General features: G+C 40.4%; 1 protein-coding gene across 2 annotated transcripts; it reads left to right on the top strand.

The window, feature by feature from the left end:
* The first annotated feature begins 18084 nt into the window (after positions 1–18084).
* epha7 (eph receptor A7) lies at positions 18085–105872 on the top strand. Of its 2 annotated transcripts, none has more exons than XM_005946343.3 (17): positions 18085–18310; positions 19776–19840; positions 20406–21075; positions 40886–41041; positions 47907–48242; positions 83174–83298; positions 84310–84478; positions 87738–87882; positions 90110–90165; positions 93710–93835; positions 94296–94481; positions 94761–94822; positions 95048–95257; positions 96131–96280; positions 100470–100663; positions 101300–101455; positions 101964–105872. In XM_005946343.3, exons 1-17 carry the CDS (start codon positions 18217–18219, stop codon positions 102076–102078), a joined length of 3015 nt encoding a protein of 1004 aa, XP_005946405.1. In that variant the 5' UTR covers positions 18085–18216; the 3' UTR covers positions 102079–105872. The 2 variants fall into 2 exon arrangements, with proteins under 2 accessions (XP_005946405.1, XP_005946406.1); XM_005946344.3 differs by having other exon boundaries at positions 18086–18310; positions 87738–87846; positions 101964–105871.
* Positions 105873–124347: the final 18475 nt, after the last annotated feature.

Raw genomic sequence — 124347 nt, 5'->3', positions numbered from 1 at the left:
TCCAACGATTGTACCCAAACCTTTTTCTTCACCCTGTAAGCTGCTGACTTTCTGGAAACTGTACCACTGAATTTAACGGATGATGGACCCTTAAGATGCCTAATGCTCTTATTGGCTGTTCCAGGCAGCTTAATAAGGTGTTTACCTGCAGTCATGTGAAAATGAATACTTTTGGAAAACTGCTGTGAGCCCTTCACTCTGATATACATTTTTATGTGTAATTCTTAACACAGAGGCTGAGAGTGCAACTTTAGGACAGTTAAGTTAATGAGCTTTTGTTGCCACAATGGCTACTGTACGTGTGCATCATTTTAAAGGCCAAAACATTCAATTTCACCAAAAAGTTTTATTTTGTATTTTAATTTCCTACCACACAACACAAACAGCTGTTTCTATATATTATAGGTATAGAGATAGTTTTATGTTCTGGAAATGTGATTTCTCATTATTTGCTTTTGTGCTATAGGATGACTTCCTATATTACCCGTTAAATAGTGCCTATTAATATAATTTTATTGAATTTGAACACGAGGGTTAAATTGTGAATTGTTGTGATATTTCAAACAACCAAAACTTTGGATCCTGGTTCTTAATTTGTATTTGTTTGTCTGATTTGTCTGAATCCTCCCTTAGTTATGCTGGAATAGGCGCAGGGTCCTGGGGGAGTCCCATGATGCATTGAGTACTGTATTTGTTCTTCAGTCACCTTTCTCACTCACAATATGTTAATAGACCTCTCTGTATTGAATCATACTTGTTATTAATCTCTGGCTGTCTTCCACAGCATGTCTTTAATCCTGTCTTCCTTCTCTCACCCAAACCGGTCGCAGCAGGGAGTTTTTCCTTCCCACTGTTGCCAAAGTGCTTGCTCATGGGGAGTCAGGATTATTGGGTTTTTCCTCTGTATGTATAGGGTCTACCTTACAATATAAAGTGCCTTGAGGCAACTGTTGTTGTTATTTAGCCTTTTGTTGACTTTTGAGAACTTGAGTTGATACTTTAAAACAATCAGTTCATTCATTTCATTTATTACATTATGTTCTACAAAGCTATAAAATGGTCACAGCTCCTTCCAGCCTGGCCAAGGAATAGCCAGCCTTGGCAGATGCACAGCACACATAGCTTATGGTTTTTTTGTATTCCTGTTTATTAAAGAAATGACAGTAAAGAACCAGAGATCCATTACTGTCTCTATCTTCTTACTTAAAAGCCGAGGCACAACACATTGGCAGGCGTAACGCACACAAACTAGTTGCACTTGCACAAAATCTTAAAACATATCCAAGTGTTGCCCAAAACCTACATTTTAGTTGTTGGAGACATTTTGCAATACTATGGATGAAGCCGATACATAAAATGATGAGTTTCCAATGTTATTCACAGCAGTTTGGAAATGGTCTAAAAGGTATCTATTCAATATAATTCACCACATAGATGAGAATAGGCATTATGTTCAGTTTGTGAGTCAGTCACAGCCCTGCTGTTTGCTGGAGAGGTTTCTTCTCACATAAGGTGGGTTTTTTCTGTCTGTGCCATGAATAGACGGGGTTACAAGGGACTCAGCATTTAAATGAAATTCTCACATTTCCATGCTGGATCAAACAAAGTGCTGCAATGTTCAAAAAGTGAATTTGGCATTTTAGATTAACAGTGTCAGTCTAACATTTTCCTTGTTCCCTGAGTGTCTGACGGAGTCTTCCTCCTTAGTATCGCATAACAGCCTTTAATAAACCCATTACAGGTTCCTCGTGAAATGCTTATTGGGATAGTGGAGGGATTTGTGCATGTAACATGGAAGGTTGTGTGGTTCACACTATTTCACACTGGATATGTTTGGTGACGGCAAGCTGTAATGGACTGAAAGGTGCAAATCCATATGGATTTACTTTATGGTAGTAATAAAACTTCTTGGCCTCTTATTTCTGGGGGAGTGTGTGTGGCCCAGCTCCAGACCCCGGCAGATGAACAGACATTTCTGTCTAAGTAAGATTTCACATAATCACAAATGTGCAGTTTCAATCCTCACCTTCTACAAAACACATTAAAAATGTGGCTGCAGGTTTTTCAGGTACACTTTAATATTTATCCGAAAGTTTCTCTTTTACTGTCATGAAGTTCATTTGTGTAACAAGTCTTTCTGTTAGTTTATCTTTTTGTCAATATTTTATTGACTATATAAAAACATCCATTCACACATCCCCACTCATAAAGTGCTTATCACTTACCTCTTTTCAATCCCCCAAAATAATCAGAATCAGAATCAGAATCGGGTTTATTGCCAGATGTTGAGGTTTACAACATTAGGAAATTGCTGCAGTGCTTCAGTGCAAACAATAAGAATTAAAGTGCTATGTAGAAAGAAAGATATGTGCATGAGATATACATGAGATATATACATGAGAATAAGAATTATGAGTGCTACGTAGAAACATATATACATGAGTGCAGGTGATGATCAGTGCCAAACATGAAATGATGCAGTGACACAGCGTAGGGTCATGTGTTAGTGGCGGGGACAGTCATGTGGTTATTGTTCATGTGTCCAACAGCAGAGGGGAAGAAACTGTTCTTATGGCGAGAGGTTCTGGTGCGAATGGACCGGAGCCTCCTGCCTGAGGGGAGCAGGTCAAACAGACTGTGCCCAGGGTGAGAAGGTCATAATAATACATTATTATGCACATATTTTTAATGTTTCTCTTGGCTTTTTCTTGTTTATAGCTCAAAAAGACCATTCATGTTTCTGTTTCTCACCCACACTGTGTTCATTTCTTTGCTCCACTGCAAATGAAATAAACAAGCAAAGCTGCTAATTCCTATGACCCCTCTGCATTGCAATATGTGACTAGGGACTTCTTGCCTCAGTATAAAAGTAATTTACCATTACAAAATTCACTTCTGAAACATTATGTCAAGACCTGCAGCTCTGTCTGAAAACTGCAGCCTCTTAAGCTTTTATTGTGTCAGCCAAGGGCAAGCCATGTCCTATTTCATCACCTTTAATGTTTTACCCTTTCCTAACATTAATCAGCTTGAGCTCAGACCAACTCCTTATTGTGTCTTTAAGACTGTGTGAACACATCTGCTCCTCCTTTATCAGCATCACAGAAAAACAAACAAGTCTTGCTTCTGTGCTTCTGATGACCATACAGAAACCAAAGCCACCCAAGTTAACAAGTGGCATGTTTCTACATGCTATTTCCATTCAGATGTTAACATGGCCAACAGTGCTGAAACTGAATCCTCTACATTTTAATCAAAATTATGCACTGATCAATTTTTATATTTGTTTTCAGGGGTGAGTGTTCCTAAAGGTCACTGTGGTCAGTTCAAGTCATCATTTCATAATAAACTCTAGAGTAAATTTCCTTATCTGTCAGGGTTTCTAAAAAATAAAGTTCTCTAATTCATGCAACAAATGTTACATTTGTAGGCTCAGTAAGCTAATTGTAGGCTTGTAGACTCGGTGCTGATTTGCTGAAACAGTGCCTAGCAGGACTCTCAGGAGTCCCAGAGGCTGAAAAATCCAGAAAAAGGGGGGGCACGTTACCTATGTTGGTAATAATTTTAATAAACATGGACACAAGAGAAAAAGGAAGACTCCTTATAATGAGTTGAAACATTAACTTGTTATTTATTTATGCATATGTAGTTTTTGTCATTCATGTTGTGTCACTTTGTATGTCCCTTATGATTTCCAGTAGTCACACTCCTCTACGCCCCTGCACTGTTCTAATATTTTTTGTGGCCCCCATATGGCCACCCCTATGAAAAAAAGTGCTGGAGGCACCTCTGTCAATCTATTGTGGATACTACTTTTGAACCAAGCCTACCCAGACCATCACCACCACCAAACCAGTCAATCCAAACAATGTTACAAGAAGCCTAATGTTTTCCATGGCTTCTCCAGACCCTCCAGACGTCTGCTCACCTGCTCACAGCACAGGGCACCAGTGGTAGACCTGCCAATTCTGGTATTCTATGGCAAATACCAGTCAGGCTTCATGGTGCCAAGCAGTGAGCACAGAACACTCTAGACAATATTAGTTTCTCAGGTCATATCTTCTTTGCACAAAAGAGCAGATACAGCTCCTGCTGATGGATTAAGGGTCGTCTACCGCCCAGTCGAGCTCTCCTACAATAACTGCTTGTCTGCTGAAATCTCCTCCTTGCTCTTCAGATTGTGCCAGGAGACATAGCAAACCTATGGCTATGGCATTTACTGATGTGCCTTCCTGGAGGAGTTGGAACCTCTGTAGGGTCCAGGTATCACCTCATGCTACCACTAACTGACACCGATCTTGATCAAGATACTGAACCCTGTGTTTCATACATCCATTCGCAAACCAAAAAAAGTACTTGTATGAAAGTGTTTGTGACTGGATAAATGAGGTTTGAACTTAGTTCAAGTTCAAACAAATAAATAGAATGTTTTGAGTTTTCAATTAGAGTAGAAAATTGCTCTATAAGTACTAGTCTATTTATCATAAATTACAATTCAGAATTTTACAAAATAAGTAAACTTAACCTTCCCCTAAAACAAATCGGACAACATTGTGATTGTAATAGATGGCAGGTCTCAAGCAACTTGTCTAATAATAAGAAGGTTGGATGGTTTGATCCCTGACTCCTCCAATCTGTATGTTGAAGGCTCACAAATTGCCCCTGATACAGTCATGGCAGTGTAAATGCATGTGTGACAATCAAAAAGAATTTCAAAGCACTAAGTAAACCTGAAACTGCTTTGAGGGCTCAGAGTACAAATGTTGCATTACCATTATGCCAATGCCATACCAATTATTACCATTATGACTATAATTATGCTTAGTATTAAATAAGCAATGGGTTTCCCATATATTAGCTTGGTAGCTTTTGAATCTCGGGAAAATGATCCAACGTGTAGGAGCAGTTAGTAAAAGTGCTTATGTTAAATAGTTGAATATGCTAAAAATCAAGGTTTTAATTTTAACAGAAGGCACACAACTAGACCACAAACTCATATCTTCATCTACAAATCAAAGAGGGAATGGAGAAAGTTCAATAAGTAAGCAATCTTGCTGCTTCTGTCTGCTTTCTTGGGCTTTATGCAAAGTTATTATTAATCTGTGCTCTGCTACCCCTCGGATGTCTGTCCCTTCCTTAAACTGTCTCCACTACAGGCTTCTTCCTGTTAAAAAGGAGATTTTTGTTCCCACTGTCGCCAAGTGCTTTTTCAAAGAGGTTCATCGGATTGTTGGGGTTTTCTCTGTATTACTGCAGGTTCTTTACCTTACATTTCCCTTTATTTACCAAGGCCTGTCAGTGGATTCATTTTACAGGCGCTTTTTAAATAACCAAAACTCCATTACAGTTTGTGCTCAAGACAAAATTCAAATGGTTTTGGAAGGAAGGTGAGCTTTATGGGGATATTTAGTGTTTCATGGTATCACGAGGTATTGCATGGTAGCACGAGAAGGTATTGCTGTCCAAACATGGACAGAAAGAATCAGCTCCATCTAGGTGCTACCATGTGAGCGTCAAATCACCATCCTCTTCAACCAAGAGAGAAAATTCAGTTGAATCCTGAAAGATGAGAATTTTTTGTTTTTCATTTTCAGCCAAAATGAAGAAAAAAAAAAAAGTCCATTAAGTGTTTATGGTGAAAGCACCTTAAGGCAGCTCTTGTTGTTATTTGGTGCTACATAAATAAAACTGAGCTAAATTGAAATAATCTAGGCTAACAAAGAACAAACACTAGTTTTGCACTTAACTTATAGACCTATATTAATCAAATCAGTGGTGGTCCTAGCCTGTTTGGCACCCTGGTCGAACACTCCCTCTGGCGTCCCCCCCGCCACCCCCCCACCCCCCCATTCCCCCCACACACACACACACACACACATAAAACATATTAAGGATTGTACATTAACATAAAACTGTTGTCGGAACCATACTGAATTTCACCAGAGAAACACACACACACATATGAAGAGAGAGAGAGTATGCATTGTATGCGAACGGCTACCAAACAGCCATCATAATTCGTCATACAATGAGAACAGGACAAATCAACAATTGACAATGACTAATTAATATTAAAATCTGTAACATAATGTATTGTTTAAGAGAAAAAACACTGTATGACAAAAATAGGTCACCAACTGCAAACTGTGTATATTTAAAGCCTAAAATTGTGAGGTACTCTTCTTAACTTTGTATGGGAGCTGCCATGCTTCAAAGCCATGATCCTAATTCTCCCTCCTCTGGCCAATAATTACCCCAATCAGATGATGAGAAGAAGTGGACTGTCTAGGGCAAGATGTGGGTTGATCCCTATAAAATTTACATAATCCCCTTTGTTTCCCTAAAGGGCAAAAAGAAATGCATGTGGAGTCAAAAGTGCACATTGGGTGTTTTAATGACAGAGAGGAGCAGAAAACTTTCGAGCTAGCCAGTGGCATCTCATTAATATATACACACAGGCTGGAGTCAGTGTTAAAGGATGGCTACCTGCTCCTATATTCCACCTCAGTCAGTCTTGATGTACTGCAGCTGAAATGAGTGGTGATGAGGAAGGCGTAGAAAGAGACAAGTGGCGATTGATGTTATAATGATAGTGGGTTTCCTCCCAGGGCTCCTGCCTCGCTGCAGCAAAGCTGTAGGCCTGGCAGAAACCTGCTGAGTACTACACACATTTTCTCTGACTTAGAAGATGAAGAAGACTAAATTCCTCACATACCACTAACAGGCATGTAAAGTAATATGCAGGCGTAGTGCTTATACCAATATCATGGTAAAAACTCTTCAGTGAGTTTATTCTTTTGTGCGTGCCTTGTTTAACCAGGTATTCATATCTAGCTTAGAATATAGTGATTTTTCTATTATATATATATAAAGGATATATCCTGTTAATATCCACCAGTGACTCAATGACCTTTTTTTGGGTTCTGGTTACATGTAAGAACATACTTACAGTCCTAACCATTAGCTACCCTTTGTCTAGATTGTACCAAAGAGTTTTAGCTTAAACCCCAGACTTGTTGGAATAAGGATTAAGTTTAAGCACATCCTTAAACAGACCTATGCCTTTATAGATGTTTTTACTCTGTTTTTACTGTTTATCTTACCATGCTTAAAAATGATAAAGTCTTACATTTTCTTTTTTAAATTTTTTTTTTTTTGGTAATATTTGTAGATGTGTATAGAGTCAAACAAACACAAGGCGTGAACTTTAGGTGTTTTTGATATTTGCAGAGATATTAATAAAGTTGCATGCCGTCAGCTATGGTAATTTTGTGCACAATGAAGTCATTTCAAAATGGCCTTTGTCTGCTAGATATTTCAGAGGAGAGACTAAAATTAACTTTTCATCCTGAGGAGAATTGGAGCAAAAAAAAAAAAATCACTTGGACGTTAGACAACAGACTTGGACACAGAATTTAATTTTCCCATACCAACAACAGCTTCAGCTGCATGTTAAACTGGTCAGCCTATTGTGCAGGCAGCTGATTAAAGAGCAATTGTAGGGGGGGAAAAAGAGGATGTCTATTTCTCAGGGATGGTGAGTGCCAGACAGGCAGCATGGCGCATGGCTAAAGGCTGTGTCTTGGTGGAGAACAGCCGTTCGACAGACTGCCCTGGGGAGACGCGGGCCAAACTGGATGCTGTCAGCATTGCAGCACAGGCAGCTGGAGAAACAGTGAAATAAAACACTTTTCTGTTGCCCATCCTTCAGAATCATGGGGGCCACCTTCTTCTCTTTCATACCACTGGAAACCCTAACTGGCTCCAACACCCTGTACCCTGACGCTGGACTTCATTTACTGTAGGCACTTCAGTAACTTGACACTGCTGCTACATTTGGATGTCGGTGATATAGAGTATTCCTAACAGTCTAATGTGTTCAGTACCTGAGCAGGGTGATAGCAGCCCTATGGGGCCCTGTTAATCCTATTTCACATCATAAAAAGAGATTTATAGCTGAATGAGCAGCTGAAAAAGTCTTTTTGCTAAACTGTGTAGCCAGTATTCCAAAATGGCCATCTAAAACCTAAAAAAAATGTAAAAAGTGATTACTGAAAGAAACTATATTGAGGTTTCTTTTGTTATTACCATCTGAAACCAACTATGTAAGAACTCCTGAAGGAAGATATACCTTAAAACAATATATCACTTAATCTGCCTGTTCTCTGGATTTCTAGGACACCTAATGGCTTTTTGAGCATAGAAAAAAAAACCCTGCAATTTGCACAAAGGATCTATAATTGTGTTTGTGCATGCAGACATAATGCAGTGGAGCAGGATGTTTGACCAATACAGCAAATAGGTCACATTTAACATTAGAACTGCCAGAGCCCAGTGGGAAGGGGTGGGGGTTGTGCTAAGTTAGTTACCAAAAATCATGTCTAGATATAATAAGTAAATTAGCGAAAGTTGATCAAGTGCTGTTGAGAGTTCATGGTCATATTTGCATCTGTTAAACTCAAAGCAATTAAAAACAATAGTAAATAGTGCCATATATAAATGGTTGGTAGGCATGGATTAAGCATGGACATGGACTGCAAAGAAACTATATAATATATATATATATATTTAAATTATGGGCAAGCAGTGCACGCCAACACTAATGCTCAGGTTTCTCTGTTTATTTTCAGACGTCTCAACTGCGGGACTGCGAGGAAGCTAAAGGGAAGCCTTTTTAATCACTCCTAAATAAACAAATGACATGACGATAGTGGAAGCACCAGTCTCGTCACACGTGCATGAATGATACGGAGTGAAAGCGTCCACATGTTTCTCGTGAATGCAGACGTCTGGATGTCTTCATTTGTCAAAGGCGATTTCAGCAAGCTCATAATTGTAATAAAAAGAGCACTGACACTGGCAGTGATCAGAGCAGCACACTGTGGTGTCTTTTTCACATTTCACTCACTGAAAGTAATTTTCGCGTAAAGCCGTTGTATTTAAAGTGAATAAAGAGCTGTGATCTTGGGATAATTTGAAATTGGACCATAAAAACAGCTTCTTATGTCAGCAGGCTTGTTAATTAGCACTTTAATTAAATTCAGTTTCAATGATAATACCAAACTGAATTTAAAAGGGTTGTCTTTACATGTGGCTCCGTTTAATGTGGATATTTCAATTACTACAGTTGTGTTTTATGAATAGTGAGAACATTGAGTCATTTGAGGCTCCATTGGCCCTGTTTGTTTCTCATATTGCACTCTGGCTCTTGTTCTTCCTGTAATTATAGAAAACTCATTTTTGCCACTGTACTGTGGCAAAAAATGAGTACTTCGTTCATTCTGAAGCTCCAATATCACACATGCTGTAACCCACTAACTAAGATGCAACACCTCAAACTTCTGCTCTATCTATGCAACCAAAAAAATAGAGCAAGACAGAAATGTGCTTAACAAATAAAAGTCCAAACTTCTCTCTTTGAATCTCCTAATTGGATCACAAAGAAATGCAGATTTCTATTGTACTTCCTTGTTTCCTGATGAACCCATTTTCATAATTGTGACCCACGGCACCTCTGGGGGGTGGGGGGCTTGTGTGCAGTGATTTGCTTTTGATGATGCACTTTCTCTGATGGTTTGCATTTTAAAAAGTTGACTACAGTCACAGACAGACTCCAGCTGGAATGTGATCATATCAACAAAAAGGTGTCAGGTGCAAATGGTTTTGAGCTGCTCCACAACAATACCAGCTGAATTTTCAACACTTGAGATTTCCTCCGAGAGAACTATCCCATATTACCGATCTATAAAAAGAAGCAAATTGCCTGCTTGCACAACCAAACTGCCATTTGACAAGGCCTCTGGGCTGCTTCTCATGGTCACTATTAAAGCTCTGGGTGGTGTTTTCCTCTAGGGTCCTGACAGGCAGACTTCAGACTGCCCCCACCCAGCTTTCTCAATGCCAGGAGCAGACTGCTGCTGGATCTGGAAGGCTTGTTTGCTACTTACTGACAAAGCCTGAGAGGTGCACGGAAACAAGAGTGTACAGAAGTACCAACTTCTTTACACATCTCAGCAGTCTGTGTAAGATGTGTAATTCGAGCCTGGAGGGAGGAAACACTGGGAGAGGAGTTAAGTGCTGCCTGCTGATGAGGACGCTTGGCGAATGTTTAACAGATTTCTCTGGAATGGATACAGGTTGTGCTTTTATCCTTCATACACGTTTCCTCGCCTAATGTGATTTGGGGAATGAAAATAGCCTTAAACAATTTGGAACAATATGGGGCACTAAAACTTTCCACTGACCGCAGGGGTGAAAACATTGTTTATAGTTGGTTAACAATACCATGAAGCAGGTTATTGGTACCGTAGCACTTCAGATGTACAGTGTGAGGGATTAGAGCCAAGATTTTGAAAATATGTGTGTCAAAAATCCAAATACCAGTGTACTGCACCCACCCTGAGAGAAGTAATGGGCAATCACCCACTGAAAAAAAAAGCTTTTTAATTTTTGTTTATATGCTTCAATAAAAAAAATCAAAAATCAACTGTTGAAAGCAGTCCAAGACTGCATGCCTCCAAAGGCTGCATCTAGAAGGATATTTGAATCTGAACTATATGATATGTCACTTAATTATTGTATATATCATCACTTTGAATTTTCCCATTTTTTGCTGTAAACACAGTAAATAATCACAATAATCCTTCAAAGCCTTCCAGCTCCAGTTATCCATTTGAATTACTCCTAAGATCTACTGAGTGATACAGACACTGAACTTCTACTTGTTGGCTTTTGTCTGACATTGCCTTTTATTCAGAACACTTTTCACAACTTTTACACATATATGTTTATTTATTTTCAGACAGACATGTTTACATTTGCCTTGAAATGACATCTATTTGACCGTAACCCAGGAGGCAGATCAGGTCATCTACTAATCGGAAAGCTAATAGATGACTTGGGATGCAAAGTATCCTTGGGCAACATACTGAACCCCAAGCTGTTTTCCAGTTTCAGAGAAAACACACACAAAATGCTTGTGTGAATGGGTGAATGAGGTAAGCACTCAGTGCATAAGTGGAGTAGAAAATTGAACTTACTAGTTTTTAATCTCTGGCTCTCTTCCACAGCATGTCTTTTATCCTGTCTTCCTTCTCTCACACCACCCGGTCGCAGCAGATGGCCGCCCCTCCCTGAGCCTGGTTCTGCCCAAAGTTACTTCCTGTTAAAAGGGATTTTTTTCCTTCCCACTGTTGCCAAAGTGCTTGCTCATAGGGGGTCATATGATTGTTGGGTTTTTTCTCTGTATGTATTATTGTAGGGCCTACTTTACAATATAAAGCACCTTGAGGCGAATGTTGTTGTGATTTGGCGCTGTATAAATAAAACTGAATTGAATCGAATTAAATTAGAAAAGCACTATATCAGAACCAGTCCATTTACTCATTATGTAACTAACATCATATGATTTAAGACAGAAATGTCAGATGAAGAGCAGAGATGGTAAAACGTTGAGCCCAACAGAACATGAGCTGTATTAACTTTACTAATAATACATCGTGCACAGAGATAAAAACTCAGACATCCATTAGCCCAGCTGATCTCAATCAGCAGACGGCACTGTTGAATGATAGAAATTTAAGCCAGCACAGTAGATTTCACTGACACATTGTGTAATATTAATGTGTTTTCTGTTACCAATTTACTGTCTTGTTATGCTACCCAGCAGAATCATATAATATATTATGCACATCTTTTACTGCATAAGTTACATTGTTTTGTGTTTTTCCGTGTGCAGACGTAATTGAATTGTCCTAATATATACGTACCTAAGACTCTTTCCAAAGGAGCACTGATACAGAGTGGCTCATCCTGTGCAACTTGATTAGGATAAGATAATTAGGATTATAGTGTTTCTCTAACCAGTCAAACACAGAGGAAACAAACAACAAAGAAGCATACTGTGGTTTAGCTCAATGTGAACTCTGCAACAGGTTGTTGTTGTTCAGTAGCCAAAAAAAGGTAAACCTGTTTGCTTCCCATGCCTTAAGTTGTATTCATTGCCATTAAAATATTTACAACTGTTAATACTATATCACAGAAAACACTGACTTCATTAGATTCGTCAGTCCACAGTCTGCAGCAGCAGTTTGTCTCAGTACATCATGTTGCAACAGCTGTGTGTTCTTGCAGCCACTCCCTCCAACAAGTCATTGTTGCCTGTTGTGGCAGAGCACCTACTGAACCTAAATTAGTTTAAAAGGCTCTGCTGACAAAGAGCTGGTGCATGCAGTCACGCAAAGTCTCACAGCACTAACTGCCTCAGAATAACCTTTTGATTCATCACGGACGTTCACTTCTTTTCTGTTAGACTATGATTTTGTCAGAAACAAGGCCAGACAACAACAGCTTCGTTACTGTCACATAATACATCTGATGCATAGTGTCACTTCCACTTGAGGATAACGGGAACCTTTTAATTAACAAACGCCATGGCAACAGTGAACATTCTTAGGTTATGTACAATGAGGTGAAACAGACACCTTCCAGTTTAGGGAGATATATCTCATTAGTCAGGCTCTTGCAGTGTTGCATGCAGCTAGATAGCCAGACTGTTACAGCGAGACAAATGCATGCATCTGATTTCTAACTGTTACACTTCAAGCATGCCTTCAATTTTTAATGCAACTTAATATAACTTACATTCTTATCCCACAATCAGGTGGTGTACATGCCCCTTAACTGCAACTTCAAAAGATCAAGAAAAGTACAAAGACTTTTAACTTTATTTCTGAGAGTGTACCCGGATCATACTTTAATATCTCATGATAAAAGTTTGAAAGTGGAAAGAATGACAAGCAGCTCCCATCATGTCAGTCATTTTAGAGCCCTAAACTTTTCTGGACATTACATAATGAAAGTACTTAATAAAACACAAATGTCTCATGCTCAGAACGGGCATCAGAAGACTTCCTGTCTTCCTCCCCTCACCCCCAACTAGTGAAGCAGATAGCCACGCCTCCCTGAGCCTGATTCTGCTCAAGGTTTCTTCCTGTTAAAAGGGACTTTTCCCTTCCCATAATCATTACAATATCAAGTGCCTTGAGGAAATTGTTGTTGTTATTTGGTGCTATATAAATAAAATAGAACTGAATGCAAATTAAAAGTATCATTTAAATTACATGATAATTAAGGATATTCACAAGACCTACCCCAATTATACAGTTGGATCTTAAGCATTGCGTTAAAATTTTGCTTTCGCTGTAAAACCAGCATAGGGTCTGTATCTATGTATAAAAACTGTAGGGAGAGAAAGAAGCATTGGCTTACACGCAGGAGGTAAGAAAAAGAATCCTGGGTTGGTGAATGGACATATTACACACTTCATGTTTTGTCACAGGTGGCCACAGCTGCCATGTTTATGAACCTATCAGTTTTTAGAAGAATGTGATGCCAAATATCAACATATGGTTTTGCAGTATCTACAAGCAAGGCACAAGGTTTTTTAGTTTCCATGTGAACTCCCAATGGAATTTATCAATCACTCTGTGAGTGCCATAATGTAATGTTAATTTCATTTTAAGAAAAACTTTTAAAAAAATTCTATGTGTATTTAGAAATTATAGGAAATCTTATCCCAGATACTGACTGCTTCCAGCGGACATGCCAAGATACTGACGGCGCACACTGTGCTATGCCGGGATGGCTCAGATGAAAGATGGCCACAGTGAAAGATTCAGTTAGACTCACAAGGTGAAAGAGATTAAAAGTTAGCTGTGGTAATGTGATCAGTGTTTGTCTCATAACATACTGTGTCTACAGCTTGTTTCTATGAACAGGAGTGCAGCATGAATCGACACGCTGCATTCTATAGGACATGGGACATCATTGAGATTCCCATGCAAATGAATTCATCAGTATATATAAATATATTTTCTCTTATTATAAAAGCACAAATGGATGGATTGTTGCCCAGTGTCACCTGGGATAGACTCCAGCCCACTCATGACCCTGGACTGAACATGAAAATGGATAATCATGAAGCAACTCCACTGATGCTGGTAAGTCAGCTACAGGGTCATCAGCTGTGAGCCACATGATGCAGATGCTTGCAGATGTTTGGCCCCCTTTTGCAGCAATAGGGATTTTTGCTCTACTACTTCCTGCAGCTTGCTGTATAGATCCTTTCCTGTCCAACTTTGCATTTATTCCTGAGCCACAGCCAGAAACTGCCTTGTCCAGACTCTTTAGCCATTCTTTCACTGTCGTACTCTGCATGGCTCCGCTAATGCCAAGAGCCTTAGTTGTTGCATGGATTTTCCAGTGACACCTCTGTAGCCACTTTCCATTGGATAGGAGAAGGCGTTTCACCCTGCTTCTGTATCCCAACAGCTTACCTGATTAAGTGACTCTGTGATTGGGATGTTGATGCACTGGTGTTATTTAGTTATGCTCTATGTGACTCCAAAACCTCTGCCAGCTTGCACAGAACCAATCATGATGTCATCTGTATCATACCTGATTTGTGCTCTATTATAAGAGTAAACTGGGGTTATGGATGCAGTTAATGGTGGCGGTTCATTTCTGAGTCACTCAAAAGATCAAATTTACATGGACTAAAGATACATAAATAGATACATTGCTCTATTAAGGAATCTCAGACTTTCTTGTTAAATCTTCCATATGTTGGCCCATGGCATGGCCCTGCTAGTAAATATACCCCAGGTTTATGTATTTTTTCTAATGCCACTGGCTTACAACTGTAATTGTGAACATCTCGTCCTCCATACTAGTGACTTCTGAGACCTCAAGTTGTTTCCTCTCATTTGTTTTGACTTTTGGGGAGTTGGTGCTCAGCTGAGCACAACACTTCTCCTGATAATAGCGTATGTTGGTTGATTCTAGTTGTAGTTGGAGAATGTGTTTTCCAAACAGGGCATGGAGGGAGAACTTACTTCCAGACATATTTGTTGGCATCAGGGTAAGCAGGTAGGACCAGAGCTTAATTTAACTGTGAAGGTCTTCAGTCTATGTTCTCCAGGCCTTCATAAAATTATGTAATGACTGAGGAAGTCATGTGCTTGGATGAGCGCTCCAAAGACTCTTCACTGGCTGCCCTATCAGCAGTGGGATCTTTTTCTTTTCACTGAAGAAGGAGATGTTATCAGTCCTGATCCCTTTCCTAACTGACAGGCCTGACTGGTTTGATTTTCATCCTTGCCCATCTAAGGTTCAGGAACCTTGTTGTGAAATGAGCTGTTTGCAGGGCTGTGGTGATGCTGTCCATGTTATCCATCTTATGGCTGGTAGATGCCTGATTGGGATTGCATTCCTTGAACATCAGTCAAGATTATTTTGAAAACTGCTGTGAATGAATAGATGGGCACAAAAGATGTTGAAATATAGTATGAGGATTCAGCCGCTAATATATGTAACTGTGTGTGTGTGTGTGTGTGTGTGTGTGTGTGTGTGTGTGTGTGTGTGTGTGTGTGTGTGTGTGTGTGTGTGTATAAAAAAAAGGTAACATTAATCCAGATGAATTCAAACAATCTTCTATGAAATACATACATGCAGGACTCCATTGTGTATCAAGGACAAAATGGATTAGGTGCAATTTGCATAATAAACAAACAAAACAAACGTACAAAAAAAGCAAAAGTAAATAAACCTTGAAGTGAGTCCTTGTCTGCTTCCGTCCATTTTTATGTACACAGTTTATTAATCAATATTTGTGGGGCATAATTACAGTTGTTTTGCTTGTTGGGAGGTAATGGAGATTAATTAGTGACCTGCAACAAATGCTGTATGTATAAAGGGATAATGAGCGCCGCTTTATGCTTTAATTTTTAAGTGATATGCCAAGTCATCTGAGAAAGCGGGAAATTAACTTTAGACTTTTTAATTGTGTTTTATTCTTTGTTTATGGTTGTTTGTTACTTAAAGACCCCCGGTGGGTCCATCTTTAAGCTGAAAGTCTCTGAAGCACGGGAGCAGTAATGAAACAGGTCCTGTTGTGTGAGTGGCCTGTCTCTGTGGGACTTTCTTAAGGTGACCTTCCACAGATTAAAAACGCCATTTAATGTCTCTCCATCAAATGCTATATTTGGCTCAAACATTAAAGACTCCTTCACCTATAAGAACCCAGGAAGCAATGGAAACCCACTTCCACTCAGCCTGAAACGCAACTTTTTAATTATACTTTGATTTTCTTTTAATCTAGTCATTCTGTTTTCCTTCTCCACATCTGTACATAGCACATTTATCAAAGCCTGGAAAAGCCACCCTCCCTCTGTTCTTTTATTTATATTACAATTGTGGATGTTCTCAGTAATCTTATCCAATGTTTAAAATAATGGGGTCAAAGCATGAACAAGGAAACACATGAACTAAAAGTTCAGAAATGCTCAGACAGCGTTTTTCTACTTTTGGCCGTGTATGATGTCACAGAGAAAAGATATGGAAAAGATATATATAAATCTTATAAAGTTTGTATCTGTCTTGTGTGAAACTTGTATGAAAAGCATACAAGAGTGAAAATGGATATAAGATCCCTTGAAGAATCATATAAATGAAACTTGTATGTTTTGGATACTTACTAAAACAATATATGAAAGTAATGAGAAAGTGGCCACTGTCATGAGTAAATCATGTAAGCCTTATATGATTCACTATATGAAGCAAATCTGATGCAAGTCTTTTATAAGTTTTTTCTATTTCTTTTCCATATGGGTGGTCATCTTAGTCACACGTGGAAGATGGAATTAAAACTAAATGTTTGGGGCAGAGGGTTAACTGATGGAGCTGTGCCCAGACCTACTATAAGACAGTCATAGAGGGTCTATTTTGAACTGTGGATCATGCAAAGCTTGTCTGGATAAGTCCAATAATGAGAAATCTGGAGTTAAGAAGCAGACGTCCTCTTTGAGTTTAGCAGTACGAAACAGTAAATGGCCAAAAAATAAAATAGTGATTCAGCCAGAGGTGCATTTAACAAAACACAGTAATATACAACAGACACTATATACAGTGCTGTTGGTTTAACATGTAAATTTGGCCACATCACACACACACAATGCTGAAGCCTTTTTGTGTTGCTTGTGATACATCCAGCATCCACATAGCCAGACAAAATCTTGTTTGAACACAAATGTGGTGCTTTTAGACTCTAATAAAATTTTAACTGAATGAAGCTGAGCTGAAACAAAACATTGCAATCACATATAAGTCACACACTAGGAAAAACCAGGAAAACCAACTTTAAAGAGACACACACTCTAACTGCATTATCTCATGGAAAAGGCATACAGTCATGCACTCGGATATATGGGCTAATCAATATACACAGCTGGAAATGAAAGCACACTGGGAAAGGCAATCTGTTGAAAATCAGTAACATAACAATTAAACTACATTATAAATACTCTTGACTTCGCCCACTTATCTTTTCTTCACTTGAATAACATCATGATGAAGGATTACTAGTACTTTAACACATTATGTGTCAGCACTTGTTCAGAGGCTGTGGTTGCTTCAGATATTTCTTTGTGGTGAGGTTGCTTCAGACCCAGGGGGAGCGATGAAATTCATTTTTAAGCATATTATTGTTTATAATTGAAATAAAGTAAGTAAGTAAATTTTGTTTTTATAGCACCGTTCGAGATAAAAATGACAAGTGCTTCACAGAAGCTAAAAAAAACAACAACACAAAATAACAGTTTTTAACTGAAGGTGAAGATTTATTACGAGTTTACAGATTAGATGTTTGACTGTCTCCTCTCCACAGTGTCTGAACTGATTTCCAGAGGACCTTTAATTAAAAACAAAATCAACCGTGACATCATCCGAAAAATTAATAAAAGCTGAAATCACCAAACGCCGCGGAAGTCTGTGTTTTTCACTAGAGCTGTATTGTGTGAGTGCGTGTGGAGTTCAGCTGAGACATCCACTATACTAAAAAATCCCTTGCCCTTTTCCTGACAACATTTCCACAGCCGTGGACCTCCAGTCTGCTCATCCCCCTTAAACTCCACCTCCATCTTCGTATTGGCTCTCCATGTCTGTTGCGTTCCCTTCTTCGCGTTGCTGTTGGATAATGCCTCTGTCCGTCCGTGTAACTGACACGAGTGGAGCTTTAGTCTCCTCCCAGCGGCAGCAGACGATATTTGAGTGGAGACCAGTGGATTGTTGTACATAGAGCAGATTCAGTGTCGTCAATGGGAAGCACGCGAGACGGTGGCAAAGCTAGTTACGGTCTAGATTGAAATCCACAGCTGCACCATGCTCTCCAGGTCTCTCCCGTGTCTGTGGATTACGTTTTGCCTTCATTTATGCTTTTATGTAGACAGCGGTGAAGCACAGAATGCGAAGGAAGGTAAGTTCCCAAAGTTTTCCTCTCTTCCACCCCACTGCAGTTGGAGACGACATTAACATAAATATGTCAAAAATCAGCACATCGCGTCCTGACATTGAAAGAAAAATATCTCTTTTTGCTTTTAGTTACTCGGAATTTTAATGTCAGGTGATAACTGAGCAGGCATAACAGAATTGTCTGCTACCAGGCTTTGGTGTAAGCGGTCTCTTGGTGTTTTTACGCACGGCAACTAAACGCTGTAGAATAGGCGCAGAGGCTCTAGTTTTTTGGGGTTTTTTTGTTCCAGCATCAGTGGGTAATCGGTACAAATAACCTGCTTGTTATAGATTAACGGTCTGTCAGGCATAAGTGGGTTTATATCTCAGCAGCAGTCTCGCCTCGCTGGAAGTGAGTAAGCCTTCTATCAGGACGCAGTTTCGGAGCGTTATTTCCTCCAAAGTGTCCTCGGCTTTTGACAGTCGTGTCTGTTCTTGTTTCCTGGAAGGAAAATCCAGTGGAACGATGCGGAGACATGATCTGCCTTAGACTTTCAAGTCGTCTAGAGTCAAGGCAATCGAAGACTAAAATGGAAGGGAATTCAGATACACGATAACAGCTAATAATTGGCGCCTTCATTTAGCCAGAATTGAGTTAAATGACATTTTACGATCGTGTTAGTAAAAGCATAAAGTCAGCCGCAGGAACTGGTGTTCATAGCGGAAAGTACAGTGTAATAACCGTAGATGCTGGAATGGTGTGAGGAATTGTAAATCACAGGTGAATGCGGGATTTCGTAGACCTCCATCAGACGTTTGATTTATTTTTTTAAATATGCAAAAAATAAACAAATAAGTAAATATTCATTTTATTGATTGACTTTTCCCCCGGCGGTGCACCGTGGCCGCTTCCCTTCCCCGTCGTGATGTAGATGTCTGCTAATATTAAATACAATTGAAACAACTTCCTCCATTTTTCGGGAAGCCGCCGCGGTGCCGCTCTGCGCTCTCGCACGCGTCCCCACTGCCCTCTTCGTCGCCGCCGTCCTTTAAAATTGCGGAGACGCCGCATGTCACACATTGTTTCGCTGTAGTTTTGTGGCCGTCTGCAGCTCAAAATAGCCTTCATCTTTTTGCACTTGTAAGTCCAGGGTAATAAGAGCTACTTTCTTCGTAAGGCAACAACTTTCATGCTAAAATTACTTTTAATTTTAAAAAGGAAAATATATAAATTAGATACAAATGCTTATTTTTTTTGTAGTGATTCCTATTACATATGTTTCGTTAGTGTTTTTCATAGTGAGCTAGAAAGTTCCAAGCATGAGGACCTGTCTGCTGCAGTGTATACCTTCCTTTCTGCGTTTCTATTTTGCTGCTGGCAGAAATTAGGTCGCGGGTTTGTGCTGTATAGACGTGCGGCCTATCAGTAATTCCAAGGCCCGATGCCCCGGTGAGATTTAACCACCTGCTTCTTGGTTTCCTGTCACTAGTGATTCTACTGGACTCCAAGGCACAGCAGACAGAACTGGAGTGGATCTCCTATCCTCCCAATGGGGTAAGTCTGCAGAACCGCATCGAGTGCATGCGGATGTGCTCCATATATCTGGATTTTTTCCCCTGCTATCTGTGATGTCTCACATATGTGATAGGAATAATAATATGTATGTGCTATAGTCCTCTGCTCAAGAGAGGTCTGTCCTGAGGAAAGATGGAGCATGCAAGAGGCTGTTTTCTGCAGCTAAACTCTGCCGGCTTTTGGCATTCAGAGCACAAAGGCCTCAAGCAAACCACTTCTAACTTGCTGATTAAAGTGTGTGTGTGTGTGTGTGGGGGGGGGACTTTTTAAATAAATAATGTGAGCACCAGCAGATAAACTGAGCACCATCATTCTTTAAAGATGTGCTTGTGCGATAAACGGATAATCTACCTTCTCTGCAGTTTTTTGTATACAAAGCTGTCTGAAATGACTATATTTCATAAACCTTTGTCGTATTCGTTACAGTGTAATCACCTGCAGTTTAAGTTTCTTCATTAGACACCTATCTCTGTTGTTGCTTTCACATTCAAGTTTGTTTCTGTGTGGATGCATTCATGTACAAATCTGTGTTGTGTTCTTTCAGTGGGAAGAGATAAGCGGCTTGGATGAGAACTATACACCCATCCGAACATACCAGGTTTGCCAAGTCATGGAACCCAATCAGAATAACTGGCTTCGGACTAACTGGATAGAGAAGGGCGATGCCCAGAGAATTTTTGTGGAGCTGAAATTCACCTTGAGGGATTGTAACAGCCTACCTGGTGTGGTGGGCACTTGCAAGGAGACATTCAACTTGTATTACCAGGAAACAGATTCAGAGGTAGGACGAAGCTTACGGGAGAATCAGTACGTGAAAATAGACACAATTGCAGCAGATGAAAGCTTCACTCAGGGTGACCTAGGCGAGAGGAAGATGAAGCTGAACACCGAAGTGCGCATAATTGGCCCCCTGTCCAGGCGGGGCTTCTACCTGGCCTTCCAGGATGTAGGAGCGTGCATCGCCCTGGTCTCTGTCAAAGTTTATTACAAGAAGTGTTGGTCTATCATCGAGAACCTGGCCACGTTCCCAGACACCGTGACGGGATCAGAGTTCTCCTCGCTGGTGGAGGTCGAGGGTATGTGCGTGAGCGATGCCGAGGAGGAAGCCGATAACTCTCCTAAGATGCACTGCAGTGCTGAGGGGGAATGGCTAGTGCCCATTGGGAAATGTATATGCAAAGCTGGATTTCATCAGAAGGGAGACGCATGTGAACGTGAGTCACTTTCACTCATTTATTGATTTATTTTTTATGTAATTTTTGAGAGAAATTCTCAGACTTTTTTTATTTAACAACATTTTATAAATAATTCAGTTCATTTTATAAATGAAAAAAATAAGGAAAAAAGGTAATGAACTTAATAGTATGTGTGATTAGATTATGCAAAACAGGTGAATGACAATTTAGGCACCAGTGGACGTATAGTTGTGTGTGATAGTAGGATTACATGAGCTGGTTTGACAGGAATAAACTTGCATAAAGTCTAATAATTTGATTTTGTATTAAGTGATTATGAGGGTTTTAATTTATTGACATGACTCTGTTGACACTAGGATTAAATAATATCTTGAGTTTAGCTCCGCAGTTCCCAACACTTCTCTCTGTGTTACTGGCTGGAAGCCAAGACAATCACTAGCAGAATATACAGGTCTAGAGGAAGTCCATCCAGTCACTCAGTATTCTCTGTGACCCGGCCAAATGACCCAGACAGAGTGGGAAAACAAATTGCCGCTGTCCTGTGGCATTTCGGCCTCGGGATATTTATGAAGGGAGGCTGGTTTTTGGATTGTTGTGGTGCCGAGTGTTCCACTACAATTACCGATAATGTGCTTTCTGTCACTCTGAACTCCCAGAGGATTACTTCCAGTAGACACCTGACTTGAGCGATAGAAATCACTGCAGATTAAAAGAAGGGCGACTTAGGTACTTGGGTCACGGAACCTAAGCAGCGCCCCTTATTAGCCAAACTTTTTCTTTTTTGCAAAGCGAGCAACCTCAATCTAAGCAGCTTATAAGGAGCAGCAGCCAGTAATAATTGAACGGAATGCGTCTAAGAACAAATTAGTGTCCCTGGCAGACAAGCTTTTATGCCATGCTGTCATCCATTAGGGACCCCTCTGAGGGAGGTGTGCTAATGAAATATATTAGACCATGTAATTTAGAGCAACACAGCCTGCCTCAACTTGTGCTAATGTTAGGAGGCTATCGCTTATCCGACCCCACAAAACCCCTTCTTATTGTTCTTTTGTTCTTATACGCACACATAAGATCCGATTGTGCACTCAGGTTGAAAGAAAGCACACAATTTATTTCCATGGGGAGTGTGGTGCAGCAGAACAACCAACTGCTCCGGGTTGTCAGAGTCATTTTAACTACCTTTTATTACATCTTGGTACAGAGTCCTCACAACAAAAGATGGTTGCATGTCTCTATTAATTAATCTGTTAAAGTGTCAACTACAACAAATAACCTGCAGATGTGGGCAACAGCACAATGAGTCTATCCTTTAGTCGTTAAAAACCCGAGGGATGGAGGCACCTTAATGCGTGTGCCGATCAAGATTCCAGTCTTGACACTGCACCTTTATGAGCTTTATCTCTACTGAGGCATGAGATGCTTTTGTATTAAGGGGTAGTTAATCTAAATAAAATGAGAATCACAGTGCACCATCAGCACTTCTTCCAGTTGCTCCACTGACATCAAATTGTCCATTCAGTAGTTTCCACCTAGAACAATCTAAAAGCTATTCAAAGTATTTCTATCAGCTGAACAGCAGAGCAATAAGTCCAAGTATCTGTGACCGTAGGAAGAATAAGTGAGATCCTTGAACCAGTTTGTCTTAGTGCCGTAAAAGTAGCCTACTTTATCTTGTGACTTTATCTTTTTCTGTTGATATGTTAACTCCTGGACTTTTAATGTGAAGAGTTAAAATGAAGCATTGCCAACATATGTCTGTTTATACATTTGGTACATTGGAAAAATGTATTATACAGAGGGGCAAAGCACAGGGAAGTTTAGTATTTTCTGTGTTGTACTACTAATAGGTTCAGTTTTTGCTTTCCCAACTCCTGACAGAGCAAACATCTGAGTGCTCGTTCATTTTAGTGGTTTGGAAAGTTTTAATGATTTTTGCAAATCTAAATGATTCTGCAGTTTAGTGAAATACACTTTGCCTGTCAAGGTCAACCAGTCCTAATCCCAAACCCTGTGATCTCTGAAGATCTTTCTAGTTATTGTTTTTGGCTGAGATAAAGCCCTATTTGTGAAAAGGATACATGTTTGAAATAATGTTATCCTTCAATTAAAGTCTCATACATGTATTTTGGCTTTCCTTTTATTCTGCTATAATCTTTTCATTTGGGTATGTTAGATAGGGACAGATTGCATAAAAAGTGACTGACACTACACCTAACCGTTAATGGGTTGTTGACATTCTAGTTGTTCCTAACAGGTTAAAGCCACTTAAGGATCTAGCCAGGATTACAGTGGTCTTGTAAACATGTGAAAATAATTTCCATTACATTCAATCTTTGCTGAGCATGTGTTGCCTTGAATAATGACAACCAAAAGGTGACTTTGGTTTGTAGTTATCTGACAAGCACTTATTGTAAAGAAAACTGACTCCTTAACACACTTCTTAACTGGCCTGTTTTAGAATGAGCAACTGTGCTATGATTATAAAGCGGGCACTGGGAGGGTGGGGGTGGAGTAAGCGAGTTGAGCTGTCACTCATGTAATTTGAGGAGCCTCTGTGTGGATGCAAAGGCCTTCTCCAAAAGTTGTTGTGATCCACTCATTCATCATCTCTGTCCCCACCCCCATCCCACCCCACCCTCACCCACACACATACACACACAAATCCCCCCACCCCCCCCTCTCGGTCCGTTGTTAACTCTTTTGTGGCAATCTGCGCCGTGTTCGTTCAGTGATCTCAGCGTAATGGCTGTTGAAAAAGGCCAGTTGAAGTGTCCCCGCAGCCTGCGAAGGCTTCATTTTGCAAAGAAGTGTGTGTTGGGAAAAAAGCGCCCATTCATCTGCTGGTTCTGTTTAGCGCTGGCCACTGGTGGCAATGGAGCCACTGAGTCGTTTAAACAGAAAGAGGGCCCTTGTGGGAGGACACTGGTGTCTTTGTTTCACTCAATCCCGGGAATGTATGTTGTCCAATTTTGACACATCGCATCATTGTGGTACTAAGTAACCAGTGCCTGAGAAATGATTAACTGTTGACCCTGTCCCAGAAAAGGGAGAGACTGCTGTCTGGTGGAAAACAGATAAAACGGGCCATATCTCACTGCTATCGGTGCATGCTAACTAGAGAACTAATGAGAGGATACAGCATCCTGTAGATGCTGGCACCATCCATCTTGACTGTCAGGGAGTTAGACAGAAGTTAGTAGGAGACTGATTGATGATTAAACCCCCTGAGGGAAAGGGCTGGGATCTGACCGCGACAGCTTACGTGTATGGAAGCCACCAGGCAGCCAGGTCTAGCTCCAGGCTTGAAGAAAAGGCTGTATTTAGCATTTCAAATGAGGCCAAGAAGTCAGGAGGTCCTCATACATCTTGATGCTCCCTTGATTGATAAGGTGTGAATTTAATACACCAAATGGCTGTCTTTTGCCACTGCTCTGGAGCTTAATTATGCAAATGATAGGTATGTGTCGAATATCACAAGAGACCCAAATGGACCCAAATCACTCAAGATTGAAATAAATTGGTGATGGATGGGATTGCATGCTGTCACTGCCAGTGCCTGTTTCCTGTGAATAGTAGCATTCTTTCTCAGCCTCGGGCTTTTTCCTACTTGTTGTTTTGGCCTGGCAGGTAGCAGTCTGAGATAAGATGTATTATTTTCTGCTCACAATGTTTCCACCAATCCTGTTGGCACTACCTTAAAAGTGATCACTTAGGGAAGGACCCCGAGACAAAAACAAAAGCATTCAGCGCTGTGCCCAATAATAACGTAATAATTAAAGTCATTTATCAAGTAAAAAGCTAGACATCGATAGAATAGCTGATTTCATACAATCGCAGGTGGAGCCATTTCTGAACTTTTGATTGAAAAAGAATTTTTTTTTTTTTTAATGCAAGGTAATTTTGAAAAATGATCTAATAATTAAATTAGACCATGTCTGGAGGTGTTGTGCTTCTTACTTTAACCAAATTCATTGCATTTTTTTTCTTCTTTTTTTTTGCATGAACACTCTACTCCTCATTTCTATTTTCTAGCATTTTGAGGCCCTTCAGTATTACCTCCAAACTCTGCTTCTCTGTGCTTTATATAGGTGGAGAAAATTATACAAATAGGAATTGCAGGTTCCGTAGAAAAGAAAACAGTGCTTTAGGTCACTAAAAAGGGCAATATTGTGCTACATTTCAGCTAAAGTTACACTGCTGAAAACAGATGTAGAATTTACTTCCTGACAATTCCTATCCAGATGTTCTGCTTTAATTCCTGCTCATTAGCAGAGACTAAACCGCAGTTAAGGCATGAGTAAGGAAACTATGTTTGAAAATCGTGATTTGCCAAGCTGGAATAAATGGTACTTGTATAACGTTCATATCCAGAGCCTCATTTTTAAATATCCACTACAGCATGAGAAGTGAGAGCCTGGGTTAGTAAATATTAGTCTGAACATTAATATTCTGATTACTTAACTTATTCACACATCCTGAAAACTGAGTGCATGCATTAGACTCTTTGAGCAGCATTAAAAACAAGTTTCATGAAGATATTTAAGCTTTATACAGGGAGTGCAGAATTATTAGGCAAGTTGTATTTTTGAGGAATAATTTTATTATTGAACAACAACCATGTTCTCAATGAAACCAAAAAACTCATTAATATCAAAGCTGAATGTTTTTGGAAGTAGTTTTTAGTTTGTTTTTAGTTTTAGCTATTTTAGGGGAGATATCTGTGTGTGCAGGTGACTATTACTGTGCATAATTATTAGGCAACTTAACAAAAAACAAATATATACCCATTTCAATTATTTATTTTTACCAGTGAAACCAATATAACATCTCCACATTCACAAATATACATTTCTGACATTCAAAAACAAAACAAAACAAATCAGCGACCAATATAGCCACCTTTCTTTGCAAGGACACTCAAAAGCCTGCCATCCATGGATTCTGTCAGTGTTTTGATCTGTTCACCATCAACATTGCGTGCAGCAGCAACCACAGCCTCCCAGACACTGTTCAGAGAGGTGTACTGTTTTCCCTCCTTGTAAATCTCACATTTGATGATGGACCACAGGTTCTCAATGGGGTTCAGATCAGGTGAACAAGGAGGCCATGTCATTAGTTTTTCTTCTTTTATACCCTTTCTTGCCAGCCACGCTGTGGAGTACTTGGACGCGTGTGATGGAGCATTGTCCTGCATGAAAATCATGTTTTTCTTGAAGGATGCAGACTTCTTCCTGTACCACTGCTTGAAGAAGGTGTCTTCCAGAAACTGGCAGTAGGACTGGGAGTTGAGCTTGACTCCATCCTCAACCCGAAAAGGCCCCACAAGCTCATCTTTGATGATACCAGCCCAAACCAGTACTCCACCTCCACCTTGCTGGCGTCTGAGTCAGACTGGAGCTCTCTGCCCTTTACCAATCCAGCCACGGGCCCATCCATCTGGCCCATCAAGACTCACTCTCATTTCATCAGTCCATAAAACCTTAGAAAAACCAGTCTTGAGATATTTCTTGGCCCAGTCTTGACGTTTCAGCTTGTGTGTCTTGTTCAGTGGTGGTCGTCTTTCAGCCTTTCTTACCTTGGCCATGTCTCTGAGTATTGCACACCTTGTGCTTTTGGGCACTCCAGTGATGTTGCAGCTCTGAAATATGGCCAAACTGGTGGCAAGTGGCATCTTGGCAGCTGCACGCTTGACTTTTCTCAGTTCATGGGCAGTTATTTTGCGCCTTGGTTTTTCCACACGCTTCTTGCGACCCTGTTGACTATTTTGAATGAAACGCTTGATTGTTCGATGATCACGCTTCAGAAGCTTTGCAATTTTGAGACTGCTGCATCCCTCTGCAAGATATCTCACTATTTTTGACTTTTCTGAGCCTGTCAAGTCCTTCTTTTGACCCATTTTGCCAAAGGAAAGGAGTTGCCTAATAATTATGCACACCTGATATAGGGTGTTGATGTCATTAGACCACACCCCTTCTCATTACAGAGATGCACATCACCTAATATGCTTAATTGGTAGTAGGCTTTCGAGCCTATACAGCTTGGAGTAAGACAACATGCATGAAGAGGATGATGTGGACAAAATACTCATTTGCCTAATAATTCTGCACTCCCTGTAATGCCCTGGGCAGTTTTTGTTTTGTTTCCATTCTTCTCAGCTCCGGTTCATGCCATTTTCACGGCTTGTCTTAGCTAGACATGCCATACATTTTTAGCCTAATTTAGTCTCTGTAGACACAGGACCAGATGGAATGCCAGTTGTACTCTACCACAGAAATTCAGACATTTTTCATGAACTGCTCATCCTAGAACATGTAAAGGTTATCAACACTTGGCAGGAAAACAACTGTGGGAAAGTGATAGATTGACACAAGAACAAGGAATTAATTAATTAATTAATTAATTAGATCACATTGTTTCATTTAAAATGGATGCAGCTGGATCCCTTTTGATACTTCTTTTTTGTATTTACCTCTAGCTTTGATGCAAACAAGATGGATTTCTAGTCTTACTGGCTCACCATTCTGAATGGAAGACATGTGTGATTATAAGTGCAAATTGGACCAACCGGCTATTTCATGTCAGCATGGGAAAAAAAAAATCTGACCTGCCAGTTCAAATTTGAGACCCTGCGTTGCACTGCATGAATAGAATCCGAGTAAACATTCCTCATTCTCCCACAAACAAAAGCATATGGTCAGTTAAAGACTTTGTAACCACCAGAAAGGGAACGCTTTGTGATTTTGCGACAGATAGCGTTATTTCCAAGGTGACACTGGGGTCCACATTTGGCCATGCGTGAGGTCAGGGAATATTAACTTCATTTACACATGGCTGCAGACCAGCACAGCACCACAATGGAGGCCTGCCTGTTGTGTTTAGTAACGTGAGCACCCAGGCTGACAGAATCCTGTCAAGAAGAAGATGGATGTTTGCACAGTTGACCTCTGCTCACCAGCAGAGTCACCTCTCTGGCTTCCCTCCCCCCTGCATGGCAAAAGAGCCCCCCTCGCAGTGCAGCGGCCTTCATCTTTTCTCGCTCTTCCATGCTGTTGTCCTGCTTATCTACCCAAACTGTGGCACAGATGTCTTTTTTTTTGTAATTGCTTGGTGCTGACTGCTAGAGAGGGATGTGGTCAGACAGGAGAAGTCCATGTCAGAAGACATTGTCTTTGTTGTTCTCTGTTGTGTCCCCGTGGCATGAGGGTGAAAGTGATATGTGACGAGGCCTGGGGTCTTGCCATCTTAAGAGGCAGCAGGGAGGGTAGTGTTATCAGTGGGGCTGCTCCTCTGGGAGGCTTCAGACCACTGGCTCTTTGGTTCAGTCTCCCTTTAAGAGGAAAATCAATAACTTATTACATAACTTCTCACTTTTTCCCCCACTTACACCCAGAGGAAGAAGAACTTAAGATGTGCTGAGGATGGCTCTGTTTCAGGAAATTCAGCTGTTTCTTTTGGATCGTTGTCTGAAAATAAACCATTCTCTGTGAAACAGGAGTTGACATGTTTAGGAATGCAACTGCTAATTATGTTCATTATTAAATTATCTGATAATTACTCAGATTACCTGATTAATTGTGCGGTTTACAAAAAGAGTCAGAAAATAGTCGTGATTCATTTTCCAACTGTTGATACAAAAGTGAACCAGCCCTGTAGGAGCAGATCTGTACAAGCACTCATCTGAGGCCAAGCTACTCCCTTTGTTTCAAGGGAACGCTTTGGCCACAGACTAGTGTTTCATTCCTTTCTGTCATAGCTCTGGAATTGGAGAGGGGTGGGTGGGGGCAGGTTAGAACGGTAGATAATGCTCAGTTGCTGACTGGGGACATTTTCAGGGCTGATTTCGCTTGGGCTCCTGGGGGGCTTTCGATCGGTCAGACCTCTGGACCCCATGTATTCATCCTGAGAATGCAAAGTCTTGGTCTCATCTGCAGTGTCTTTTAGCAAGGCTTCTTTTTAGAGGTGGCCGCCTCCTTCGTAAAGGTAGCCTGCACGGCTGGGCTTAAGGACCCACTCTCTTGTTTCCATGTGAGTTAAATGAACTAAACAAAAGACGATTAGGCAGGGACATTTTCCATGTCACTGAGAATCCATTTCAAAAGCTCACTCCGCATGATAACTTAAAGAAGCAGAGGCCTCTTAGGAGGTCTGTGTGCAGACTCACGATGCAGGCCAGGCAGTTTGAGAGACCATTCACTGATGTAATGCGTTTAATCTTCAAATACTTTTTTTTCTACCAAGACCACGAAATAAATTAGCAGTTGCAATGAAGGAGAAAACAGGTGATTGAGTTTGTTGTTTGCCATTTGTATAGCTGTCGGTGAGGGCTCTGATGAAGTCAATTCCTCTGTGAGGTTCAGCTTAGAGTTAATCTGAAAATGTAATTCTATGTTTCCTTTTCAGCAAGACAAAACCAACTACATGCTTTCTATTTTGGGGATAAAAAATAGACGTGCCCTGTCCTATAATATGACAACAAATGAATGTTATTTCTCGTGCTCAGCTGCTCAAAGGGGGAATTTTACTGAGAGTGATCTAAAACAAATATTAATGAGTTTAAACTTTGTAAAAGCATTCCTTTAATTGCCACTGTAGGAGAATTGGCTTAGATGTCTCCTGCACTTTTTAACTTTGATTTTTGTGACTTAATCAGCATCTGGCTTTGATCTTTGATGTGAACAACCAAAGCAGGCACTTTCTTCAGGTTTTCTCTGCTTTTGGAGGGCAAAGCTGCATGCCCTCCAACACAGCGTACGGCAGAGCTAATCTTCTTTTTGTTTCTCGTGGAAAGCTACTTATCTCCCACTAAGCACAGGTACCTCCGATGAATGGGCTGGTTGTGCAGATGTGTTGAGAGCAGCAGCAGCCAGACATAATCATTCCAAGTATGTTGGGGTGGGAAGGGTTGGTGGGGGAGAACCATCATAACATGACATCATATTCTTTAACCATTTTGTATGTGTTTTTATGTGGCTCCTATTCATTCTTTTTTGGCTCCGATTGTTGAATGCCCTTGCTTCCCTGCTTCTTCCAAAGCCTTTGGGAGGTGTCACTGTTCAAAATGAGCTTGTTTGAAAAGGGTTTGACATTGAAACTCTATCTCTGCCCCATGAAGAGATTTTTTTTTTTTTACAAAAGTCTTTGTTCTCATCCTTTTCTGTGTATTTCTGCCACTGTTTCCCCAGGCTGGGCAACTGCCTTGCCTCTCATAGGTGTGAGATTAACATGTCTGTGGGCAAAACCCAGCTGCTGAGCGTCTCTTTTTAACTTATAAATCACTGAGGTGTAGAGTGGTGCACTGGACTCAGAGGAAAGAAGAAAAAATTCAAGAAATGCTTGCTGCTCTGCTTGTTATTCCTGTGATCACACTCAAAACCAAAATCATGTTTGAACTGGGAAAAATACAATAAAATTATAGACCAAAAAAAACCTGACAGTGTTTTATTAGAGGACTTTGGATACCTCATACCTAATAAATAACGTATGTCATCCTTGAAGCTGCACTCGATTTTTCCAAAATCTTTGCAGCTAAAAAAATCCACACATCACCTCTGCGATGAGATCAATTGAACTGTCCTTTAGCTTTTAAAGTAGACGAAATATACTCGGCTTGGATTTTTCCAGGTCTGCATGTCTGCGTAGCTCTCAGATTACTCTAAAGATATACTGCCTCTTACATTGCGGCGGAAAACACCACAGGCTTTAGTCCATAAAAGAGATGCAGCCATAGTTCAGCATGCATAAAGCGCCTGATGAAAAACAGAGCCTGATGAATTCCACGTCGAGGCCTACTATTTATTGAGGCAAGGAACATAAGTCACATCTAATCACAACAATGCACGTGCACAGCTATGTCAATGCATAAGAAATAAGCTCAGAGGAGGACGTCATCGGCCCGCTCGGTTTTCCGAACATGTCATCATCCTAATTGCATGCCTCGAAAGTAAAACTTAAAAACGTGTAGTTGGATTTGGGTTTTTAAATAGCATTTTATGGTTCCCTGAATATGCAGCTGAAATAGCTGACAGACCATGTTTCTGACAGTATTAATGTTAGCAACAGTAGTGCAGCGTAACAGAAGCGATCGAGAGAGAGAGAGAGAAGAAGAATTTGTTTTACAGGTGGCTCTTGGCATCGCACCACCCAAAATATGGCGGTAGGACAAGGTTAGTCAGGGGATTCAGTGCCGAAAAAATGTCTTTTACTTAAAAAATTTTTTTATATTACTTGTAGAGTTGGTAGTTTTTCATCAGCAAATATATTGTGTTTAGGGAACATTTAACATGTAAGCATGGGTAGATTAAACTGCCATGGAGAAAAAAATGAGCAGTCAGTCCTATATTAAAGCCAGTTCCTCACACTATCTGGGAAAACTGTCTGGTGTTTCTGTCCTTAAATATTTTAGCACACCCATTTAGGAGTACAAATCTTATATCCACAACTCTTATGAAATAAGGGCCTTGAAAACAGATTTCAAGCCATATCCTTAAGAAAGAAGGTGTGAACAGACCACCTATTTAGGGTTAGGGTTAGGTTTACAATTATCCCCCAAACTCTGTAATCAGCTGCAGAATATAAATCAAACTTCCAGCAATACACAGCCTTGTGTGCCAACTGACAGTGAATGTCAGAATCATGCAGACAATGGAAAAGACACTCGGAGGAAACAGAGTCATAAACCAGAGGCGAAAGGCGCCACATATGGTACCATACCGTGCCTGTGTTTAGAGTCGATATTTATAAAGACATTTCCCTATCGCTGTGGCTTCGGCCACAGAAAACAGTGGGGTTTTTTTTTTTAAATAAGAAAATAAACAGTTTCTCTTATCACACTTGACCCGTTCCACCTGGCATTCATCAGTGGCTGTGCATGTTGGTCCTGTCGGCTGCTTTCCTCCCTCTGGGTCTTTTATCACTCTAATGGGGTGCTATCTCCAGGCTGCTCTCTCCGGGTCTCTGCAGCCCAGCTCGGCTCACTTCAGCATACATTCTTTCCACATCCATCCTGACACACGGGCGGATTTAACACATAATCAGGCCGGACGGGAGGGCAGTCGAAGAAGAAAGGGGGAAGGCCTGGCCCTGACAGGACTCATCATGCGAAGACTGTGGAGACAGAAAGGCCCGCACTAGTCATTCTCACTTTGGCTCTGGCAGTGTGCAAAAAACAGACAGAGTCTCCCACATTCCCACACTCCAGCTCACTTTTAGACCTGTCTGCAGGAATATTGAGACAGATGGGGGGGAAACTCAATATCCCAGCTGCCCTGTTTGGACCAAGTTGTCCCCTCTTTGCTCAGTAGGAACAAGGATTGTAACCTTAATTGGATTTGTGGGTTGTAAGCAAGTAAGAAGATCAGCTTCCAATTCTTTTAAGACAGACTATCATTGGCAGATTTTTCTAATACTGGCGGAAATATAAGATATTTTTGAAAGCAATCAAATATCACATATTATTGCATGGTATACATACCTTATATGTAAAGATCCCATCTATTCACATTGATCTGCTTTGTCACACGAATCTGTATAATTATCATTTTTCCTCTATCCATATCCACACTAGTTGTCATCAATACCTTTACAGTAAGTCCTAAATACTATATATACATGGATCAGAAACAAAATATGACATTTATAGCTCATTTATCTGGGCAAACACACAGAGCCACCTACCTCATTCCTTAGAAGGACATACAGCACTAAAGATCTGCTTTTGTCTAGGCCTGTCATGGTGTCTGGTCCAGTTTAAGGGCACACCCAAACCATCATATGCAACAGTGTTTGAACTCTTGCACCACACTCTGCCTCTCTGTCTTCTTGTATAAATCCTCATTTCAGATCTGTTTTGCTCGGAATATTTTTTGTGCATCAATAATTAAACAATCACATGGATTTTTGTACTTCATCCTAAATGAAACTCTGAGTGCCTGCATAGTAACACAACATGTATATAATGCTGCACTTCCAAAGTTACCTCAAACAAAACTCTGTCAGATTTTGACCAGCTGTTGATACTTTGCTCTTTTTAATTATTGATCTCAGAGACTCATTTCAGTTGGCACTTTACCAGTCAGCCAATGCAAACACAGCACAAAAAACAAACCCAGGAAAAGCACTAAAGGGCCGAATTTCAATTTCAGTTTGTCATCAAAGTCAGAAGATTAAGTGGAGAGAAAAATCCCCCCCCCCAAACAAGAAAATAACCATTTTCTATTTTGGCCAAAGAGGGATATGTCAGGCTGCCGAATAAGGAGCCACTACCACCCCCACACCCACGTCTGTCACCCAGAGTGTCATGACACTGCTGAAGCCTGAGAAAAATTGGATGTAATTCAGGAATGTTAAGAAGCTCAACTTAAAGGGAAAAGGAATAAACTGAGAACTTTGAAAAATACAGAAATCTGTTCCCCTGTCTTCTCTTGTATATGTGTGTCTGAATAAGATAAGGAGACTTTGGTTTACTCTCTGGGCCAGTGTCTGCCCTGATAGAGACGCTAAAGTCACAAGAGTGTTTGATTATCTACACCCCACCTCTCCGAGGACCTTTCCTTTGTCATGCCCCTCTTCCTTGCTCTGTGTAAAATTGCTGACTGCAGCTTGCCCCCCCCCCCACCAAATCACATCACTGAATGAAACTTCTTGACCACTGGATGGGAAATTGCAGATGCTGGCTCTGTATACACCCGAGGAACCGACTGGAATGTAAGACTTTTCTCTCTCTCACTCTTTCTTTGTGCTAAACCTCAGCCCAGTTCTCTAAGGACTAGCTAATTTCTTAGAGTCGTAAATAGGCTTGCTGTTGTGTCTGCTGCTCAGCTTCTTTAACAGGCCCTGTGTCAAGCTGGCACTCAGCCTTTATCTGCGCAAGAAGAAAATCAGACTTACATAAATGGGCCCTTCCCCAAAGAGTCTCTCTAAAACACTTCATCCCTACAAATGTAATTACACGACGGACTGCGAGTCGCCTTGTCAAAGTCACTGCAAGTTGTAAAGTGAACAGAGTCCAGAGTTTGTGCAGTGTTTTTACATGTTTGGGTGTCAGTGTTTGCCACTAAGGTGTCAGTCACATTGTCAGTTAAGAAAGCTACTTGGTGAACAGACTCAGTATAATTGCTTCACAGCTATATCCTTCCAAAGAAAGTGTTGCTGGAGGGTCAGTGGAGAAAGAACGTCTCACTCACTATCTTCCCAAATAAGAATGTCTCTCTTTGGCATCTGGTGCCAGGAAAAAGGGAACTTGCCAGCAATGAGTCACCGTGCTGCTGCTGGGACAGGAAAGTTGGGATAGGATGGCTGTGTTTGTACTTGTCACTCATCTCGCTGCTAGTGATGGGAAGAGCTGCAGAACCACTTAGTTGCCCATGTCATACAGGCATTCGATTTTGAGGCCTCATTTGCTGCCTTGTTGCTTCTGTAAATGCTTATGGGTGCCAAACCCGGTCAGGCACACTGGTAAACACACGGGTTGTCACTGAAAAGAAACAAAAGCAGAGAAACCGAACCAAGTCCCGAGCACAAAATGCAAGTTGAGGTTATTACAAAAAAGAAAAAAAATTGGGAATTATTTTTGTAGTTTGATCAGGATCTCCTCTGTCCACATTTGACATACTTAAACCCTTTTACTGTTACTTTTTCATGTGGAGGATAGCGCTACAGAATTACTTGTTGAAGGCTGGTAAAAGCCCACATTAGGACCGTAGTGTCCACCTAAAATGTTAATGTCCTCTTCACATCCTGTAGTTGCTATTTTTAGAGTCTTGATTTGCTTCCTTGGTTAGGTAGTCCATTAGGTACGGGTAGAAATATACTCCCAATGAGTAAGGGAGAAGAGAAACTTTTTCTTGAGCATTAAGTCTCTATTTTCTAGTTTCTGTTAAGGTCAAGTTGGGCAATCCTGCATTGTACACAGTGCTACTAAAGGGAGGGGGTTATTGCAATGGACTTCAACATGAAGCAAAAAGAAATAAAAATTAAATCCAGAGAATTTAGAGATACATTGATGCATGATTTGGACATCTGTCGGTGTCTACATTACGACTTAAATTGTACCCGGGAAGTCCTTTTAACCCTATGCCATAGCCTTCCACATAACCTGACATGCACCTCTTGAAAAATGTAACCACTTGTCAGGTCGATGCTGCCCGCAATGACTTGAATGGCGTACAGTGTAGCTGCAGCATAGGGTTAAAAAGGTGTTTCCAGTTACGCCATAGATTTCCTCCAGAAGTCTAGATCTAGCTTAACAGGCAGTTTATGCTTGCTGTTGTCATCAGTGCAGTGTGGTGCAGTGTCCCTTGATATTGTTTTGCCTTGTGATGCACCTCTCAGTTTTTTGTAACCTGGCATACGCAGTGCAGATGGACTGGAGGCACAAGCGCTCAGGTCAGTCTCTATGGGAATTTCTATGATACAGTTGGAAAAGTGCCAGTGTGTTGACCATGGCATTTACTTAGAGGCCTTGATAAAACATTAATAAACCATTCAAAGAATATTAAGAAACAGACTTTTAAAACAAAACTTTCAGCTTTGATGGATTATAAACATGGGCTGACATTTTTATACGGTGGTTCAGGAAAATGTTTGGAGTGTATTGTGAGGCATTTTGCTGTGAGTTTTGGAAGAAACCCAAACAGGTTAAGTGGTTTGTAAGTTTATATAAAATCTCATAATGAGGTTAAATATAGTTAAATGTTTAGATGTAAGTATAGAGGGAACACATTATGATTTTTGCTCACATTTGAGCTCCTCTCACCTTTTTGTGCTTGTTTGCCTCTAACAGTTACAGCAGCTGAGTGAGACTGCTGCGCTCACAGACAGAGCTCTGCGCTTCACATGACTATATTTACGATAGCGCCTCTCTATGAAATCACACAGACTGAAGAGTCAGGGATTACTTTTACAATGGGCATTACGTATTACTCTATCAGTATATAAATATATATGTCAGAAAATGTGTAAAAATACTGTTATAACCTCAGAACATGTTCAACTACCAACACCTTGAATTTGGGAACTAGAATCAGTAATAAATTCTAACTGATAAGAAACACTGTAACATTAACATGTGAGTCACGTTACAATAAACGAGTTATCCAGTGTTTAATTTTGAAAACTGTCCTCTTTGAAGGCCCGCATTGTTATTCTGTACTCTGGAGGGGAGGGAGGTGGCTGTGGGGGTCTCAGTCCAAGCTGGATGTTTCCCCCTCTGCACACAGGCCACCCAGCAGTTGAGCTCTCAGAAACCAAAGGCAAACAGACACGCTGGCTTATCAGAATGTTAAAAATCCCAGCATGCTGAGCAAAGGCGCTGAGATCTAGCAGTTTTGAATCTGCTGTAGAAAGCATCATTATCAGCATTTATGGGGAGTGTTTACACTGAGGATCAGGTACTAGACACGGTTTATTCTGCTGTAAGTCAAGTGTTGTCATGAGAACAGTACATTAAAACAACATCAACGACAATGAAGAACTTACATATGAAGATTAAACACTTCCATTGATATGTTTTGCCTGGTCAGCATTAAAGGCCCACTGCTGACAGCCTTTTCATGGCTCTGTTTTCAATTACTGGCCAAAAAAGGTAAAGGAAAAAAGATTAAAGATAAAATCATGTTGTTTTTCATCTTGGGAAAACAACAAAAAAAAACCCTTTGTTTCACAAAACTGTGGCACCTTGATAAATAGAGAATGACAGGGCTTTCATGTAGCTGAAATGGGGATACCCTGAGCCTTGGCCTCTTTTTCATGCTGCATTGGAAGTGTTAAAACCAGAAAACTCTGATTTATCTGTCTTCCTTATTACAAATCTGTCTCAAGAGACGTTGGCCAAAGGAAATTAAAAGAAAGAAAGAAAGAAAAAGCTAGCGGAACAGAATCAAGATTTGGAATAGGGGCAGCAAGCATGAAAATCATCGCTCATTTCCCCCCGTGGCTCATGAAAAATGCATTTTTAGTATAATTTGATAGTTTGTATGCAGAGCTGTATAGATTTCTTTCAGATTGTTTGTGAAGTCATGTGGCCCAGGTTGCAGTTTGTTCACCATGCTTTTGCTGCGTTTTGCACATGCACAGCCAGCCAGTGTGGATTAGCTGAGTTCCAGGCTAAAATTGCATTTCCCTGAATAGAGATTTGACTCTTTGCTAGTCCTTAAACATTTACTGTGTGTTTCTCACTGGGTTGGTATGAGTCACTATAACTGGTGGCATTACTTGGAACCAGAAAATCATTTTGTATGTGTGAATTAGTTAGAGTTAGGCGCATCATTCTTGATACCCCACAACACAAATAGCGATCAGTCATATCAGCAGCCTTCTTTGCTTACCTGCTCGGTCAGAGGTGAAGCACTGAAATGATCAATTTGCTCGAGCTTGATACAGTACATGTGCTTATCTGTCTACTGAAGAATATTTCCTCTTACAAATATGAGCTGTTGTAAACAAGTGAAACCCCTTCGCTGACCTGTGGATTCATCGGAATAAAAATGGTCTTGTTATTTCCCTCTCAGGTAGGAGTTCATCTCTGGGCAAAAGCTTCAACTTGAGATTTGCAGTGCCGTTTCACAGCTAAGCCTGCTTGATGAAGCCCGAGGGGGCAGGCTCGCTCAAATTCTGGCTGCATCGAGATGTGAACGCAGTGGTTTGTTCTGTCATGCCCCCTCCATGATGGGAATTCAGCTATGAAGCTAAGACTCTTTGAGGCTCTGTTTGCACAGGACTAATATCACCTCGAGACATTCAGTGATTTGTAATGACTGCTGAGATCATCAGTGAATATGATCCTGTGTGAACCTGGCTCAGCTGGGACATAGCAAATCAAATTCTGAGAATTTCAGAGAGCTGTCGACTTTATGGTTGGGGATGGTGACAGGTTATATCTCATACCTTGTCTTTAATGGATTATGCAGTATGTTAATCAGGAGTTGTTTGCATTGTCAGACATATAATTGATTATGTTAACTCTCAGAGGCCTAAGTCCCCCTAACTTTAATATGTATATAGTGCTGTATAAAAAGTAGTATCTATCTATCTATCTATCTATCTATCTATCTATCTATCTATCTATCTATCTGTCTGTCTGTCTGTCTGTCTGTCTGTCTGTCTGTCTGCCTGTCTGCCTGTCTATATTAGCACAATGCAGAATTATAGTTACTTGTCGCAGATGGTCATTTTAATGTCTTGTCTGGTGGTAATATAGCTCAGTACTGTCAAGTTTGAATAATTATTCTATATCGGATATTACAACTGATCACACAACCTTGGTGATGATGGGTAAAAATCAATCACCTAATCCCGGACATAACTCTAAACTGGTATCTGTGATTCATATGGAAGTTTTTGAACTGCAAATATAGTTGGAAATCAGTCCGCTGAGGAGATCAGAGAGCAAAGCCCAGTCTTTTACATTAATGTGTAGTAGAGCTGGACGATATGAGATTTTTTCATATCACGATATGTTTTTTTCATTTCAGGCGATAACGATATTATCACGATATAAGCCAAATAACTATATTTGTAAGATTTAAATGTGCCGTTGCTCACAAGTAAAATGTGAAATAATCAGCAGCTTGTTTTTAAATATTTATTTCCCATAATAAGTTCAACAGGGTAGATGTACTTAAGGAACATGAGACTTTTTCAGATAAATAAAGGCAAATATTGCAAACTACACAAAAGGCAGCTGCTAAAGCGTTTAAGTTTCAAAATAGAACAAACGAAAACAGACTAAATTGTCAATTCCACTTAGAAACAAAATATTAATTCTAAAAATAAATCTTAGTTTGTTTTACAGAAGAACAGACAAAACTGACTAACTTTTGTCAATATCAAATAAACTGAGAACTAAAAGGAAATTCTCAATCTCTCCTTGTTGTATAGCTTAGCTTTTCAAACAGTTTTAACAGTTACTTTAGTCTGACAAAAGCCGAATGACGAATTAGCGCTTCCAGTCAGAGACTGAGGCTACGTCCACACGTACACGGGTATTTTTGAAAACGGAGATTTTCCGTTTTCGTTTTAAAAAATAATCCCGTCCACACATAAAGGCAGAAATGAAGGAAAACGCTGCTATGAACATGCCAAAGCAGCAGGTGGCGCTAGATTCCTAACCGTGCAGAAATAGTTGGCCAATCAGAAGTCTAGAAGCCTCGGTGGGAAAAAGTAAACAAAGCTGGGGCATAGAAGCAGAACCGAGTCGTATGTGTGGAGCGGACAGTAACTGTGTGTATATGTAAGCATTTAAACACTGCAGAGAGTAGAATTAACAGTAACAGTATTGTAGAAATTCATTTCACCGAAACAATAACGTGGCGCACAGTGTGACGCATGCACCAGTTTATTGTATTTCCAGACTTGCTTTCGGCACAATTTACAGTGCACGCTACTCTGTTTTTTGTCAGACTTGAAATAGCCGAAATACCTTCACACTACGGAACTTCTATGGCTCTTCCGTTCGACAATCTCTCCGGCGTTGGAACCATCATCTGTTTTCTCTTCGGTCACGCTCGGTTGATTTTTCTAGTCGGCACACTCATTTCCTCCATTACGCTCCATTACCCGCTGGCTGCTTCCCAAACAAACACACGTGCGGCTTGGCACTTGTGCTGTACGTAACAAGTCACGCGACGTGACGCTGCGGCTGTGATTGGTTCGGCTCTGCGCTACTTAATTTGGATTGGCTGACTTTTTTTTTTTTTTTTTTTTTTAAGAGGACAAGAGCGGCGAGGTCTATCGCGATAGCTTAATTTCTCTATCGAGTAAAAGTTATATCGCGATACATATCGTTATCGTTCTATCGCCGAGCTCTAATGTGTAGCTACCTTTGTTTTCCAGTCTTGGATATTAGATATCATATATCTAGTACTGCCTTGAAATACAATTTTATAGGCTTTGGAGCTTCAATAGTAATCTGCAAGTGAGGAAGGACGAAGAGGAGGGGAAGGGTGTTTCTATATAAAATGATCATTCAGAGAAAAAAGTTAGAAGCAGCAGAAAACATTTCACTTTTTCTTCTCCCACTGTCCACTCTGTCACACTCTGAAGCTTTACTGTTTGCTCACACAGCAGAGATGTATAGAGAGAGAGTGAGAGAGCTCTTCCAATCCAATGACAAAGACTGAAAAGATTATGAAAAAGGGCTGATTTTTGTAGCCAAGTGAGCAAAGATGCAGTATACTTATACTGTTCACAAAACATACTTATTACAAACTAGTCTGTGCATTCAAAGCAAAGGTAGGAAACATTGCATGCGTGGGATTTGTGTGAGACATCTCAGGTGCAATTATCACTACCCCTCCCAAACCTAAAAATCTCTGGTTTAATCTCAATTAGTTCTGAAGGAAATGGATTATAAATTGTTTATTGTTACATTTTCTTACATCATCTGCTTGCATGTGCAAAGCACAGGCACAAACAGATAGGCACAAGCTGTACTTGCATTTATATAACACTTTTCTAATCTTACTGATGAGTCAGTCTCCATCCAGTCACCTGTTTTAGTTTGTTTGAAAGAGTTAAACATTATTAACTGTCAGCTGTTTAGATTACTCGTTATTTTTAAAGCCACATATTTGCTATCTATTTAAATGTGATGTGATAACAATATGGTCTGTTCTCTGTTTTTACTGCTGGTTGGACAAAATAAAACACCTGAAGCACTGCAGCTGTTGCCCTGGGCAGCAGAGCATTATTAAGACCTTTCTGAGCGTTTCCTGACATTCTGTACAGGAAATGCATTCATTAGTTTATGAAGAAAATAACCTGCAGATCGCCAGACTTCTACACTTCACACTGTGTTTTTGATTCAGTGTTTTTTTCGCTTCCTTCCGCACAGCATGTGGTCGGGGTTTCTACAAGTCTTCCTCGCAGGACCTTCAGTGCTCTCGCTGTCCGGTGCATAGCTTCAATGACCGCGAAGGCTCCTGGCGCTGTGACTGTGAGGACGGCTACTACCGAGCACTCTCTGACCCTCCGTCTGTGGCGTGCACAAGTAAGTCTGCCATGCTGCTGTATAAACGCAGCGCAGATCACATGCATTTAAACAGCTACTAATGCAAGTGGAAAAACAACACACTCCAGAGCCTGATTTAGTCCTGTTCAGTCAGCCTGCAGTGGCCTCATGAAAGCCCCAGATGTGTTCCATAGCAGTTCCTCTGCAAATTATGTTTGCAAGCTTGCGTGTCTGTTTTGTGTCTTAGCTGGTTGCTAATGATGACAGGAGCAATTTGCCATTTCCCGTCTGAAAGATTGCAATTACGGTCGGCAGTGGCAGCCCATGCAGCAACCTGCATCTTCATTTGTCCTGGCCAGTGTAACAGCTCTGTGACAGCCATCGATGGCTTATTTACACAGGCTGGGGGATGCAGTTTGAATGGGTGGGGCTCATTTGCTTCCAGAGCTGTTCTCAAACATGTTTTTTTTCAAAGTGCTACTGGATGTGTATTTATTTTCTTATTTTTTCTCCTTTGCTTTGAGCTACTGTGCATGGGAGAAGGCCATGTTAGCACTGTGCTTTATCTCTGGAGGTAAACTGGATCCCTAAACATAATCTGTGCACCTTATCTGTGTGCCTTCTTTCTGCTGATAATGTATCACTGCACAGGTTCACAGTCTTCTGGCTGTTAGATTTACACTTGTGCTGTTCTTCCTTTGCTGTTTCTATTAAGGAGACCTGATAAGTTAACATTTTAAAATGCTTTGTGCATGTGTTGGACAATTTGCATGCCCAGTCAACATCCTGAACAGCATTGCATTTTTGCTGCGCACCTAAAGTAGGCCAAGTCAGAATATCTAATATCTAAGTGTGTGTGTGTGTCTGTGTGTGTGTGTGTGAGAGAGAGAGAGAGAGAGAGAGAGAGAGAGAGAGAGAGAGAGAGAGATAGTTATTATGCAAATACAAAGAATTTTATACCATTGCATTGGCTTCTCTACGCATTAAATCAGAGAATCAAAACAGGGATTTAAGGGATTGGAGTTAAGATTTAATGTTGCAAATTCCATATGACAAAAGGATTCTTTGTTATTTATGGGCGTCTTTAAAAGCTCAGGCTCATTGAGCAGAGCCTCTGTCTCTGCCTGCCGCGAAAGCCTTTCCATCTATTTCAACATACAGTACTGTATTTACATTGCCAAGAGGGTGTGTCTGAGTATGCAGTCCATATAGTAATATAGTGGTAATTAAGTGCACTTTCAAAAGCTAGAATACTCAAAAAAACCATATGTTAGATATTACTGGCTACAGCTGCTGCATACCACTCTTACTCTTGCACACTAAATTGGTGTGACACAAGCTACAACATCAACAACAAATGATACTGAGTCATTGATAAAAGTATTTGACGCACTTAAATTATAAATGGCTGCTTTTAAAGTTGCTGGTTTTATTAGTATGTGGCTCATGTCATTTCCAAGGATGATTTACTGCAATTGCCTCAGGACCCCAGAACTCCTAGAGACCCCCCATAAATCCCCGCTCTCAGTGTCTTGGATGTCAAACAATGAATAGCAAATTTGTTTTTGAGTACACACATCCAAATCCAACGACGGGGGTGGTGGGAACATGAGGTTAATAAGAGCCACAAGCAAATTTTTCCCTTATTCCCGTGTAAAAATGGGAATTGTCATTTCCTATTTGTTCAAAAAGGGAAATAACAATCACAGCTTGATTCTCAAAAAGAATTGGATACAAGAGGCTAACTGCTACAGAATATGAGGCAAAATGCACCTAAAATCTGCTGCTGACCTACCTACCTGCTGTCAAGTAAAATGTAAGGTTAAGACTGCACAATATTAACCTAATAATGGCCAAATCTGAAGTATGGTGTTGGTGGAGCTTGAGAACTAAACTAGGCATGTCACTGTAAATGCACTGTAAAGACAAGGACTTAACTCCAGACCACAAACCACCAATCTTTCCATGTAGCACGGAGGCAACCATATAGATCTTGTTCTAAAAGACAGGTCCATTACTCTATTCTCCAACCATCCTAATCGGACGTTAATGTTTCACTCTAACATCCCCGACTGAACCGATCGAGAGCAGGACACACAGAACAGGGGAAAGTTCCTACTTTTTTTGAGTGTCCTCTAGCTGTTCCCATTTGGGCAATCACCTTGGCCAAGTACCGAAGTAATTACTGAAGTTGCCTATTGCACACTTTCCATTATTCATTTTCATTAACTTTGGGTCTACACTTAGTGACCCCATACCATTATATGTAAATATGTATTTTTGACTTCCTCCTCCTCATTTACGCAGCACAATTTTTTTACAGCTTTGTACGTGCATTTCCTCATTCATTGTTGGATTAAGTCACTGTGACCAATAGTCACTATGATTTTCTTTTTTCAAGCCTTATCCAGACCACGAGTGAATAGTAATTGAAAATGAATTTGCACTGCCTGAATAAATAGCTTGATTGACAGATTTTTTTTTTTATAATAAGAGTTTGCTTATAATAAGCTATCGTATTGTAGGCCTTGGTAAAACAGTGAGATGGATCTCTGGCACACAGAGATTAAGGATGTGTCTATGAGGATTTGAGAGGAAATGAGATAAAGATGTAATATGGGGACATGAAAAGCCAAATCCATGTTGAATAAAGATGAGGGAACAAGTTCCAAAAACACAGCTTCAAAAACACTGTTTCCCATGTGGTATTTGCTAAGAGGGGGGTGGTATAAAGACATGCTTTTGTTTGTTGAATATTTGTCCACGCTATTCATATGCAAATAAACATATACGTGTGTATATATATATATATATATTATAATATTTAGATTATATGTATATGTGTGCGTGTGTGTGTGTGTGTGTGTGTGTGTGTGTGTGTGCGTGGAAGACCATCAGGAGCCTTTTTCTCCAGAGGCATAGCACACAGTGGAGTTGTTGACAGGTCAGAGTACTGGGCATCAATCATGCAACAGCTGTGAGCGGTGCTGGTGCAAGCAGGGACTGAAAGGAGCATTTGTGACTCGTTTCCTTCTCCCACCCTTACCCCCCACCCACTCCTCTTAAATGTGACACCTCAACAAGTTGATTCCATCTGAGGATCCATTCTAAATAGAGTTGCTAGGGGACAGAGAAAGAGCTGTTACCTGATATAGACCTGGCATAAAGGCATTTAGTGGCATGGGGCTTTGGTAAAATGCCCTTCATTGTCATGTGTGCAATTTTGTCATTACTCAAAGAACAAAAGGTGAGAGATAATGAACTACACTTTTCATTTAATGCCGAGAGGATGATTTAAAAAAAAAATGTGTAGGATTGGAGTTGGATCTACTTCACTGAAGCGATAACTCAGACTGAGACACACGTCTAAATTCCGTGCCATTATTCACTTTTCTCATCCTGGCCCTGCACATGTAAATTCAATGTAAATATCTGTATGTGTTTGGGTCCATGCTGTAATTAGAGGAGGCTATGTAAATACAGCCTGTTTCCTTAAAACAATATTCTCAAACGCTACCACGTGTAAGGACATCTAAGAGAAAGGTTTGTCACCATTGTAGTCTCACAAAACGTTCAAGCTTTTTAGCAACTGAACAGTGAAATCCACGAGTCCTGCATTTGTACATCTGAGACACACCAAAACATAAATTGTTATAACGTAGACTTAGTCATTTGTCATTCATGTTGACATGCCATCATACACTCTCCAGATACTTGAGCCAAAAAGGAGCAAATCCAATATTGAATTCTTGGCAGTGGAAGTCGGAGGCCCCAAAAAACCCTCTTCTCTTTTCCTCTTTAGCATGTCTTCCCTCAAACAGGTTCTACTGCAGCCGCATCATTAGATGGAAGGTCAGAAGGTCATAGCGCACATTTGTAGAGTGACGAATACCTCATGGGTGATTTGAATACCACTCACCCCTGCCGTTCCTCTCTCCTCAGCTCCCCAATTAGAGCACAGCCAGGTAATAGGCTGTGCTATTAGCTGTTGAGGGTTAAGTTAGCCCAGAGCACCTCTCAAGGCTGATAAGCGGAAGATTCTTCTCTCCTAAGCCCAGATTTACTTGGGTCTTACAACTCTCTCCGAGTGGAGATGAAACATGACCTAAATTCATCTAATACTATCCTGTGCTTTCTATATGGTAGTTTAATAGCTGTTGTAGACGCATTTTCACAACCGAAGCCTTTTTCCTCTTACAGCTTTTTAGAGTGAGCGGCTTTTGTTTATCCTATAAAATGTCAACTTCTGCTTTAAAATCTGTGCCATGTTGACATGCAAATGTTGTAGGAGGAAATGCAAAGTGTGCTTGTACATATTTATGTAGAACCCCCCCTCCCCACCCTCCCAAAAAAGAAAAAAAAGAACCGCAACAGAACAAGACACATGCATGCACTTACACAAACACTCTCACCGCTGCTTGGTCAGAGTTGGAGGGCAGCTAGCAAGTGATTGAGACATTTCAGGCTGTGGGGGCTGTGGCAGGCTAATCCGTGAAATGAAACTTGACTGGGAGGAGGGGTGAGAGGAGAGAACATGAAAAGATAAGACAGAGTGGGGGAGTGAGAGACAGAAAAAAAGAGTAAAAAGAAGAGGGAGAGTGACAAACCCCTGAGCTGTAAGGATGAGCAGACAGGCTGACACTGGTGGGCTCTGTGCTGCAGGTGAAGCTGAGGCCAGAAGAGTTTGGTATTTCTGAGTGCAGACAGAGTACACTCAGAGAAACAAAGAGACGGCAGGGCAGATGAAGTAGAGCTGTTTCCAGGCCAGCCAAAGGAAGTTATCACTGGGTCACCCCATAGAAGGCATGCTTGGTTCCGTAGCTCCGCACAGGCTGGCTGTTACAAAAGATTTACAGAATGTAGCCATTGAAGGGACAGTTTTAGTCACTGCTACTCGATTTGAAATATAGCAAGGTGTTTATAAGGGAAAGACAAAGCTCTTAGTGTAGTGTGCATCTGAACAAGACGACAAAACAGAAAGGTCACACACATCCAGGGCGAGTCTGATCTAATTTCCTTTTGCTTGTTGTTGCTGAAAAAATCATCACTTGCACCTGAGACCTGAAAGAGAGTGGCACGAGCAAAATGAGATGTTATCATGGTAGAATAAAAGATCCCTGAGGACTGGTCTGGAGGAAGGTTGGGGAAGTGTGTTTGCATGCACATGTGAGGGGGTGTGCGTGCGTGAGTCACACCCCCTCCTTTTGTGCACAAGGAAGATTGAGAGTGTGGGTCGAGTGTCAGCGCCAAGGCTGAAGTCGAGTGGCACTATTGGCAGTCACTCCTCCCCACTTCACCTGCCACAGGTGGCTCTTTCATCTTCCCAGCCCATAGCCTGGTTCTTATCTCGCCTGGTAATCATGAATATAGACGTCTCAGTCGAGCTGTTGATTCTAATGGGTAGAAAAAAGAAAAACAACCCAGTGCCGATTTAATAAGCTTGAATCTTGTGATGGTCCATAGGTTTTGCACTGAACGTATCCATTTTGTTAGGTAATGTCACAAATTGAATGAATTGAAGCGTCACCTAAGAAAACAGCACAGAATGAAGATGTTCACTAAAACATTCATAAACAAAGAATACAAGTTATATCATCTTTACTATGTCAGGGGGGATTTATTTATGTCAGCACCTGGGCCATAAAACCCAATAGTCTGGAATGTGAGAGGATGAAAGCAGCCGTTTGTTATTCATTGTTTTACAAGATGAGCTAATCTTTTCGCTTGTTATGTTAATATTTATGGGGAAATGGTCTGTGAGTGCTGCAGAGGTAGTCGTTATTCTAGTATATCAATTTGAATTGTATGCGACAGTTACAGGGTGGTAATAATCCAGGTTTAAATCTCGTTAATAAACGTTGTGGGTGAGTCAGGCTTCTTGAAAGCCACTACGTTTTATTGTGCTGCTGTCTATGTGATATAGTTTTTCAAAGGAAACCCTGGAAAGCCACTGTCTGCGGCTGGGATATTGGCTCCACAGCTTCTGATTTGCTGCTGAGTCTGAGGAGTAAACCATGCATCAATCATCAATCATGTCAGCAGCAGGTGTATGCTGTCACCAACAATCATTGTGTAATCAAAGCATTAACAGGGACAAATCACCAGCTATGAATGTGTGTTTTACAGCTAATACAGCTAATGCAGCTATACGACTTTAGGTTGATTCAAATTTAAAATAGGACAATTTGTTCATTGTGAACACATTGGCAACATCAGAATGTTTGTAGCTTTTAACAATGGAAAGTGGTGAATAACTTGATTAATTATAATCAGACTTACTAGCAGTTATTTAAACAGAACTGGTTAAAGCGCAGTCACAAAATCTTTGGCACTTAAAATGCATATTCTCCTGAATATTCTGAGATAAAAAACTGATAGTTTGAACTTCTGATATTGCCATTTTTATTTGATTGGTGGAGAACACAAAAGGAAGAGGAGACTTGAAACCCCCTCACAATCCCACAAAATAAACAACAAGCAAACAAACCCAAGAAAAACCCAGTGCTGTAATATATCCTGATCTATTTGGATTGATCAGGATTGGACTTGCCACTTCACAGAGTCAACAATGCTAATGAAATAATGAAATAAAAGTGAAGTAGGTGTGCGCTGCTGCCTGTGTAGTAAGGAAAAAAGGAAGACATAGAAATCTGTCAAACGATCGTCTGCTGCTTGGATTCTCACTGACCTGACCTTCACTTCCTTTCATTATACCTGAATGACTTTTTCTAGATCTGAGTCTTATTATAATTGAGTGTCAGTGTTTGGATCTGGGGCTTGAGCTGGCCGTCCTCTATTAGCTATTTTTTCAGAGAACAATTAAAGTACATATCCAGCGAGTACAAATGCTTGACTGTCACTTTCCTTGGCACTCACTTGCTTTCTTGGCGTCCACCTCTGACAGGACCTCCCTCTGCACCACAGAACCTGGTCTACAACATCAACCAGACCACAGTTAGCCTGGAGTGGAGCCCACCGGCTGACACCGGCGGTCGCAACGACGTCACCTACAGGGTTATATGTCGCCGCTGCAGCTGGGAACCCGAGGAGTGTGTTCCGTGTGGGCTAAATGTGGGATACTCTCCCGCACAGTCAGGATTAGTGGACACTTACGTGACCGCTGTGGATCTGCTCGCTCACGCCAACTACACTTTTGAGGTGGAGGCTGTCAACGGGGTGTCTGACCTCAGCCGCACGCAGAGGCTGTTTGCTGCAGTTAGCATTGCTACTGGCCAAGCAGGTAAAGAATTTTATTATTTATTTTTAATAATGCTGCCTTGCATTTTAACAACTTTGAACTGTGAGTTTTAATTGGTTAAAATTTTATGGAAATGCTGTGGAAAAAATTTTTTTAGTGTTTCCTTTATTTAAAGATACACTCATCAAGCACCTAACGCTTAAATATTGTATCCTGTTTGTTTATAGTCTGTTGACACACACAATAACAAGTAGAAACTCTGAAAAATCTTTGTTTTACAAATGGTCTGATTATTTTCCCAAAATGTGGAAACAATTTCTTTTAAACTCAAGTTAAAAGTGTTTGTCTTCCACTAGCACGGAGCTCAGCCTTTGCTCCTACTAAGAGTGCATTTGACATTAGTACCGTGACGATTGACAGTATTAATTCTGAAAACCTCTCAAATGCTAACTACGTTAATGATTCCCCATTAACATTAATGGTCCCAGTCTGATATAATCCATAATATTTTCCAGTATGCATATTACCAAGATTAATTTAATGTGTATATCAGCTCTACAGTGGCAAACGCTATTAGCTTAGCAAGGATGCTGTCTCCCAGCGGTACCTAAAGAGCTAGTCGTGTCTTTGCAGCTCATTCTCAAGGGAATCAGCCGTAATTAAAATGCTGTGTTTTGTAGTGACAAACTCTTAAGCCTTTTTTATTCATTATTTTTATGGATCCACTCAACAAGATTCCTCTTTCATGCTCGAGCATCCGTGAAACACAGTTGGCCCAAAAGACTGTAGTAATAAAAAAATAAGACTGCAAAGACAGTGTTGATGCTTTAGCTGCCAATATAACGTCTTTCTCTGGATAACTACACCTGCTGCTTTTAAATCACCATCATTTTAGTCGTTAGGAATGCTGCATATTTATCACTTCTCTCTTTGTAAATGCCTGCCTGCTGTTGTCTGCTATCAAAAGCAGAATATTTTCTCGTATACAAGCTCTAGTGACAGAGGTGATCAGCTGAACGCATGTGCCCAGGTTTGTCAAAGAGACCTAAGCTAGAATGTGCCAGGGTGTTGAATGGCCAAGGACACAAGGACACCAGGAGGAGGATAATCACATGCTCCTTTGGACTTGCCCGTAATTATACGTGGCATGTTGACAACACACAATTACTCAGTTAACCTGGTGGAATATTAGGCCATTAGCTATTGTGAAAAAGAGCAGTGTTCTTTGCCAAGATGTTGTCATGTTCATAATTTTGAGTAAGTAGCAGCATTTAACATGCCTTAACTCTATAAACACAGCATTTGGGCTATATGAATCGACTTTTGTTGGTTAATTCCTTGATGTTTCAATATTAAATGCTTTTTTTGCCTTTGTTTTATGGCTTGGGTTTGGAAAAGTCTCTGAAATTTTATTTCAGCCATTGTCCAACATTTATCTAACCCCAGATGACTTTTTTTTCAACAAGTGTGCCAGAGTGATAGAATGACTGAGACTGAAGTTTGTTTGTGTCACGTGACTTCATTTTACCATTGAAACCCAACTATTTAACTCTTGTCTGGCCATTTTGTGAAGATTGGGGTAAGAAAATAGTATTTATTCTCTTAATCAGTATTAATTAAGGACATGAGCAAAGTTCATGTAGAAATTAGATCCTCTATGAGATTTATTGTCTCTGTGATGTTTAATGGAAGCTCTATTTTTGCTTAGTTTAATAGAAAGAGGGTCAAAACTTGCATTAGTTTAAGCCCGTCCTGTCAGCACTTGCTTTAACTGGGCGGCCTTATATAGATGTGAACGTTCTCATTTACACTCTTCAGCAGATGTTAGCTCCTTTTTGCCAGACTCGCAGTTCCACTGCTCTCTGGACTATTGGGGAATGCTTAAGATTTCAGAACTTCTTAAAATAACTGGCAAGCAGACATGGCCACTTATTAGAGAATCACTGCGATATTGGAGTCATTAGAGTCTGAATCATCATTCAGAGTCGACTAAACTTTAGAGAAGGACCATATCAGTGAAAGAACCTTGAAAAGGAAACGGCCCTCTCTCCATCCCTCCCATTGCCTTCTGCTAAATGATAATCAGCAAGCACATAGACTCGTAGCTAGGGACTGGGGAAATGAACGAGTCTGTGAATACAGATGGTGATCCATCTGATGAGGAATTCACACCTCCCGTAATTATACCAAAGGAAGTGTCTGGAGCAAGGCTGGAGCTACATAAGATTCTGACTGCTTATTGTTCCCAGAAACCTAATTGCCTCTCAGATCTGTCTTAAATGAGTTTAAGTAGAGGCTGTAAGTTAGTAAGCTTGATTTCTTCAGCTCCGTCTTTGTAGTTTCAATAGAAATTCTTCAAGTTGAGGATTTTTGCTATCGTTGCTTCCTGCTTTATGCTGAAAGTTAAGAGTGTGATTCAATCAGCACTCCATTGTGAGCTGACTGTGCTGCACAGCCAACCTCAGAGGCCCGCAGAGGTCCTTCGTGCCTTAGCTTTCCTCGAGCACACTTATAAACAAGGCCTTTTGTTCTACCAGCCACTTGTAAGTTGGCCCTGTTCATAGAATTACCATTAATATTTATTCAAGCGAGGTGTTCGCATGTCTGAGCTAGAAAAATCCACAGTAGAGAGGGGCACAGAAATAGGATCGAAAATTGGTTATGGGAACGGCTGCAGGACCTGCGTTTGTGTGTACATGATGTGTACACCTGTTCAGCACAAGACCAGTGTAATGGGGTTTAGGTGCAATCAGTTACTTGTATAAACACTATGGAGTGGAAGGAAGAGCCCGTGGAAATTGATTTTAATGTCGAATGCTTGCCAGCAGCACAAAGCCTGTTACCCTCATACAGAAGCTGTTACAATAGTGCTCTAAACTATTCACAGGTTTATTCATAGCAGGGAACAGAGGGAACAGTGAATGCTACCTAATGCTGTAATCTTGACTGCCATGATTTTACCTAGAAATCCTTTAATGCCATCTAATAAGAGACATTTCAAATATCTGGTGCAGATACAGACAAACATAATGATTAAGACATGTTATTTTGATGCTTGATAACATTTTATTTAGACATAAGTATTTGGTATTAATGCAGATTTAGAAGGGTTTTGTTTTTAGCATACCACCTTAACAACAGAATGTCTTTACTTTGAAGTAAACTGCACAGAAAGCAAAGTAACAGTTTACCTTTTCTATATACGGGGCCCAATGCTTACAGAAACCAGGTCCCAGCAGTATTAATGCATTAGTTTAAATGAATCAACACCTTCAAGTCATTCTGTCAAAATCCCCGAATCACAGGTTGAGGATGAGGAGTGGCTGCAATCTTTTACTCTAGCTTATCAGTCAGCCAAAGACCTGGACAGTTTTTAAAGCCTGACTGTTAAGGCCTTTACAGAAAATTGAAAATATTTTTTTCGGACTCCCCTGCTCTTAATGCAGCCATTTACACCAACTTCGTAATTTTACTGGACAGTAGAATTAACAGATATAACCAATCAGATTACTGCATTTGGCAACAAGTGTGCTTGTAATTCAAAAAATGTGCGCCAGTATTGTATACAGAATGAGATGGAAGTAGTAAAATAATCCTATTTTACTTCAGACACAGCTATATGCTGCTCCAGGTCAGTCAGCTCGGATGCAGTCCCTTCAAGGTAAACCGCTAAAGTTGAATCACATCATTATACAGCAGTGTTTTGTTCTACAGCTCAGTACAAAGGTCAGCTTATTAGGGGGGCTAATAATATTTTTTTTCGGAAAAAATTCTGCTATTGTGTGTATGCCTTCTGAAAAATGTGTGTTTCAAAAAGCTATGTTAAAAAAAACCACTTAATATTTCATATGGGGATTCATAATTTTGTCCTCATCTTTAGATGGGAAAAGCAAGCACAGGCTTGTAAATAATAGCACTTAATTTTTATTAGGGTTAACTTTAACTTTGTATTTACCTGAATAAACCAAAGTCCTGCTTTGTAGTACACATCTCTGGAAGCAACTGCTAAGAATTAGCATTTTATAAAAGATATTAAAATTCAGTTTAAATCAAATTGAACTGGATGCTTGAAATCTTATGTTGCATACAACTTTAACTTTAACTGTAAGAGTTCAACAAAACGAGGCATCCCTTGGGGTCCCGATTGCTCTTTCTGCCAACTGTCCAGATAAAGATAAAAGAAGACCACTCAGAATGTTTCACATTGATTATCAGACTTTATGTTTTCTCAATGAATAAAAACCGATACTTACGAATTGGTGTACTAAGCAATGCTACTAATTCCATGTCAAAAATGGCCTGTAATGAGGTGCAGGTGATGGGATTTCTGCTCTGTGCTCTAGTGACTGTAGTTCTGGCAGCATTGGGACGAAGGATGAAAACATCTGGGTGTTTTCTGCATTACGAACTAAATACAAACTAAATGTGAATTCTAGTGACTGTGCAGTGCACAATTTGCACTGTTATAGCTTTGCAGCTGGGCACAATGCATGGGATTTGCTCCAGTAAGTGGAAGAATTGATGGGTGGATGACACTTTTTGGGGCTGTGGCTCGGAGCCTGGCCTGGTTCGGCTGTGCATTAAGCATGGGTTGCCATAGTGATATAGCAGGGTGAAGGGACTGAAGGCTTTGTGACACTGAGGATTTTGACTTTCCGCTCGCCATGCTTGACTCATTGTTTTTAATTTGTTTTAACTGTGCTTATTTTTCTGTTTTGTAATCAATAATAATAACAATTATTATTATTATTATTATTATTATTATTATTATTATTATTATTGCTGTTGTTGTTGCTTGAATGCCTTAAAGGAACTTTGAGATTGACTTTAAATCCCTAGAATATTATGATCATCATTGCAAGACATCGGATGAGACTGACTCTTAACTTTTACAACAATCACACTTTTCTCATTACACGAGAAGCTGGGTTATCTTCTGTTTATTTTTAGCCATTCTTCGGTTCATTTGTTGTGCAACACTGTGTGAATGTAGGATGATGTTATAGTCCCCCTCATGTACAAACCTACTTAAACATTCAGAGAGAACAACAGGCTATTCCCTTTAGTACAGTCTCTCAGCACAAAAGGAAAAAGAAGAAGAATTGCAAAGAGGCACATAAGAATGTAAGCAGAGCATTTTACTTTGATCTGAAAAGGCTTTGTGCCTTTGCACTGCGTGAGAAGCAAATATTCCCATTTAGTTTGGCCGTTTTCTGATTCACTGTCCTCCAGCAGTTTAGAAAGGACGATAGCGTTGTTTTATACATGGTTTGATAATTGTTTACAGCTACGAGGGATGCTTCGTGTGCAAGGAATCGATACTCAATGGTAACCTATATGTCCATTTTATATGCATTCAATCATCACTAAAAGGATATTGTTCAGCGCATTTGTGAAAGTAACACTTGGGGAACAATAAGATCATTGATTTATCCCTTTTTGTGTTCTAATCTGCCGTGGTGGCCTTAAACAGAAGGATTGATTGATTCTGAGGAGTCCCCACTGACCAGTGCCAGCCAGTGTAATTTTCTAGTTAAGCGGATCCCCCTTTGTAGCATTTGTCCCCGGTTTTACGTTACCTGGGAACCCATTCTTTTTAAACACGGCCCCTGCCCCCGCCCCTCAGCATCCAACATGCTTGCAGTAATTTGATGAGAGCCAGGCAAAGCACTAAGATTCAACAGCTGCAATAAAACTGCGGTGGTCTCAATGCAGCAGCTCAGAGCACTTAACCTGTAGCTTTTCTGTAAATGCCTCCTGATTTGTCTGTCACCCAATCCGTCAGCAATGAATAATTTTCATGGAAGGTGCACTTTAATTACTTTCCCATTTTAAATGGCATTATCGTGGCCTATCTAGGTAATTAATCTCACCGAGTATCCTGTTTCAGCCTTTTATTGCTGGCAGACGAGCTCCCTAAATCCCCCCCGAATCTGCTGTGCTTGAATGAGCCCTCCCTCACAGAAGCTGGCGTCGCCTCTTTCCCCTTCACTTGGTCCCTATCGGAAGCGTTGGACAGTTCTTTCTTTCGGAGCAGGCGGCCTGTCAGAGCAACTGGCTGTTTCGCCACCTTGGAAAGGACACAAACAGACACATCCATGCAGGGCTGCCGGAAAGAACTGGCCACAGTCACAACGGATTTAGTGAGCCGATTCAATTTTATGTTGGTATTCAGGATCCGTCAACAAATTGCGTGAAAACTCCCAACAATGAATATACCCTTTTAACAAGTCTCCTAAATCTTCCTTCTGTGTCTGACAGAATTTCACTTTTGTCTAAAACAAATAAAACCAAATCATGGCAACATCTTTCTACATTACCTCGAATGCACAAATTGCACTCGATATAGACTATGTCTCACACAGCTTTAAGTATCCACTTAATCACCAAATATAGATTCTTGCGCAGCCAAAAGTAGTTCCTGCAATGTTTTTCTCCTATTGGTGGTACCCAGGCATTTAAAGCAATGGTGGACTCAGGAAATGTAACGCATTGAGAGCAAGGCTAAAACAAGGAATCAGCTGAATATATAGAAATCTCTCTATAAAAGCTGGCTCATGGGTCTCAGATTATTGGAGGTGAGGCCTGGCATGCAGTGGTTGTCTTTTAATGCTTTTTTGTCAAAACTTTACCCCGATTTAGAAAAAGTCTTCCCAGTTAAAGTGGATGTTTTGGTTTGACAGCATCATTAGAGGAAAGGTCACAGAGAGTCTGAAATAGAGAGGCTTTATTCCTTGGGGAACATTAGTGAATTTTAGAGAAACGCTGAATTTTGGGGAGTGACTAGAACTTAAATATAATGCGCACAGCCTTAGGTGTCCGCTTCTATTCCTGGCTAATGTCCTATCATTTTCTACATTCTCTGTTATAATAACATTTCAAAGAAAAGCATACTGAAATTTCCTTTCTATATAGAAAGGAAATTTCAGTATGTTTTTCTTTGAAATGTTATTACTTTCTATCGATTTTGTTTCCATACATGCTCTGTCTGCTTTTCTGTCTACTTTTGAATGCAGCATTATTAATTTGGTACATTTGCAGGGAGAGCAATGACTTCATCCTGAAAATTCTGATGTTTTAGGTTTAGCTGGAGTGCTGATTCACATTCATTTTCATCCTATAGGGTCCTTTCCCCTGGAGCAGACACAGAAACACCTTAAATTATTCAGGGCTATGCAAGGCACCAGAAAGAGATTGAGGCAATGTTTTTGTGTTTATTTTTTGGCAGTCTATCTGCGTTTACCTTCCACGACTTTCAGTTAGACCCTCACCTTTCTGGAATCACTTCTTTTCTTCTCACAGATGGCTGCTGCTCTCATTTATCCGCTGAAACATTTGACAGGTCTTTCTTGGCCACTAAACAACTTTCTGTACACTCGCACTTATCAATATTTAGGGAGCATTACGTTTTTGCTTCTGTAGTCTATGATATCTTAAACTCTTGTGCAAACAAAGATTTATCTGGCTGCATAAAGCAGGAAGTTTGGACGTGGACGTGTTTGACTAGACTCGGCTGCACATTTATATTCTGGCGACGGGCTGGCCAAATGACAGGCCCCAAAGTTAAAGGTTGTGAATCCAAGTTGCAGAATATTCTCTTGAAGTGCCTTTAACGGTTAATCTGCTCTCTTGCTGTGGATAATTGAGGCAAAGTATTCAAAGTGTCAGCAAGGCTCAGATTGTTATGGTCGCTGTGTCAGTAGCTCTGTCTTTATGTCAAGCAAATCTAATCTTCTCATGGGAAAAGAAAGATTCTTTGGCTTTGTTTTTGCATGTGAGATGCGACGTTTTTGGTATTTTAATTGCAAACAATTAGTTGATAAAGGAAGTTGATAATATTACCTTATTTGTGGGAAAACTATCTGTTTATATATATTTATTCCAGGGAAGAGGCAGATTTGGCATATGACATGGAAGCTATGATTTCTTGTTGAATTCAGTGTTTGCCGGGCATTTTTATCAAATGAAAGTACATGGAACATGGGAGTGATAGCAGCCATACTGAGAGATTGTACAGACCAGTTGTACCATCACTGGAAGTAGCCTTAGAAAACTCTGAATTTATGGGGGACTATGTTACTGTTAAGGCTGTGAGGATGACAATATCCAGTTCACCATTTTTTGGGGATGCATAAGAAAACTGATTTTTAATATAATGCTTCATTAAAGTGTAAAGTAAGTAATTCATTTAAACAAGCTTAAAGAAGCCTTATTTAGCATCAATAAGAGCAACAGAAATATGTTTCAGCCTGAATTTTCCAGATTAAGTCACCTCGGCCCTGTCTGTGCGCCCTCCACCTCTGTGGTGACAGATCACGAGCAGAGTATTCTCTCTGTGAAATTACAGACCTGAGGGGCAGCTGATGAGAAATGTCACTGTCGACAAAAATGGAACTCTAATATATTCCATCACAGGTTTGTTGGACACTTATTAATGTCTCTCAGTGAGTGCTACTAATTAAGGCAGTCAGTCTGGTGCAGCAGATGAGGCGTGGGACAAATAACAGTGTGACCTGAGAACAAAAGAGCTGTGATGAGACTATACATATTTAGCAGAGCTATGAAGCACCCAGAGCACAGTGTTCAGGCTGACAAAAAAAGCCTTTTCCTGTGGTGGAGCAACACACCTGATATTCATAATCTGTCTTAAAACGTCGGTCTTTGTTAGATGTTTTCATTTTTTACGACCATTATTGTTTTTCCTCTCTTATTAAAGAGTTGTATTGCTACCACGTGTTACTGTTATTTCCTTTATTGTGATGAGATTTAGCTGCTTTAATGTGGTTTCAAATCTGAGATGCTGACACATCGGAATTAAAGAAAAGAGATGGGAAATTCATGGAAATTCACTTTCAGACAATGCTGGCTGCGGTTGCAGCGCTGGCCGGTTGCTGTGTGCATTATTTTTTATAGAAAGTTACAGATACTGCAGGTTCTAACATTACAGTTCTAACAATATTTTAAATTAATTCTGATAACATATTAAACATTTGAGCAAAGCCTAGTTCTGGAAGACATGTTGATTCACTGCTTTCCTTCTCTTTGATTTTATAGTGAAGCATATCTTCAGTGTTTACCCCACGGCCGCATGCAGCAATCAATTTGTAGCTCACTCTAGGCTGAATCAACCTATGATTGAGGCTTTATAGACTAAACAGTTCATCAAGTAATCAGGAAAGAATTTGATTGGTTACTGGCAATGGTGCAGCCAACCAGTTTTAAAAATGTGAACTGGAGTTTCTATATTTAAAGCGTCTGTGTTTTCGAGTGCTGATCAGCCAGTGAAGGCAGCCTGCTTTGACTGTGGAATGCAGCTGCCCTCTGTTTAGTGCCCGTGGGTTGCCGTAATGCCTCGGTAACTTCCCAACTTTCCCTCTTTGTCTTTCTTTATCTACTCACTTGCTTGCACTCTGTCTGTTCTCCCATATGTATTCTTGCTGAAGTGCACAAACCTATCACACACACCCAGTCAGCGTGCACCTGTGACTCCTCGAGCCTCTCTTTATATGGAACACATGCTCAGGAATGTCACAGCCCTGGCTGCAAATGGCTTCGGCACTTTGCGATAGAGCCATTTGAGTGTTTCATTTCCTGCCGAAGGAGTTAAAAGGACTTCCAAGGGTAATAAAAGCCAAGTGGGATTGCATGCCGTAGGTGCCCATAGCAGAGAATTCTCCTTACTGGATAAACACACAGCAGGAATCTTTCATCAACAGCTAAACTTTGATCATAGGGGGGGTTTCGTTTTTTTTAGATTTTTTGAGTGTTTACAACCTTTTATCTCATTCTTTTGATTCTCTACTGTACATTATCCCCTTACTATAAAGGCTGGCAGAAGAAGATGGCACATTTAACACCTGAAGAGTGATATATTTATTACCAAGATGTGTTGCTGAACAAAGCATGCAGTTTGTCGTTTGTCTGGCTTACTTTGAACAGAGTTATTTATCACCTGTAGGCATCACAGCTGTGGCAGAGAAACAAGAACCTCTGTAAATGTCAGTGTTTTGGGTTCCATAACAATAATAGAGAATCCACTTGAGCATATTTTTACATTTATTTTCAAAGTATGGCGTTACAGTAATAATCCAGCTATAGAGCATTCGGAAACATTTTGGAATATGTTAAAAATAAATGTTATGTGAATAGCTGAAGAATAATATGTCACTGAAACAATGAAAGAGACAATGGGATAGGAATAAATAGTGGAGCACTCGTTTGGGTCTGTAAGTAGGAATGAATAAACATAACCTTTGTAGAATCAGTTGATATTATTTTGAGATGCATTTATATTTGTGTTGACTCCCTTCAACATGCTTGTTTTTCCTTCTTTCATAAAGTCTATGAAATAGTTTGCGGTTGCAGTGCTGGCAGAGGTCGGCATTGTGTAACACAGTCGTGCATTGTGGTTGCAGGGTGGGTGTGTGAGGACTTTTTTGGGGGGTCTGTGAGCATTGCTCACTGGTGCTTTGTGAGATAAAAAAGAATGGTGGGAGACTGACAGCTCGGCTTTTTTCCGTCTTTCATTGTCTCATCAGCATACTGTCTCCTGCAGTGAGGAAAACTAATTATGTCTTCAACCCCTGCTTCACCCCCCTCCCCTTTTATTCAGATCATCACACTTGGAAATCATAATGAGTTTGTGTCAGACCACTTTGCCTTTTAGAAAGGAAGAGGGGGAAAATTCCGAAAAGTCCATTTGCCTTCGCTCAAACAAGCTGCCGGCAATTATGGGCAACCTTTCAACCCTCCGAAGCTGTCGTCTCGAATTCTTTCAGGCCCCGACCAAAAAAGTTGTGGACCTGCACACCTGCTAGCTTCCTTGTCTGCGATCGTACGCCTTTAAACCAGAGCTGTACCAAAACCTTTTTGTTATCAAAGCAGAGGAAGTGTGTGACAGCCATCTGGCAGGCTGCTTTTAATTATTTATATAAAACAACAGGAAAAAAGATTATGGCAGCTGAGGATTTGAAAGGATGCTTGGGCTTCACATCTGGGCTATGGGAAGTAAGCGAGGGCAAGAGGGATGTTGTGTCCAAGAGCTTCCCAGTGCCTTTGACTCAGATGATTTCCTACTTCCTTGGACAGCTGAGACAAAGACTTTGTGAGAAGTCTTTGGCTCTGCCTGAGACAGAAGTCATAGTGCTGGGAGAAAATAATTGCTCATTCAACCTTGTGATTTCAGAGATTGAAACAGATCAGTCACCTTCAGAGAAACAGCACACGGGCAGGTGTTTAGGCAGAATATTTGCTTATAATTTTGGACATTTTCCCAGGGCTACATCTTTGCCATTTGTAATACTTATTGGCTCTTTTCTTTAACCTGCTTTTTTACTTTTACCTCATTTAATGTATTCCTATCTTCCCACCACACTTAATTTGGTGTGTAGTTCAATGATCTATTAAGGCTATAATGAGTGTAGAAATAGATTCTAGTTTCTGCTGTTCTTGGATTTCTTCCCATAAAATTGAACGACGAGTCTAGAAACCCCCCTCGCACCTTTTGTTGATCATAATTTGGTTTTTAGGGTTTATGTTTGAGATTACTGAAGCATTTTCTTGTGTAATTGTATGGTTGGTTATTTATTTTTAAGGATAAGAAAAATAGAGCACTAAATAAAGAGGGACGAGGGCAGCCAGGCCTGTTTTTAACCATGTTAAACCTTCAGAAGTATATTTATCTTTTAATGAAGATTTATTTAGGGGTGGAACGGTGTAAGCATTCGTCAGTGCAAGACATTCAGTGTGGCAGACTTTTTCTTGGTTCACTACACCCTCTGAAGCAAATAATTACTGTCAAGTGAGCCCAATACACTCTAATTAGGCCAATTTCTTAGCACTTGTAGAACACAGTAGAGCTGCAGTTATTAGTTAATGAACAGATTAGTCAATCGACAGAAAATAATTAGGCAATAAATTGAAAAATGGATTCATTGTCGTCAAGTCCTTTTCTCTAAATCTGCAAAATGCAATCATCTGCTATTTTCTTTTGATTTCATAGTAAACTGAATGTATTTGGCTTTTTTGTTGTACAGAAGAGCAAAATAAAGAAAATCACTGATAAATGTATATTAGAAAGCCATGTGTTTTAATCATGCAACACTCTGTTTTTTTTCTTGTCTTTTTTTTGCCAATTAACTGAAGTTTTTGGTGAAACAACAACTGTCTGTGAAAAATGAAGAGTGTTGCCCATTCTGTTAGCACGCTCTCCACAAACCATAAATGTTGAATATCATCACGAAACGTATTCTGTAACATTTCCTTTTTATTGTTTTATCTTATTTAAGTTACATTCACACTCCAACATCCACTTGTTTAGGGGTTTTGAAGATGCATTGGGTTAAAATACACCCTTTCAACAATGCACACATGCCTCGACAGCCCGCCTGGCAGAAAGCTTTCTTTATGTTGCATTTACACTCTCAGGAAGTGAGAAGCCGCGTTCTATTTCTTGTCATCGGGTAGTAAAGACAGAGAAGAGCTCTTCTTCTGTGACAACTGTGTGCTGAAGTGTATTCTCAGAAGAAAGATTACATCTAAATGAAAGTTCGAAGAGCCTGTATCCTCAGAGACTGAGCTAATTAAATTTGTAAATTCCTCCCAAATCATCTCCCTATCACGCTGGTAACTCGATGCTGCCAAAAAGCGTGTCACAATGTGTTAAGACCAGTATACTGGCAGAAGATATTTAGATGAGAGATGAAATTAACGGCCTGCAGAGACCCCTGTTTTTTCAGCAGGTTTGGCTTTTATAAAACGACTCCTTAAGAAGAGAGATACTCGCTTATTAATGTCATGGCATTATTTGATTTAGCCTGCTTTGCAAAATTAAATTACATCGAGCTTGTGAGATCCACTGATTTAATGCATTGAGTTGATGTATTTCAGCTGTATGGGGTTGTTAATCTGACATATTACAGATAACATCCTCTGCTTTCTAGCTGAAATGAAATCGCTGTTGATAACATGAGATGAATTCAGTCTGGAAGCTCTGAAAGTGTACAGCATCTGACAGCCACTGTAGACAAGTGCAAGCACCCCACGTACCGAGCGAGTACACGCATGGTGTGCTGCTGTAGGGGAAGACTTATTCCCAACACTGCTAACACAGTTTTTTTTGGCCACCTTAAGCTAGCTAAAGGTGGCTCGCTTTTAATTGTATGAACGCGATGGCATCTATTTTGGAATAACTCATTAACTCTCCAATTAACTGTGGACAGCATGGGTGGAGGATCCCTAAGTAAACATGCCGGATGTCTGAGACAAAGAGGCAAAAGCCTTTGCAGTCTCGCATTGTCCCAGGAGTAATTGGGTTGGGGGTCTGGGAGAAGCTCGGCACCCTGAAAAGCAAACTCTTACCAGACCCTCCCACTAAGTCTTAAGCCTCGTCTCCCTGGCCTCCCTATCACACAGAAATCACCAATTACAGTAATGGCAAATCCAGCAGCCGATACACAAAAGCTGACAATGATGTGACACCTTGCTGGCCTTAATCAACATGTCAGGCTTCATCTCTCAATTTGCAGGGCCTCTGCCACTTGCTTTGCTGTGTGACTTTAAGCTGCTTTGGCCCAATTTCACATGGACCTATTATCTTCTCTGGGCTTTGTTAAGAGAGAAACTGCCCTAAAGACAGTATGGCTTTGTGTATTCACAGCTATTAACTCTGATTGTGTAAGTGTCATGTTAAAAACTTTTTTTTTCTCTTGACACTTTTGTTCCTAAGTTTGCTGCCAAGTATTATTATTAGTATTATTATTATTGGGCTTAATGTTAAATACTTTGGGGAAAGTATTTTAACCTCCTAAGGCCCGAACTCTTCCACAGCATGCATTTTTAATTTCTTTTTGATATTTGGGCTGATTGGGGCCTGATAAATGTAAAAACAAAGAATTAGGAGGGGTTTTTTTTAACCTAATTTTAGTTTCTATAATATCCTCGTAAGTGACTATCAGGCCCTTGTAGAGCAAAATTGAGTGTTTTGGTCTAAATAACCCAAAATGTGATGTCCACATATGTGGACGCCAGGTCCTAGGTTAAGGTATATTAAGGATTAGGGTATAGGGTGAGTGAGGTTTAGTGTATATAGTTTAAATAGAACTTTTATACATGCATACAATAAGCAACTGAACTGACATCAAAAAAGTATTGACAGTTTTTCCATAAAAAGGTTTTTGGTTTCTCTCTAAATCATACAGGCTTGGCAGCTGATGGGTTTTAAGTGATAATGGCCTTGAATGGACCAAAAACAGAGGATTGGGTCTAATTTAAACGACTTATCATTTATCAAGATGTGCAGCACGTGTCACATGTCAGACGTTGTCTCAGTTAAACTGTCCAAAATTGTTAAACGTATTATTTCAGTTGGTCAAAGACAGAATGGAGGCTTATGAATTTGACCAGGAAATGATAGATTCATTTTGTACAGATTCCATTCTGAGCACCGATGGCCCATCTAAATTTACAGCAAGATTCACTCAGCCCTCTCATAACTTTGTTAATGCAGGCTGAGGCAGATTGGCATCTCTGCAGTTCGCTAAAACACTAAACCTCCTTCCGTCACATCGGCTGGCTGATGTACGACTTATAGTACAAGGCCACGGGATAAAACGGCATACTGTATGAGCTGTGGCGTGTTGTCTGCGTGTTTTCGCTCTACACTGCCGGTGGTCCTTCTCTAGCAGGGAATCTGCATCACAAACAGCAAGCATGCTGCACCCCCACTCCCACCACCCCCACCGCCCCCTGCTGCTGCTTTCTGAGTTTGAATCCACACGTCTCCACTAAGCTACGGCACGGCTCAGCCGCCCCATATAGATATAAATGATCTCACCATTTATTCTTGAGTTTAATAGTGAAGGATTAAGGCAATTCAGGCAGATTACAAAGCTGGGCCAGCTTCTTTAATTGTCTCTGTGTGACTAATAGGAGTTGTATTAGGCCAGGCATTTTGAGAGACAACACAGTGCGTTCATGGAATTGACTGCTGATTATTTCCATGTGGAGGCTGAGATATTTATGTGACCGGCGCACTTTTTTTTTTTTTTACTGCGGGGACAGATTAAGAAATACCTTTCTTTTTCTTTTGTGCATATATCTGCTCTGACAGCATCTCTTTACCCTGTACCTGTTTCTTTTCTCCCTTTCAACTAAAACAGAAATAAGATTACCAGCAAAAGAAAGAAAGCAGTTAGGGTGCAGACTGAGCTCTTTTTTTTCTTTGTGTCTGGCCAATCTTCAAACCTTAATCAGTGCGCCGACTTCAAGGAGGTACACTGCTTTCCACGCAGACTTCTCCACCCAGTAGGGAGAGCAATTTGTCTGCTCTCAGTTTTTATGTGGCCATTCCCTGCTTCTATCATCTTAAGCAGCTGAGCTTACCACAAAGCCACGGAACAGCCAAATTGAGAAAACATTATACAGCTAATAGAGCTGTTGGAAAAACTACCTCGCTGGATTGCTTAATGCCATGAGGTGCCACCTCGAGTGCATTGGGAGCATTATGTTGCTTAGCTCATCGTAGTGTTTTGAAGTCCTTTTCAATATCACTGTTATTTTCTTCCCAGCTTCACTGATGATCTCTGACATCCCATTAGATTGTCTGTTATTTGTATTACCCTCACTGAGAAATTGTGGTGGAAATTGTGAATTAAATTTCTGTAACCATCCAAAGAAGAAGAGAGTCATTATCAAGTCCAATATACAGTTGGCAGCAAACAGGGAGACTTTGCTTGAAGGAGAAAGTACAAACTATGAGATTGTTTCCCAAGATACATTTTCAAGGCTAATTATCTTGCAATAATGACATCATTAAAATGATGGGAAGCCAGGGCTCAGGCTGTTGAAGAATGGAGCTTTGCTCGCACAATACTTACTCATACTTCCATGCACAAGAGTTTTAGTCTGCTGAAATCATATCATTAAACAGATAATGACTGAAAAAAAAAACTGATTTCTAAATTTTGACATTAGAAAATATTCACCACTTTTTGGTTTTTTGGACATGGCTCAGACTAGTAGTTAACTTCACTTCCCAGACTTTTTGACAGCTCACTGAGAGCTTGTGAGAACTTTTTTGTTGTCAGCTGCAGGTTTTGTGCACAGGTGGAAAGAAAGTCAAGACAACGTAAGAGTCACGACCGCAACTGAAAAGTGACTGAAAGATTCTTGTATTCTTTTGTGGCTGGGGAGACTGGCATCCACTGCCTATTCCATTGCGGAATAGTGAAACAGTTATTTGGTAAGGTGCATACTAGACCACTGTATTCTGTTTGAATAAGAAAATAAGCCATGGAACTACCGGAACACAAATTTTCCTAGAGACAAGCCACTTGAAGTATCCTGAAAAGAAATAAATGGGGAAATGGAATTTGTTCTAATATGTCCCCCCTTAACCCCATATTCACTGACCATAAACTGTATTAGAGTTGGACATGACTTCTAGATCCACATTTATGAAACTTGACATGAAACAAGAAATTTTTCTAAGTAAACGGTTTGCTTTTTTGTTTACAGTCTCATTGCCAGTTTGTAATGTAATGTAATGTAATATATATATATATATATATATATATATATATATATATTAGGGGTGCAACGATACACAAAATTCACGGTTCGGTTCGGTTCGATACTTTGGTGTCACGGTTCGATATTTTTTCGATACAAAAAAATGTTCATGCCTTTTTAATTTGTCATTTATTAAAATTATAAATATATATTTTAACTCAAAAGTACAGTTTTTAAATTTAACCCTAACCCTTGTGCGTGTTTTTTATTTTGACAGCGAATGCGCACCTGCGGACCACTTATGTGCAGCCCTGGTTATTTAGCTCGTCATATCGCAGCCACAGAAATTCATTTTGTCCATAAAACCATAAAGCTGCACTTTCTTTTTGCCTTATAGTCTGATTTGTCATAACTTCTCCGTTTTGTGGTAAGCTTTTCTTTGGCTGTCACTTCTTCACCCTGACCTGTCTTATTTGGCTCAGCAGAACTGAAATGCTTTTACACACACACTCAGCGATTCTCTGCGCGATCAACCTCTCACATGTTTAAGCTTGCGCGGAGATTTCACTTGTCATGTTTGCATAGTAAGCTAACGATTAATAAGACGATGTCAGAGGAATTGGTGCACAAATTATCATCACTCACAGATCAGTGCTGTCGCTCTCTATACACAGTTCGCACGATTGCAAAGTGAAAGCAAAAAAACAAGCGCAAATTCAAACGCGATTTCAATATGTCACATATTGACAGTGGCTCACCGATGCCAATGACATAATTACCCAGCTACATTTCTGAAAGAATGCAAAAGCATTGACATATATTTTTCCTTTACAATAGCCCGACGGGCAGGGAGAGATAGATTTTGGTAGCCCGACTGAAAAAATCGCTAGCCCGGGACGTCGGGCTAGCGATATTGCGAGCCCTGTATCTGATTGAGGAATCACTCATCTTTGGAAAAGAGAGTTTATTACAGAGAAATGTCTCTTTCCAAAATAAAAGCTATACTATCCGCTTCTTCTGGGCTATATTCTCAGCAGCATAAGGAGAATCATGTGCTAACAGCTGTCTAAATGACTCGGCTAAAGTTAGTAGCATGCTTGTTGTTTTTGTCTTTGCACTAGGATGATGTCGGCGTAAATGTGCAGTCATATTCGTTGTGTTCCCACTAGTGCTTTCAGGTTAATCTCGTTGAAATGACCTTAACGCCACAACACGGCAAATCTCCGTTAACGAGCTACCGCCGATCGCCCGTGCATGGGGCTAGACGGCCAACACGTTAACGAGCTAACTGCGCTAACACACTAGTTCCCACACCATGTAATTGAGCATTGCGTGGCACATCCAACATACTGTTTTACTTTAGTCCATGACTCGCTTACCTTCAGGGTCATACGTCACATGAAAACCAAAATAATTCCAAACGCCAGATCTGAATGAGGGTGGGGAGGTTATGCCCTGGCTCTTCCTTCTGCTATGCTGTCTGTGTTGAGCGCTCAGTGGATCTGCGCTCGACAGTGCAGCCTAGGCGGAGTAGTCGAACGCAGATTCACTGAGCGCTCAACACAGACAGCATCGTCAGAAGGAAAGTTGATAAAATAAATTACAAATGTTGTATTGTTCGATACATATGCGTACCGAACCGAAAGCACTGTATCGAACGGTTCAATATCGATACGAATATCGTTGCACCCCTAATATATATATATATTATTAACTCGCTAACGGAGATTTGCCGTGTTAATGAGGTTATGGTATTAACGTCATTTTAACGAGATTAACGCTGACAGCACTAGTACATACTCAAGTACAGATAGCTGAAAATTCCACTTAGGTACAGTAACAAACTATTTGGACTTCCCACTTCTGTTCACCGTCGTTATCAGACATATCTGTGTCCTGTACAGGATTACTTTTATGGATGTCTGAATTGATGGTGGACAATTCATATAAATAAGCTTTGTGTGGTTCAGACTACATTAAGTTAACTTCACACTGAGGGATGCAAGGCAGTGATTTAGGGAGCACTTGATTTACTTTTGCTTTTCATTCCATTGGCAAAGCACACGTTTTCAGTATTGGTTGATCGTGTTCGTTTATTATGAGAAGCCAAAATCATGATTGCGATTAAAATTTGATCAGTTGTGCTGCTCTAATAAGCGTGAAGTCTCCTCGGTTTCCCCTCCCACCCCAAGGTCATGATGTTGATCTGTCACAGTTTGTGGGACTAGAGCAAGCGCGATATGCAGCTACTTAATGCGAGCTTGTTAGTGTTGTGAAACATTGCTCATATGAAGTAGCAATAATCCTATGGGATTAAAAAAGCTTTTTAAATTTTATCCTTGATAAAGAACACAAGTAAAACACATCTTTAAAACACACTTGACTGGTTATACATGCATGGGTTAGGGTCTTTCTCAGTTTTTACAAAGGTGCATGGTCTCATCAAAAGGACTACAGTATCACAAAATTTGCCTGTAAGGATTTTGATATAGTATGGCTTGCAATTTATCAAAATAGCTGGGGCCCCTTTGCATAAGCAGTCTCTCCTGCACATAAGGCTGATGTAGATGGGACAAAGGACAGTGTCCATGCCTTTGAAAGGCAAAGACAGAGAAGCTGGGGGCAGATCTGTGCCCAGTTCAGCTGGGCAACCTGAGAGCTGGCTTTGTTTCCACAAGCAGCCGATCACTCAGCGCAGTTTTGGTTGAAAGCTGTTCGAATGTTCAGGGTAGAGGGCAGTCTGGGAATATTCAGCTCTTCTTAGACTTTGCAACCTTTTAGTAGCACGAACGGCTTTAACATGACACTTGATAATAAATCACAGTTATAAATTTGATTAAAACAAACTTTTAAATTGCTTTAAAAGCATGAAAACACACCCACATATAGTGTCTGTCTCTGTTCTTAGAAGTCATCAATCATAATGAATTGGCCGTTTTCATAAGATAACATAAAATGTAAAAGAAAAGTTGCTCAGGAGGTCAGCCATTGAAAAGATCAGCTCGTTCTGTGCGCTGTTGCACATGAGCAATTGGTTCAGAAATGACTCTTTCTGGACAAATATACTTGGCATGCATTTTTGTTGAGCACAAAGTGACACGCCCAGCTGTAAGCATTCGTGCGCTGCCGTCTGGTTCCCTTAACATCCTGTCATTTGGTTTTTGTCTGAGCATAAAGAAGACATCAAGTGAGCTCATAGCAGACAGTTGAGTGATAGAACAGCTCATCCCGATGACAGACACAAAAAGCCAGTCCCTAAAACTGTAGTCAACTGCTAAGTAGGCCTTTGTGCAATCTTATTTTTTTCTTTCTCCCACATGCTGTCTGGCTGGAGGCCTGTGTAGAGTGTCTGGCCCGGGGGTTACTCATCATGAGTGTAGCTGCCAGCATCAGGCCGTCCCCTTGATTACAGGGCTGCTGCTGACTCGGTTGGGTGTTCCAGTCTTATCCCTTTATCACCAGGTGCATTTATGCAGGCTTTGCACCACTCGGTTTCCTTTAGATGCACTTGCTTGACTGAAACTGCGTGTGCAGGCAAATGAGTTCTGCATTTTCCACGTAAGGTTGTTGCCAGCATCCAGTGTCTGGTTGCTCACACAGAATTAGATGGCGCTACACAGACACGGCAGATGTAGACTGGATTACGTTAACATTAAATGCACCTACTGGCATATTAAATGTGGCATCTATGCAGAAATAACTTCAGACACAAGGTAGTTCTAAAATAGAGACGTCAGTGACACGGGCATCAGGAGTCACTGCATCGTTAGAAATGTCAGTTTCTACTAATTTGTTATCATTTAGGATCTACTTTTTTTTTTTACCCTCAAGGCTTTTCAATAATTCTGCTCCACATTGACTGGCTAATTCAAATATATTCCATATCCTTGTGAGCACAGTGTGTGAAATGGAATACATACTTTGGAGGGTTGCATATATGGATCAATATGTATATGTGTACTCACTAGCTGGGCTCACATCCTCGTTTTAGGTTTGACAGATAAAGGCGAATGCCTTAAGCATGAATTGAGCTGCGGTTTGGGGAAGGCCTCGGAGGGGATTGGCGCCGGGTCCTGGGCCTGGCAGATCCCCATGTAGTAATGAAAAGGGAAGAAGTGTAAGAATTGCAAAAAGGGAGGGAGGGTGGAGCCCAAAAACGAGAAGGAACAGCTTGTAGACCTGGGGGTCATATATACATAAGAACCGGAAATTCAGATCATCTCCAACATATTGATCATATATGTATACATCAGTATCTATCACCTTCACATGAAAAAAGAACTGAGAAATAAGCTGCAGAGCTCCGCAGCTTTTACATAGTTTCTGTTGTGTTAAGAACCTAAAGCTCTGTTTTTGTGTTTTTCCAATCTGTACTGAAATATTCAACCATTTACTATTATTATTACTACTACTATTATTATTTTCTCTCCTTGCAATACAAACCTTAGCTTATCAGCAAGACCTGACAACAGCAGTGCTTGTCGTACTTCACTTCGCACCATCATTGGCGACTTGGCAGTTACTGTACTTTGATACCCTTTAACACTGTCTTTAACAAAACATCTATGGGCAGTCCAGCTTGGCTTTGCATTACCGTTTCTCCTCGTATTGCTTCACCTCTCTCTCTCTGCTTTGTGGATTGGGTGAGCAATGGCAGTTTCATCTTTTTCAAAGCTGGAACCAGTGGTTAGATTTTTGGGAGGGGTGCGCATAGTCACATTTGGGACAGTGTGGGATGAGCAGCTGATCCCAGATGAGGACTTGATGCCTGTCGTGCTCCTGCCTTTTAAATTGAGAGCAAAAAGCCTGAAAATGTAAACTAAAAGCATCAATATTTCATGTTTACTGAACAACACTTAATAATTTAGAAAGATAAGTCTCAAAGCTAGATATGTCATAGTTACTTGGTTGACAACAAAAAAACATTCAATTAAATGGAAATGTGCAGACACATTCCCTTTATATCCACACTGTAATATATGGTATCATTGAGATATTCAAAGAAAATATGAGACATTTGTATAAGCTTGATTGCAGAGCTTGAGCTGAGGCGTTGGTGGAGTTAAAGAATTTAGGATTTGCCTATTTTTTCTATTTGTCCTGGTTGTTTTTTGGGTTTTTTTCTCACAATGAAGGTGATCCCCTTTGAATGACATGCATTAGCACTCATGTAGATTTGTTCCACTTGCTGTGTGGCACATTGTTTTTCTGTACTCTTGCAAAATGAAATATCCAAACAGAAGTCCAGTGCTGAAATACCCAGACATAAAATATGCATCTGTCACTTCATCTCGTGGAGTGCTGAACTTAAGGTTCTTGCACCAGGGGAGCACACATACACCCTCCATCACTGTCCATAACAGGGGAGCAGGATCATTTTCACTTCTATTGCGCTGCATGCTAATTTAATTGTGTGGTGTCTTGAGGAACTGCAGACCTGGACTAGCTCCACTGGCAATCAGCAGTGTGTAGGGTGAGAGAGCGCCATATAAAAATTACAGAGGTGGCTGGAGGGGCCTTGGATGTGATTTCCCTCAGATGGTGCCTGTCCGAGACTGTGATTAAAGAGCACATGAGCACTGATTAATATGATCATTTTCCTAATGACAGATGTATTTCTATAATAGATGGATGTTTATGGTGCCAGCCCTGAGCGATCATATGTCCCCCCCATTTTGCAAAACAGCAGCTGTGGGTCTAATTTGAAATTTTAATATTTCTCATTCTGGATGCCAAACATTTGGTTTATTTGTAGATGATAAGGAAATGAAAGCAGCGTTAGGAGCAGCTGCCTCTGTGTGAAACCACTGATAAGTGTGACTATAGGGGTTGCAACCTCAAAATAATAGCACAGCCTCAGGATTCTGACCCGGTGAGTGCCATCAGTCCACAGCACCACTTTTTTTTGTAATTTATCTCACTTATCAATTCCTGTGGAGCTCAGATGTCCAATCAGGCTTTCAGATTGGAGCGCAGGGCCCTCAGGCTGTGCTTTGACATTTAAGCAAGGCAAAGAGGTGGAAGGCCGTTTGGCTGCTTAGCAGCTCCAGTAAGCATCCAGATTCACCACGCTGTCTTTTTCCCTCAGCAGCCTTTGTTTCATTAAGATAAATGATAAAAATACTGTGTATGCTAACGTGGATTTCTGTTTAGCCTGGTCATGTATTTGAAAAGACATGCCTTCCAGCCGCTTGTAGCAGAAAGGTCAGCGAGGCAGCGGAAAAGCAAAGCCAAGCTTGTACATTATAACGAGTACCAGTGCTTTCATTTCTCATCTGGCCTGTGCCTGTTTGTTTTACCGTATATTCTCACTGACAGTCCATGTACTGGGCTGGAGTTAGATAGCATCATTATAACACAGCTTACCAGCAAAAAGGGATTTGGACAAGCGTGGCATATTTTCATGACTTCATCAGGCTGTCTGGGCAATGAATTCTGCTGATCTCAGGAAATTCAACAATTAAGAATGAGAATATCAGGCTCTACATCACGCAACCAGGCAGTTCCTGGGGATTTGTACTGATTAAGTGGTTTCAGATGGAAACAAAACTCTGAGCGTTTCCTTCTGTTTTTGACCGTGTCATGTCTTTCCAGCATCCTCCGAGAAACAAGCCTGCGTATCTTGAGTGTTCGTGTGCATCCTAACACTCCTCGCCACCTCACGTTACGTCACATTACATCCAGCACACACATGCGAGCCTGTTGTGTAATGTCACGATAATTGCAATTGCCAAAATAAGTCAACAAACATTCGTATTTGGCAGCCGGGGACAGTTATTACAAACGACCGGTCCCTGTGATTCTCATGTGAGCGGCTAAGGATTTGAAATCAAGCAGCACAGTTTTATGCCTGTGGTAAATACATGGTTTTGGCACAATCAAGCTGCAGTACACATTTAGTTTATGTTCCATGTCAGTGTTCTCTGAGTCACACTGCCGTTTTCTTTCTTTCCAGCTAATCGTTATGGCTTTCTAAACATGACCTGATTTCTGTGAGGCAGAGGAGGAAATTACTGTTCACACCTGGCATTATTAAAACAAGTCTTGATTTGATTGCATGCGATCATATCTGCTTCACTGCCTATATTTTATATAGGAACTTATGGGGAAAAAGAAAGGAAATGCACACTTGTAGTTGCAGAGAGGATTGCTTTGGCTTTGCTAAATCTGGTCATATGTGTCCCTGAGAATTTGGCCTCAGCCTTTGAATCTGAATTAGTCCAGTGAGATTACAGCTATGAGGCATGAGAGGAGAGGTTTCTGACTCACTGGTTTGTTTTTCACTTTGAACTTTATTTTCTGCCACTGCCACTCGAAGTACCGTTTGAAGTTTTCTTGACCCTCATGTAAACACCAGAAACAAGCTGAAGCTACTTCCACTTTGACAATCAAAACCTGTCATCTTTACAGAGTTTGAAGCTCTGTTTATAGTTAGCTGTTTAATAGCTATATTAATTATATTATTATATTATACATGTCATAAATATATATATATATATATATATATATATATATATATATATATATATATATATATATACACACACACATACATACATATATACAGGGAGTGCAGAATTATTAGGCAAATGAGTATTTTGTCCACATCATCCTCTTCATGCATGTTGTCTTACTCCAAGCTGTATAGGCTCGAAAGCCTACTACCAATTAAGCATATTAGGTGATGTGCATCTCTGTAATGAGAAGGGGTGTGGTCTAATGACATCAACACCCTATATCAGGTGTGCATAATTATTAGGCAACGTCCTTTCCTTTGGCAAAATGGGTCAAAAGAAGGACTTGACAGGCTCAGAAAAGTCAAAAATAGTGAGATATCTTGCAGAGGGATGCAGCAGTCTCAAAATTGCAAAGCTTCTGAAGCGTGATCATCGAACAATCAAGCGTTTCATTCAAAATAGTCAACAGGGTCGCAAGAAGCGTGTGGAAAAACCAAGGCGCAAAATAACTGCCCATGAACTGAGAAAAGTCAAGCGTGCAGCTGCCAAGATGCCACTTGCCACCAGTTTGGCCATATTTCAGAGCTGCAACATCACTGGAGTGCCCAAAAGCACAAGGTGTGCAATACTCAGAGACATGGCCAAGGTAAGAAAGGCTGAAAGACGACCACCACTGAACAAGACACACAAGCTGAAACGTCAAGACTGGGCCAAGAAATATCTCAAGACTGGTTTTTCTAAGGTTTTATGGACTGATGAAATGAGAGTGAGTCTTGATGGGCCAGATGGATGGGCCCGTGGCTGGATTGGTAAAGGGCAGAGAGCTCCAGTCCGACTCAGACGCCAGCAAGGTGGAGGTGGAGTACTGGTTTGGGCTGGTATCATCAAAGATGAGCTGTGGCTTGGGGGATGGAGTCAAGCTCAACTCCCAGTCCTACTGCCAGTTTCTGGAAGACACCTTCTTCAAGCAGTGGTACAGGAAGAAGTCTGCATCCTTCAAGAAAAACATGATTTTCATGCAGGACAATGCTCCATCACACGCGTCCAAGTACTCCACAGCGTGGCTGGCAAGAAAGGGTATAAAAGAAGAAAAACTAATGACATGGCCTCCTTGTTCACCTGATCTGAACCCCATTGAGAACCTGTGGTCCATCATCAAATGTGAGATTTACAAGGAGGGAAAACAGTACACCTCTCTGAACAGTGTCTGGGAGGCTGTGGTTGCTGCTGCACGCAATGTTGATGGTGAACAGATCAAAACACTGACAGAATCCATGGATGGCAGGCTTTTGAGTGTCCTTGCAAAGAAAGGTGGCTATATTGGTCGCTGATTTGTTTTTGTTTTGTTTTTGAATGTCAGAAATGTATATTTGTGAATGTGGAGATGTTATATTGGTTTCACTGGTAAAAATAAATAATTGAAATGGGTATATATTTGTTTTTTGTTAAGTTGCCTAATAATTATGCACAGTAATAGTCACCTGCACACACAGATATCCCCCTAAAATAGCTAAAACTAAAAACAAACTAAAAACTACTTCCAAAAACATTCAGCTTTGATATTAATGAGTTTTTTGGGTTCATTGAGAACATGGTTGTTGTTCAATAATAAAATTATTCCTCAAAAATACAACTTGCCTAATAATTCTGCACTCCCTGTATATGTGTGTTATATATATATATGATATATATATATATACACACACACACACACACACACACACACACACACACACTATACAAACACATATATATATATATATATATACATACACATATACATATATACATATACACACACATATATATATATATATATATATATATATGTATGTGTGTGTGTGTATTGTGAACAGTGCAGATTCCATTATGTATTGACTTTTACCGCCAAAATGTAGTCAAACCACTGAGGATGGCAGGACTTGTCGTTTTTTAGCTGTAATTATCAGGCCCATGCATCATATTAAATAACAGTCTCATTATTAGTAGCTAAGGTTTTTTAGACTTAAATATTGATTGGGTTCTGGCTGTAATGCAAAATATTCTTTTAAAACAATGATCTTATCTAGTCTTATTTACAGTACGATTTAAGCCCAGTGTGTATGTGGGCTTGTAAAAGAATCACACCATGTGGCTAAGTTTGCCATTTCACCATTGCAAATGTACGCTCATGCAAATTCCATACACAACACACTGGAGTGAAAATGACACTATTTTTGCCTTGCATGAGCAAAAATAAATATGGCTCTTGCAAACCGGATTCTAGCTGACTTGAAGAAATCATCAAGTGCTGTGAGCTGCTGATGATAGGCTGCCAGCCTTGCTCCCTAATTTGGACACTGACACAGGGAAGCTGAGTGCTTCTTCAATAAGCGGGGTCCCTGCTGGTTTAACAATTATGTAACAAAGCTGACCAATGATTTCTGCATCTGTTACACTACTGAATGGCATTTTGATATTACATGAGAGTGAGCAGCATGAAACTCCACTGTGGGTAAAAATGAACTCCCTGTCAGGAGGCACTGGAGGGGTAATCATGCACAGTGTGCCTTGTGTGTGCATGTCAGTGTAGCATGAATGCAATTTCCCCCACTGACCTTCCACTGCAATTCCGATTCTTGGCTTCACAGCAGCACATAGGGCTATACTTAAGCTGTTAGGGGTGTGTGATGCACTCAGTGACTCACACACTTAAAAAAAAAAAAAAGAAAGAAAAATGCCTGAGTGCAGAGAGAATTCAAGGAGGGATTCTATTAAGTGAATAACTTCTCATTTAAAACAAAAGTGCTCACTTGATGGTCAAACACACCCAACATAATTTCACATCAGCTCTGTCTGTTAATTTTAAGAAAAAACATAGCTGTATATGATAGTGGCTCTTTGAACTGGGAAATAATTGTGCAGGTCAATATCACAATGGTTACTTGGACTATCAGCAGGGAATTTATCTGATGTTCCCATTGCTAATACCGTAAATGTCGGGCTATAAGCCGCTACTTTTTGCACAAGCTTTGAACCCTGCGGCTTTTAGTCAGGTGCGGCTTTTCTATGGATTGTCCGTGATTTTTGTCATATCGTAAGACGATTTGTTTTGTGTGTTCCGCTGTTGTACGGCACTACGTTGCCTGGCGGAAGGATCGGGGTTCAAGAGTGGTATGTTAGTCACATGTCCGTCCGCCAGGCAACGTAGTGCCGTACGAAGTAGCGCGAAAAACAAACTTCAAAGTAGCGGTACGCGTTCAGCGGGAGTCGTGGATGATGAGCGGCGATAAACTTGCAAGTTATGCCCAAAAAGCAAGTTATGCCCAACTCCACCGGTGGATTTTGACAGCGTGGAAAAGTGTGAAAACATCCACGATCACCAACGGATTTTGAAGGGCTGGACTGCTGCATGATGGAGAGGAGGACACCGCCACGGCCCTTCTGAGGGTGTTCGACTCTGACACTGACAACGAAGGAGAGAAGCGGAGAGTGGATGACGAAGCCATCCTGAGCCTGTTTGTATCCGACACTGGAGAAGAGGACTTTGGTGGTTTTAGTGCGCAGGAAGAAGAGAAAGATGGTGGTGAATGACTGACTTTTCTTCTTGTTAAAGCTGTGTCACTGCACCTGAGCCTAAAAGGTAGTCCGAATCTATTTTTCTGGTGTGCTGTAGGCTACTCTTATGTACTACATGTGCAAATATGTACCCATAACTTGTTTTTCAAAATATTAATAAAAGTGATGTCTCCAAGGAGCAGTCTACCGCTGCTCCATTGAAAGTGTGCTGACATATTGCATCGGTGTGTGGTTCTCCAGCTGCACCACAGCACACAGAAAGGCACTCCAGAGGGTCATCAACATGGCCCAAAAAATCATTGGACATCCTCTTCCCTCCCTGAAGGACCTGTACAGCACTCGCTGTCTCAAGAGGGCACGCAGCATCCTACGGGACTGCACACACCCAGGACACCGGGTGTTTAAGCTGCTGCCGTCTGGCAGGAGGTTCAGGCTGCTGAGGTCCCGAACAAATAGACTCAAGGACAGCTTTTACAACAGGGCAATAGCCCTGATCAATGTAAATAGTTGACCTGACTGGATACCTCCCTGGACTTTTTAGGGGGAGGTAACAATGTTTAAAACGATAACAATAATATTTATATTTATAACAAGGTGCAATAATAATTAATGTGCAATAATAACAGTGTGCAATACACATACACTTATTCTTCTTTTTTATACTAAGTTAATATACTGTGTTGTGTTGTTTGTTACGTTGTGATGTGTCATATCGTGTCGTGTTGTGTTATATGTAGTGCCGACGTAGGACAGTTTTTCCAATTTCATTGTACTACTGTACTATGTATGACTGTGCAATGACAATAAAGAGTTATCTTATCTTATCCAAACAGCCATCTCTTTCCTGACAATTCCCTTTGTACATATTCTCTTACATATGATAAGTCAACATTGAAACACCTGCGGCTTTTGGTCAGGTGCGGCTAATGTATGTACAAAACAGGATTTTCCCCTGATTTTAGCTTGTGCGGCTAATATTTAGGTGCGCTTTGTAGTCCGGGAAATACGGTAATCCCTCTCTGTCAGAGCTGTCAGAGCCTAGGTCTCTTTCACATCAGGCCAAACTAACTGCTTTCAAACGGAGCATCCTTTGACCTCCCAGCATGGTCACTAAAAGGTGTCCCTACTTCAGCCAGCATTGTTATGCAGGGAACACTCTGTCCTCTTTAAAAGTGCTTTCAAACGCATTCGATTGAAGGGTACATTTTTACACCTTACCATCTGCAGTGAATAGGAATGATTGGACCATCAACATGTTCCCGAAATATTATGGTTAGCCAGTGATGAGTAACCATGCTGCAACTTTAATTATGTCAGACCAAAATCCAGATGATCGATGATAGGGAACCGAAATTAGGATAATGAGATGGAATAAAAGATTCCAGTTACCATTTAACCTTTAAACATCAATAAGGTGCTCAGCAGTGTGATTTGATTTAGATGCTGATGATTTCATTTGTTTTTTGTGGGCTTTTTTGGAATACCATTCATTCAACTTGAGTTTCTGAAGTTATTGTTGGCACTACCTCTAAACCACATTATTCTCCCCTAAATCTGTAGAGTATTCTAACTCCACCACTATGTGGTTTATCTGTGGTCTTGTGTATGCTAAGCAGTTGCAAAAAACAGAAACAGGAAAATCATCTGATAAGTTAGTCTATGGAGAAGTGACTTGGCAGCAGCTGGTGAAACTGACTCCTATGGTGGACCAGAGGTGGCTCGTTTGCTGTCCACGCCACACCCGGGACTGCGTCTGCAGTGAGTTTTGTTGTAAGATGGAGGCGCTGTAGAAAGTACTACAGCAGGGCAAGTCTGTAGGCAGTTGCAACATTACAACATTGGGCAGCTGACGATGTCATCAGCTGGGGTCGCATGAAATTAGGCAAAATTCAAATTGTGAACTTTTCTCAGGGAGAGGCAGACATTGTCCACCAGGAGAGGACACAGCCAGGAGCAAGTGGCAGAAGGCTGATGGAAAAACAGATCGGCAGAAATTGGGGCCCTCTTTCAGTGACCCGCGTACTATTCTCAATCGATGCAACCATTTTTTGTGCAGCCAGATGCCAGATTTAACCAAGAAAACAACTTGACCAGAAGGTTTAGCTCTGACCTTCAAGGAGAATTCCACTATATTTTTAAAAAAGGCTCCTATCTCATTCTAACTAGTATGTTGACATCTGGTAAAAACTAACTTACCCACAGATATTCATAAACAGCTAACTGTTTATAGGGATCAGATTGATCTTAGTTTGCTTAGTTACAAACAGACAAAATAACACATGAAGACCTATGAGTTGTACTGAGTGATATGTTGAAGACTGTTAGTTAAGTACAGAGGGGAAAAAGTCAGACAACTCAACCAATCAAATACTTAAGATTTGTCTAAAAAGTCCAAATTAAGAATAGACTGAGAATAGACTGATGGAGAGTCCATATAAATTGGCTTTGGTTGTAAGTTTGTAAAAATAAGAATGTCATACTAACATCAGAATAACATTCCTTCAGCTGAGTTTAGCACTGACAGGCTGTTTCTGATGAGCTTACTCTTTGGACTTTAAGTCCAACTTAACTTTTTCAAGTTGCTGCATTAAAAAAATCAGTGGAGATCAATGTTGTCCCTACTGCTGATAAAAAAGAATTCGACTCAGGGAAGGGACATATAAATGAAAAGAGAATGCATCCCCTCCAGCCAATCACACCTCAGATTATATATCACTATTCTCTGACACAGCCTACAAACAATATTCAATAAATGTGTGATTTGAGCTCAGCATTGTGATGACTTTGGCCACAGTAAAGCAATAGCTAGAGCCAACATTTATCTTAATGTGCAGTAATCCGATTTCAGATTAATGATTTGTATCAATAACAAGTAATCGACATATTTCTGATAATTTGCAAACATCAGCTCTTAAAAGCTGGTTTCTCTTTATCTGCTAATGTGTAACGGCACTCGCTTTTATCTCTGTTACGGGAGTCACAACATAAAGTAGAGTTAATCTTGATTATGTCATACCTCGTTAGTGTCGAACCAAACTGTGTCTGGTTATTTGTTCCCAGGCTGCTGAGGATGAAGTGTTAAAAAGCCTTTGGTGTAATAACAAGGCTGCCATGTAAATATTTGTTTCTGCAGTGATGACAAGGGAGACTGAATAGACCCACATATTGTGTTAAAGGCATCAGTTACTGCCAATGTGTGAAACACTTGACATGCTGGAGAATAGTCAGCTGAACTGTACTTTAAAGTATATGTCACATTGATTCCTAAGATTTAAAGGATGGAAAAATAACTTTACCCATGTGTAAATGCTTTTTTAGCATTAGTTGGTGCACAAAGTTAAAAAAAAAAAAAGTCTTCTCTGGAATCAGAAAATACTTTTTCCCTACAGACAACATTAGAATATCCAGTTCAAAAAAAAGAAAAACCTGCTGTAAACTTTTAAACACTGCTAAACACCAACAATCTCTTGCATTTCAACACAGATGGTGCCGTAGGCGTTAAGATACACAAGCACATCTTGAAAATGGCAGTAATTAATATATGAGTTTTTAGGATTGCTATGGTCCATGAGGCAAGCATAGAGGCAGATAAAGACGCTTATGTAATGAACTACCTCCACTCTGCTCTTTGCATCAGATTCAAAGTTAGATAGTGGAATGAAAGAAGAGGATATTAGAAATGCAATGTCTAATGTATTCATAAGATGATTCAAATTCAGAGCATGGTGGTGACTGGCTTCTGGTTCAGTTACCTTCTCAGAAGGTGTTCAGGGTCACTAACACATTTTCTAATATTGCAAAATAAATGCACAAATGCTTTTCAAAATGGTCTCTTTAAGACTGGCATGACAATTATACAATTTTCCACTGTGCTAAGCAGCACAGGTAGGCTAAAAGTGTGAGAGTGGCTGGCTGGTTTGAGTCTCCATGACATCAAGTCAGTCATTAATGGCTGTCACACAGTGCCGCCTGACTGATTCGCGGGGGAGGCGGAGAGAGCCCGAGGAACATGTTTTTTTCCTTTAGAATTAACGTTCAACTGTGGTCTGGATTCATATCCCTGAGAAATGCAGAATGACTTCTTTTATCATTCAGAAAATCACCCTGGTGGAATGATTACCTTTAGCCCATGGAACATCACATTTGCTAATACTGTTCACTGATCTCATGATCTCTCAGGAAACATAAGGCCCCAGCTCTCTGTCACCCATGAAAGGGAAAAGGAGGAGGTGGGCTTGACCTGAGCAATTGCTAATACATCCACAGGCCAACAGGGCTAAATGGGGCAGATCTAGTGCCTGAGCTCACATCACATACTGGAGGGAGAAGAAGCTGTGAGGGAAAGTAGCTCATCATGCTTTATGTTAACTTTGTAGATCAGGCAGTATTACTGCCTTTGCATGAGAATAACAGCTCTCATACAAGTACACAGTTGAAGAAGAGAAGAATGCTTTGTCTCTCAGCAAGAACTGTATATTTTAAAAACTTAAGCACATGTTTGATATTTTGGTTACATATTACATATTTTGTACCCTCGGACAAGAGCCTGGTTTGCATAACCAAAACCATTATAAAGCTGCATAAGGAAAAGTGCATTTTAGAGAATATCCCTTTAGAAGAGGGAAAGTAAATAACATCTGATATTAAGAGAGGCCCAGTCTATCCTTGGAACAAATCTGAGTTTTGCACACGGTTGAACTATCCCAGGCGTCGACAACCTTCAACATCAAAAGAGCCATTTTAGCTCCTCCTACCAAACGATGGACGAAAAAGATCCACACAAATGGGTGTTGATGATGGATGTAACTAGGACAGGAATTAATGCGTAGAGTGTATGTATTAATAAGGTCATTTGTGGTTAACCCTAACCCGAGTCACATGTGACTCTTTATAGGTGATATCCTTTGCAGGCAGCCAATTAGATCCAGCTTGTCACCATTTTCCTGACCTTTCCTGACCTTTTGACATTTCATAAGTCCAACCAACTTGTAGAATACGAGTGAAGAAACTCTGCAATAGCACATCTGTTTGGCCCATTCAAGTGAAGTTGTGTAATAAACACTGGGAATTAAGGGATTGCAATTTATTTTTAGCTTACCTCAAAAGGATATCTCAGGATATTCACAGCACAGAGTTTAAACATTTAAGACACCCGGTCTCTGTGGTGTAACTAGTGTATCATGGGAGTTATTAGGTCTGACGTCTTTGGACAGAGGTTTAGGGAATAACAACCTTTTAACATTCTTTTCAAAAGAATAACATTCTTTTGCCTCTCCAATTTTTATCACTGTAGAGTGATGGATGTATTATCATCCTACAAAAAGTTTTCTCTATATTTGGAAGCCATACAGCAGCATGCCACCTGCAATACAGTCATGGATCATTGCTCATTTTCCAGTTTATTTCTCCAAATTGCATTTTTTTCTTTGTTATTGATTGCATTTAAACATAAAAGTAAAACAAAAGTCACAGATAGTGTTACATTTCAAAATATCATAGAAAGAAATAAGCGCTATTAGAGGCACTTGAAATATGTCAAAAATAAAGACTTAAAACACTTGGGGATGAATCAAACAGGCAAGAAACATAGTTTTAGACCTATACACCTGAACCAGAATTGGAATGGGGGGAGAGAAAGCAGCCAAGGCAGCAGTAACTGCTTGTTGTGACTTGTAAGAGAGAGCTCAGTCATCCCTTTGACTGGCTAACTGTGCTGAGACACATTGTTTCTCTGTTTTGGGTGGATTATGAGGGAACATGTCACAACAGCAGGTTTTTGACAAGGTCTCGGGTGTTTGCTGTCTTGTGCATTACTGTTAGGAGCGCTGATGAGGCCTAATGAGGTTTTAATCCACCAAGAGTCATTAGTGGCAGGTCATCTTAAAACAATCTAAGGTCAGACTGTATTAAAGGTAGAGAGGTTCAACTCCCATGGGGTCACTGAGCATGACAGAGACACTTAGCAGCTTCTGTTTGTTCACAGGAAGAGACTGTCTCTACTGGGTTGACACATTTTTTACATATTACAAACAGCCAAAAGGCAAGGCAGTTGTTGTTTTTCGTTACATTTGTACATAAATAAAAAATTAAGTCAATAAGTACATTTCAGTTTGTATCTTTGTTCTTCATTTATACACTTTTCCTTCATTTCAAAGCCTGTTGCTGATCTAAAGACCAGGCAAAGAAATCCAACCACAGCTTTTGACAGGTGGCTTTTACCTTACAGTTCAAATCTTCCCCAGGGCAGCTTTCTCAAACTTGAAAAGATGTGTTAATTAATATGTTTTGCCCCTAGAGGAGTGTGAGTCATCAAGATTTTACCGTATGTTTACAGAAAGGATTTTGGGGCTGTTTAGAGTGCAGATTTGCAGAAAGCATATTTTTTGAAAGCATCATCTCCTCCGGGTGAAGCTTGCTAATCCAAAAAGCTTGCCCTCTTTTTTCCTCACTGGGGTCTTTATGAAAAGTGCTGTAAAATTACGGTGATTATAATCAAAATGATGATAATGATGTACTGTAAAGGTAATGGAAGCTGTAGGAGAAGCTGCAAACACAGCTGCTGAGCTAGAAGACGTTCGGCGTTACAGAAAACTTTGTTCAAAAGCTGATTCTACTGCAGTTTAATACCAGACAAGGAAAAGGTGAAGTGGTCAGCGTGTGTTGATACATCTTGCACAGCATATTTTACCCATCAACAGATCTAATGAAATAATAATATAATAATAATAATGACGGTTCCAAAACCTGACCCAAACCCTTTCGGTTTTTTATGCTACATTTCAGCTGACTGGTTTGAGCTATGGTTTTATGAATTTTAAACCTGAAGGACAATAGCTGTAGATGAGGCCACAGCATTACTATATAGAAAGAGCAGGAGTACAGCAAATACACAGCCCAAAAGTTAGCTTAAAATCTGTCTACATATGTGTGTATCATTTATCCTTTGTTACTGGCATGAACAACTGAAAAAATCTCTGTGCACTGTTTAGCAAAACTAAATGTAGCAGCAGTAAGTGACAGCCAGACACTTAAAATAAGTCATGCAAAGAGCCCGAGATAATTGGTGTGCATAAGACTGGTGTCAGGAGGTTACAGGTACACCCCTCTCCCTCTGAGAGGCTTTCTGAACAGCTCTGTCATGAGGGATAGTAAGTGTCTGCTTGTTCCACTAGAAATGTTGGGAGTAATTGAACTAAACTGTCATTCACAAGCTACAAATCGTGGTTTTCTCCTGGCTGGAATAATGCCACCTTCTGCTGTTGGTGGTGTAATTCAAATTTTGATCATGAGGTGTAAACATTTAGAAGCATCCATGTGAATATTCATCATGTACAGAGGGCCTGCGAGTGTTGGTGGAGGAGCTGGTGCGGCTCATTTGCGGTTGGCCTTATGCCTGTGCATGCTGAGAGGGTTTGCCCTGCACTTATTGACATGTTCTTCTCTAAACAGCTCCGTCCCAGGTCAGCGAGGTCATCAAAGAGAGAGTGCAGCAGCACAGCGTCCACCTCTCCTGGCAGGAGCCCCAGCAACCCAACGGTGTCATCACAGAATATGAGATCAAATATTATGAAAAAGTAAGTTTGCGCTACATTTGTTTGTCTGTGTCTCTTCCCGAAGCACCATTTCTTTTTTTGCCCACTCCAACTCATTTTGCATTCTGTTTGCACGTGGCTGTGAGTGGAATGCACAAGATTCTGCAAGTACCTTCTTTGTCTCATAATTGCAATAATGAATGAGATGCTCATAAGATTTTAATCAGGCTATAGTCCTTCACAGCCACCCCCACACACATGTTAGCACACGCGCAATCCATGGCTGCTGCTCTGCTAGAATTAGTAATCTGTTACTGTTATCTCCTTTCCCGTTCTGCATAGATTATGCTACTGTTTCACTGTGTTTCAAGTCTGAGCGCATCAGCTTTTTGCTGCGAGGTTTAACGAAGTGAATTTAACCCAGCAAATCAAAGGCAGAGTAGCAGAGCGCTGATGTCAGTCCTGCTGGCCGCAGTCTCTTGTGTACACTGACGAATCAGTCTTCTGTGTCACGTACTATGGCTGTGGTCTGCCCAGCTGTAAAAGTGGAAAGTTGGAAGAAATGACCGCACCCGTAACAGAGCCTGGCATTCCATTTGGGCTTTTGCTGAGCAAAACATTTACAGATCAACAGCAAAGCACACAGCGCGTGCAGCCTGTGAATCCAAATGTATTCCTTGATGGAAAAGATATTTTCAGATGCCTTTATGTTCTCCTCGAGGCATGCTGCCTAATGGTAGATAATGATTTCAGTTAGAACTTTTTGTCTTCTAGAATCTACAATCAGAAAAATGTGATGTTCACCATTTTCGTGACATAAATTCTGAAAGTCGTAACAAAGGCCAGGCTAAAACTACAGTGATATAACTCAGTCACTGATTATTCTTATTAATAAGCTTCATTTACCTTAACTTTGTCATTTTAAAAAGTTGTGACTCACGTAAATTTGAATGTAAATGTCATCAGCAGTAATGTGAAAGCATTTCAAAATGCTAATAAAGACAACTTATACTATATAAAATGGGTAAAATTACCTTTTTTTTTCCTGTGCAGGATCAGAAGGACCGGATTTACTCTACTGTGAGGTCAAAGTCCACATCAGCTACGGTGAACAACCTAAAGCCCAGCACAGCCTATGTGTTCCAGATTAGGGCTTTCACAGAAGCAGGATATGGCACCTTTGGGCCTAGACTAGAGATAACCACCAAAGAAGAGGCCACAGGTAGGGCTTAGTGTTTCTGTCACCATGCTTTACAGTTTTATGCATTGTTGTAATAATCATTGCAAGTAGAAATAAAGGCTGTCCTCTATAACTTCCTTAGATTTCACCATATTCCTGAAGTATTAATGCTGACCATATTTCACTTTTTGCGATACTCAAGTGTAGCAATTTAGAGTACCTGACTTTAAAACTTAGAATAAATCTTTCTGGCAGTTGATAACTTTTTTTTCTAGTTGGTAAGACTGCCCATTGCTTAATCAAGTCATCACAAGGACTAACACTCCAAGGCAGTGAATCTTTATAGAGTCTATGACCTAATTTATGTAAGTGGCCTAGTCATGGTCTTGTCCTGGTATTTTATGTACTGAAACAAATATAATGCTTGGACTTTTTTCCTGCCTGGGTCCCCAATCTTTGTTTATGATTGTTTATGTCGTAGTTAGTTAGTTAGTACATTAATCGGGGGGTGCACATCACGTTAAGTTGTGGTGGAGTTTGCGATTACGATAAAGCTATGGTGAAGTTTTCACCCTGAAGGATAAATCCTCACTATAAGACTACACCAATATTTTGGAGACAAGTAAACATGACTTTTTTCCTTTTGGAAACAATTTAAATCATAGGTGTCAAACTCTGGCCAGACTAATTACATTTGGCCCGCGAAGCCATACCAAATTACTATTAGAGTTGGCCTACTGGTATTATACAGCTAATATATATATTGTTTAGTATTAAGCTTTGCTTGTTCCATATTCAGTTTTTCAGCAAAACGTGTTTGAGTCCATAAGAAAAGATTCATTCTTATATCTGGAGGAATAAATATATTTCAATAAATATTAATGTTAGCCCGCAACTTTGTTCCAGTTTTGAATTTTGGCCCACTGTGTATTTGAGTTTGACACCCCTGATTTAAATAGTTGGTGATGTTTGTATCACTGGCTATTTTTCCCTGATTGCCAAGACTTGGAAGAGCAATTATACAATAAAAAACACAAAAACTACATATTCTGATAGCATAGATTTAGCTTTAGGGCCCTCACCAATGAGGACTCTCATCTTCTCTGTGTTACTTTAGCAACATTTATAGGGTGATATGAGAATGTGATAAATGGCAATTAGGTTTGCACAATTTATTACTTTATTTTAGATCAAAATGAACCACATAGGGTGCCACAGTAGCTCACCTGGTTGATTAGGTGACCTACATACCAACAATTACTGCAGAGGCCTGGGTTTAAGCATGTGTCAGTCACCCACATTCTTTCTCTGTCAGCCCTCCTTTCCTGTATAACAAAGGTAAAAAAAAAAATCAAATACCGGTATTAAAAATAATTAATTAATAAATTTACACTTAATTGTGGTTAATCGTCGATCCATGTGGGCGGAAGCAGTATGTGGTTTAGTTAGGCGCAGCAGTATGACTCCAGTTTAACTGATGCTGGGCCACAGCAGTGCACTAACTGTAAACAAAAGATAGATTTTCAGTCTGAAGTGAAGGCGCTATGGAAGTGTGTGAAACCTGCATTCTCTCTAACGGCCAGCAGGGGGCAACTCCTGTCTTTTTGTTTTGGTAATGTTATACAGATTGTATGGAATTCTATAGTAAAAATGACCCTCAGCACCCTTTAATCTCTAGTTTCATGGTGAGTTTATGATTTTCTCTGATTAAGTCTGAGATCCCTATTAGAGTCAAAAAAGATGTTTTGGGTGTGTCGAACAAACCTATTTCAAAACACCTAATGACGAAAATATTCAGCGTGAGCTTTATAAGATGGGACTCTGTGGCTGTAACACAGTTTTCCCCACTCAAATATTTAGGCACAACTTGTTAATATTTCCTTCTACTGTAGTAATAGCCCAGGGAAATTAGTTGCTTTCAAGCAATGCAAACACAAATTGCTTTGACTTTATGCTGACAACACATCGTGGGAAAAATCGCTAAGCACAAGGACAAACTGCTGTAGTGTCGAGAGGATAAACACATTACATTAGCTCAGCCCTGAGTTTTAAAGTGTGTTATTGAAAGTCTGGCGTTATACAATTTTGTGAAGGTCGCAATCCCTCTGTTGACATAGAAACATTGCCGGGTTACTGTTAATGCCCTTTTTTTTTTTTGTGATATTTATAAATTTACTATAATATTAAAGAACAAATGATATGCTTTTTAAACAGCAGCAGCAATAGTTTGGAAGTTATTAGCGGTTATGAATTTGAATAAATCTTTAATGAAGGAGTTGTTACGGAATAACACAATAAATGGATATTGGATCTTTAACGTGTTTTCCGAAATTAAGCAGGCACACTGCTCTTTCTGAGACTGCCAAAGGGATTTTTCGCGGCTTGGTAACCCAAATGTTGGAGTATGTAAATATTTATTTTATTTTTTTTAGCATTAATAAAGCTTGAATTGTTTCTTTTTTTTTCCTTTTTGTTTTCTTTTTTTTAAAAAGTACCCAAAAACAAAGTTTGAGCTTTTTCCTCATTTAATCCTCTTTTTGCATTAATTTCTCTTTAGTTTTGAGATCTACCATCCAGCCTGTTCACCCAAAATTACACCCTTGCCCATTTTACATCCAACATTTCTGCATAAAAGGACACGTTAATTACTCATAACCACATGCCGAGTGTGTCCTGTATCAAGGTTAGAAGTTTGCAGTCTAGGCATGGTTGTGATAATGTCCTTGACCGAGACAGTGAACCACAGCTTCCAGAGGAAAACCTGCAAGTGTGTAATATGACAGTAAAATTCTTCTCCAAATAGATGATTGCTAATATTGATTTTTGATTGGACAAAAGGCACATGACAGATTTTTTTATAGCTTCCACTTTTTTCCTGATACTGCATATTTACACAGTGCGGACCCACTTGATCTGAAATGCACAAGTATCCTCTTTTTACGATTGCACTCACCAGTTTGTCAGTGCAAACTGTCTGAGCACAGTGAGAGCTGTGCATGGGAAACAATTCAACCTGAATGTGTCTTTGTTTGAGATGAAGGGCATCGCTGTCGCCGTCTGGGACTATTAAGCCCACTTTCTGAAACAGTAGAGCCGTGTGTATAAGGACAGCTCAAAAATAGAAACGTCCCTCTTCCACTCTCTCAGAGGTTAGGAAAAGGGTGGGGGGTGGGGCACGTTATCAATCTCCATGCTACTCAATGGGCTCAATTACCAAATGTCCTGCAGATTGTAGTCTGATGTGCTGAAGTTCACTCAAAGTGTTTCCGTTTTTCTTTGGTGTGTGTGTCCATTTCATCAGCTGCAATCGTCTCTAGTGAGCAGAACCCCGTCATCATCATTGCAGTGGTGGCCGTGGCGGGGACCATCATACTGGTGTTCATGGTGTTTGGCTTCATCATCGGGAGAAGGTACGCTCTCGCGGGCCCCATTGACTCTCCGCTCCTGTGAGTCTGCGCTTGTCAATTAGCTTTTCTGTCACTCACAAGACCTCCACGCCAGTGGAGTCGTCACTCACTCACGCACGCACACACAGTGCACACGCATACACACACATCCACCCGTCATCTTGTGGCATGCTGTGCTAATGGGCTATGAGGCATCATTTTTCTTTTTTTTCCACTCTAAACAAAATTTAAGCTATTTTTTGCAGTACCATTATGAAACAAGCACTCAACAATGAGAAAGCTTTGGCTCTGCATTCCTGTGTGTGAGTGTATGAAAAATCCTGAGGGCAAAATGAAGTATGGTGCTGATGTTTTTTTCCACCATCACAAAGCACCCAGTCCACTGTCATTATCACCATTCCCTCACACATTTTATCTGTTTTCATCTATACAAGTGGAATTTCATCCATGATTCATGATGGATTCATCAGAATCGGAGCATTCTAATCCAAGGTGGGCTTTTTGTGTCAAAAAAAAAGTGGCTCAGCGCTCACAGGTAGAATCAGCATGATTTTACATGACATTAATAAAGTGAGCTCTGACTGTGGTAACATCACCCTTTCTGTGTGCATCACATTAGTGATGCAAATGAATTAAACCGTTAAATGATATTCATGAGAGCATCCCCCATTGCTTGCAAAACTAAAGGTTTCTTTTTAAAATATTTTTTTAATTATTATAACTTTGTTGGTCATACTATTAAGTACTAATGAAGTTAGTTAGTTCATACATCTTCAGTCGAGTCATATGTCATTATTTTAACTATATACAATATATGAAAACATACAGATGAGTAAGTCACATTGTTAGAAATATGTGTTTTACAAGATACAGAGCATAATTATTTTTTTCCTTTTGCTTGTATAAGAAAAAGCATAAAAAAATAAAATAAATACATAAATAATCGCTGCTTCAGGTCACTGTATAAAACACCATCTTCAGAGTTGTGTCTTTGCCACATGCTACCTAAAATATCATTATAGAGTTGTTGCAATTAATGAATTATTTAAATTTTGAACTATTTGAGGAGCAGATAGTAACATAGGTCCCTACCTCCAAGTCTCTGAAACTTGATTTAAAAGGTACCAATGTTTATGTGTTGGAGCTGTAACTGTTGTTTTGGAAATTGTGTTGTTTTTTTTAGTAGTTGCCTGAAATGCAGCCTGACCGCTAGGCCTAAGAGGTTTGCTGTTAAATGCTAATTCAATTCAATTCAATTTTATTTATACAGCGCCAAATCACAACAACAGTCGCCTCAAGCGATCATATGACCCCCAATGAGCAAGCCCTTTGGCGGCAGTGGGAAGGAAAAACTCCCTTTTAACAGGAAGAAACCTCCGGCAGAACCAGGCTCAGAGAGGGGCAGCTATCTGCCGTGCCCAGTTAAGGAGAGAGAAGGAAGGCAGGATAAAAGACATGATGTGGATGTGGAATGTTAAGTAGTGAAGTCTCCACAGGATTCTGCTGAACATGGCATGTGCACAACATAAATTGGTACTTTTACTTTGGGATGTTCTGTGTAAGCTCCTTCAATATCTCTTCTCTCAAAAAAGCAACAAACAATACAAGCTTTATGAGACTGCTAAGGCTCAGAATGTCCCATCAACATATGTCCTACTATGTATGTGTGACAAATAATTTCCACTTAAACCTACTCACAACATACATAACGTGAATAAGACCATCTAACACCATTTCTGAGTAGCATACTCCATTTCTGGACAAAGCATGTAAAAAAGATCAGAAGTCTTCCTTGAATTTGGAGACAGACGAACCAAAATACTTCACTTTAGACAGAAAAAAATTCTCGAATCTTAAAACATGTAGTAGAAACAAAGGAGACATGCTTTTCTACATACGTGAGCATTTTCATCCACAGTAAGTGCATGTCCATCATTTGTGGCTTATTTAATCTTCCTATGTCATTCACCTTTTTTCACAAAGACCAGCCTTGTCCAGCAAATCACTTGCTTAAGGGAACCTTCAACACGTTAATATTGCAAGACGTGTTGAAAAGTACTTTACAGTGCATGTATTATTGGATATCTTACATGATTAGATGCTTGAGCTACTTTTCCTAGTTGAGGCTGTTGGGTTCACAGCTCCTGCTGCTCAGCTGGGTTTCTTGAGGGATTTGTCTTGCATTAAAATTCTTGTAAATTAGGGCATTTATTTCCTCTGCACAATCAGTTGATTCTGCTGCTCTCTTCGTCTTCCGCTTGTACAGGCACTGCGGGTACAGCAAAGCTGATCAGGAGGGAGATGAGGAGCTCTACTTCCAGTGTGAGTGCCTGCATTCCTTATCCGCAAACACACTTACAGCACTTGTATGTAGATGGTATACACACACGCACGCACATACAAATATTGCATCGATGTCTAGGCCTTAAAATCTTTTAGCACTTCGAGGCATGTCTGTTTCATCCCAACTCATCTATCAAGCAAAATCTGTTGCTGATTTGCTAGACTCAGCCTGTTGAGATAAAGAAGTCAGGGGCCAAAAACACATGAATCTGACAGCTGCCAGGCAGGGATAAAAGGACTGACAAGCATACAAAAGGGAGTCCTTTAAAAATGTAACCATAAGGCAGGTGGTTTTAGTAGTTGACAGGGTTTTTGGTGTGCACACAGTTGTAGCTGCTGCTTTTATCATTTAGGTATTTTTTTTTAAAACTGATACACCACCCCTAATAATAACCCTGGAGCTCCAGCTGCAGACAGCTTTCCCAAGTGGAACCATAATGATCTGCGCTGTAGGCAAACTGCTGATTTGGAAACAAAGGGTCAGGGGTGTCACTAAGTGCATTGCTAGAGCAGAAGCAGTTCTAGGTTGGCTACTGCTAAGTATCTGATAGATCCACCTGAACAGATCACAGCTCAACCCAACCTGCCAGGGGAAAAAGCACTGGGAGAAAATACAAACAATGCTAGATTTGGGCTTAATGGACAGATCTGCTGTGCAATATCAAATGACGGGAGACTTCCAGGGTGACAGAGAAGCTAGATAGCACATAAATCCAACATGTAGACCCAATTTGTCTGCCATGAAGAGGCGAGGAAGTCATGATAAGACATCTCCTATCAGATCCCAGACGTCTTGGATGGACGAAGCAATTATCCGAGCAAGTCGAGGGAAATCTCAGCTGCTGGTGTCCCCTTGCCGGAGCACAATGCTTTAGCTGTATTTACACTGGTGCATTGAATAGACTGCTTTTCAGAGAATAATTGTCTCTCCGATTGAATGTGCTCGTTGTGCTGTTGTGTTGTTTTTGACCAGAGTCTTATAGCTGTAGTGTCTCATTAAATTTTTTAAGTTGACAGGTTATGTTGTTATCAGTGTAAATTTCAAACACACACTGTAACAACCCCCAAAAGTGGTCTGTTAACCTAATAGTGCATAATATTGTAATTTACTGTTAATTTGGAGAGCTGTTTGAAATAGTAACCCCCTCCCTGCCCCCGTCCTCTCCCTAACCTTGTTTTGTTTGATTTATTTCCAACAAACTGTTTTTGGTCTTACGTAATGGATATTCATGAACCGTTCCCTTATCACTGATGTTGGGAATTGCACAGAGTTAATTTTAAGACGTTCCCAAATGCCTAGGGTGCCAGAGTCTAACAAAAGTAGCAAACCTGTCTCAAAATCTCATTTAGCATCATTCATTTCTTATGATGGAAAATGTTTCATTTGCATCAGTTCTTTACCATCTCATCTTTCCTTGATGTTCTTTTCTATTGTCTTTTTCAAAGCATGTCATTGTGCATTGTCAAATCAAAAAAAAATTGATCGACTGATTTTCCAGCCTAGAGACAAGTTGTCAGGGTAGCAGCAAAAATTCATTAAGACTGTTATAGGGAGAGACTATGTAAGCAAAAGGTGATGAGCATTTTAAAAATATATATATTTCAACAATTTTCATACTGTTAGAAGATCTCTACAGGTGGGGAGACTCATTCCAGAATATTAATACGTCTTTGTATGTCTATTTTTGGTTTGGGTGACCTTTATATGGTATAGTTGCATTTGAAATGGGAACTTTATATGAAATTAGGCAGCTCATAGCAAGCTAGTTTGAAACAACACATTATATGTAGTTTGATTTGACCTACTTGAAGACCCAGATATTTATTTCAAGTGGTCCAGTTTCAGTAACTTACCTAAGTATATTCTTTAAGTCCTGGTGGTAAGGGTTTAGATTTGGGTTATCATCCAAGTTCCTTAATCACCTGACGTACCTCTAAACCGAAGTACTTCTCTAAAAAATTGTTTAATAAATTTACTACAAAAACAAATTTATTTACATTTGTTTACAAAACATCCTTTACATTTCTAACATATGGTTTGGTAAGTTTACTGTTACTCTAATTATCAATGATGGCCCTAATCCCAAATCCTTAACTTGTGTTAGAATATGCAGTTTTTGGCCTTTAAGGGTGTTTAGGGATTAGGGCTATAATAGAGATATGTAGTGCTAAATCTAGACCTCAGTTTTAAATCCATTTGGTCGTGGGTAAAGTCAATAAGATGTCGTTCAAAAATTTACAAAATTGAGATCCATCATAATTAAAGATTAAACGTTTTAACATGGATATCAGCATTAGGACTGTGATAGGTCTAAACAGAAGTGTCAGCAGCTAATAAGACAGACTTTAACAGACTTCAGTTAGTCCAGAGTAAGGCAGCCAGATTAGTGTTAGGATGTTCATGCTATACCAGTATTGGATCAAATGCATAATAAACTTTTTTTGCTTCCAGTACAAGCTAAATTACACTACGGCTCACTTTTATTTATAAAGAAAGCAACACTGTTAAACACACCACATTTTTCTCTGCTCAGCTGCAGTATCCAGATGAAATATACAATTTTTAACAAAAGTGCAATATAGTAATTCCTCAAGCCAAAAGTAACGTTTTGAAAAACTGTGATATTTAGAGCATCTTTTACGTGGAATAAACTGGCTTATGCAATTAGAGAACAAGCTACTATTCCTAATGTAAAAAAAAATAAAATAAAGTCTATTTACACAGTTTTTAATTATTGTAAATATTGTAAGAGGCCAGTGTTGTGACCTGTTTTTGATTCTTGTGTATTGTGCCTAATATCAATAACATTGTAACATATATTTTTACAATTACAAAACCTCACTGTGGCTGTAAGAGCCAAATGATGTGGATATTTTTTCATCTACTTTTTTACTGTGTAATGCTGTATTAGATTATACTTCATCGCTTGGGCCCCAGAAAGACCACTATTGTGGAAGCTAATGGGGTTCCTTATAAATAAAATAAATACATAAATAAACACCTTTGCTTATCAGTCTGAAAATTATACAGTCCAAAATAAAGACACTTAAATTTCTTTGATAAATTCCTGAACCCTGAAAACCAATGTCATTTAGCAACTGCAGAACTTCAAAAATGGGTCAAAAAATTCAAATACATGCAAAACCCCCCAAAACAAAACGTGCTCACTGTTGGCTATAAAGCTTATTGTTGTGAGCAAACTGATGGGAGATTTAAGAGTGGGATAGCCCCGCACCCACACATAAAAATACCCCACTATCCATAGAATGATATCATGGATAGAAAAGCACCGAGTTGAATACAGCCGGTCTCTGCAAAGAGGTGAAATGTAACCAACAACCTCATAAAAAGCACAACGCACAGGTTACTCAAATCTTAGCTTCCCTTTTTTGACACCAGCCGCTGACTGCTCAGCAATTCCCTCTGACTCACTGGCCTTACCAATCGTTTGCCTGTCAAGCACCCGCTGGTGCGCAGTGTGCATATTTAATCATTAACAGTAATCCTCTTACCTTTCTACAGTTAAATTTCCAGGCACCAAAACCTACATTGACCCCGAAACCTACGAGGACCCGAACAGGGCTGTCCATCAATTTGCCAAGGAGCTGGATGCCTCTTGCATTAAAATCGAGCGGGTTATTGGAGCAGGTGAGCCCATCCCATGTCTCTCAGCTCTTTGTGTTTAGTCAGTCGGTGCTCTCGTATATCACACTGACAACCAAATATTTACACCTTGAATGGGGACACAGCTTTATGCATCGTGTATTGATGGAGCAATTGCAAAGAGGGGAAAAAAGTTCATTGCAATTAATGTGTGGGCTACATTTGGTAGAGGCAATCACAGCGCTACCCACAGCTGAAAAATTGCTGCCACATGGGTTTTACAGAGGCGGTCAATGACAGTATCTATGCATCTCTAGCATGTCTTATTATAGGTGTGGGCTGCATTCCCCTGAGTATAACAAGGTGTCACACTCCAATTTGTATTCCTGCTCTGCACAGCTGCTTTGTCTCAAAATACACTAATAAATTTGTCATCTTGAAGTGCTGCTTCTTCGTTTTTTTGTACCCACTCTCCACCTCACTCATGAAGTTTCACCTCACGCAGGAGAGTTTGGAGAGGTGTGCAGTGGCCGACTGAAGCTGCCTGGAAAACGGGATGTGTCAGTTGCCATCAAGACACTCAAAGTGGGATACACTGAGAAGCAGAGGCGTGACTTCCTGTGTGAAGCCAGCATTATGGGACAATTTGACCATCCTAATGTTGTTCATCTGGAGGGAGTCGTGACGAGAGGTAAACACAATGTTTAAAACTCTAAATGAAGGAGTTCAAACATTCTGTAAGACCTGCATCATCAGAATAGATTTAGCTGGCAAAGTTCGACTGACGTACCACATGAAATTAGTCGCATTTCCTCATTTAGATGCAGTAATAAAAGGAGCAGATGGTGAGCTTTAATTAAATGCAATGAAATGTATGGTTAAAAATAACTGCTTTTTATTAGGGAGTATTTTGTGAGCAAATAAAATGTAGGTGTTAATTAATAATCCCCTTTCTTTTTTATTTCTCCAGGAAAACCAGTCATGATTGTCATCGAATACATGGAGAACGGCTCATTAGATGCTTTCCTCAGGGTAAGTATAACCTTCGATGTGCAGGAGGCTCTGAGCGGCATCTTTTGTAACTTTTCCCTGCAGTTTGCTGGAAAGTGTCTCAGAGAGTGGGGAGTCTGCAGCAGAATTTGTGCAGTGCATAAATATCATAAATCTTGTGCTGAAGCTGCTGCAGTGCTGTGACCTACATTTCCATCATGGTCAGTGAAAATGGCTGACCTGTCTGTGTTTTACTTTGCCATGCAGAAACACGATGGCCAGTTCACAGTCATCCAGCTGGTGGGAATGTTGCGGGGTATAGCAGCGGGAATGAGATATCTTTCCGATATGGGATATGTCCATCGTGATCTGGCTGCACGGAATATCCTGGTCAACTGCAATCTCGTGTGTAAAGTGTCTGACTTCGGCCTGTCGAGGGTGATAGACGACGATCCCGAGGCTGTCTACACAACAACCGTGAGTCAATTAAAGCACTTGCTCTCCCCACCAAGAGCCCTGTCTGAATTCTCTAATCAAGTCACTGCTCGTGAATGTTAGAATGAGCACCAGCCTACTCTACACCATTTTTAGTATGTGAAACTGTGTATTTTACCACAACTTCCTAACAGGACGGTCTTTTTTTGTAATGCTTTAAAGGTGTAAGTCATTAAAATCGAATATTTAATAATGCTTTAGAGTTCAATTATAATTGTTATATAAATGAAAATCATTAAAATGTCTGGAATTTTAAATGCTGTTATTAGTGGCCATCTGGCAAATTCACAACAGGGAACAACCTGAATTCTTCAATAATCAAGAGACCCTTAAAGTGAATCAGATTAATTTGTAAAATTGTAAAATGGCAACACTAAAAATGGATTTTACTCATTAGCATTATGGTGAAGGGAAGGACTGGAAATGTCCTCAAGAAAAAGATAAAAATGTGTAATGTAATATTTAGGGTGGTTCGAATATATGATGGACATTCAATTGCAACTCCACAAAATACCAAGCCAGTACTTCAAGTGTGTAGTCTTTCAGCTGATATCGGTTTTGTGAGCAGCAAAACAGTAAAAATGGTAAAACATTAAGTTTGCATTACATTTTTTTACATTGTAAAAAGAAGAATGGATGCACTTTCGTCAAGGTTCTCAGAAGCAAAAGAGCAAGACCAGCCAACTATTTACACTAAGCTTTATGACATTGATAAAGGATTTAGTAGCTATTAAATCCTATAGCTAATAACTAAAAGTCGGTAAAAGTCTGCTAAAGCTGTTTTGTATCTTATGTGTATTTTTGCATATAACTGAAAAATGCATAAAAATCGTTTGATACTGTTTTACTGAACAGGGTGGAAAAATCCCTGTCCGGTGGACTGCACCAGAAGCTATTCAGTACCGTAAATTCACCTCTGCAAGTGACGTGTGGAGTTACGGTGTTGTCATGTGGGAGGTTATGTCGTATGGAGAACGGCCTTACTGGGACATGTCCAACCAAGATGTAAGTTACTTCTGGATGTACGTTCATAACATGACTGACAGGAAAACACATTCACTGGTTTCAACACTTGTAATAACAATAATAATGATAGTCACAATTAGATCTTATTAATGTAAGTGACCCAAATTATAAACCAGTGTTAAGGGTCTCAGTGCACTGAAGTCTGTGCATTACTTCCAATCAGATTCTTGAATGAAAACTACTATTTCACAAAATATTATCTGAAGCCAGACACGAGTTGTCAGAGTATGACAATTTCCCCAGAAGTTCACCCTTAATTATGACTAATAAAGTCCTCCCATTAAAACATTGAAAAAAATCACAGACAGAAATTCTGGTTCGCAATTCTTTTTTGAGGTTTCTTACAAGATCCTCATGAGAGCAGCTCTGCGATGACAGTAACCTTGGGCTTAATTAGTTCAAGAAGTCTTGCTATAATCATGCTGCTTGAATCCATTTGAAGGAGAAACAAGCCTGAAGTGGGACATGCATTGAACTGAAGCCCTGAGAGCATGGATTTGGTAGTGTTATTAATATAAATAACAGGAGTGGAAAACACTTGTCATGCAGAATGCTTTTGATTCAAACGTCTTTAAAAGTTTATAATGACTTATGGTAATGGGAACCAATGTGACTAGCAGTGTTGAACCAATTACACTGCAAACAAGTCAGCAATGAGAGCAAAGACATTTGCTTTGCTTAAATTTTAAAGAACTCCTGCAAAAACATAAATGCCTATGCATCTCAGCAGTATTGCAACTACTGTGAAAACTGTTGTATTCTCTTTGCAGCAATACTCGGATAGTTTGTGCCTTGTAGGTGTCAACAAGTAATTTCAAGTAAGAGCTGAGCTGAAATGTAATATCTTCTGTCCTTGAGAAGTGTGTGGCTAAAATAGAACCAACCAACTAAGTGGTTTGCTGGTGACCTGGTGGAAGTTATACAATCAGTCATCTGTCTAGCTTTCCTAAGTCCCCTGGTTATATTATACTGCAAACTCTGTAAGTTAGTTTTTGTAGTAAGATGATGACTTATTAGTGAGTGAATAGAAAAATATTGGCATAATAATAAATTCACAACACACACTGATTCTTATATAGCACTTTTCTACTCGACTTAAGCACTCAATGTGCTTTATATAACATGTCTCATTCAAGTAAGCATGGTCTTTCTACATCTATCACCTACTCACACTCCAGTCATGAGCAACTCAGGGTTTAGTACCTTGTCACCCCAGACATTGAGTGTCTGTGACTCTGGCAGTCAATACTACACAAGTTTTAAAACTTGTGAATACACTTACACAAGATCAATTAAGGATCAATTTATCTATTGACGCCATGATTTTTAGATAAAAAGTTAATGCAATGGAATATAACAACCACTAAGCCGGCCTTTTCTCATCAAGCAGTGCATGCCTATGTCTATGAAGGTTCTCAGTCATCCAGGTCATCGTAGTCTAAGGAGCTTGGAAAGAAAAGCGTCTGGACTTCTTTAAGTTTCTTGAAGACGGGAGGGGGGGGTCCGTGACCTTCTTGGCGGACACTCCCATAGGGTTTAAAATCTGGGACTCTCCACCATTTGCTCTTAGAACTGAAGACGGTTCTCGGATGAAACATCAAACGTCTTCAAGAAACCTAAAGAAGTCCGGACGCTTTTCTTTCCAAGCTTCGTAGATCAGTGTATGCCTAGAACACGGTGACAAAAGGAACTAAGGAACAGCAACATCAAATGCGTAAAACAGCTGCTGCTGGACAGTCAAGTGTGCTTTCATAACCTGAAGTAGTGCCTGTTTATCAATCACTTCGTATTCTAACAATGTGATTTTGACTGTTCTTCTGAACTTTGTAATGTAGTTAATGTTTGTTTGTAATTGTTATGTTATGTTATGTAATTATTTTTGACCCTTATTTGTTTAAGTTTTTTAATCCAAGCAGAAATACTTTCCCATCTAAGTTTCCTTCCAAATGTTATGGAGCAACCAGGAAAAACTGATGAAAATTAACCTATAAGGTTAAATCAAAGCACATTTATATGATGCACTAGTGTCCTCATTAATTACTAAATGATCACTGTACCTTTTTTTAAATCAAATAAATGTGAACATAAACACATTTGTAAGCATCCCAAAGTAAAAGAGGAAGTAGAGTAAAAAGATTTCCCTGTGCTGAAGCCACAAGAACTGCAGTCTAAAACAAAGTGTCTCAACTCAGTGTCTCAGAGCTAAAGATCGCAAAGCTCTGTAGGGTACTCCTAACACATGTGTTTTTAAAGTGCAGAGGAATACCACTTACTTGACTCATGAACCACAGACTTGTAATCATGATTCATTCTTTCACCCATCTTGCAGCCTCACCATCAAGTAAATTCAAAGTCATCTTCCTGACTCTGGACATTACCCACATTTTTCTACCTTTATGAACAAATGTGGGGTTTTTTTCAATCCCGCTCTTCACTTTACAAATGTCACAAATTGCTATAATGACTGACTCACCCGCAGCTCTCTGAGTGCTGTTGCCTTCTTTCCTGCCAACTCCCACTGAGATAATCCAACAGTGCCAGACCATTTGAAGCTGTTCCTTATTCTCAGACACTTGACACATTTTGATTGATAGTGAAAGGCGAGTGAGTTCTGGCTTTAGGATTCCTATATGGCTTCCTGTTTTAGCACCCACAGCATCGTAGCTAAATATGATTAATATTCTCCTGCGTTCCAAAGCAGAGGCCTGCTGATTGAACAATCAGATGTTAGAAATGCTAAACAAGATGGCTGGGCGTGAAAGTGGGATATGTGGTGTTTTGACCGTCTGCTGCTTGACAGACATCAATGTCAGAAATTTTTTCACTTTGTCAAGATGTCAGCAAACATCCTCCAGGGATACAGGAAGAACATTATTTGCATTTTTCCCAACAGTTTCAGTGTTTTGACACTGGTTCCCTCCATGACTCATTCTTGTCTAAGCAGTCCTGACAAGAATAGCTGATGAATATATGCAGAGATATAAACATCTCAACACATTAAAGGAAGGAGAGCTTGTTGCATAATGTTCCTGTTGCACCTACAATTTTTAAAAACCTTGAATTTTTATTAACTCTGCATAAAACGATATGTGTAAATTAGGTCAAAAAACGTTGCAGAAGTTCTTTTCAGTTTATTGGTATATACTGTACAAGAGGTCTTTGTTTAGACATATGAGGAATAGTACTCATGAGTTGAATAAAATTATCCAGCACTCCCCACCCACCCTAATCTAAACCCAATCTGTGTGTGTACTTGAATTATACATTAAATAGTTGTTTAGTATGGGTGCCATTGTGTCCATAGATTTCAGTTCAAACTGGTGAAAAATGTGACCAAGATAAGGCCAACTTTATTCAGTGGGTAATTAGTGAGTTTAGTATTACACTTCCATAAAGTCGAGGGGGAGACAGACTGAAATAAAGATAATCTTCAATGATGCTTTAAAGGCCAAGATATCCCAGGTCCTACAAAAAGTTAGATGCAAATATCTCCTAGTAATACACATACTAATTATGTAGCAAATTTGGTAAAGGTCAAGTCTATCTACAAGATGCCCATTGCTTTAAAAATCTTTGCTTTAAGTTTACGGTATCTTAGCTCTCAAGCTGGGTGACAATCTTCTGCACATAAATTGAAAACACTTGGCCACAGATAGAATTTGAGATCATTAACCATTCCAGAAAGAGGTTATATAGCAGAATGATGCTGCTTATAGCTACTCTAAATTGTTCTGCATTAAATCCTCATGATCCCATTGACTGTAACAAAGCTGGCACATGATAGACAATTTTTTCTCAGGTCTAAGTGTTTTAGGTAACCATGACATAATTAAGGTACAATACTGCTATATACCAAGAGCTTAGTGAGCTTGGCTTGTGGTAATATTATACTATAGACTAATGCTAAAGGGTTGTGGGTTAGGGTTTAGAGTTAACGTGAAACTAAAACTAGACTCTGAAGGGTTTCAAATGATAGTCAACGCTGTTAGTGAGAGTACAGGGCAGGAGGTTGGGATTAGGTTGATGCTAAAAGCTGGTGTTAAATGGCAAAAAGCTAGACTGAGACTGAAGGGTTTGAGGTATGGGTTAGAGGTATTTTTTTTTTTTTTGGATTTAGGATGATACCAAAGGCTGATGCTACTTTCTTCGTCTGTTTTAAATTTTACAGGTCATTAAGGCAATAGAGGAAGGATACCGTCTTCCAGCCCCCATGGACTGTCCGCCGGGTTTACATCAGCTAATGCTGGACTGCTGGCAGAAAGACCGAGCCGAACGCCCCAAATTTGATCAAATAGTTGGCATCCTTGATAAGATGATACGTAACCCTAACACACTGAAAACCCCAGTGGGAACGTGTACAAGGTATGGAAATAAGACCCCTAATGATTTATTATAAAATGTAGGCTTCATAAGCTATAGAACTTCAACTTATCACACTGGTAAATGATCTAGAGTGTCCAGTGGATGATTTAGCCTCTCAAGTTCAAAGATGAAAGATAAATCCAGGGGGATCGATAGCCCAAAGCAGCTTTCATGCCTTTATGGTCAATAGCAGGGCTTTTAAATCAATCTCTATAATGAGTTTCTAGTACTTTGGAGTGCAGTGGGAACTCCGGAGCTCACTCTGACGTTTGTCAAATGAATTCTTCTCGCAGTCAGAACATGCTTTCCACTGTGAGATGAGGCTCAGAGGTTATAACTGGTTAAAAAGCATTTTCTGTACAGAGACTGTACGGGGTATGTTCCTGGGAATGTATTCAAATCGAAAGGATATTGACAAAAACATTTTTCAGAAGCAGAGCATGGAATGCAACATCTATTTGTGATATTCTTATCGACCAAAGCCTCCAATCAGCAAGTTTTTCCCCTGCTTATAATTTACCGCACTGCTGGATGCCTTTGGTCACCGCTCTGTCTCATCTCTTGTTTGATTGTGTTTTCAGCCTAACGTTTCCTTTTTGCATAAGACTTAACCATTTTTCTGTGCTCATCCCACAGACCAATTAGTCCCCTGTTAGATCAGAGCACACCAGACTTCACTTCTTTCCGCTCAGTGGGAGAGTGGCTGGAAGCCATCAAGATGGAGCGATACAGAGACAACTTCACAGCAGCTGGCTACAGTTCCTTGGAATCTGTGGCCAGGATGTCAATCGAGTGAGTAGATAGGAAACCCGAAGGGGTTTAAGCATTAGTAGGGAACATTAAAACCAACTATGCTTAAACTGTGCTCTCCTCTACACTTTATTACTTGTCCTTGAGTAAAAGCTTCAGCTGTATTCAGAAGTAGAATTGTTGCTAGAATGTGTTTTGAGTTTCTGTAACCCACCATAAAGTGGCTAATACTAGCTTTTATTTCACCAAGAAAAAACAGTTCTTTTTCTGAACCACATTGTCTTGGGAATAAGCCTATTTATTTGTTTCCATATTGTTTACCTGTGATCTTGATAAACTCATTACCAAGTATATTTCGATAAAAAGAGCTCCAAACTTCCCAAAGGGGAAAAAAAGACTACTTTAGATTATGGGTTTTGCTATCTCACCTTGTGAAAATTCATTATTAAGATTCATAAACAAGCCTGCTGTGTTTAGCTGTATACTCACAATAATGGAAAAGCTGAGGCTGTGATGGTGCACTGACTCATAATGTTGTCCTCTTTTCCAGGGATGTGATGAGCTTGGGGATCACTTTGGTGGGCCATCAGAAAAAGATCATGAGCAGCATACAGACTATGAGAGCCCAGATGCTGCACCTCCACGGCACAGGTGTCCAGGTGTGACGATCTCTGACAGGCTGCCTTCGGAGAGGGCGCGAACAAAACTTGACTTGGGACATAAATGGAATAATTGTCAAAGCAAACAGACGTATGATGTCTGACTCTTCTGGCTGTGCCTGGAGTGAAATCATTCCTTTGTTTCTCAGTGAATGATTGTGGTCCGCCTCTTTAAAGGGCACTAAAGAGAGGAAAAGGGCAAAAAACGGCAACAAAAAAGAAACTACCTGGATGAGACAAATGTATTTTTCCCTTCTTTTTGTAGAAGCGCGTACAAACTAAACCACATATCAAACAGCGCATTGGAAAGGAGTTTGCCGCTTATATTTCTCTTTATGTGCACACGTTGTCTAAGGATTTCCTTTATACGAACTACAACACCTTGAAGCGGTTTTAGTTGTTTGTTTTTTTTCGTTTTTCTTTGTGTCTGCCATGATGACACGTTTTGGCACATATAAAAGTTCTTTTTCCTCTCCTCTTTGGATGTGACAACAGGGTAACTCTTTTATCCAAACAGAGACAGAACTTTTTAGGTGCAGATTTCAAAGTACTTTTTGTACTGGACTGTTTGCAATGACTTTTGTTTTCCTTCATGTGCTGTTGAAGTGAAAATATTATCCTCACACGCTTGTTTTGCAGCCTGTTGGAGTGGGTTCTTGACCTGGTTAAAAATTTTCAGCATTTTTTAGCAAACAATTTTCTGATGAGTGCAGCACAGATGGAGATGCAGGAAGCAAACTGTTCTTTAAATCACCAGAATTTTTTTCTATCAGAGTAGCAATATCCTTCATCTATCCTTCCCTTAGTGTTCACTATGGGATACACTTGGTTGTTGAGTAGAATGTGTCAGCACGTTTGAAAGATTGTATTGGAGTTGCAGCTGTGCTTTGCCATCATTTTGCCTAAAATGTTTTACATAGTGGTTGTTTTGAAGAATTGTTTAGCTGCGAGTGCGTTCAAGAATTGACGAGACGTAATACTGCCTTAAAATGTGTTTAAGTATTGCCACTATTTTAGGCACTTCAATGGCATTGCTTTCTGTGGCTCATTTCAGTGTTGTACTACTTCCTTTGTCTGTGTGTTTGTTTTTAGCATGATGTCTTTTTATCTTGAACTTGTGTGCACAGACTCTGTTTTATGCCACAAGTGACACAGTCAGTGAGAAAGAGTTGGACTAAAAAGAGCAATAATTACCAGGTAGAAATTGTCCTCGACTGGGACTTTTTAAGGTGCTAGATGACATAGAAAGCATGGGTGTGCTATTCTGAGACAAAACCTTTGGAAAGATTCAGTCACTGCTGCAAAAGGAAACAAATGTACCTCTTTGACCTGAAATGGTTTGGAAAAAATACCATGCCAACTCATCAAATGAAATAATCATGTTGTATTTTGCCGCTATGATATGTTAAACATGTGATGAGACTCTAACGTGGCATGAAAATGTTGAATTGAGTGACTGCAGAGATAAAACACTTAAATGGTGCCAATTAGCCATGCTGACATCATTTTCTAACAAAAAAAAAAAATCAACAAGCCCCTTCAGGGTCTAGGTATGAAAATGCCAGACCAAACCATGGAGCTCCTCTCAGACACGGACTGTGTTGTTAAATCCCTCCGTCCCGGCTCTGCAGGCAGCCATGCAGCCTCCTTGTTTATTCATGCGTCTTTGCAGCTCATCACTCACAGGAGCAGATGTGACAGAACATGCATTAAAGTGTTTCTTAAGATTCCTCTTCTTTTCTTCCATATGGCTTTCTATGGAGAACAGAGAAGAGGGGGCTGTGCAGAGGATGTGCTAAAAGCCAATCAAACTATTTGGTGCCATCTGTCTCCACTTCAAAAACAAACAAACAAACAAAAAAGACTCCCAAAAAAAGGAAAAGTTTCAATGTTGAATTTGTTTTACTGCACTGTCCTTTGATACGAAAATGTAGGTATTCAGCTGTCACATAAAGGGAAGTGGTGTTCTTCTCTCACTGCTGCTGCGACCTTAAACATAACTCTGTGTTTTCAAAGCTTTACTTATTTTCTCACCATAGAAAAAAGTACAACCAAATCAGGAATCAACCTGGAGCTCGCTAACAGCCAGTAAAACCAACTGAAGCTTTCTTCATTTTTTCCTCTGTCATCTTTGAAATGTCCACATTGGGCCACAAGCACTAAAAAAGGGTTCTTTTTTTACCTTTTGTCCACCCTAAGCCTGTGACTGAAATTGGTTTAAAAATCTAGAAAAGACAACAAAAAAGGCCTCCACAGACATTATTGAATCCTGAGCCTCACCAAAAAAGGCTAAGATATAGTCTTGACAATGGACAACACACAGGGTTTAGAACTTCAGCTTGTGTAATCAATTAAGTCATTTCAAAGTCACATTTTTTCTGTACTTTCTCAACCGTTTGCTGTATTGCCACCTGTTAGTTTGACATATTTAAACCATGCTTGTGTGGATGAAAAATTCCTTCTCAGTTTGAAAAACATGCAGTTTTGTCCTAAAATGAACAACGTCATCTGGCTTAGTGTGGATGCACTGTTTAAATCCATTTTCACAGTGGGATTCATCTTGGGATGAGATGCCCAAAATTAGCCCTGACCAGCCCATTATGTCATACACAACCTCCCTTTATCCATACAGCAGACCTCAGCAATTGGGCCTTTGAATTGAATACTGGCATAAAGTCATTCAGTCAGCACAAAACTCCCCAGTTCACAGGCAGCGCTCTGTCTCTCACCATCAACTCCCTACACCCTGCTCTGATTTTCAAAGCAGACCCCTGGAGAAGGCCCCTCACACCTACTGTAGGATGCCTCTGTCCCTCTTTTCTTTCTGTTCTGGGAAGACAGCAGTTTGAGCCAAACTGAGATTAAGGCCAGGATGCAATCAATACAATGTTTCAACTTGAATCATGCTGAACTTCAGGTTGCTCAACTCTGGAAAAAAAGGAGAAAAAAAAGTTTAGTTGTGACTCTGTTTCATGGAGAAAAAAAAAAAAGTTTAGATGAAAAAAGGCAAAAAAAAAATAAAATAAAAGGAACCTGCAGGGTATAGAGTGCTGGCTGAAATTTAGGAGTAGCAGATAGAATACAAACATATTTTTTAAATCTTGTGGTTCAGCAGTTGGAAATTTGTTTCTCCACTTTGGCAAGGTGGTGGATGCTTCCAAAGAGTGCAGCACTGTCAATTGTTTGAGAAAGAGCTGGGGTTTGAGGACATCTTTGTATATGGTCTAATTGTAAAACTTGTACATTTTATTTATATTGATTTTCTTTCTTTCTTTGTTTTTTTTTTTTTTTTTACACATATTACTCAGTAGAGAGCTCTGGATACATTGAAAATGCACTATATTTTTCTATTTCACAGATGAACTATTGTCACCCACAAGATTTCAGTTGTACATATTTTGTTCATTTAGGACCAAAGACAGCTAATAGGATTCCCATCTTTCCTTTGACTGTTTTGATTTTGCCTTCTAGTTTATTGTACAGTAATATAAATGTTGATTCATTATTTATTTTTCTGTGATCAGAGTACTGAGAATATTCACTGGTCAAAAGTATTTTCCCCAAAAGCAGAACTGTAAGATCATTTAATTAGACAGTTTCTTGTTACATAGACAATTCTTTTTGCTTTGTAACCTTTGTAATAGACTGTACATATATTTTTGGAAATATAATACAATCTATATAATTTTCAAGTCTCCTTTGCAGTGTTTTTTTTTTTTTTCTTTATACGCCGTTTATCCTATCCTGTGTTATGTTTTTTTTGCCATTTTTAGTTGTGGACACAGGTATTCAACATCATTGCCCATATGGAAAAGATATATATATAAATCTTATAAATTTTGTATCTGTCTTTTGTGAAACTTGTATGAAAAGCATATAAGAGTGAAAACAGATATAAGATCCCTTGAAAAATTATATAATGAAACTTGTATGTTTTGGATACTTACTAAAACAATGTATGAAAGTAATGAGAAAGTGGCCACTTTCATGAGTAAATCATGTAAGCCTTATATGATTTACTCATGAAAGTGGCCACTTTCATGAGTAATCACATTTAAGTTTTTACTATTTCTTTTCCATATGGGTGTCCTCTGTTGAGTCTTTATTTGATTGGAAACACCAGGCATTTGTAGTCTTGTTTTACTTAAAGAACAAGGATCTCATCTTAAAGTGGCTTTGTGCAGCTCTTCTCTTTGTACTCTGGCTAAGACAGTGTTTTTTAGTTCTTCCTTCAAACTTCCAGTCAAACTTCTCCTCCAAAGCCACAGCTGTTAGCCTGAAATGACAATATTAGGGATATCTCCTGTCATGGGTATACACAGAGAGAGTATAACAAAATGAAAGAAAACAATTTCAATCTCCTCTGTGATTTTACAGACCACTCAAGATTTCATTGAGGTTTGATCAACATCAAGAGACAACAGTCAATGACCCCAGTAAAGTTTGAACCCAGAACCTCTTTACTATTAGTCTATAGTGCTAACCTCTACGCCATCATATTGACCATAGAGAGCCTTTAAAAAAAAGTGTAAAGCTAATATTTAATCTAGTAATAAAAAAAGTATGTATTTTGGCTCTGAAAATGTCACATGGTTCCTGCACTTGCAGTTTCCAAGGATCAAAAATGATGGGAACAAATTTTCAAAAGATATTGTTCAAAAAGATCTACTGATTTTTAGGGGTTCGGGTGGGGGGCACTCACGAATTTTCCACGGAATATATAGAAAGACTTCTCTGAACTTTTTGAAAAGTTATATTTGTCAGTATGAAATTAAATGCAACAGGTATTGAACCTTCCCAGTCCTGCTTCAGAATTACATTCCCACACAGGTCTTGTCCAGCACACTACACGCTGAGTCTAAACACAAACTTTTTCCTTCTCTGATTTCGCTAAAAAGGCCAGAGGGTACAGCTGGTTACAGGCCTTGAAAAGTGTGTTATTGCAACCCTTCTGACAGACGCATCAGTTTTCCAAAACTCTGGATCCATCCAAAGCTATTTTTTTTTGATAATTCTCACTATAATATCTGTGCATATTTCTCTTTGAAGTAGGACAAAGGTAAGGGTATCATTATGAAATATCTTGTGTTCAGGTTCAACTAGTCTACATTTCCTAATATTAGTTCAGAAAACTAAATATTCCGTTACAAAAAAGTTTGTGGTAGTTGCATATAAACCATGGTTACAGATGATCATCCAAAATTCCATCCTTCCAGAGTCTTTCTGCTCCCATGCCACCAACAACCAAATAAAAAAAAATAAAAAAATCTAGAAAACACTGTTTAATTATAAAAACTCACAAAGAAAGCATAATATAACACTCTCAACTGCACATACAAGCAAATTAGTTAAATTTGGGACAATAGGTCGGTCTGTCTCAGTTAATAACAAGTTTAATAACTGATCAGCATTATGGTTTAGTTTGCCTCGCCTGGTTAGAGAAGGATGAATATATTACTTTAAATGAATCAACACCCTCTATCAGAATACTCGAAGCACATGCCAAGGAGTTCCTGCAATCTTACACTCTAGCTTGTCAATTAAAGAAAGACCTAGTGTCATGGATCGTTGTGCGGCAGGCAGGAGTTGGACCCAAAATGCAGGACTCACAGACTCAGGGGGTGAACTCAAAATCACGGCTTTATTTGCTGGCAGGGAAAAAACATACAAACTAAACTAAACTAGGGAAACAACAAACTAAAACTCACAGGGAGATCCACACAGCATGAGGGATGACACAACACCAACTCAGAGAAACACAGGGTTTAAATACACTGGGAAGTAACGAGGGGAATGAGACAAAGAAGGAGAGCACAGCTGGGGGAAATCAGAACTGACGAGACAGGGGAGCTAAGCTGCACACACTAACATAAGACAAAGACTTTCACAATAAGACAGGAAACAAGAATTACTAAACAAGATGCAGACATGAAACTGAGAGACAGACTAGACACTGAACAGAACTGCAATACACATGAGAACCTAAAACCTAAGAACTAATCCCTCACCAAGAATAACAGAAACAGATCTATAATGATAATAATAAACAAAGCACCAGAACATCAGAAAACAATCCATAATGCAAAAATAAACCAAAACATAATAAACTCAAAATACTGGGTCCAACAGACCCAGAACCGTGACACCTAGACTGACTTTTAATTCACTTGAAAACTTTTTGTATTTGTGTTTCTTTCTCTAATAATAGAGTATCTTTACCCAACACTATAAAATGCTTTGACAAGATTGTTTCTATGAATTGGTCCTATTTAACTGAATTTAATTAAATTGAATCAAATCAAGCTGAAATCAAACATTACAGTATCTGACATGGGCCACTTGAAGTCATAGTTTAATAAACTAGTTCCCTCCTGTAATCATTAATGCTTGTTGGCACCTGCAAAGTAGTCAGTCATATATCAATAGAAATCCCTGAATATCATAGATGGATAGATGCAGTAACACTGTAGCCCATTGTTGTGATCATCACAATTGCGGGACTTCTCAAATAAACAAAGGGGAAGCTTCTCTATGCATGTTCTGTGGTTCATGTGCCCACTACCATCTCCTTTGCACATTCTCATCCAGTTTTATGCTAGATAGCTATCAACATGCAGAGTACCTGGTGTCTCCAAGTAAATGGTGAATGGACTGGTTCTTACAAAGCGCTTTTTTACTTTGAGCACTCAGAGTGCTTTATAAAACTTGCCTAAGTCATCCATTCACACTCTGTGCCCTTTTTCTGTACTTTCTCTAGGTAAGTGCTTTCTATCTACATTCACTCTCTAATAGATACATTGGAGAGCAACTTGGGGTTAGTGTCTTGCCCAAGGATATTTGGTATGCAGACCAAACCACCAACCTTCTGATTAGTAGATGACTAGTCTTTCTCCTGAGCTACAGCCACTCCAAGACTGGGAGTCATAATATTACTTGATTAATTTATTAGTCTACTAATAGTCCCCTATTTAAAAAGCAGAAGTAAATTCAGAAATTTATATTCAGACCCACCTTCCTACCTTAACCAAACAAATCTCCAAGGCTGAAAAATTAGGTCAATAGGAAAGTGCTAAAAACTGCAGCTTTTTTTATTGGAGACTTGAGGCTCTTTCCAAAAGCAAATGTAATCCCCACAGACTCCCTTGTTAAGATGTCCAACCCTAGTAACATAACAACACATTTTTAGTCTTTATACCTAAGTTCCATAACAACTCTACAGTGGAAGAACAGTGGATATTTTTTTAACTTATACACTTAGGTACTGTTAAGTCTTAAAAGTAAAGACCACATTGATTAACAGGTGTGCTGACACTAGTCATAGTAAGTGGCAGGTCTTTGCTAGGCCTCACCTCTTTTAAGTTCAAGTTATTGACATTGATATATTCTTTTGCTAGCTAGTTTAATGAAACTCCCTAAAAACTATTATATCTTACTGGGAAACATAGCCCATTTAAGTAGCACTTCCGTTTTTGTAAGTGAAATTCTAATGTATTAAAAGTCTGTTTCTCAGCACTATTTGGCGGTTTTTGCAGTTTATTTGCCCATGTACTTTATGGAGCTTGCTAGTATTGACTTACTAACTTAGCACATACTGTAGTTAAGGCTTCAGAGTCAATACCCTATTTTCTGACTTACCATATAACATACCGCCACGTCTTGTGAAGGTCTACATTCATACCTCCCATCTGCTCATTCGTACCTAACACCTACAGAAAAAGACTGCCTCTCCAACCCCTCCCCTCTGACCCCTTTCACTAAATATTTGTGAGGAGGATGTGTGCCTGGTCTTCCAGAGACAGAAGACTAGGGGGGCTGCAGGACCTGATGGTCTGTGTCCCTCCTGCCTGAAAGTCTGTGCTGACCAACTGCCCCCCATCACAGGATTAAATGATTACAGGCCTGTCACTCTGACATCTGTCACTCTGACATCTGTGTTCTCCTTGCTGCTCCCCTCCCTCTACACTAATGACTGCACCTCAGGAGAATCATCTATGAAATCCCTGAAGTTCACGGATGACACCGCAGTCTGATACAGAACAATGACGAGTTTGCATACAGACAGGAGGTTGACCAACTTGTCCACTGGTGCAGTAAGAATCACCTGGAGCATAACCCGCTTAAGATTGTGGAGATGCCCTCCCACTATCCCCCTCCCACTATCCTCAACAATACAGTACCTACTCTAGATCACTTTAGATTCCTGGGATCCACCTTTTCACAGGATTTCAAGTGGTGCTCACATGTAGATTCTGTCTAGAAGAAAGTCCAGCAGAGGTTGTGCCTCCCGTGACTTGGATCTAAGGCAAACTTACACCCGCAGCCAGCCATGGTAGCCTCGATCCACGATGAGGACCCAGCCTCTGAAGCCCAGGCTCAAAGCCAAGCCTAAAGTACAAGCCTGCTCCCTGCTAGCTCCTGCCAAACCCTCGATTGTTGTCCAAGGGGAGAGGAGATGGGGACGAAAATTATCCTGGACTTCTTGGTAAGTAGCCAGACATCACAAAAGAGCTCAAGATGTCCAGAAACACCAATCAGAGCTACTCAAAAGAGACTTTGAACACTTATTCCGCTCACTAAATAGACCTGTGGGTCACATTTCCGTGTCTGGTCCCATCCCTCCCCTTCTGCCCACAGTGTCTCCTTCATCATCAATTTCATTCTATTGGGAACACAGTCAACTAATCAGATCCAAATTAACTTGAAACAAAACTTCTTTCCACAAACATCTCCTATGCCATTTTCCATTCTGCTACTCTCATTGCAGCAGGTGAAATCAGTTCAGCTACTACTGACATCACCTGGGTCCTTGACCTAATTGATCCCCACTATCATTATAAAGTCATGAAGATAAAAATATAAAGATAAAATATAAAGTTTTCAACGTGTACACTACCATTATTGTCATCATGTGATGAAATTATTGATCACATTGCTCCTGTTAAAACTATTAATGTACGCCGTCCACCAAAAGCACTCTGGAGAAACAGCAATATGGTAAAGGTGGCAAAAAGACACTACAAAAATAAACTACAAATTCATTTTGAAATGTATAAACATGTACATTTACTGGTCCAAAAATGCAATCATCCAGACATCTCCCAACTGATCAACAATAACCAGTCTAATTCAACTTTTTTGTTTTTATCCATTCACAAAGTATTTAATCTCTCCAAAACCATAAAATTTGAATTTCAGTCTGAGCAGCTAAGTGTAATGAAGGAGCATCTTTCAAAAAGAGCAAAGTTTCTAATATTGGATGTAATATCTTAGCTTAAGTAGTCTACTAGAAATCGATCTAGCACATAACCTCACATAATGATCAAATTACCATGTCCATATTCTCACCTGTAATTTCAAAATATCTGGAAGACATTATTTATCAGTTAAAGTCTTGTAACCCTGATCCCCACCAAACTATTTAAACTGTATCTCTTTGTTTTAGAAATCACTAATAAATCACTGATATATATATACACCAGTCAGGGTTCAAAACCAACCATAGCACAGAAACAGCTCTTAAAGTCATCCAACAGTGAGCCACAGAGAGTTTGAGTTTCAGTGCTTGACCTCACTGCTGATTTTAACACTGTTGACCATGACATTCTAATACAAAGGCTTTGTGACACATTTGGTTCAACAGGTTAGATTCTTGACCGGCTGTTATTGTATCTAAGGGGTAGAAGTTTGAATGTTTCAATTAGCAGTTTTAGATCTGCACAAATAAAAATGTAATCGGGGTTCCTCAAGGGTCAATCCTTGGTCTATTACTGTACAGGGAGTGCAGAATTATTAGGCAAGTTGTATTTTTGAGGAATAATTTTATTATTGAACAACAACCATGTTCTCAATGAACCCAAAAAACTCATTAATATCAAAGCTGAATGTTTTTGGAAGTAGTTTTTAGTTTGTTTTTAGTTTTAGCTATTTTAGGGGGATATCTGTGTGTGCAGGTGACTATTACTGTGCATAATTATTAGGCAACTTAACAAAAAACAAATATATACCCATTTCAATTATTTATTTTTACCAGTGAAACCAATATAACATCTCCACATTCACAAATATACATTTCTGACATTCAAAAACAAAACAAAAACAAATCAGCGACCAATATAGCCACCTTTCTTTGCAAGGACACTCAAAAGCCTGCCATCCATGGATTCTGTCAGTGTTTTGATCTGTTCACCATCAACATTGCGTGCAGCAGCAACCACAGCCTCCCAGACACTGTTCAGAGAGGTGTACTGTTTTCCCTCCTTGTAAATCTCACATTTGATGATGGACCACAGGTTCTCAATGGGGTTCAGATCAGGTGAACAAGGAGGCCATGTCATTAGTTTTTCTTCTTTTATACCCTTTCTTGCCAGCCACGCTGTGGAGTACTTGGACGCGTGTGATGGAGCATTGTCCTGCATGAAAATCATGTTTTTCTTGAAGGATGCAGACTTCTTCCTGTACCACTGCTTGAAGAAGGTGTCTTCCAGAAACTGGCAGTAGGACTGGGAGTTGAGCTTGACTCCATCCTCAACCCGAAAAGGCCCCACAAGCTCATCTTTGATGATACCAGCCCAAACCAGTACTCCACCTCCACCTTGCTGGCGTCTGAGTCGGACTGGAGCTCTCTGCCCTTTACCAATCCAGCCACGGGCCCATCCATCTGGCCCATCAAGACTCACTCTCATTTCATCAGTCCATAAAACCTTAGAAAAACCAGTCTTGAGATATTTCTTGGCCCAGTCTTGACGTTTCAGCTTGTGTGTCTTGTTCAGTGGTGGTCGTCTTTCAGCCTTTCTTACCTTGGCCATGTCTCTGAGTATTGCACACCTTGTGCTTTTGGGCACTCCAGTGATGTTGCAGCTCTGAAATATGGCCAAACTGGTGGCAAGTGGCATCTTGGCAGCTGCACGCTTGACTTTTCTCAGTTCATGGGCAGTTATTTTGCGCCTTGGTTTTTCCACACGCTTCTTGCAACCCTGTTGACTATTTTGAATGAAACGCTTGATTGTTCGATGATCACGCTTCAGAAGCTTTGCAATTTTGAGACTGCTGCATCCCTCTGCAAGATATCTCACTATTTTTGACTTTTCTGAGCCTGTCAAGTCCTTCTTTTGACCCATTTTGCCAAAGGAAAGGACGTTGCCTAATAATTATGCACACCTGATATAGGGTGTTGATGTCATTAGACCACACCCCTTCTCATTACAGAGATCCACATCACCTAATATGCTTAATTGGTAGTAGGCTTTCGAGCCTATACAGCTTGGAGTAAGACAACATGAATGAAGAGGATGATGACTCATTTGCCTAATAATTCTGCACTCCCTGTATAACATCAACATGCTCCCACATACTGTCATAAAGAATCATAATATAACTTAGCATACTTGTGCAGATGGTACACAGGCGTACTTATCTCTTTCCTCAGATTATATCATAAACTGTATTGATAACATTAACTGCTGGATCTGTCAAAACAGTTTAGAAATGAAAAGAGGCAAGACAGAAATACTTGTTATTGGTCCAAAAAGTCAGAAACCGCAAATCTGTTCATACTTATCAACCACTTTGATTTGTGTGTGTAAGATGGGCTGAGAAACAGTGTAGACACACTTGCAAACTCGTTTGTATATGCATACATGATAAGACAAGCAAAATTCTCCAAGCATTGCTGAAAACATTCCTTTTTTGTATCATAATCTTCCATAAATTCTAGTTCTTTAAAGGAGATTGAATGGCTTTCTTCTGATCACATCTTCAGCAGTTCTAGTATTTATTTTGTTAAGTCCAGTAGTGGCTCACCATGCTGTCTCCAAGCCTGCTCGCCTGTGTCTGTGAGGTACAAGTCTGGATTTCATATGATTTTAGCATGCCTCTTGGTGTTTTTTTGTGTGTGGCTATTTTTCAGTTCCCATGAATGTTATTCAGCTTCAGTGTTTAGGTCATTTTTAGAAATGTGGAGAGACGAAAATCTAAAGATGAATACTTTAGTGGATAAAAGACGTATTCATCATCTGTGATCAAATGGGAGTCACTTTGGTCAGTAGTCCCACTCTTCTCATTTTTTTCCACTGTCTAAAACTTTCAGGGACAGTTTAATGGCTGACAAGCTACAGCTTGGGTGAAGCCAATTTGGATCTTTCTTGTAAGTTATCAATGACATAAAATATGTTATTTGAAACAGATTCAAATAACCAAAAAAATGAGAAATGAAGAATAGCACTAACCAAAGAAACCATATGCTCATGGTGACTGTGACATTGGTGTGGGGTGGTGAGCTATTGTGTCACCAACACTCCCAATGCCACTGCTGTGCTAAACCTGGTGCTTTATGGGGGAGGGATGAGGTCCACTCAGATCATAGACACCCCCATAATGCATGATATATTGAATCTTTATATTTCAGACTACAAAATGTCTTTATCTACATTTCTCAATACACTGACATACTGCCATAAAGAAATGGAGGAAACTGGCAGACAGCCAGAGAAAGATAAGACCGTAAGAAATGTTTTGTATTTGGCAATTCTGCAATATTCCTGAGCTCTGCTTCATCATTATTACAGTATCTGACATTTTGCATCTAATATAGAAGTCAAACGTGGATATGGTGATGAATGGTCTTAAACTGTATAAATTGATTAGAGGATGAAAGTGCAGGCCTGCCTTATGGTTTACCTGCTGGACTCCACAAGGATAATACATCACAAACCATTTGCAAAACATAAGCTTTGCTTTTCACAGTTTAGGTATAGCCTTTAGGGAAATATTATGTGGTATTTACAGATGCAACAACATAGACTTCTCATGCCTAATTTGCTGCTCTTTTCTTGAAGAAAAATTGAGGTAATTTCTGGGAAAGGTGCCCTGTTTCCTAAAAAAGTGAGTACTTCATCAAAGTTTATTCATGACCTTAGCACTAGGAAAAGATCACTCCATTCTCATTATGTTCATTTGTATTATGTAGAAAGTGATTTTGCTGATCAGACCACATTGCAAATACTTTATGCACTTTTCAGATAAGAAAAATGCATCCTCACCATCTGAACCATACAACTCTAAGAGCAAATCTATATAGAGAAATCAGACTTGTCACGGTATCATAGTATAGCACAACATCATGTAGTGCACATAGTAAAATATAAAAAAAGAACAAATCAAAACAATATGAAACTCAAATGTGCTTGAGACTCAAGCACATTTGAGTTTTGCAGCTGGACAATGATTTTGGCACGGTCAGCTATACACCTTTCTTGGTCTCTTGTGTTCTGGGGGCCTCTGGATGTCTGGAGTTTGATCTCCTCCATACCTGCTTCATGCCCTGGAGGACGGGCTGTGCCCCCCCCACACCCTCTAGCAGATCATTACATGAAGGAACCTTTAAAAAAAAACAAAACAAGTGCGTCCTTGCTCACAGGTGTACACACGGGTGATCACACCCACAAACTACATCCTTTTTGGCTCCTACCTCAAAGCACACTGTGTTCTGTTGATCTTATGTGCTGCACAATAATGTTTAATATTTAGTATTTACTGTCATATTCCCATATATCATTGTGATGTTGTTTATTCTATTACTCTTGTTCTCTTCTGCTTGTTTTCTTTTTTCTTTCTCAACAGGTGATCCAGGTGATCGATAATGCATTTTTTTTCCTGCCCATTCTGTTGGTTTTTGTTTTTTGCCCTTCTCCCCCGTCCCTCTTCTCAGCTGTTTCTCTTTCCCTCTTTCTTTCTCCCCTTCTTTCCTCCAGTCAAGTCTGTCCCGTATTCAGCAAGTGAAAATAAAATAAACAATAAAAGGTGAATCAAATGGACCATTATGGCAAGGCTGGGATGGTCAATTTGGTAAAGTAAATCCGTTGGGCATCTTTCTTTGCCTTTAGACAATAATTCTGATGGCAAAAGAGCCAAACGGGACAGGCAAAAAAAAAAAAAAAAAAAAAAAAAGCATACACCTTACAGGGTAATTATCTTTTTTTTGTCACATGGCCAGGATGCTTTGGTTAACTTTTTTCCCTTAATAAATTAAATCATTATTTAAGAATGCATTTTGCATTTACTCTGGTTACCGTTGCCTAATATTAAATATTAAAATAATATATTGTTTGATTATCTGTGTGACAAATATGCGATAAACTAAGAAATCAGGAATACTTTTTAAAGGCAGTATAAGTGATACTGAATAAAGAGCTACTCAAGTACTCAGTATCAGATGTCAAAAAATAGTCTGACAAGGAAACATACTGTCTCATTTGAATCTTCTTTCTGGTTTTGTATTACTTGAACACTAAAGTGGCCCTCCAATGAGATGACAGTGTTTGCAGTGGCCCACAGCTCATTTAAGTTTGATAACCCTGATTTAAAGGGTAAACAGTTTCAGCAAAATGTACATTTCTCTGAAACTTTGAGGAGCATCTCTCTGAAACTGCTCCTGATCAACAAATTGGGATAAACATTTATTTTGGAGGTGACTAACGAGCCTGAGTAACAGCTTGAAGACCACCTGAGCAGCAACTGCTTTTATTATTGTAGGGTCTACTTTACTATATAAAGCACCTTGAGGTGACTGTTGTTGTGATTTGGCGCTGTATAAATGAATTTAATTGAAATTAAGAAAAACTGAGTGAATAATGAGCATTGGAGACACATCATCAAATACAGTCTTGCAAAAAGAAGTTATCAGTTACCACATAAGCTATGAAATTTTTTCTAATAAATAGAAAAATGCTATATTTAAATGTCTGGACAACCAATACAATACGGATCATATGGTAAAAAGTACCTGTATTTTGAGATTTGCCAATTATTTTATTTATTTATTCTTATTTTTACGTGGAATTAGATTAGATTAGATTAGACTGATAATCAGATAGGTGTGGTAAGACTTACCTTTTACTAACTAAACCCATGGCTTGAGTAAATGCCTTTTGACTAGTGCATAGCTGGACTGGCCATCGGGCATACCGGGCATTTGCCCGGTGGGCCGATGGTGATTTTTTGTTTTTATGGGCCGATGATTGTTTTTTATTATTTTTTTTATAACAGTATAAACAAAGAAAGGTGGTGGATTGGCCAGATGCTGGCAGATGTGTAAAAATAACTCAGTTGTTTGGTGGTGGCATGAGCGGAGCTGCCACAAGAGGCCAGGTGGATGAGGGAAAGGGAGGATGGAGGAGAGAGACCCAGGCGCCGGCGCGTCCGAGTGTCAGGTGAACTGAACTTCAGGTAAGAAGTTATGACCTGCAGTCTATCTGGGTCAGATATCGGATTAACTTCGGATCACGATAACACAAAATAACAGTTAGGTGGAGTTTAGTTTTCGTCAATGATGCTGACTTGTTTACATCCGTGCAGGATTAATATAACTCGTACTGCGTACTAGCTACATGACGGAGTTTCTATAACGCTGGTTGTTATGATGTTATCTGATGAGTGACTTTATTTTATTCAAAGGTGTAGGTTAGTAGAGTTGTCCAACATCCCGTCTAAGAGAAATGTTACAGTCGTATTGAGGTGAAAAGGAGCACAGTTTGTCCTACTTCAGCTGAATGGAAAAAAAGACACAAAGGTGGATTTATTCTGTCTTTGCTGCACAGCTGCTCTCTTCTCTCCCTCTCTCGTTCACTTCAATCATGAAACTGATCAATGATCAGCTGATCGGCTTTTCTCTCTTGTTTGTTTATCGCCCACTTTGCGCCAGAAAGAGGAAACCAGCTGGATGTCACGCTAAACAACAGCAGCACGTTTAAGCTTGATCAGCTGTTGTTAGAATTTATTTAATATTAATTTCTAGTATCAGCTGATGTTTGCTGGAGCCACAGCTGTAAAGCTGCTGGTCATGATGATCGGTTTGGATATGTGGTGAGAGGGAAACATGAAGATGAAACCAGGAGATGTCCTTACTGAATCATCAGAGCTGAACAGGTGATGGAGAAACAGGTTTACCTTTTAGGTGACATGAATGAGTTGAAGGGAAGTTATGAACTGTTTCTGAGAGACAAATAACCCAGGATCCTTAGTAGCTATATGTAGACTGACTAACTGAGTAACAATAAGCAGGAGGATACCCTCCGAGCCGTAGCGCGGTTACATGCACGTGTTTTTTAAGCAATTTTGCCAGGGGGTCCTATGTTATAGGGCATGTAACCGTGAGAAAGCGGGGCACAAAGAATATACTCTTTTCTATGTCTTAATTCTACTTTATTGATCCAATAATCTTTGACCTAACACCGAATTAGTTCTCATATGTCTAGTTTAAAAATAATTATCTGAATCATTACAACCAAGTTATCTAGATGTGATAGATCTGTACATATAACCAACAAGACAGTGTACATCACTGTCACAACAGCGTTTGTTTTCATTCAAAGGCTTTATGTTTTTTTCCTATAATACCTGGTGGGCCGGTCTCTAGTCAAAATGCCTGGGCCGATTTTTTGTCCCAGTCCAGCCCTGACTATGCTGCTTGTCAGGGTTCCTGGGTCGTTGACCCAGTGATTTCAGTTTGTTCATGTTCAGTTTAGTTCGCCACATTAATGTTTCACTTCCTGTTTTTTCCCCGTGTCAGCTTGTCTCTCGTGTCATGTTTCCAATCATTGTCATCATTCAACCTGTGTATTTAAGTTCTTCGGTTTCACCAGTTCTTGGTCGTGTCATTGATGTTAATGTCGTCTCTCCGTCTGTATGTTCAGTTAGTCAGCCATTCATCCAGTCTTTCAGCCAGCCAGCCACTCCATCGTTCCTGCTTTGTTCATTCACCCGCTCCAATAAATCCTCTTCATTTCTGCACCGTGAGTCCATGCGTTTGGGTCATCTCTTCCACGCCTCCACACACAACCTCTGACAGAATGACACGACCCGTGCCAAGAAGACACGCTTTTGACCCAGCGGACTCGGACCTTTATCGAGCGGCAGGACGCAGCGCTCTCCATTTGGGCGGAGAAGCTCAGGTGGAAACAGCGGCTCTTCTCAGAGAGGGAGCACGTCTTTGAGGGGACTCGTCTGGCTCTGGGCGGGCCTCGGAGACGCCCGGTCCTCCACTTGCTGCCTCACCTGCATCGGAGTTTCGCCGCGGAGAGTGGGCGTCACAGGCCAAGCTTCGGCCCTCGCTCTCCGCTGCTCCGCTCCTCGCTCGCCCGCCTTTTAGATGCTCGTTTTTACTCAACACGGACCTTAACCTCACCAATAGGCCCAGGCGGACGCCTCCGCGCTCCCACCTTCGGCTCATGCGGAGGCTCCGTCGAACGCAGATGGCTCAGCTGGTGTAACCACCGCCCGCTGCCATCAATTACCCTGGAGAAGCCGAACGGCACACGCCACCATACAGGAGCTATTTTCAGGTGGTGAGTCCTCCAGTGGACTGTCATTCCACCCTCCACATCACGGACATCGGTTGTCATTACAAACAGACGATAGACAAAACTTATTCACTTGCGTGATCCGTGGGAGTGTTTCCCTCCTGGAGGAGATCGTGAGTGACTGGGAAGAAACTTTTCAGCTAGCTGCTCCTCTGAGCTGGGATTTATTAATGGGACAATAGTCCGCTACTTCCACACCACCGCTCGTAAGACCGTTAATTATGTTAAGACATGTAAATTAGTGTTGTGGCAGGAGGACAAGACATATATTGCTTCCTAAGAGAATACCATGTACCAGTATGCACTACAAGCGCCAGTCACCATTTCCACACCATCACTTGCAGCCTTTTCCTATCACGAGTCGCATGCTGGCCTGGGGGGCCTAATGAGGTATCGGCTCTTCCTCTTCAGCCGTTTCACCTCCTCAGATGACTAGACGGCCCAGCTACAGCCCACCCGTGCCAGCTCCCAGGAGGAGGGCAGCTGCGACCCAGTCTACCTCCACACCCGCTCCTGTTTCTCGGGTGGGGGTGACTGGTGTCCAGCCACCTTCGTGCCTGTCCCAGGCCCAGGCTGAGGGCAGCCAGAACCCAGCCTGACCTCCCTGAGGCTTGAAAGAGCTAACCGGTCCATCTCTACTTCACCCCTTCATCCACCTCCTGATCCAGTTTTCACGCCCTCGCACGTATCACTGGTATAGGCTAGCTGAGGTGTCCCCTGCTCAGGCACAGCTTTATAGCCCAGGCTGCAGTTTTGTCCCCTTCACTAGCTCATCTTTAGCTCAGCCATTAGCCTCACCGACCTCTGCTTATCCATTAGTCTCCTCAGTCCAGTCAGTTCACTCACCTGCTGTTCAGCTTCCAGCCCTGTCAGTTCAGTCACCTGTAGTTCAGTCTCCTACTGTCCTCCAGTCTCCTGTAGCTCAGTCCCCTGTCCAGTCAGTCCAGCCTGCTCCTGTCCAGCCCTGCGTCCCCTGTCCAGCCGCCTTTCCAGCCTGCTCCTGTCCCCCAGTCGCCCGTCCTCCAGCCTGTCCCAGTCTTCATTCACTCTTCTGTAGTCCAGTCTGCGCCCAGTGCCCCTGTGTTCCAGTCGCCTCGTCCACATCCCTGTTCAGTTCCCGGACCTGCAGCCACAGCACCCAGAGCCAGCTGTGAGCTCTCCCGCTCCTCAGCCAGGGGTTTCCGCACCCGCTGGCCCGGCCGCTCCTCAGCCAGGGGTTTCCGCACCCGCTGGCCCGGCCGCTCCTCAGCCAGGGGTTTCCGCCCCGCTGGCCCGGCCGCTCCTCAGCCAGGGGCTTCCGCGCCTACTGGCCCTGCCTGTCTCCAGCCAGAGGCTTCCGCGCCTACTGGCCCTACAGCTGTGGCTCCATCACCCCCGGCTCCCCTGCCGTCGCCTGGTCGAGCATCAGACTCAGCCTCTGCCTTGCATGGTCCAGCATCAGACCCAGCCTCAGCTTCGCCTGGTCCAGCCGCAGCCTCAGCCTCTGCTTCGACTGGTCCAGCCTCAGCCTCAGCCTCTAGCTTCGCCTGCTGTCCGCCTCAGCTCTTGTCTTCGCCTGGTCCGGCCTCAGACTCAGCTTCGGCTTCTGCTTCGCCTGGCCCGGCCTCAGACCTCAGCTCAGCCTTCTTCGCCTGGCCTCCAGCTCTCGGCTTCTGCTTCGCCTGGCCTGGCCTCAGACTCAGCTTCGGCTTCTGCTTCGCCTGGTCCCGGCCTCAGACTCAGCTTCGGCTTCTGCTTCGCCTGGTCCGGCCTCAGACTCAGCTTCGGCTTCTGCTTCGCCTGGTCCGGCCTCAGACTCAGCTTCGGCTTCTGCTTCGCCTGGTCTTACAGCTGCTCCTCAGTCTCCGCCGGTTCCCGCGCCGCCTCCCGCGCCGCCTCCTGCAGCTGCTCCTCGGCCGCCTTCTCCTTGTCGCCGGTGTGGTTGACCACCGGACCGGCTCAGTCGCCGCCGCCGTTGTCCTCGCGGCCGCCCCTGGACCACCTCAGCGGCTGCCGCCGTCTTCCTCGCGGCCGCCCACCAGATCGGCTCAGCGTCCGCCGCCGTCTTCCTCGCGGCTGCCCACCGGATCGACTTCAGCGTCACTGCCGGCCACTTGGCCGCCCACCTGAACTGTATTGGGCTCAGCCACTGGCCCGTGGCCGCCGCACCTAACTGTCTCTGTTTGATCGTCTCGTCCTGGGCCCCCTCCGCCCGCCCTGGTCTGGTTCTTCTTTCTTTCGGCCGTCGGGTGCCGGCCTTTGGAGGGGGGGGTACTGTCAGGGTTCCTGGGTCGTTGACCCAGTGATTTCAGTTTGTTCATGTTCAGTTTAGTTCGCCACATTAATGTTCTCACTTCCTGTTTTTTCCCCGTGTCAGCTTGTCTCCTCGTGTCATTAGTCAGATTATGTTCAGCCCTGTACTCACCTGTTTCCAATCATTGTCATCATTCAACCTGTGTATTTAAGTTCCTCGGTTTCACCAGTTCTTTGTCGTGTCATTGATGTTAATGTGTCTCTCCGTCTGTAGTTAGTTCAGCCATTCAGCTTCAGCCAGCCACTCCATCGTTCCTGCTTTGTTCATTCACCCGCTCCAATAAATCCTCTTCATTTCTGCACCGTGAGTCCTGCGTTTGGGTCATCTCTTCCACGCCTCCACACACAACCTCTAAGGCAACGTTCCTCAGTTACAAGATCACATGAAAAACATACAGATAGTTTCTATGGAAGTTTAAAGTCGAAGACCAGGTCAATAGCTTTTAAAATGCTTCATTAATTTTATCAAATTAATAACGTATTATCATGGGTGCAGGGAAACTGTTCATTTTCTCTGTTTTGAATGTATGGTAAAGAATTGAAATGGTGAAATGTAGAGCTCGCATAGATAATGATCATGCGCCTAAAATATAAGTGCTATGTGTATCCATCATACAGTAACACAATCTGGTTTCCCAATGAGTAAATTCGCTCACACAGTAATCGTCTGATCTAGTTGATGACATTTGTTTCTCTCGAAGTCAAATGTTAAATGTGATTTCATGACTGCAAACTCTGAGGCATTGCTTCCAACCAAGCATTAACAGAGAAACTGAAGTTGTACCCAACTTAGATGATGTGCATGTATAGAAGGTGTAGAACCAACCGAAAAAGCAAAAGACACGACACAAGCAGAGACCTATACGACTATGATTTCCCAGAGTCTCAGATTAGTAATTGTGTTGCATTTGGAGTCAGATTAATCAAATGTCTGCATTGAGAGTGTCTCAAGACACTTTTGGCTGATTGAGAGTGGCCTAGCCCTGTGGATTCATGGAGTTCTTTTTTTATAATCAGGCCTATGGCACCTTCCTGCATTAAGTAGGGAGGCAGTAAAATATGGCTCCCCCAGCTGTGGGCCGCAATCCCCCAGGTAGATGATCAGTTTCACAGGCTGGCAAATGCCTTTGTGGGAAAGGTTGATGGATTTGGCAGATACAATGGTTTCTTCAAAGACACAGTGGAGCAGAATGAGTGATGGTGCTACTGCCATTTGCTCACTGTTTGCTGAGAGCAGCAGTGAGCTTGATTTCCTGCTCAAAACCTCATCTCAACCCTTAGTCATAAGAGGCCACCACTACAACAATTACAAAAGAGCTACTCTGTTTCCAGATTCATAAAGGCTCATTCTTAAAAAAACAAAACAAAAAGAAAACAAAGGAAATTTTAATTTCTTCTGTGGAAACCAAAGTTTCTTTTTGTTGGAGGCCACTCAAGCAACACTAAAAGGAGTCACATGAAATAAAGCAAAAGTGTTTTAGCAGAGGAATAGCACCACAAAATGACAATATTGAGGGCCTCTAAAGGCAAAGACATTAGTGCAAATTAGCAGTGAGACCAATTGAACATTAAGTCTAGATGTATTGTCAGCATGTACACCAGTCCTTGTCGACTGCTTTCATCTTTGTTCTTTTCCAACAGCTTGCATGGCAGCAGTCTGTATTAATGATCTGATTTAATGACTAATTGACTTTTGTAGTGCCATGGAGCAATATTTGGAAAAGTTCCACAGATTACGGGATGGCAGTAAGACACTGACAGTTAGAAAAACTAAATAGTTATTGTGTTGATATATTCAGTATAATTAAGAGTGCTCGGTGTGTGGTTTGATTTTAACTTAAAGTGGGGATGAATGGGTTTTGGAAAAAACCTCTTCACATCCTAACACACTGGCACCGGCACTGTCATGAGAAATAGGCCAGGCTGAATGGAATACACAGAAACGCAAGAAAAAAGTAATAAGTGAACACCTGAGACCTGGTCAAATAATCCCTGAGAAGGTATTGTTAAAATATTCCAACACTCCTGTAGGTGAATAATTATCTAATATCTTTTTTTTTTTTTTTTTTATATGCTGGAAAAATGACTACTACATTGTCCATTTTAGCTGTTCAGAGCCTTAAAACCCTAAAGGCTCCATTCTTAGTGGCAATTTACAAATGAAGTAAGTATTTTTCAACCATATCTGAAAAACTGGAGTTGGACCATTAGTTTTAAGCCATTACTGGTTCGTTGACCGATAAATGAAAAGTACTTTATCAACCATTACATGAATTAGTATGCAAGTATTCTTACTTAGTCCAATAACTACGGTTATCATTCCCAGGTAAACATAATATGACAACACTGGCACTATCATGTAGACTGGTTTGCCCAACCAGTCTACATGTGTTTTGTGGACTTGGAGAAGGCATTCGACCATGTCCCTCGGGGTGTCCTGTGGGAGGTGTTGCGGGAGTATGGGGTGTCTGGCCCATTGCTACGGGCCATTCGATCCCTATACAACCGTTGCAAGAGCTTGGTTCGCATTGCCGGCAATAAGTCGGACTCGTTCCCGGTGGGTGATGGGCTCCGCCAGGGCTGCCCTTTGTCTCCGGTTCTGTTCATAATTTTTATGGACAGGATTTCT

The sequence above is a fragment of the Haplochromis burtoni genome, unplaced genomic scaffold (genome assembly GCF_018398535.1).
Source record: "Haplochromis burtoni strain Fernald_Lab_line unplaced genomic scaffold, NCSU_Asbu1 Contig_103, whole genome shotgun sequence".
In the NCBI taxonomy this organism is placed as follows: Eukaryota; Metazoa; Chordata; class Actinopteri; order Cichliformes; family Cichlidae; genus Haplochromis; species Haplochromis burtoni.
Note: the sequence above shows the minus strand (reverse complement) of the source record. Positions and strands in the feature narration are given on the sequence as shown.

Excerpts from the sequence above, each read along its gene's own strand:
- epha7 (XM_005946343.3), top strand. The coding sequence starts at position 18,217 with ATGCTCTCCAGGTCTCTCCCGTGTCTGTGGATTACGTTTTGCCTTCAT. Across the intron at positions 90,166-93,709 it reads TGAGGAGCTCTACTTCCAGT|TTAAATTTCCAGGCACCAAA; the intron begins GTGAGTGCCTGC and ends ACCTTTCTACAG. Across the intron at positions 93,836-94,295 it reads CGAGCGGGTTATTGGAGCAG|GAGAGTTTGGAGAGGTGTGC; the intron begins GTGAGCCCATCC and ends CACCTCACGCAG.